The 144,179-nt window shown below is 41.3% G+C and overlaps 1 protein-coding gene across 1 annotated transcript; it reads left to right on the top strand.

Moving 5' to 3' along the window:
* Positions 1 to 46,185: 46,185 nt before the first annotated feature.
* RNF217 (ring finger protein 217) lies at positions 46,186 to 105,291 on the top strand (the record flags this gene model as incomplete). Its single annotated transcript, XM_082481637.1, has 6 exons — positions 46,186 to 46,833; positions 79,462 to 79,695; positions 87,541 to 87,705; positions 94,855 to 95,056; positions 102,563 to 102,634; positions 104,708 to 105,291. 6 exons carry the CDS (start codon positions 46,186 to 46,188, stop codon positions 104,779 to 104,781), a joined length of 1,395 nt encoding a protein of 464 aa, XP_082337763.1. The 3' UTR covers positions 104,782 to 105,291.
* Between the last annotated feature and the right edge of the window lie 38,888 nt (positions 105,292 to 144,179).

Below are 144,179 nucleotides of genomic sequence, written 5' to 3'. Positions count from 1 at the left end.
GCATCATTACTTTTATTACTGCTTAGTGATGAACATATTTGCTTTACTTATATATTATTTTATAATTCCCCATTTCAGTGGGGAACATTTTACATTTAGAAGTACATTTTACATTTAGAAAAATCATTTTACATTTAGAAAAGGAAATAGGAGGAAAAATTGGTATGAAAGTGTTATACAACACTAGAAGACCACTGTGTTAACCATCAGGATCAATCTCAAAAGCCATATTCAAGCTCAGACCTACAAGCCATTTACACTGAAAAAAACTTCTCAGTCTTAGAAGCCATCAAAATTATGGCCAGAAGCTCTGTTTAACTCAGGTTATTAAATTCTGTTTAACTGGTTTGACTGGTCATTCCCCCAGATCATCTCCCAGTCATATTGCCTTTGCTGTAGCTTGGTCTCTTAAAGGCTCCAGGCTTGTGAAATGGAAGTTCATCATTCAGTTTCTGTCCCTGAATTATTCCTTTTCCTCACTTCGCTCTTCATCTATATTGTCCATAACAGAACCTGGAGAGAGAGACCAGACGGATTCCTAGAAGGACCCACTGGCGCGTAAAGCTACAGGAGTTTCTGGGGAAACACAGATGAGGAAGGGTCCCTCAGGCCCCTTCTCAAACATTATGGGGCTGTTTGCAGTTGTAAAGAACTGGACTCAGCAGATCAAGTCATCCCTTCAGGCACCTTATTTCTGTGGTGTCCGTGAGGAGAGTTAACCTCAAACCAGACCCCCCAGTTTCACTGAAACTTAATGGAACTTTAACTCTTCTTGGGTATTTAGCTTCTTAGGCCTTTTTGAAAGCCCCACTAACGTTTATTTTCATTTTCAAAATCCTCTGAAATGGAACAGAAGGACCTTAGAATATCTGTGCTCTGTGATTAGACCCTGTGGACAGGTACACGTCGCTTGTCAGGCTAAATAAATGCAGTAATCTAATTCAGCCCTCGAGTTTCGGGCTCTACATGTATTAGACTCTGCTAATTTCCCTGGGACTTTTCACAGTTTGCGTGGAGAGAGAAACAGAAACTTCATCCACATCTATGCTGATATTTTTATTTTGCCACTGGTGATTTTTTTTTTGAGCTCACCATATAACAGATGCATGTCAGTAATAACAAAAATAGCTGATCTGCAACAGCCCACGCACTGCGACAGTTTGTGAAATACTTTGTTACCCTCTAACTCCATCACTTCAGAATCCCTTCCTCTCCCATCTGTCCTAAACAAGTGGGAGAGGCTTTTTGCCAGAAAATGCGTTTTTTTAAAGTACCTCTCTGGAGGATAGCATAACAACTCTGCCTTAAGAAAAATGTTGTTAGCCCTTCTCGTGTGTCAGAAGGGAAGCTGCTACTAATTATAACTAAGATCCTGTCAGTTATCTGAATTCACTGGTAATTCTCATAAGATCCCAAAGAAAGTGAGCAAACACATTAACAGGAACGTGCCAGCAGCAAGTCACTATAATCCCCTTCCCGGTTTTCTAAAACCTACTGCGGGCTTTCAGCAGCCACGGATTTCTGCCACAGCCCACCAAACACCTGGGGCCGGCGCGGGCAGCCTGATCCAGGCTAGTGGCTGTCTCGGAACAGGCACATCCATAGCAGGCAAGCAGTGAGATAGCTGACGATTTTTTTTTTTTGACGTATCTGGAGCACACTGGAGATCGGGACAACGCAGGGGGGAAATCTGTCACTCAAAGCTCCTTTACCTGAGAAGCTAAGTAGAAAAAAACCCTTCCTCGTCCTGCTCTGTTAAGTAAAACAGGCTGTGCATTAAAGCGTCACGCCAGCCTCCCTGGGGGTTTCGGTATAGCTGGTAGTATCGCGCTCTTTGTGGGATCCAAAAGGACAGAAATCTGTCTGCTGAGACGCCAAGGTACAGCTGATGTTTCTGCAGAGCCAAGCCATCCCCAGGGACTGCTCCTGAAGCCCGGGCACACAGGACATGTATGTAAACCAGCAAGGACTGCTTCAGGTGAAATCTTCATTACTGGGACCCTCTCATACCTCTCTGGAAGCGTAAATAGGCATTCAGGGCAGTGAGAGTGTAAAATACGTCCGTTTGAAGGCTTCTGCACTTGCTAAAGGGGCACGAAGGGAGGCCCCTTCACGAAAACCAGAACCTGGTCCATCGTTCAGCAGGAGGGCAGATTAAGTACGCTCCTTCTTCAAAGCTTTTTCTTGTTATTCATAAATAACAGCAGGTGCGGTAGCTGATTTTTTTTTTTTTTTTTTTTTTTCCAAATTACACAGCAATGCCTATTTGGCAAGGTTTTGAATGACAGGATTTCTCAAGGCCAAAGTGACCATGGAACCTCGCTGCCGGGTGCCAGAGCACAGCAGCTCACTTACCCTCACCGGGGTTTGATACAAGTCACATTCCTGCACAGAGGGCAAGAGAATTAGGGGGGGGGTGGGGGGAAGAGCAGCAAAGATTAACAGACAGTGAAGAATGCAGTATATTCAGTAAAAGCTTAATGAGAGAATCCCATGGTAACCGTCAGGCTTTGGCTTTTGTGTGCAGCTATCTGCAGAAATGCCACCGGCACGTGTGTGGTTTGCTGCTGACACTTTCTGTTAAAGAAAGAAAATTTGTGAGAAGGTCTGGCTTACTCACAGGCTTGGCAACGGGACATAAAGCTAGGGGCATGGCACATGTACTTAAGCACGGTGTCCTGGAGAAGATGATCTCAAGGTATTGAGAAGTATTTACAGGAGCCATAGTAAAGCAGTTAGAAGATAGTGAGCTTAAACACCTTTAAAAACAAAAGGATTTTTTTTCTCTCTCTCAAAGAAGACTTGCCAGCCTTTGTATAATCAAAATTTCAAAAAATAACTTCAGAAGCCTCCAACTCTCCAAGTAGCAGGTACCGTTTAATATCAGATACCAGGTCATTTAATAACTGTCTGGACTAAAACTCTTCTCTTATTTTCTCATCTTGAACAGCCAAACTTCACCCTAACTTCCATCCAGGCTTTAGTCTTAACTGCACTGAAAAGAATGGAAACCAACGGCGTTGCATAGAAACAAATTATCGATCTGTGCAATGGCAGGCTCAGAACAAAGGTCTTCTTCCAAATCCCTTTGGCTCTGACAGCTGATGGTCTCACTGCCCTTGCTACTGTACTGGCTTCTGGGAGTAGTGATATAAGATCAGACCAGCCTGAAATAGATGTAGCAGGCTTTCAAATTAATAAAGACATACAAACCATTCTGTTATCAGCAACTCAGGCTTGGCACATGCTGATACCAACCAAGAAACACTATGTAGGGGTTGCTTACTATGCCTTCTTGAAAAAATAGTGTTATAGAGACATCATGAATTCCTGCAATACAACTGTATCCTGTCACACTCTGCCATAAACATGAAATCTGCAGATGCCAGCCATGGCGTTGCTGCAGATGAACTGTGGTGGCACGTATTACGTGGGAATTTAGAGAGTCTCAGTGCAGAACCTGGGAGTCTGGGGCACTTGGGTAACTGTCACTGAGGAATTTGCTCTCTGAAAAGTGTTTCTTTACACATCCCTGATGGGTTTGCAGGTCTGAGTCACACCAGTGAGTCACTCTGTAAGCCAGGAGTAACGTTAGGGTGTCGGAGTCAGGATGACGCTCAGGTCTCAGCGCTCCTCTGCATCTCCCTGCCACTTGCTCCCTGCCTTTGGCTGATAGCAAGGGATATTTCTAGCCACCAGCCTGGCAGCCTGTGTTACCAGTTCTTGTTGGTTAGTAGAGAAATGCCCTGGATACAACCAGTATCTTCCAGGGACCTTTCCCAACCTGAAGAGTGAAATGTTTAATATTTATCAGGGCAGCCTGAAAGAGCTCCTGAAGTGGAAGAAAACATAATGTGAAAGAAGAGATATTTACTCTAGAAGAGATGGAGAAAAGTCAGGGAACTGTTTATTGGCTTTGGAAGCGAGTACATGAAATGATATGACAGCACACCTTAAAACTGCTTCATGTGCTGGCTGAGTCTTGGGCTGTGTTGTCTGATTTGCTCAGCTGGCAAAGCTGACATGACAGTTTCACAGTCATCAGAATTAGGGCTGAATTCCTTAGACAGATCACCTCTCTTGGGTATTGTCTTGCCAAATAAGACCCTAAGCCGATGTAAAAAATCTGCTGCTGTACCTTCTTATTCGCAAAGCATCCCTTGGAGTGGAAATGCACCCCTTCCTTCATCCCATCACTTTCAATTTTGGTACTTAATTGAAACCTGAGATACCAGCCCTGAAGTTTCTCGTTAATGAAATGCTGTCTGTCACAATGTAAACCTTTACTATGCAAAGGAACTTCGAACATGCAATCAGAAGCAGCCCTGGGCAACCTGCTCTCCATGTTCCTGCTCAGTCATGGGTTGGACTAGCCCATCTCCAGAGCTGTTTTCCCACCTCAGCCATTCTGTGATTCAGGGAAACGTGTCTTCCTGCTGGGCAGCAGCAGGCATCCTTGGCAGCCAATAAGCAGAGCTTTTCATATAAGACTAGCATGGCTCTTCTTGCAAACTTGGGATCTATATACTTCTCTGTTACATAAGTTTAAGCATACAAAATTGTAAAACGTGCTGTGCCAGAATCACCGCTTGCAGAAGATTTAAATCAGAACACAGCTCAGTACCTGCCTTGAATGCACAAATGGTGACAGGAAAGAATTCAAGCTTTAAGGCGGTAAAGGTGTTTGGAATAGATAGTACCCCAAATCCTGCCTGTGCAATTTGGAGGACCTTATCACAGCGAGTTGCTAGATCTTGAGCACCTCTGTAGGTTGAATTCTCCTAGACACCCTGAGGAGGTGGCTGGTGCTGTTCCACTTCTTTCTTACGAAGGGTATCAGAAGGTCATCAACAGCTAAACAAGGAAGGCAAGTATTAGAAAGGAGATATGTGCATGGCAGAGGAAGATCCTTAAAGAATGAAGGAACTTCAGAGCAGGTCTTGAACCAGATATGTATCTGGTCAGGTTTTACAAGACCAGGTTTTACAAGATCAGGTTTTACCAGACCAAACCATGAGTTTGCTTACCCAGATGCAGGTGGACACAACTTCCATCCAGTTGATGTGACAGTGAAATTCACACCTTCCACAGGCAACACAAGTCCAGGCAACAGGACATCGCATTTAGGAATCTTGCTGTGTAGAGTAAATGTCTCATGTTTTAAGTAAATGCATCTTTGGAGTCTCTGAGCAAAACCTCTCTATGCATGCTTTCATAGGGAAGATGAAGCTCCAAGAAACCACTAGGTCTGAACCAGGGTTATGATGCTAGGAATTAACATGGTTAAGCCATGTTAATTCCTGAGGAGGCACCTCAGCAGATGCTGATGTAGTCCCCCTGACTTTTAAGTTTGGATTTTCTCCCACATATGTATCAAACTCTGTTCTGTGCATTCATACACATTGCCTCTAGGTCAGACATGCAGTGTGTAGGCTGTGAGCTGTGTGTTGCCTGTTTTCTCCCAGAGGTAGGTGGCTTGCTGGGAATCACCTTCCACATGTCACAGGGCTTGCGTGATTACCACCTGCCATGCTCATACTGATACAAGCAGCCCCTAAGCATCTGCGATATCACCCAGGGAGGAATACCTTCTTTGGCTCCGGGGTGTTCAGTTATCTCACTGGAGTGGCTCTGGCTTTTACAATACTGTTTTGGAAGGGGTTTTGTACACTGGTATTTTTATCAGTGATATTATTTCTACTTTTTTCCCCTCTCTTCACTCAGCTGTTATATTTTACCCTGACATGAGGTTTTGGAAAGGGAAAGAGACTTTTCAAGGGGTTAAAGCTTTCCTCTTTCTGCTTGCTGGAGCCTGTGAAGGTGAAATGTTTGACTCCCGAGGTGCATTTTAGCAGCTTAATAAACAAAGAAGTAGCACTCTTGACCACCTTGAACAGTATCAGAATCCACTCGCTGATTTGTGTGCGCTTCGGCCAGCCCCTGGGACGGTGGGCAGTGCCGGTGGCTGCCTCTGCCTCTGCCTCTGCCTCTGCCTCTGCCTCTGCCTCTGCCTCTGCCTCTGCCTCTGCTCTCTGTGTGTGCCTGCACGTAAATGAAACACTGGTGCTTTGAAATTTTTCAGATACGCCCTGCGGTTCACTGTGTGAAGCGAGGTCGTTATTGCTGCTTTAGCTGGCGAACATCGCCTTTGTTACACCCGGTCCAGAGATCAGTGATGCATTGTCTATTGCAGCTACTTCAAAAATATTTTTGTAATAATAATCTAGCGTCAGGTTAAGGGTATCCTCTAGATCGGTTATCCATTGCTCCTTTGCTCTCTAAAGTACATCATCTGTTAGTATGAGCCTCTGCTTCTGCCTCTAGTCGTTTCCATAGTGAAAGTATCCATAAATTCATTAATGCAGATTAGCTTATTCAAATGTTTCAAATGTTGTCATACGATTTTTGTTGCCATATGAAAGAAAAAGATGCAAAACATCAGCATGTCCTAACCATGTGCAGTCTTTCACACACATTTGTGATAGGTGAAGTATGTTTGATCCTCAGACTTCCCGTAACATCATTGTCAGACTCATAAATCTTTTCAGATGCCTGGAAGGAGTTTTCTTCAGTGTCACTGCTTTCTTTCCTTTCATTTTCCAGGTTAACTTTGGGTTTTTTACACTCCAGAAGTCCTGGTAGGCCAGGGGAACTTGGTTTTGGGCAAGCCATCCTGACCTATTCTTTTAAAAGATTCATCGCATCGATGCTCTCTACTTTTCCTCAGAATTTCTGCTCCTCTTTTTGCAGACACCAGTACATGTTGCTGCAGGAATTTCTCTTCTGGGCTTGTATTTCTCTTTGAAGTCATGCCTTTGTAGGTTTATGATTATGTGCAAAGTCTAGATGGTGCAGAAGCTTAAGATTTGTCAAGAATATCCCCTAAGGTTTGTGATCTATTTCAGTTATACTGCACAGTATGTACTGACATCCAGTGACAGTGGTAAATTCTTTTCTATTTGAGTATAATTTTCCTGTGATAGTTCTACACTCTCAATCCTTATGCCCCCAAAGTGTCTTCTGCAAAATACTGCTTTGTCCACTATTTACAGCATATCTACCTTTTCAGCGTTGTGACCTGAATTTCTAGGAACATATCCTGGAACACATCCAGTGACTTTGTTGCCGCCATTTAGTGTTGTCATTTATTGTGGTTTAAAAATGACACAGCCCCTGTGTTCTCAAAGTTCTCATCAAATTTTCCCGGTAAGGTGTGCTTTTTGCTTTTTATTTCAGGCTTCATAGCAGGGATCTGTATTAATCTGTGCTAGGTAAACCATCGTGATTATTACGGATTCTGATTTTTCCACCAAGAAGTTGGAGACTTGAAAATGCTTTATTGTTTTCACTTTGTTTGAACAGGTCCAGAGGTATTTTTTTCCAAGGTCTGATCAAAGTAACTCACACAATACCAATTTTTATTTTGCTATGATTCAGTTTTAGATGGCACTCCATCTTACGAGTAGTGCTATTGGATTTTTGTTGAGTGTCTCTATATACTAGATTGTCAACAGCAAGGACTCCTACTCCATCTAATATTTCACTGTACCCTTTCTGGACTTGTGCAGATGCTATATGAAAATACCAGAAGGCATATTCTGGAAGAGCTGTCTTCTAGACAGACAAGCGAGTGTACTTTGACTCCTTCTTTGTCCAACCTGACAGTCCAAGCAGACTGCAATTGTTGAAGAGGGCCTGTAAGTGATGTCCTCTAGGGTGGTTAGACTGGACTTTAGAGAGGAAGACAAGTGAGACACTTGCCCCAAGGGTCATGCCCTGTGTGATCCTGTAGTCTAGCAGAAAAGGGGAGAAGAGAGAGCTGCACAGTAGCTTAGGCTCAGCAGAGACAGTCTCCTTAGTTTTGGTGCTTGATTTTGTAGCTACAGAAGGTCCATGCTCACTTCTCTCATGCTAGTGTTGGTAATCTACACTGCTGAGGTTTCTTCTTTCTTCAGTTACGCTTAGCCCTATGTTGCTGTCCCCAGTCACTAATGACAGTCATTACGGCACATGTACTAGTCACACTGTCTTTGGAAGTAGCTGAATCCTTGAAGTCTGGGAGGCATCAAGTATCCTTTAAACACACCAAAAAAAGCTTCCTTGATCTTTTCTGCTGGGGGACAAGTTTATAGGCATCCCACAGACTATAAAATTGATATCATGCTTCCTGATACTGAGGTAAATGTCCTTAGGAGTGGCTCTGCTGTCATAGCTATCACACAGGCACCAAGATTTGCCCAAATACTTACATCTAAACCTGCATTTTCCCAGTATGCCTTCATGACATTATCAGCCTTGCTGATATAAACTATATGAATGTTGTGACTTAGACTCGACATTCCACGTTGTTCTGCCTATTCTGGCAGACCAGTTCAGGTAACATAACCACGTGAAGTAAGCACATTTCCTTACACTGCATTGCAGCTAAAGTGAAAATGGTTGGGCTGCTGCTAAATTCTCCATACCTGCTCTGCAAGGACGCGGACTGTATTTTTCTCTGTGCCTATGTTGTGCAGAATGCTTTGCTTTTACACACTTCATGAATATCCTTATCTGACAACTGACACAGCTTTCCTCTTCTATTGCCTCTTCTACCTTCCAGAAAAGGATGAGTTTTGGCTGGCAGATGTCCTGAAATCCTAGACAAACAGTCACTGTCCACACACATGTTAGCTTTGTCTCCTCCTTAGAGCAAGCCCAACATAACCAAAGTTCATTAAAACCACTGGGCATGTGCTGTCCAATTGATCTGCATATGCATTGCAAATATGGGCAACCAGTGCATGCACAACACATGCACAACGTGTCAGATGCTTGCTGGTGATATACCGCATTTGTATGCTTCTTGTCTGAGGACTTTTGATCAAAAAAATGTGAGGGTCCTAGCCAACAGCAAATTTATCTGGTCTTGGAACATCAACTGTTTGGCAAGAAGCCCTGCTCGAAACATTTTTCTTTGAATGATGAGGTCTGGCAGACACCATGTGCTTCCTGTGATTGTGCTCTGCCACATGCTTTCTTCAGCTGATTTTCATACCTTGATGCTGTCTTCATACTTTTTTTTTCTTCATTTATACATCTAGTTTCTGGCTATACAGCTCTCCATCATATATATATTTCATGACTGATTCTTATGACCCAAGAAGTCACCTTTGGCTCTTTTCCTGTCTTCTTCTGTTCATATATTCATTGTGTCCTCCTCTGACTGAAATTGCTCTGTTTTCTCTTAGAGATGTTTCATCTGACACTGCAGCTGTTGTTGCTTTGTTCCTTCTATACATATTTTCCCATTTAAATTCATCTGATGCCTGAGAAATACTTCTTTTGCATATCTCTGACTCCGTCTCTTAAATTGTTCCAAGAAGTCTCTCTGCATCACCTTCAGATTATTTCCTTCTTATTTCCTACAGAAAATATCACCTTGCTTGTATGTGACAAACAACTGGTATCCTTTCCCATTGTTCGATTCCGCTCTGTGGCCTTGTCTTGATGAACTCTGACTAGACTTTTCTCTTATCAGCACCTTTGTACTTTCTTCCATCCTGACCCTTATATTTTGTATGGACATCTCCAAACTTGGCATCAAGTTATTCCTTTTCTCCTACCAAACGCTGCCGAAAATATTTTTGTCCTAGTCCTAAAGATCTAGTCATGAATGGCCAATTAGATTCTTCTACTTTTTTTAAGGAAAAAAACTAAACTGTTTCTTCTGACTTATGTAGGTGTCACCTTATGTTATTGTCATTCTCCAGTTTTTCTTCCTCCTCCTTGACTGCACTCCTTTTCACTTGTGCCAATTTTAGTCTCTGCACTCTTTCAAAACATTTCTGTAAGGAAGCATTATGCTCTGTATTGGTGGAATTACAGAAAAATCAAAATGTCCTCCCTGTGCACACATGACATTTCCAAAAGACCACAATTTAGTGAAATGAAGATGAAATTTAACCAGCATTATGCAAAGTCAGTTCTCTTTGAACAGGACTTTTGGCCCTTGACAGATTTCAGTTCTTCAATTCAGTGGAAGAGCAGCTCAAACTTTACCTCAAAACCAGTCATCCCCAGTAAACTACATTGACACTCTACCGCTAGTTCAAACAGTGGTTCGGGAGCAGCCTTTGTTCCAGACAGCGTACAAAAGCAAATTCCAAATTCTCTCAAAGCAACTTATTAGGAAACATGAAAACGTGAGCTGAACAACTCAACTCTGGAGTATGCTGGTTGCTGTTAGGATCACTTAATGGCAGGAAAATAGCTCAGATTTCCCTGTAACTCTGGTAATACAGTCTGTACAGCTGATTACCAGGTTGTCATCTTTAATAAAGTTGAAAACGTGCTGACAATTCAGTAATGTTTTCTTTTCAGCTGTACAAATGCTGTGGCAACAGATTACAACTGGATTGTAAGTACTTAACAAGAGCATTATAAAAAGAAAAGAATAATTGGGATGAGAGAGGAAGAGAGAGAAAAACATGGAAATATATTAATTTAATGAAAAATAAATAATTTTTGTTACTCTAATGTTTAGAACTGCAATAGCAGAAAAATTAGTCCACATTGTATTCCCCTTACTGGTTTATGTATGAATTTTAAAGCTGTCTTTCTGTTTTTATTTTTCTTTCACTAGGAAAAAAAAAGGTAGACAAATGAGCTTCTGCAAACTGTAACTGTTAAACAGAATGACACACCAAACATTTAACTGGATGGCGTTTAGGTAAATGTTGCCATTATTCTGAGCTCCAGCATAACCCATAGTACTTTAATTTTGTTATGGTGATGTGTGATTTGGAGATCTAAAAGCCTGTCTTGAGGTCAAAGATTCTCATGGGGACAAGCACAAACCTCAGCTCTGATTTGCAGTAGAAAATTTAAAAGCAAAATTTAGTTAAATCCGTTTCTGATTTCATGGAGGTATTTTCAACTCAGAAGGTGGATAAAGATGTTCAGTGCAGGATACAAAGTAAGAACAGCACCTACACGAAAAGATTTTGAAAATATCTGCAGAAACTGAGTGAATGTGTGTGTTTGTCTATTTCTGCATGTGTATGCATGTTGCAGGGGAAAGAGAGTTAATAAAAGTCTATCAAGAGTACAATTCATCTCTCATCTCAGTGCTGTCCAACAGCCAGCCAAGTATACAGATCTTTTAAAAGGTTGGTAAAATTAAGAAACTTATCCTCAGCATGGAATAGGACATAGATCCACGGTCTGTATTCCAGCTCCTCTTATAATATGTAAAATAGATTTTGTCTACAGGAAGGCTTAGGATACCTACACCAGTTTCTTCACCCCTGCTTTTCTGGTCCCTTGATGATGCCACTGACCAGAAAGCATGTACAGATACCTTCTTCCAGCCCTTCCTAGACCACCTCTACCATTGTTGATCTGATTTCAGGATAGAAAGTGTTCTTGGAAGCAGCTAAATAGCTCCACAAAGAGTATAAAGCATGTTTGCCCCATGCAGAAGACATCTTTCATTCCAATAGGTAAGAAAAAATGGCCTACAAAAAAATTAGTATGTGCCACTCTTTTCTAAGCTACTCAAACAGCTGCCACACTGTGCATAAGCAGTTTCTATAAGGGCACAAAAAAATTTCAGTGCAGCTGCCCAGCCATGTATGCATCGTGTTAGCAAGTTTAATCGGGTTCTACATCAACAGTACCATGGCAAATACAGCAGAATCCTCCATTCATTTCTGGGCAGTTACAGTGCAATAAATAGTGAAGTAACTGGTTGTACATATTTCAAAATGTCCTAGATGTCTATCAAGGTCATTGAAATGGAATTCAAACCATATACATTAAAAAAAAAAAAAAAAAACACCCACACCAAAAAACAACCAGAGTAGATGTTGTAACAGAAAATGTTTTCTAGGATTAAGAGAAAGGCCAGTTTGGGGCATAAATGCAAGGGGTATACAATACAGAAATCTCTTGATTAATGCTGTTTATATAAAATTTAACAGAAGTTGCTATGCTGTATTTCCCATTTTCTGTTTTAAGAGTGCTAATCATAAAGTATATTTACAGCAGAAAGCTAAATATTCCCCTTCCATCCAACTAAGCTAGCAGGCAAATTACCAAGCAAGGAGAATTTAAAGTTCTGGTATGCTGCAATTTGCTATGAATCATACACAGTCTTACTATCTGACACCCTGTAAACAATTATTTTAAAAACAACATCAGCAGTAAATACATTTAATTCCCAGAAGACCCACTACAATTGCTTTGCTTAGCGTCAAGGAGTTTGATTCACAAAAGAAACAGTTGGTGCTTATCCGTAAATCTATTTAGGACAAGAAGGCAGGCCACCGTTTCAGAACTTGTTCATCAGTTTGCTATCAGATTTACTCAACGTCCTTGGATGTCATAGGAGGGAGAAGAGGGCTTTCTTGGGCTTTTCTGAATCATGGAATAGTAGAATTGCTGAGGTTGGAAGGGACCTTTAAGATCATCAAGTCCAACCATTAGCCTACCCTGACAAAACCACTTCTAAACCATGTCATCAAGTACCACATCTACCCTTTTTTTAAACACCTCGAGGGATGGCGAATCCACCACCTCCCTGGGCAGCCTATTACAATGTTTAATAACCCTTTCATTGAAAAAACGTTTCCCAATAGCCAATCTAAATCTCCCCTGACATAACTTGAACCCATTTCCTCTCGTCCTATCACTTGTCACCAGGGAGAAGAGGTCAGCCCCCAACCTCCTTTCAGGTAGTTGTAGAGGGTGATAAGATCTCCCCTCAGCTTCCTCTTCTCCAGGCTAAAGAACCCCAGTTCCCTCAGTTGTTCCTCATAAGATTTGTCCTCCAGACCCCTCACCAGATTTGTAGACCTTCTCTGGACACGCTCCAACACCTCAATGTCTTTCTTGTAGTGAGGGGCCCAAAACTGAATGCAGTACTCTAGGTGGGGTCTCACCAGTGCTGAGTACAGGGGGATGATCACTTCCCCAGGCCTGCTCACCACACTATTCCTGATACAGGCCAGGATGCCATTGGCCTCTTTGGCCACCTGGGCACACTGCTGGCTCCTATTCAGCTGGCCATCCACCAACACCCCCAGGTCCTTTTCTGCCGGGCTTTCAAACCACTCTGCCCCAAGCCTGTAGTGCTGCATAGGGTTGTTGTGACCCAAGTGCAGGACCCAGCACTTGGTCTTGTTGAACCTCATACCATTGGCCTCAGCCCATTGATCCAGCCTGTCCAGATCCCTCTGCAGAGCCATCCTACCCTCAAGCAGATGCTCCACCTACACGGCAAGCTCAGGTGAACGTGGGACATGCTGGCTCAAGTGCCACCCCACCACCAGCCTCTGGAGGAGCAGCTCCCATCAGCTCTGTGCTGGCAGCAGCATCCCATGGTCAAAGGGGTCGGCAGGTCAGCACCAGAGGGGAACAGCAACAGCCACAGCCACCTTCGTGCCCAGTGTCACCTCGCAGCCAGCTGGAATCACCCAGTCGTCTCTTTTCTCCTGGTTGAGGGGAAGACATTTTGGGCGTGAGTTCAGAGGTAAGTCCAAACTTAGGCTGCTGGATTTACAGTGCAATGCCACGTTTGCTCTGGCACATCTATTTGCAAGTTGCAAAATAACTGGGAGAAACATTTCCTATTTTTTGAGTAATCCAAGAGCCTGCTTACAAATGCACCGTGTTCAGGTACTTTGAAGTTGCTATCTCCTAATACACTGTCCCAAAACACATTTTCTAGCAGTGGCTCCCCTGCTATTTTATACAAGATTACTCCACAGTTTAACACAGCCTTTAGAGAACTCCATGTTTAAAGGGCTCTGGCATAAATCAGTTGGAAAGGGTTGTCGTGTTATGTTGTGGCTCAGGTTAAGTAATGCCAATCAGTCAGGTCTTTGACCAAGCAGACCTGGCTCCTTGGCTCCTTGGCTTTGCATGATTTCTGAATTTTCAGGGCATTTTGCAGGCATTCATAAGCAAACTCCGTCCATGCTGCAAACTGAACAAAGGCTACGTAGTTGTGATCTACTGGTACTTCAGCTAATTTGTCTGCTTCAGCTCCTCTCTGCCTGCAGAATCATTTGAGACGTGCATAGTTTGTTATCATCTTTAGCCTGCTTACCTCAGAAACCAAGGCTTAAGAAATTCTGCAGCCTGTCTTTCAGTGAAAACTCAGGACTTACTTTGAAATAAACTGGCCAGTGAGGGAGAGATCACAGTTCTAGGTGAGTCCTGTAAAGGTGGGGTTTGGGTGAGAAGCATTTCTAGATAGACGGCTGAAAAGAAATTGAGGGAGTGGCTAATAACACCCTTCAATTTAGCATCTGCAATGAAGACAGACACTAAAGCCAGGTTTCATCAGTGCTCGAAGAACAACTTCTTTGGCCTCAGTGACATTAGACATTATGTGGTGCCTGAAGGGTACAGCTGGAGACAATATGATACAAGTGTGGTAGGCACATGTTGCAAAATATATTATGTTAACTTTTGTATATTGTCAAAATTTTACTTTTTATATTTATTTCAGTAAAAAGTTGTTGAGGACACTATTTCCCAATGATGATTTGACTCTTCACAGCAGCAGCACCACAAGATGCTCAGTTTATAGAAATAATTGATGTTCTGCATAGAATAAACCTTGGTCATTTTATGAAATTATTTGTTTCACAACTGCGCTGTCATATATGTGGCCTGAAATTGTGAGACCCTGAGAGCAGTGCAATTTTGCTGTCTGCCATCACCCATGGGTCTCTTTCAGTTGTGGTGCTTCCCACATTCCTGTGTCCCACTGAACATGCTTTAAATTGCACCCACCACTTCCCCAGTGTATTACTATGAATTTTACTGAATCACATTTCATTGGTTTCCTAGCCTGATCCAACCAAAGGATGTTAAAAAACATCCACTACCTAAACAAACAAACAACAGAAAAAAAAAAACAAAAACAAAAACAAAACAACCCTGTGATCATCTCCTTTTTTTTTTATGAGATTTGGGGTGAGGCTGTTATTACTGTTTGCATTTTTTTCTTTGTTTTCCTGGGTGTTCGTATTTATTCCCAGCATCTATATATCTCAGCAGTATGTATACTATCAATGTAACCCATTGCTGCATGGACGATAAAAATTCCCCTGGTACTTTAACTTGCAGAGCAGATGAATTGTTTCCAGCCCCCATCTACAGTTCAGGCTCTGTAGAAACCTCATGTTTTAGCCCTAGAGACTGTCTGCTCCAGTCCTGAGTTTCAGCCAAGGGACGATTATAACCTTTGCTCCTCGCTTTAGACTATTCACTAAGTTGTTAAATGGTATCAGTCCTCAGAATGGCCCCAAGCCTTTGGCTTTGAATGGGGTACATCTATATTTGCTATCACCCTTTGCTTATGGTGTTGCAGTCAGCTTTCAATCTGCATGACAAGTTTCCTTTTCCAAGTCAATTTGAATTAATTTCGAGATTACAATTTTGTGCGACACCGTAATTAAAGGCGGGAGTGCAATCCAAACATAGAGCATCTACAGCTTTTCCTTCACTTATGAATGCTGTGATTCTATTTTTAAAAGCAGTTAATGACTGTGGCAAGGTGTATTCCTTCCAAACTAAGGCTGCTTGTTGCTTGTATCTTTTACAAAAGAAGAAGAGAGGAGCCAGACCCAGCAAGTATATGCAAAAGAAGGCACCTCCTGATGCCTTTTTGATCTCCATCATTCATGATAGCACCAGACAGTCATCAGAATAAAATCATAACGCAGGAACAGTCCCAGCACATACCATAGATAGCAGTAGCTGGAACGAGGAAGAGTTACCTCAGCCCAGCACGGCATGCATTTAGACAGACCAAAATGCCTTGCCTTACTGAAATAGCAGGTGAAATAAAGAAATGGGAAAGTTGCACCCTCCATTGAGCTCTTCGTTATTTGATTCCAGGTTCTTTTGCGCTCAGCATTGTGCCTGTGATCTGACATGCAGTCAAGCTCCAGCACTCAGATTAGACTGCCCTAGAGAGCAAAACATATGGGACAGCCTCATCAGAAAACATAACACCAGCAGCCACTTCTAGTATTACGTGTTAATCTAGTTAGGGGGAAAATTAGAATTAAATTTGCTTTAATATTTTTTATACGTAAAACAAACTTGCATGTATAAAATAGCTTTGGATCATTAACAGAGTGCTGCATATGCAGTCTGCTGAGACAACAGCTGGGACTGTTAACAGACCCAGGCTAAACAGGGTAAACGGCACTTCATACCTTGTATATCGTACACTAGGAGAAGGGTCTTCTCCCATTGGTCTTATTGTGCCTTCTTTTGGGGTTTTGATATACTTTATCTTGATCCCATCAAGAAATCTTAATCCTGGTCCATAAATGTTTTTTACAAGAGCTAAAAGTACCTTATCAGCTCTCCCCTCGGTTTTCTTTAACAATCACACAGTTACAGAGTGAATGAGACGTGCTGCAGAGGGATTAACTACTTCGACCGGATGGAAAAAGCTGTAGAGTTACAGGTGAGATTTTAATACCTGTCTCTTCTCAGCAACCTAGTGATATCATGTCTGTTCACCCTCCTGATTGCATGTGATAGATTCATATTATTCATGGGATCAGTAACTCATGGGATTCCCCCACTATCACCTTTTCCTTTCCCCCTCTCCCTCTTCAAAATGCATTTTCTAGGGTACACCATTAAACTGGAAAATGTAGCCTGTCAATAGGCTCAAAGTGTTCCTTGCAGCTCAGAATAGTGCTAAGGAGCTTGATCTGAAATTGTGGGTATAAAGAAAATTCAGGCAAATCAAGATCGGGTCAGAGTTTTCACAGAGAAAACTACCATTGCAGGCCACGCTTACAATCTTAATTAAACAATATTCATGCCTACCATTACTGAGGCTCTTTGTCAGAACTGCCAGCTTCTTGTTACATCTTTTGTCCTTTATAAGTAAGAAAACTTTGAAAGAGTGGCAGAATCTGTGAAAATATGATCTTAAGCCATATAAAGTACATGGTACTGAGTGCTGAAACAGATAGTCTACTTACTGATCAAAAATATCATAGACATGGTTCTTGCTTACTGCCTAGTGCCATCTATTGATGAAAAAGTTGAAGGCATTTGTTGCAAAACGTATGCTGGCAGCGACCTTCAGCTAGACAGAACAGGAGGGGGGAACCGGGTGCAGTCTCTCCACGGTACTTCTGCTGAGGTTGGGCTTTATGCCCGTTCCTCTTCCCAGACTCGGAAGATCTCCCGGGAGCTGCAAGAGGCAGGAGCTGTCCTTATGCTCGCTGTATGCCTTTGTACGGGCTCGGTATCTACTCCATTCCTGGTAGCACTTCTCCCTTATGCTCAATGCCAGTAGGGAATGGAGTGGTCAGTACTCCCCCAGGATCCATGTCGGATGGCAGGAGGCTTTTCCCATTCCACGCAGCAGACAACTGCAACCATCTAGCTGTGCTTCATTTCTCACCGAGTATTCTTTTAGCCAGGAAAGAAACATGACAGGTATGAATCAGTACCAGATTAGGAGACCTATTTAAGCCTCTGCACGCGACCCAGCTACCAGTGGAATTCAAGGATTCAGTGCTTTTGCTGAAACATTCGTGCACAGAGACAAGTAATACACCCAGCAGTGCCCCACTGGCCTCCAGCTGTTCTTCCAGAAGGGCATGAGTTTCTGCAGCTCATGTGTCGTATCAGCCAAACCATTGCGGACACCTCAAGCAACATTAGACTCCTGTGCTCAGACAACTGAGTCAAAGCACTGGACAATACCATCCATGTAGTTTTTTGGTTGATACTTTGCTCCAACTGAGACACACATGTTTGTTCAGTTGAATGACACCCTAAACACCTCTTACAATAGTGGAAGTATAGACACCAAGCTTATATGCAGCCATTTGAATATAGATGCCTTTATCTGGAGCTGAACCTGAGCTCATGTGTCCAAAAACCATCCAGCCACTCTATACAATGCCACTTGTTCAACACCTCCATTTAATTCTTTCCTTAACACATTGGTGTGATTGCAGTCCTGGCTCTGGTCAGGCACAAAAAAATACCTTCACTGAATTTTTAAAGCTTCCATCTGAAAGGTTTTATTTACCTATTAACAAGGGAGAAAAAAAAAAGTTTTGGAAGGATAAGCATAAAGGCTTTGGGATTTCTGTTTTACATTTGCAAAATGATGTTAGGAGCTATTCAATCCATCGCTCTTCCATTCTGTCTCCATCACGTACCAGGATTTGTTTACTGTTCCTGGAGGTAGTCATTGACAGCAGAAGACTATAGACAGCTAAGCAGGGGTGGCTTTATCTAAGTGAAGACATCAAAGGACTGGGCTAGATTTTAGATTATAAATTCCAGAGCAAAGAGACAATTTTGACATTCAGGGGCTCAAGGCCCTGGGAAGTGAAAGTTGTAAACTAGGAGTGAATGTGCATAACCTTATTGCTTTAAGTTCTGTGATTTTGTACAACAATTATGGAATAACTTTCTGAAGCAAAGTTATGGCTCCCAGAGTGTTGCAGGCATAACAAGTAAGTCAGACCTCTCAGGTAACCACAGGGGCGTAGAAGGCAGCAGTCCAGGGCACGATCTGAGAGCAGTGCAAGCTTACTGCGACAGAAGGATATTGATAGACATTGAACTGGGAATGCACTCTGAGTGGTGAAGAAAGATCAGAAGAGTTTAACCTCGCCACTGCAGTATCTAGACCGATGTAGAAAACCACCGTGGAGGCAGAGGACGCAAGGCAAGGGCACAGAGTCAGCTGAAACTCTTTCTGCAATAGCCACACCGAGCACCCGCAGAGTGCGAACGGAGCAGCAGGTGGGCTCTTCTAGTCCTCCACTAACCCAAGTGATTGAGTGGTTATCAAACTCCTTAAAACTGGTCAGATTGTTTTGCTGCCAAAATATGCTGTCTCTGAGCCTTTCCACTCGCATAGTTAGGCCCTATCTACCAATTGAAGACGTTAATCTTTTCATGGCTAGCTTATTCCCACCCAACCTGATTGTGTGTAGCAATAAAATACAACAGATACTTCTTTTCTGAACTTTTAACTCTGCGTCTGCCTTCAAATCACATTAGAGACTCTCAGCAGGTATGATAGTCCCATTGAGATAGACACCCCACTGGGATCATACATAACAAAACTCTGTCTCCAAGTTTTAGTGATGTGCTATGCACAACATTGTATATTTCCAGACCAGGGTCAAAATGAGCAGTTGCCAAGGCAGAATTAGTCTGGTTAATGAGGCTTTCATTCAGGAAAATAAGAGAAAGTGATTCCTCATATCTCTGTTTCCATATAATAGCTACTTTTGTATAATGATCAGAGTAGGGTAAAATATTGTTAGTGGTTCAGAAGAACCAAGTAATAAAAGGGCTTGAGTAGCTTGGAGGGAAGAGAATGCACTGAACTTTAAAAGATACTTAATGCATCCATAAATAAACTAAGATAGTATTATACACAGCTCATGTAGACTCATAAGGAGCACTAAGAAGAAGAAAGTAATGACTCACAAGAAAATAAAAATTAAGAAGGACAAAAATACACATTTACTCTCTCCCCCCCAACCCCCCAAATCTCAGTAAAGACCAGGAGGGTGTCCTTAACTTGTACTCTCTACAAAAACCCTGCGGTACTTATTTGGCAAATGAAAAAGTCCTTGAAATTTTCCTAATGCTACATTTCATTGCTATGTGCTTTTTTCCCTCCTAATGAATACCATGATATCCCTAATGTAGAATGTACAGAGATATTGTTTTCTTTATATACATGAATTACTAGTCCAATTGGTCAGAAATGCTTAAACGGTACAACAATTTTTGGTTTTATAATGGCTTTTCTCCCAAGCAGTGATTTTTAAAAGCAATAATTGAACATCTGCAGCCTCCCAAACTCCAGTGCTTTCACTAAAACTGAAATTTGTCCCCTATCTACTTTTCCTTCAGTCATAGGACAGAAAAAAGAGAAGAAAACATTGGGGGAGGAGGGGAAGGAAAACCAGAAGAAATACGATAGGGATTGATGTTGACAGAAGAATCCCTGGGTTCCCGTCTCTCCTCTGAGCACTCTCTATTCATGTCATTCATGCCTATGTGTTACACAGTATGAAGTCAGTGAGCAGCCCTTGGAGCCAAGAAGGGAAACCATGGGGTTATCCCAACTATTCAGCTACAACAGTGCTCTCTTTGTCTTCTGATTCCTGTGAAGCACTTGTTATTTCATGGGAAGCAGAGTAACTTCAACAGGACGGATTTAGGTTGTTCTCACTGGTACGCTACCACTCCAGATGTTGCTGGAGCGGGAGGGCTTGTGTTCTTTCAGGCAGAAGAGGGCACTCTTTTGTGTCCCAGATCACCCTTTTAGTACTAGATACATGTGAGTGTTCTCATTTGATTTTTAAGGTAAAAGGGGACTAACGAGTGTACTTTCTCTGCAGATCACCTGCAGATCTTCATCTGGAGATCACCTCCAGATTAGCTTCACTAGGGCAGGCATACAGAGGAGCACCAAGTTTAGGGTTCTCCTGAGGATGATGGATAAGATGGAAAATGAAAAGCACTGTTCTGGAAAACTCAAGAGTTCATGTCTAGTTTTTGCTTAAAATTTATTGACTTAAATCACATTCTCCAAAATAGTTTTGACTCTAAATACTAAACAGAACATCTCTGAGCCACAGATGGGATTCCCCAGGTGATGGTAGAAGAGAGGGCTGGGGGCCAGGAGGGAGTAGCAGGAGGACCCCCAGTCCAGCAGCCTCGTGGCTCGCTGTCCTGCCAGATACCTAGCAAAGCTGAGTTTGGGGACACTTTGGCTGTGGCTGTGAGTAGCAGAAGTAACACGGCCTCAGTGTCAGGGAGCAGCAGCACAGCCAGGGCTTCCAGGTCACAGCAGCTTCCTCCTGGCTGCCCACACCAGCTGTTTGCATCAAATGAGCTGTCTTAGCACTGACCACGGTTTTTCCTCGTTGGCACTTAGGGCCACACACGGGTCAATAGCAGTGGTGGTAAACTGGTTACCAACAACAGGCAATAAGTAAGCAACTTTTTCATGGACAAAACAAGGCTTTTCTCTACCTTGGTGCTTTCTTAAACTGAAATGTCACTCTGCAGCTCTTCATATAGATCCATGCATACTAACAGTGGAGATACTCTCAGTGTCCTATACCCAGGCTCAACATTGGTCAAGACTTCCCTCGTTAAAAGCATGAAAGTCTGTTCTTTGCAGTCACATGCGATGCTGCAGCCCTGACAGAATGGTACTGCCCTACGCCAGCAACAGAAAGCAAGAAGGGAGACTTATGGTTGTAAACCTTGTGTTGAAAGGAAAAGCCATATTTAGGAGTGGAGCCAGACCCTCTATTTTAAACTATGACACAGTCAGAACCCAAATTCCTTATGGACAAATGCTGAAACTCTTAATCTGCAATAGTGTTTCCACAACTAATGGTGAAGATTAATGCTTCTGTTTCCCTTTTTTTCCCATCAGAGTGACTATTTTCCAAAGGTGACTTCTTTTTTAACAACTGTGCTCTACAGACATAGTGTTTTGCACAAGGGTAATTCAGAAAGGTAAAATTATTTGAATTGCAAAATGGTAATCTTGTTTTAGATTAGAATAGATATATCTACAAACTATGCTATTCTGCAGAAAATGTGCAGTAAGATATGCCAGTCTGCTTGATCAGTAGGCACAAAATCTCTGTCTCTGGCAGTAGGTGAGTACATGGGTGCAGCTCTGTTGATAAAGTTTGTTGGTTTGTGAAGCTGTATAAGCAGAGCTGGTGGCGTTGGTGTAGCTAGATGTACCCAAATCTTCCTATCAGAGAGAGCTTATTTCAGCTGACTGAAGCCTTAAGAAAAAGTCTAAGTTTTCCACCCAGATAAGGCTTTTTTTATGCATTGAAAAAAATGAATTCAGGTGACAATATGTTTATTGGTATTGGAAATATCTTTACAATGTTTTATTGAGATGCTATAGTGATGCTGCGGTCTCAGGTGAGGACTGGTCTCAACATGCTCTTTGATAAGTCGTGTGAAAAATTCCTCCAAACATGGTCAAATTTGACCACAAGTAATCCCACAAATGCAGCAAAGACTGTTGAGATTTTATTCAAATAATTTTAATATCCCACCTGCAGTGGCTATGTCATATCTCCTTGTGGCTTCTCCTTACTTACCAGATCTGATATGGCGTGTCCTCAGAATGAAAAATCTTTTTCCATTTTGGGCTATGGCAACTGTATTATATTTTCTCCACAGTTTCTCTCCAGTCCTTCTGCCAGGGTTTTGCAGGTGTAAGAAAAGAGAAAACACATTATTTCACCTCTATTTGCCATATTTGTTCCTCCACTCTTTTTTTCTTTCCGCAGAGTTCAGTATAAGGGACAGACCTCTGAGGGGCAGTGCGGTGAAGGGTAGCAGTATCCTTACAAATCTGCTGCTGCAGAACTGAAACAGTGTGTAGTGAATGAGGTTGGCGGTTGCAGGAAGGGACCGGGTGATCTCATGGGTAAGGGAACTGAACATTGCCCCATTTCTGTCAGCTTCAAAGCTGGGAAATGGATTCTGCGCCACCCTCCATCACAGATTTTATGTGATACTGACCCAGGCATTTAAACACAGTTGCTCACTGCTGGGCAATCACTGTACCAAACATCTTTCTCTTCTGGTTAGCCAACATGAGACAATCAGGGCCAGGCTTGCAGAAACACCAGATGATAACCTCTGACATTTTCTTCTTCCAACCGTACATCATCTCATCCATCGGTACTCTGTTTCTCACTCTCTTTTTCCATCTGCCTATTAACAAGATGGGTCTTTCTGTGGGATTCCTGGATTTAACTTTATTATAAGGGGTGCATATAACAATGCGTCTGTCAGTCTGGCTGGAGTCTGTTTTAGGTTGAGTAACACTGAACAGTGCTAAGTAATGTTAATGCTACCGAGTTAAGAGTTAAGGTAGTGCTGTCGACCCAAGCAGTAGTTGCATTAGTGTTACAGATACTACCTGCTTCCAAGCAGTCGTTTGCAAGCTGGGACAGCTCCAGACCTGAGAAGGCACACGGCACCGGCTCTGTTGTATGTATCTGTATGTCACACATGTAAGCATCCCATAAAAACAATGCAGTAAACTGGGATGAATTTGGTACCTAAGAGAAGCTTCAGCCGGGGAACAAAAGGCTCTACTGGTTATCAGCTGGCCAGGAATTTGCCACTGTTGTGCTGCCTGGGTGACGGAAGCCTCAGTGACAGTATTGACTGAACCGTGTGAGACAGAGAGGTCAGGCTGCCTGGCAGAGGCGGCTTTTGAGGGAGAGCCATCAGCACAGTAAATGCGACTATAAAATTAGCTTCATTTTTTACCTAAGGAATGATAGCTTCCTGATTAAATCCCTGGTTTAATCTCCTATTCTACTAGGCAAGTTCTGATTGACCTTGGAGTGACACTGAAAAATGAAATCCTGCTTTCAACTAGTTTAACAGCTCCACCAGAGCCCAGACGTGCAGCTCTTCTCCAGCAGACTTTCAAAGGTGTTTAGAAGCCCCAGGGTGAAGGCTGGCATTTAGCAGACAGACAAATAAGCATAAACAGGTTCTAATAAACTCCCTTTGAAAATTAGATACTCAGCCTGTGCAGGCATTTCTCAATAACCCAGCAGGTGCTGATCTCCATAAGTTTTTGAAAAAATGTAGCTGCTTCTGCCTTCTTTTTAGCTGCTCACTTTAATAGTACACCCCTAATGCACTGAGGTGCAATGACTATAAATTCACTACCATCTATGAACTGTTCAAGCCTGGAATAATGAGCAAACTTTTCAGTCTCTGTGTAAGGATGCAAGGAACAAATGTTATAGAGCTGACCATATTGCTGAATTTCTTGCACTGATGATAAATGCACAGGAGAGGGGGCTGTAGGACCAGATTGATTTTCACTAAAGGAGCCTTGCAAACCTGAACACATGACGATGGATAAAGGATGACAGAAATAATGAGAAAATAGCTTGAACTTAAATGTCAGCCTTTTTTTTTTAAATTTTTCTAAATAATTTTGTGTTATATGTAGCCAAGACATAAGGACTTTACCATCAATGAATGCTCTCAATCTTACCTGTATGTTCCAGCTGCAGAAATATGTCTTACGAAGACTCTTGACTGCTTCGTGTGACATAAACACCTTCGAGGATTATGAGATCAGCGTGGCATAAGTGTTGGTGAGTGCAGAAGGGGCAGCCAAGTGGAAAACGGGTTACTGGAACTGCTGAGATAGGTCAGCTTGAAAGGTGGGAATTGGAGAGCAATCAAGATAATTTTACATTCATCCAGTAGAGGCATGGAGTTCAGAGATAAAAAAGAAAAATAACTTTCCTACCTTAATATGTCTGTTCTTGTCGCTTTGTTGTGTGCACAAGGACTGTCACAGGTTGCTTCTCTTTCAACTTTTTTCAACTGAATTTACAAAGAGTGTAGCAATAATGGTCGCATCCCCCCCAAGTTACAAATTTTCTAAGATTATCCCTGATCTGATTATGGTGGTTAAAACACTGCACCATGAGATAACTTTCTGAAAGGTATTCTAAAAGATCAACAAAGAAGATGGCCTCAGCAGATTTAAACATAGAAATCCACTATAAATGCTCCCTCAAGTATAAAAGAACTAGTAAAAGAAAGCTCCCAGCAACATTTACCAGGAGTACCTATCATGACTTCATGAATGATCTGAACTGTTGTCCAAAACTGTAGTATATGTGCTGATGTTTTGCTTCCCACATGCAGGGTACTTTGTCATGTTCAGACACAGTTTGTCTTCTTAAACTGAGCTTTTGGAGGCTATGTCTTCTGTAGTACCCAACTTATAGACTCTAATGCAGCCTTGGTATCACATTGCAGGTGCCTCTGATGCCATTATCAGAGTTAGACCACATATTACTGATCTCTTTTGGTAATATCTATGATGTGCTTAGAATCACAGACATCGATCTTTAAAATCATAAAAGACAGAAATTTAAGTGTCATTTTCCGTAGAAAACTGACCCTGTGGAATTGTATTTTTTGCAGGTTTTATCACTTTATCTTCTACGGTAATGAGAAGTTGGTGCTCTTGATTGAAGGGCTTGGCCAACAACCAATTCACAGAAATGTTTTGGAATTTTTTCTAGCTCAGAATGAATACCTGAGGATTTTTTGCATCTTTACATAGATATCGTTAATGACTTGTGTTTGTTTTTCATCTGACCATTATACTTTTCAGCCCGTGCATACTTATAACTCACGATGCATAACTATGAGACCATCTGAATAATGGATATTTAGCATCAGTGAAACTATGCATAGAAATGTATTCCTGGACCTGCTGCACAGACTGGCAGAAGTGAAGAAAAGTGGGCTTCTTCTACCCCGTGCCTAAACAGGGACTTAGATGAGAGGGGATGATTTGCCTTCCTGTTGCAAGGTCTCCGTTGCTTGGGAGAAAGTCAGGACTAGGTCACCTTTTAGGTAACCAATGTTAGATGAAATGAAACTCCTGGTCGGGGCTACATCAGACCTTGTTTGAAGTGAAAAATTCCCTGCATATTTTTTCAGTAACCTTGGTAAATTTTGGCTCTTATTTTCCTCCCAAGCCCTATTATGAGAGGAGAAAAGCTATGTCCCTGAAGGCTTGACTAAAGCAGATGCCATGGTTATTTTCATTAAAAAATACAGTGGGAGGAGGAACTGTACCCAGCTTTTACACAGTAGGTGACTTATTAGATAGCTCACTCAAGATGTGGGGGATCTACATCAAAGCGATTCAGTGGGAAACAGAAAAGCAGGCAGGCAAAGCTGCCGTCCCTGACAGCATGATGACTACAAGTACAGCTCTGTTAAGCTGCGGTTTCAGTGAGGCCAAGTGATCACAGAGTATGATTAAGACAACAAAACACACTGCAAGATAGCCAAGGATACAAATCTTTCATTAGTATTTGGTCTTGGACATAACGGAGGATGTTGGAGCTGTTGTGAGTTGTGACTTACCTTTCTACATCAGGGTGAGTAAATCCTTTAATTCCTCCCCGCCTGCATTCCTCAGTTTGCAAATTGGTTTTGCAAATGTGGGACTGTCCTGGCTGTGCTTATACTGCCTGAAAGAGTAAACTGCAGACAAGTAAAGACAGGGCAAGCTGTGGCTCCTTGCCCACCTCTTACAGCATCTCCCCACCTCCCGAGACAGCCAGCAGCACAGATGAAGCCCACAGACCGCTCATCCCGAGGGCCTCTGAATGACACATGCTGGCAGCCCTGAGCCCCAGCTGGCCACGGCTCTGTCTGAAGGGGAGACTTAATAACCCATCTATGACTGGCTACCGAATATACCAACATTTTTTGCTGACCGTTTCTCATCTTAGGTTCCCTATTCTTTATTTTTATGAAGTCCCATTCATAAAGCCTCAATGTAAACTGTGCACAAAAGATGCTTGCAGAAAAGTTTAAATAGTCTCACAGTATCCAAAAACGGTGCTGAAATCTCTTGCACGCAATCTCCTGCCACCTCATCTATGAGCTCCCTAACAGATATAAGCAAGTTAAGTGAGGCATGATTTTCTGTATTAGACCAGCTGGTAGGACTGCAGAGAACAAGCAAGCTTTCAAGCACAGAAGCCCTTCTTCCCATCTCAGGGAAAAGCTCCTGATTTGGAGTAAAGAAAGGCCTGTGTGTCCCAGACAGAGGCATCTGTCTGAGCCCAGAGGAAGCGTCCTGTGCCCAGAGCCACCGTGCCTTTGCTCCAGCACTGCCCAATGGGTTTTGCTGCCGTATCAGTCAGCCTAACAAAAGGTATTATTTCTTCTTCAAAAATTGCTGCATCTACATTCTTAGACTATCACAATTACAACAGTGTTGCCATTTATATAAAATAAAACCCTAAATCATCCCACTAACAGGGAGCGATTTGTTCCCTGCCTCGGTTGCCTTTTGTCTTTCAGTGAATGTAACCCTGTCCCTATTGCCCATGTCTGCATCAAATGGATGCTGAGAGAGCATCACATGAAATTAAAAGTTTCCTTTGGAAACACCTACCTTCAGTGATTTTGCAGGGTCTGTTTTCCTCCCTCCTCCAAATAGCAGCTGCTGAAAATTTTAAAGGTCTGTTTAACCTTCAGCATTTTTATACGGTTCTTGCATTAAGGAGAGGAGGAAAGAAGGAAGGCAGGAAGAGAGGAGGGAACAGCAAGCACTATGCTACTCGTGCTCATGGTTTATTTTGTATAATGCTTGCTGTGTAGCAGTCCATCTAGCGCATTGTGCTCTTGCCAAAGGCAGTCATAAATGATTGCTCAAGGAAGAGTAAGAACAAGACAAGTAGGTGCAATGCAGACATCTAATGCTCTTCCAGCCATCAATTTTTTCCAGCTTGGGGACTTTCAGGGCTAGATATAGCTTCTATGCATTTAGTATCTCCTCTATGAACTTGTTCCAGATCCCCTTTTAACATCTGCCTCTTTTGGTTGAGAAGTTAGATCCACATCTCACAGTGGAAAGAATCACCTCCTTACTTTACGTGCACATACATTGAATTTTATCTGCCATTTTGCTGCCAGCTCCCTCAGTCCTGTAAAGTCTTCCTGCATCTCACAGTTAGCCTTACTACCTTAAACAAATTAGGATCATCCACAATCTTTCTTTGCCGCTGACTGAACTTTGGTTGCCTATGAATATGTTGAACAGTACAGACCTCTGGATGGATCTGAACTACATTGGTAAAGTCATCCTGCCTTCAAGGACTGACCGTTTCTTCTAATTCAGTTTTGTATTCCTAAACGAGTTTTTTATACTTTCTCTTCTACAGTAGCTACTTAGTTACTGTATTTTAGATGTCTGGTCTGCTGCAAAACTGGAATATATATATATATATATATATATGGCCATCAGTGTACCATATGGCAGAGTATACATGCAGGTATGCAAGCACAGGAGTAAGATGAGATGACAAGGTTGATATGATCTACTAGGCTGTCTCTCCCAGTGCTTTCAAGGATAACTTCTGCAACTTTGGACTGCATCTAGCCACCTGGAGTTAGAAAAAGAGCATTCGAGATTGATTACTGGGGAAAAAAAAAAACACGAAGGCACCTAGTCTTCCATCTTCTGAGGTGGTCTGCACACCCTCTAGGCCTAAGGAGTGACAAAAGCCCAAGTCCACTGAAGGATCCATGAAGCAGCACAGCCTAGCCAGCCTGGGTTTGCACCCCAGCACTGCCTAGCTGAGCTGCTAAGCATCTTCATACGCTCTGCGTGACAGCAGGGAGCCCCACTTCCCTGTCACACAGTTGCAGAACAGCTGTGCTGAGATGTCCTGCTCACCAGAGCTGAGCAAACATGCTCTTCTCACCAGGGTTGGGCTATGGCCAGAGTCAAAAAGTGCCTTTTGTACACCACCCCAGCAGAGACCTGCCTGGGTAGTGTGGTTGCAATGGCTGGACTTCCCCCGGCTCTTGTCTCAGACATACAGTGTCTCCCCTCCCTTCTCCATCCTGAGCTCTTCTCCATTACTGGTGATTGTCAGCTGACAAAATCTCCCTGGCAGCCAGTTTCAGCAGAGCTGGAAAAGCTCGAGACAATAACATTGTACCTCACTGGCTGGCATCCCACAATTGTGTGCATCTGACTCTAATTTTGTCCCAGGGCAGCTCCTTGTTTTCCTTTCCTTCCCACCCCCAGTCCAAAAGAAAATAAAAGTCAGCAGAGCTTATTCTAGCCAGCTGGCCACCTTAAACAGACACCAGCCCTGCTTGTAGCCCAGACACATCAATACTCAGACAGAGACAACTCTAAGATCCATGGGTTTTATCAGGATACAAAATATCGTGTTGTAGCTACTGCGCTGCCCCACTCCACTGCCACCAGTGTAAGTGCCACCTACTATCAAATGCTCTGTCCTTATCCTCACCACCTTTCTCTTCCTCCACTGGCCTTTGGCAAGGGTCCTGGTAAAGTCCTCCTCGGTATGACCATTTCACTGGCATTCCTGGGAGCGAGAGAGTGCTCTCAGGCAAACAGTCTTGCTCTGGAGAGCAAGGACATATAGATGATAGATAAAGAATATAGGGAATGCAGGGCAGCAGGTTTTGGACCAGTACTTTTTTGATTCTGTATGCATTGCTGAAACATAAAGCAGAGCCCTGGCCCTGGAATGCCTTAAGGATGTCATCCCTCTAAACACTCCATGAAACTAAGAGTTTAAAGCTGCTGCTGGACCAGAGGAGAAGACAGGGTGGGCCAGGAAGACCCTTTAGCAGGGGCAACGTGTCCCAGTTTCTCTGGGGGACCCTGTGGTGCTGCTGAAGGCAACTGGGGGGGGTGGATGCCTGGGTAGAGCTCGCCCATGACTCATGTGTGGGCTGGAGTGGAGGAGTATGGCAGTCCCTGCAGCTGAGGGAGGTTTCTTCAGAGGCCCAAGCCTGGAAACGTGCTAAGCCTCAGGCCTGCTCTATTTTCTTGTTAAATGACCTGCTTCGGGCTATTCTAGAGTTGTTCAGCAACTCTTTTGTCAAAAGCAGCTGGTGTGACTTCTGCACTGCCCTGGGGTATGGAGCCTGCAGGGAGGCTTCTCTCTGCAGCATCAGGGACATCTTCTTCACCTCAGCCTCTGTGGGAGAAAAGAACGAATTTATTTCAGGAACGGAATAACAACAACAGGCTTCGTCACTTGCCAGAAATAGTGCGCAGCTTTTGTCTCCTGACTTGCTACCCTGAGGAGAGGACTCGCTCCTGGAGCCCCAGCCATCCGGTGCTTACCCTGCATGGAAACCCAAGGCAGGTGTCCACAGCCGTGTTCCTGGCACTGGAAAGCTCTGGCTGGCCCAGGCCTGGGGATACTTTTAAGAGGGGTACCAGGTGGGGTCCCCCCAGGTATAAGAGAGGGATCCCACAGGTCTCTGGTTCTTAGGTTTGCATGGGGACAGCTAGGTTTGCAAAGTGAGCACTCACCACATGGAAGTACAGACAGGTTCAGAGGAAAATTCATGAAGAACAAACCCTCCGAGACCCCGAGTTTCTTCAACCAGTGCCAAGGAAAGGCTGGCACCAGCAGAGGTTGAGCAGAGCCAGTTCTGTAGGTGGCACCCTCAGTTACGGGCTGACCTGTGCAGACAAGTGTTTCTCTGTGATAATAGAACTTTTGTGAACCAGGGTGGCAGCTATGGTTCTTTCCAACTTTTAAGCAATATAACAATTAAGAATTGTTAGTATTATGTTTCTTCCTTTCCAAATTGAAAGAAACCAAATTAGGACATTTCTACCTGGTAGCAAATAAAAATAAAATTAAATTATGTTCTTTCCTTCCAGTGATGTATTGATAACTTAAAAAAAAAAAAAAAAAAAGACAAGGTGGTTGTTTGGTAAATAAAAGCTTAGGTAAACTTGCCTATTTGACAGGTAGCAATAAATAAATAATTTCTTTATAGCTCCACATTGAAGCAGATAAAATCCATTTCCCCATGTTTCTCCTTGGCTACCCCATGGGTCTCCATCTTGCCCACCCCATGGCTCTCTATCTTGCCCTTATATTCAATACATAGTAAGATATTTTCACTACAGACTCATTTATGCTTTTTATTCCAAGGCCAGAAGCACACCACACATGAATTTAGGTACTACTACTGAATTTCCCAGGGAATGGAAAAACAGACAGAAAACTCAGATTACTCACCATTAAGTGTCTTCCAAATAGTTTGGCAAAAGCATTCTACATTTTCTGTCACTAAATAAACAGTTCTAAACGTTTTGAAGTTTCAGTCACTAGGGACCCCCAGTGACGTTAATTCTCCTGGAATGTCATTTGACCGGTTATACCGAATGGGTTGTTTTCTTTGTCAGTGGATGGAGCTTCTCCTTTATATAAAATAGTAAACAATAATCATTACAATTCTTCATAAAATCTTCTAAAATGAAATATTAAGTTTTTACTTTCTTGTGTGCTTTTGAGGATGTTTAGCTGAATGTATAAGATGGAAAATTTCCCTACAAAGCAGAAAACGCACCAGGGCCAAGGGGACGCTGAAGACAAACAACTGAAAATCATCTATCAGATCCTAACTAATACTTCTTCATAAAAGGCACTTATAGCAGAAAAATAATTATGGAAATCATCCTCCTTCTGCCCGAATCTGTAGAAAAGCACGGGAAAAAAAAAAAACTTTAATTGTGTCTGCAGCAGGAAAACCAAGGTGCGGTACTTTTTGCCTGTGCCACATGAGTGGTGATTCAGTAACTGGTGTAGCAGGGAGGCTCCAGACCTTCTCCCATATGCGTAAACCCTATCTCTGGTGGTGCATATCGTGTCTCTCCCATTAAAGAGTAAAGTGAGGCAGTAGATCTTCACCCTGCTCCCCTTTCAGACCCTGGCTCTCTCTGCCCCCTGTACCTGGAAGGCTGGAGGCAATGCCACGGGGCAATGACCTGGAGGCTGATCCTGCAGAGCAGGAAGACGGGGAAAGTCCCCATTTAAGAAAAACATTTAAGGAAATTTACAATCGAAGACAATGTTAACGTTCCATTGAAAGCAAGAGGACTGAAGAACATTTTTAAGCCCCATTATCTTCAATGACTATTAAATATGTGATTAAAGGTAAACACATAATTTTGTGAATAAGAATTCTTTAATGACCCTTAAATCTACAGCTGTCTCATCAACGTTATCTAGAGTGGAACCAGAAATGATTCCCAGTAATCTGAGGCTAAACTACTTGAAAATTAAACTTTATGATGAGCAAGGGACAATGATTCATGTTAGAGATCTACAGTTCCCTTTCTTCCTGTCAAAACTGAACCTAAATCTTCCCCTCACACATACAAAATCCTTAAGGGTTTTTATTGCCCATTTTTATTGCTTTATTTATAGTTTTTATTTTCTTTTTAAAACTAGAGAGAAGTTATCTAATGACTATGTTTGCCCAGATCAAGACTTCATAAAACCCTCTTAAAAATTGATGGTCTCATAAAGTAGCAGTCAAACATGCAGAAATTGTAAATGTCATAGCTTAACTGAGCAAATCTACAAAAGAAAACCTACGTAGCTTTAAAACATCAGCAGCATGCCCTGCCAGCTCTCATCCCACTCCACGTAGGTGTGGTATCCTACAGCGTCCCATCTGCCAGAGCAGCGTCAGCACAGGCGCTGCTGACTCTCAGCACTGCTGGTGAGCTGAGGGCCACACGTGGGGCAGGTGACTGCACAGACAATGCCCAGAGGTGGGCAGGCACGGAGCCCTGGTCCCATGTCCCAGCGGTGTGTGGAAAATACCCCAAATCTCAGAACCAATAGTCAAGGTCCTGTATTCGTGAGCAGTGTCAGTCAACCTTTTCATAGTGCTGACTTCTTATTCAAGTCTTTCCAGGGTGTTCGCTATTCCCTACGTACTTGTTGAAAGTAAACTGTGAGGGGAGAAAGCCTTGATCTTATAATCTTTGACAACTTGACATTCCATAATTATACTGGAATTTGTTTTCTTTAAAATTGTAAGGCAGGACTAGAACTGTAGCTCTTGTCTTTTTTGTCTCCTCATCTCTAGGCTTCATCACCTTCTGAGATACAAAGATCTGTGAATAAAACAAAAATTTGCAACAAGAATTTTAAATGTATTGTGTTTTGGGTTTTTTCAATAAAATAAGAAAAAAACTAAAGAATGCATTTAAAATTTCTTGCCTTTGCCCTTGTACTCCACTTCTACCTTTTTGTACATCACACTGAAGAAGAGAGAAGTTAAGGGCTGCGCTACAGAATGAGAGGTCATTAGTATTTTTGGCTCTTCCTAATCTGAAAGGTGAAATGTTTTTTATTATTTTTAAGAAGAAAATTTGCTTTTCTCTCCTGAAACATATTCTCCACCTTTCTAGTCCATAGGGTTATACACTTTTATACTCTGGAAGTCTGATTTGGCTGTTCCCCAACGTTGTCATTCTAGTAGTTCTCACCTTAAACACAAGATATCAGTTTTTCAGCCTAAACATCTTTAAGCAGGTCAAAAATGTTTTCGGCATTGGATAAATTCTAGTATTACTGAAAGAAGAAAAACACTAAAAAAATAAGCAAGTAATGATTGCATAATCTCTTTGATTGGTATGACAAGGCTTTGACCATTACTTCTTTGTGTTTCTAAATTACTGCCATGCTGGAGATGCCAGACTAGGAAATTGGATCTGACTCTCCATATCCTGAGTGGCAAACGGCAGAACAGAGCACCATCATTCGATCTTGGTAAATTTTATTTCATCACTGGAGGCCTGCTGTGTCCCTTTTATATCCTTCTGAAAGACTGTACAAATGGGAGACACAGACTGAAAGATAAATGTAGAATTATGGGTTTGGAATAAAACTTAAAATCTTTCTGTTTAGGTAAACTCTTCTCTGAAAGCAGAGATTTTTTAAAATAGTCTATGGTCCATTGTACAAAAGTAGCAATGGTTCTGAGGCATGAAGCTGGATCTAGACCTAAATGTTCCCAAAGCTTAAAGCTTTTAATGTACAGTATTGTGGCTCAAGACTAATGCTACAATGGAAAAGTGCTTTTGTTCTTAAGCTGTGGTCTCAGACCCAGCTCTAAACACATGCGACCCCGCTGCCAGCTGAAGGACCAGTTAGCCCTTGAAGGAGCGTATTCCTGGTTTGAAACTGCAGAATGACACTCACACACGTTGTGCTTTCTTAACAACTGCTCTGTAGCTTTTACTATCATATGCATTTAATAAAATTGCTTTTTTGCACATGCTCCATGTTGATTTTACACGTGGTCCTACATTCACAAAAGGTTTCCTTTCTAGTCAACTTAGGTGTTTCAATGATGATTTGACTGTAGATCTCAGAGCTGGCAGGGAAGGGAATTCAGGCTTGTAGGTATTGACTTGGTAGGTGAAGGAAAACTCTCACACCGAGTTTTCATATATTGTTTATGATACAAGCTAGAAAATATTAATCACAGTACTATATGTGTACTAAATGCATTTTAAAACAAACGTTAAACCCCTCTCTGTTTGGTTTCCTTTAGGCTACAGCCAATGCCATTTGAATGCTTCAGGATTTGAAATCATAACACCCTCCTGTCTGCAGTCGAGGCATTCTCCCCCAGCCCAGAAGAGAACAGAATTAAAACACTTACAGTGGTTCCTTACTTTGGTGCAGAGCTTAAAGATGATCAGTGAAGGAATAAAAAAATATGAGCATTACAACAAAACCTGCAAAGCAAAAATCCGTAGCGGACAACAACATAATCGCTTAATGTATGGCAGGATATCAGGAGGGAGAATAATGTCCTGGAAACCTCCACTTTCAAAAATGGAGAAAGAAAATTGAGAAACAAAGAGATCTGTACTGATAAAGTCACCGAGGTGGTGATTCAGGAAGCAAACCTGTAGAGGAGCAGAGGCAGGACTTCCAGAAAAGAGGGGCAGAACAGGCAACCTACTTGTTTTCCTCCTGAATTCTCTGCAACAGGATTTCCTCATCACATCATGTGGAGCCATGTAAATATGCCCCCTTTGGCTACGTGACAGGAATCATTTCCTCCGCCGTGCTTGCAGGGAAGGAAAGCAAAAAAGAGAGGTCAGGATCTTGGGGATTTGTATTAGCAGATAGCACTTAGTCAGGAAAGGGATAAAGATTACAGGGGAAGTGGTGCTATTGGTCTGTAATTCTTTTCTGTCACACATACGTTTTATGTTAATCATAAGAAATATGTGGCAAAATTTAATCTTTACTATTCTTCACTTTCAATTTCTAATTGGTGCTTAATGCAGGATATAAAGATTTCAAAATGTACTTAGAATAAGTTCATGAGCTAAAATTTTCTTAGTATCCACAGATGTGAAAGTAAAAAATTTTCTGCCCAAGTTTTCAAATAATTTTGTATGTATCTCCACCCCACCCCCTCAAAAAAAAAGAAAAATTGAAAATAGGTATTTTAAATGATGGCAAATTTATTGGCACAGTCTTAGCTATGTTCACATAGCTCTCCTTCACATATCTAATACTGAATAATAGCATAGATTAGATTGTTTAGCTTCAGCGTTACTGCACATTGTACCACACAACCAAGGAGAGTTAAAATGGTATGACCGTGTGCCTAGGTCATCTTCTGACTTTCTGAACTGAAAGTTCAAGGCATCTATTTTCAGCAGCATAAGAAGCGTGGAACTTGCCTAAATGAAAGCAAGGCAACAGCTGCGCTGGAATGCTTTAAGTGCTGTAACCCCATTCACATGGATGTAGTTTTGCCAGTTTAAACACTTAAGCTGCTGTGCTTTATTCCCAAATAGGAAAGGGAAAAGACTGCTCCAGTATTAGAGCATCCAACATACCTACACCCACACTGGGAACCGCATCAGTATAACTCCCAGGCAAAAAATTGCACTGCAAGAAAAACTGTTAACCTGGAAGAAGCACGTAGGCTTCCTTCATAGTCTGTTTGCAGGACTTGCTGTGATTGTTGCCGATAACATTTCTGTGTATCTCGGTGCTCCAGCAGACCTGGGACCCCAATCCATGCTTAACACAGTCACACAGAGAAAGCCCAGATTCCTGCAGCAGCACCATGCCTAAGCACTCCAGCGACGTGAAAAACTGCTTTTTTTAGGTCTGGTCAACATGCAGTTTTGCTGGTTACGAATGGATTCATAAAAGCCAACACCGAAAGGACTCTTCTAATAGGTCTGAGTCTTAATTCCGATATATGTAATATGTACAGAGTACACACAGTGCATGTTTGAGGGGAAGATAACTTCTAGAAAAGCATCAATCCTTGAAGACTTTAAGCACTACAAAATCTATTACATCTGTTGAGACATAGTAGTTTATTTTTTATTATATTAAGATATTTTATTTGAAAAAGAATAACACAAACTCCTTTGTGTAACTGCTCTGTCCTTATTGTTAGTCACTGTATTTATTTCCACCCTACTCATGAAATTATTGAGCAGTGGCAAGACTCACATTAATCCCTATTGAACTCTACTGGAAACATCCCCACCTGATGATCCTTTCTTACCTATAGTTCCTTCGTGATTTCAGTTACCAGGTTTTCATCTATTTTACATGTGTACTACTTCAGTTGCAATGTGATGTGTTTTAAAACAGAATACTATGCACCATTAAGATAAACCACCAATTTTTAAATACATGCATACTTAGTCAGTTTTAGACATTTTAGACCCATTTCTTGTCCTGTTGATGTGACTAATGAAGCTAGGAAGACATTATCTAGAGGTACGTGATGTTCACATATGCTGCTAACTGATTTATTTAAGTAAAAGTGTCTTGGCTTGGGCATTTGTTCATTGGCATTGACACAGGTTATACCAGTTTACCTTTACTGGCTCTGAATTGCATCAATTTAACTTCACTGATTTAAAATCATGCTGTTAGGGCTGTGTTCAGATCAATTCTTAGCTTACAAAAATTCACCATAAATCTTGCAGTTTTGTCCTGAAGGAACCACAGATAAATGTTTTCGCTGAACAATAAGAAGTATTCAATAAATGCTCTTCATTAGTGTCGGCAGCATAAAGAAAGCCTACAGCCGTTTCACATACGAGTCGGTTAACCCGTAGTCTGCTAGTATTAGATTTTTTCAGATATGAAATTTTCATAGATGATAAAAACTTAAAAGACAAATCTGATGGCAATGACACAGTTATATGGTGATCTCCCACAGTTACTCTCTTCTCTTTATTGTTATGCTCTCTTTTATGTACAGATCAAATCACTCCAAGTAGCAGGTGAAGTCGCACTAAGTCAAGCAATCATGAGTAGTCAGATACTTACTGATCTAATTAATATAAGGAACACACTTTATTGTAATTACATTTATTATTTTTTTATAAAATCTGTCACTGTTCATGTAAAAGTGAAACTTCTGACTTGGCACTGAAGAATATGATGGTGGGAATTTTCTCCATGAGACTGATTCATGTTTGTTTGAGGTTTAAAGTTATACCAATGCTTTTAACCCTGGTGTTCTGAAGCTACAAGTGAGTTAGACTCTGTTCTAGTCCTCATGAGCAGAGATTCATGTAGCCAGAACCCATCACAATTGTTGTCTTCCCAGCAGACAGGCATGAGTGGCTCCTTGGGAAGGCTCTTGTGATAGTCTGGCATTTTTGAGATTTTTTTTTTATGTTGCTGATAAGCATACCGGATCCACAAAACAAACTGCAGGGCTTTCGCCGCAACCTTGGCTTGCCGGCAGTCTCAGATTCCACTCTGACAGCCTAAGGATTTTGTTTTCTGTCCAGACAGTATCTTCAAATGTTACATTTTTTCCCCCAGTTACGCTTCTCTAGGATAAGAGGTTTATTGATGCCCTTTCATTACCCCAGGGATTGTTTCAACATCTCTTTTTCTTTTTATAACTCCATCCAGGATTTGTGCAAACCAAGCAACTAACCTTATCGTTAGGGCAAGATGTACTAAAGTTGCTCCTAACACGGCTACTAAAAAACAGCTTTTGTAGGGAGAGTACAAACCATTTCTCACCTATATTTATCAAGTTCATAGCTGAACTTTTCTGTAAAAACAGCTTTCTATTGCAGCCTGTAGATTGCCCTAGCTGGCCTGCACTTTTCAGTATTCTCACTTTTGGCCTGTTTTAAAACAAGACCTGTTAGATAAGAGAATATTGGAAAAGACATTTAGGAACAGTTCTTTCAAGGTTGCCGAGTGCTACATGCAAAAAGACATGTGATGTTGTGTGCAGACTTATTACTGGTGCATGTACAAATGTAGGGGTGTTTTCAACTGTATATAGTAATTCCTAACGCAAAATGCGTGCCATTTACCAACAATTTTTCAACGTATGCAATGAAGTCTTTAAGAATCAGCCTTTAGCTTAACTTTGGGGAGCAAAGAATGTCCCATGCAAACTAAGAGTGCATAGCAAAAATAGTGAAATTACCTTTCCAAAAAATAATTTAACTGATTTGCTGTTAATTGCTGTGTCTTAGCAGCCCTTCTGAAAAGACACACGACCTGACACCATGTTGAGTCACATATTGGATATGTATTGCATCAAGTGAACTGTTAAGTTTTGGTCAAGGCAATTCACTGCCTGTTCCCATTTCTGATGTTTCTCAATCCCCATCACAGTGCACCATAGTCAAACTATAGAATAATCAATGCAACATATAGAATAATCAATATACCACTACTTTAATTTTGCAGAATCATAATTCAGCCTCCTTTTAGCATCCTACTGTGAAGATTTTCTGAGCTTGGCCGCTCTGCAGTGAAGCTAGCTTTATAGGCTGGAAAACACGGGGGCAATGTGCACTCACAGCCCAGAAGGCCAAGAGTATCCTGGGCTGTGTCAAAAGAAGCGTGGCCAACAGGTCGAGGAAGGTGATTTTCCCCCTCTACTCCACTCTCGTGAGACCCCACCTGGAGTACTGTGTCCAGCTCTGGAGTCCCCAACAGAAGAAGGACATGGACCTGCTGGAGTGAGCCCAGAGAAGGCCCACAAAGACGATCAGAAGGCTGGAGCACCTCTCCTATGAAGACAGTCTGAGAGAGTTGGGGCTGTTCAGCCTGGAGAAGAGAAGGCTCTGGGGAGATCTTATAGCTGCCTTCCAATATCTGAAGAGGGCCTACAAGAAGGCTGGAGAGGGACTTTTTACAAGGGCATGCAGTGATAGGATGAGGGGCAATAGCTTCAAACTGGAAGAGGGTAGGTTCAAATTAAACATTAGGAAGAAATTTTTCACTATGAGGGTGGTGAGATACTGGAACAGGTTGCCCAGGGAAGTTGTGGAGGCCTGGAAGTGTTCAAGGCCAGGCTGGATGGGGCTTTGAGCAACCTGGTCTAGTGGAAGGTGTCCCTGTCCATGGCAGTGGGGTTGGAACTCGATGATCTTCAAGGTCCCTTCCAACCTAAACCATTCTATGATTCTATGATTTGCAAATTAGGGTAAAAGCCATTAAACGAACCCTTTTTGACCCGTGATGGTATGAAACCAGTATCATCTTATTCTGCGGTAAAACTTACCAAGTGTAAGCAGACGTTACTTCTTGTAGCAGTAATAAAAATTAGTTTGTGAAGAGGAATTATGGTATTTTGCTCCTGCAAGTGAACTAGATTTTATTCTGGCCTTTCTTTCCTTGGTAGAATTGTCACATGTCCTACCAAAGATTTGCTTTGGTACACCAGGTCAAATCCCACTGGAAATCTGGACATATTATCTCAGCAAGGGAAAACATTTAAGGTTCCTACCTTCTTACACAAAGAGACTGTGAGGTTGACGGTGGGTTAAGCTCCTGGTGTTAGCTTATGCGTGTAAAACCTTCACAGCACACATGTGCTATCCAGTAATTACTACAGCCCAGCATCGAAATTCTCATGAATGTGGTGTTCCCCAGATAACAAAGTAAAAATAGGGAGAAGTATCTGAACGTACATAATTTTACTTTTAGCTATAAAATGTGCTGTTAATTAACTAATTTCCCGTGACATGCTGGATGTTGAAATGACTGCCTTTTGTCCGTGGTATGGCAATACGTCGAGTCCTCAGCCGAGACCGGGGGATTCACCAGGCCACATGATGCCGCAGCTGCAAACACTCCTTGTCACACACGTCTTACAGTCTAAATAATTGAGACAGGCAAAGGGTAAAAGGGGAAACAGAGATACAGGAGTACCTCGTCCAAGGTCACACAGCTGGTCAGTCACAGAGCTGAGATTAGGAAGGGGGGCCCCCGGGCCCCCACTCCTGTGCCCTTGCCATAAGACCACGCTGCCCGTCCCCGCTCGGCTCGCAAAGGCAGCTCGGTTGGTTACAGCGGCTCCTCGCAGAAGCGATAAGTCTCAACAGAGTCGCAAAGCGTGTAATGGGAGCCTCTGCCGATAACAGCAGGTTTTGTTGAATTACTGAGAGGAGCATAAGGAAGCCTTCAAAATCATTCTGAAATTTGGCTTTAAGAAGCAAAGAAGCATAATTAAAAAATAGCTAATTTGAATAGCTCTGTGTATCCCCACTGTCTGATCAGGTTAATTACTTAATTTGATTATTTCTGAAATCCTTTTAAATTATTAACATTGTAAAAAAAAAACCCTAGTACAAAATGATAAAAGCATAATTTGATAATCCTGTAATAAGGGTAGACAATTCTTTTAACAAATGTTCAACTGCTTTTCAGGCCTGAAGCTTAGAAGGAAAAGATAGCAATTTGCACATCAGAGATATTTTCGAAAACATAGCTGCTAAGTCTTTATTTTACAAAACATTCTATTTGTGTGTCATTCTGCAGTGTTAATTAAAATAATAATAGCTACAAAATATATTTGCCCTTCAGCAGAATTCAGTCTCGCTGTGCTGTTGTCAGGTAATCCTGTGGCCAGCTATTCCCATAAAAATAACTTCAAAGGCATATTAATAAAAATAATGCAGTAATGAAGGTTTCTTTCTTTGGGAGAGTCTAAAAATGCTGATGTAGTTTGGAACGGTCTCACGCCTGTACTGCTGCTGACAGTGGTAAATAACTTCAGCTTCCTCAAAATGACTGCATCGCATCCAGGCTGTGCATCAAGGCATTTCATTCCAGATTAATGCTGATACAGGATTCGGGTGCTGTCTGCTGTTAAGGAGAAAGTCAGTGATTGTGGGATACATGGAGCATAGCTTGCTTGATGCAGGTGTGGTTCTCGGACCAACAGCGAATAACCCCACCTGAAGAAGCAATCTGTGGTCGTGAGATTCCCAGCTCAGTCTCTCAGTTTTGGACTTAAAAATATATACTGCTGTGCTATGAAAAGTTTGATGCTTAAGTACCTTGCCTCACTCAAGGGGTTCTTTGCATTTGCTGAAGATGAACTGACTCCCAAGTTATGAACCCAGCTGGCACGAGGGATGATAACATGGGAAGAAAGTCGAGGAAGAATAAAAGATTTGGGTGAGGTGGAGGAAGACGTTTCCAACACCTTAAGCTGCTGGTGAGTCTAGCCCTCAATGGGAAACTGGATTCAGCAAAATCAGGAACAGAAACATGGTCATGAGTCCATCTACAAAGATTTAGGCTAAACATAGAGCTTTGTGGTATTTTTAGGAAGAGAAAGATGTGATAGGAAAAAAGAGAAAAATACTAAAAATTAGTGATGCAGGGAGAGAACTAAGAAAAAAACATTGTCATAGGTGTGAAGGAGGATTTTGAAGAGGGTGTAGGGTACATCATTCCAAAACAAGAGAAGCGTTAAGGAAAATACATCGAGGCTGTGGGTGCCCTTTAAAGGATAACTTAAGACATTGATAAGATCTGTTTGGAAAGATCCATAAATTTCAGAAAAGCGTTTTCTCTCCAGTTGCGGAGAGTAAGCATGAATGTGGTCCAAAATGTTTGATTCATTTAGGCAATCCTTTCTCTGCTTGAATACGTGAATCTATCTATCTATGTATCTCGTAATTCCAGTGAAATGCCGACAACTATGTTCTCCCAAAGGTTTCTAATGAACGCATACACAGAAGCTCTCTATTGGAATTTCTGGAGAGACTTTCAAGATACGTAGTTATATTTTGAAGGTTGTTTCCATAGTGCCAGATGAAAATAATGGCACAGACTGTTTTCAAAATAAATACTGTAACAAACTAGGCACACAGTCATTCTTCCTGATTTCATTAGGATGTTTGTGAGAAATTATTCCAGTGCATGCTTTTTTCTAATCTACACTTTCTGTAGAACATACATGACTCTTTCACTTCACAAGATGAACAGAAGCCCAAGGAGATAACTGTATTTTCCTTCTAGCTGCAGAAACACACTGCATAACTATTAAAACCAAGTACTGCCAAGGATACTTTCTTTTGCCCACTATAATTCGGATGTTAGGAGGATTTTTCTAGGTGAGTTACATGACTGCATCTTCTTTACCACCAAATAAGTTGTGCTGATGTGTCCCACCTAAATTCAGAACTGCAGATGAAGGAGAAGCTTTAAGAGTTCTGTTCTCACCAGGCAGTCCCGTAAAACTGCTACACCATTGCCACAAGCTTTTGTCACAGATATTTATAGATATTTTTTGGTGAAAACTGTCAAGCCAGAATAGCTAGTTTATAACTTTTGAAAGAAGGAGTATATCCAGAGAGTATGGGATGTATTCTGGAGATTGTGAGACAATACATTGTGTGTGGAGTGTACAGAATAATGAGAACGACAAACATTGAGGGGCAAACATGAGACCTTGAATTTTTATTTTGTTTTCAAAATAAATATAAACATTTGGTTAAAGACATTTCATAAAATACTCAGAATACATTTGGAATGGTAGGCAAAACAGAAAATGAAAATTTTAAATACCTTGAAAAAACGCTTAATAGCAAGCTAAAAAAGAATCCCCCCCCAAAAAGTAAGTTCTATACCCAACGACCCAGTACCATGCTGCCAGTTACTTACTGCTATACATAAGGAAATAAATCTTCACATTTCCTCAGAGGCCATGAGCATAAGCACAGAAGAATGGATGTTAATTACTCATCCTCAAATTATTAATTATTTTTAGCAAAAGTAATTTTCATGAAGTCTCAAGAACTACAGCCTTGGGAAACTGAGACCTCCTTTTATGTATGTATACACACACAGAGAGCTATAGAGAGAGATACATATACACAGTGGCACAGACAGCACAGCCTGCTTTAGTTCTGCTGTATTTTTAAAAGTATCCAATCAGTTTTTACATTGACTACAGAACTGCTTCAGTGATTGTGCATAGTAATGAATTCTGAAGTTTGCTTATACGCTGCATAGGCTGGTACTTTCTTTTGCTGAAGTTTTATGTAAGCTTGTGCTCTTTAATTAAAGGAAAGAAAGGAAGGGAGGAAAAAAGAAACTGAGAGGAAATAAGGAAGGAAGGATGGAAATTCTCAGGCAATACTTTGTACATTTTTACAAATTGGTAAAAATTTAATTCATTGATGCAATAGCCACCACAACTTCTTTGTTCAGCGTGAATAAAAAAAACCACCTAAATTCAGGCATTACCAGAACTGTGGCAGTCGATTACATTTATTGTTTGAATATACAAGTGTGTACTTGGATCTCAGCTGTGGAATTTAAAAATCGGGCATGAGTAAAAGGACCACCTGCAAACACACCTATTCAAACCAAACCCTCATAATCTTAATAAAGAAGAAAATGACAGACTTTGCTGCATTCCCAGAGGTAAGCAAATCCAGGCTCCAGTGGATGACAGTGGATAGAGCTTTCCAAAATTGGGGATCCCGCATAGAGAATGAATGCCCTGCCAGCTGCTTCCTCATACTTCATTTGCAGAGCTCAAATGTGTGAATCGCTGTGGTGTTTGACTTGGCGGTGTATCACAGGGAGAAAAGTCATCTTTCAAGCAACGAGTCTCAGTTCCGCACAACTGCGCTTAAACACAATGAAGTTCTTATAAACTGAACAGTTCAGCGAGAAAAAGGTTTCTCTCGGTAGGGTAATTTAGTTTAATCTGTTGTATTATGCAAATCCAGTAGTGCCGCTATCTTTTTAATATCTTCTGTAAGGTTTTATTTAAAGTCTAGACATGCTCTACAGAGAGTGTAAAACGCGTGGATCTGAAACTGCATTTTAAAACAAGAAGGTTTTAGCAACAGAGTAATTCTGGATGCAAATCTGACTCATGGTTTCTCGGAACCTGGACAACAGCCAGCCCAAGATCCATGGCATAAGCTGTCAGTCAGCCGCAGAGCAGCCTGCGTGGGAACCACGTGGCCAGCCCTGTACGGGCTCCTGCTCCTTGCACCCAGGCACCCACCAGCAGTGCGCAGAGCAACAGAACCAGCACCCCTCGCCCTCCGCTTGCTTTTTGAAAGTTTTTCTTACTTGAGGCCATTCAAATACAAATCTGTGTGAAGACATGGTGGGAAACGCAAACAGTGCGTACTAGCAGGTCACGTTGTCTTTATCTCAGTCCAATATTTTTTTCTGCCTACTACTATGTAACTTCATACTTTTTTTAATATGCCTGAGAGAATATATACAGAATATGGCAAAGACTTGTTGCAAAGCGTACATACGTCAAAGAGCCACGGATCAGGGAGCAGCGGGGCGCCCTCAGGTACTGCCAGGCAAGACCTCACCAGCCAGGTCCCACCATCCCAGCCAGAAGCAGGGCAGGATGGGGGACACCAGGGGCAGCTGGGGCCACCACATCTGTCCACTGTTCACAGTTGGGACCAGCTGGGGCCATGGCTGGGCACAGGCCACTGAACTATCCTCAGTCCACAGGCTGGTAGGGGTCGAGCAATTCTGTAACTCATATTTGCCTAATGCTTCCCCTCAGCCGGGTATGATCAGCATTGCCATCCTGAATTCTCCAGGACCATTTTTCCCCTGCCGTGCTTTAGCACACGCATTTCTGAATTAACAGCTGAGCCATATTGCTTGCTCTTGCAATGACGTTGTCTTTCTAGGTTTTTTTCTGTAAGCTCCAGCTTCTAGAATGGCAGGGTTGTAGGAAATTCTGATGTTCATTCGTTCCTTAGAAGTTTTACACTTCATATTTTCAAAGCAAGCTTTGGGAGTATAAACTGTAGAGGCTCAAATAAAGAAAAGCTAAATAAATGTATAGTTTAAAAGAAGTAATTCCTCTATATGATTTTCCTGCAGGGGTAACTACAGTCTGACAATGCACAAATTAATTCACACTGACTTTCAAGTCCGCTTGGGTCTGGAAGAAATACAGCATTTTCAAGCCGAAGAGCCCCCCCAAGCCAACAGATGTTGCCAGCTGCCGCATGGAGAGCCTGGGGTGCCTCCACATCTGGCCTTCAGCCAGGCAGGGCAGGGCAGGGCAGGCTCCCCCTGTGGCTTTCTGGGAGGCTCAGCTCCTCTCCAGAGTGCACGCGTACTTGAGAACCACATAGGGCCCTCCAAAGCTGGGCTGGTCCCATCAAGCATTCACGACACGCTGTGCTCTGGGATGGCTGGAGGGCTTCTGAGCTCAAGCCTGGAGCCAGACAAATGTGTGGAGCTGCTCCACATCCTACAGGGCCGGCGGGAGCCTGAGGTCACGAGCTCACTGGGGTTGAGCTGAGAGCACACAGCCACCCTGGGGTCCCCCACTGTCCTCCTCCTCTTACTCTAGTCAGCCCAGCCCCATGCCCTCTCACACAGAGCAACTGATTAACTTCTGATTGACACTCTGGACAAAGTTTGGGATGGGACCTGCACAGTTCCTGTGGAGTTACTCAGTTGCTGCAGGATCAGCTCCATGACATCTGCCTTATGTCATGATGTAAACAATGATGGCAAGGTCTGGAGACACCATCTTCAAGCAGAGGCACTGGCGTACTGGCAGGCTCTCAGAGCAGAATGCGCAGATGGTCCTCTAATCCCCTGAATTATGAGTACCTGAACAAGCAAATACCATTTTGGACCCATGTGGATCCACCTGGTTTTAAACGTTTAATTTTTTATTTTTTTTTTTTTTTGTGAACGTCGCAGAATTGCTTTGTTTTTAGTGCACGGCTCTTACAGGCACCGCTTATTCCTAAAGGCACACGGCAAGGACGGCGCTCGCTACGATCTGTCCCCCTTCGGGGCTGGTTTCGAAGTTGGGTGCCGGCGGTTGGCTCCGAAGACGTGACCCCGGGGGCGCGGCGGCGCTACGGGAAGTCAGCCGGGCGCCCGCTTCCCCTAACGCCCCCTCTCTCCTTCCTCCTCTCCCGGTGCTTTCCAGCCGCAGAGCGACTTCAGGGCACCGGGGTGTGCGCGGAGGCGGGGAGGACACGGACGCGGCCACCGGCACCCGGCGGGGAGGACGGCGCGGGGCCGGGGCGCGCGTGCGGGCACGCGGTGTTTACGGTTGAATGAGGGGCGCGGCCAAGGAGCGCTGCGTCAGAGCGGGGTGGGGGCGGGCGGCGGGCAGGGGGCGGTGACAGGGCCGGGGCGGCGGCGAGGCGCGGGCGGGCGCGCTGCCCCGCGGCACCTAAGGGGCGGCTGCCCGCGTACTCCCCGGTAATGGGGGTCGGGCTCTGGGCGAGATCCCGCGGGCGGCGCTGACCTGAGCGGCACCCGCCGCTCTCCTCCCCCGAAGCCCCGCAGGGAGGAGGCCGACCAGCGGCGGCGGCCGGCGCCCGCGGGCGGGCGGCGCGGGGCTCGGCTCGGCGCGGCGGGCCGCGGCGCGCGGGGCTCAGGACCCGGAAGCAGAAGCGGGGCCGGGAGGCGGCTGGATGGGAAGGAGCGGCGGCGGCGGCGGGCGGCGATGGGGGAGCAGCAGAGCTCGCTGAGCACCCCGCGGGCGGCCGCCGCCGCCGCGCCGCCGAGCCCGGCCGGGGACCCGCGGGAGCCCGGCCCGGACGAACCGCCTCCGCCGCCAGAGGCGGCCCCGGGCGGCGGGGCGACCGGGCAGGGGCGAAGCGGGGAACCGCCGCCCGCCGCCAACCCTGAGCGGCGAGGGGCCGAAGGAGAGGAGGAGGAGGCGGCAGCCGGGCCGCAGCAGCCGGCGGCGGCAGGGGAGCCGACGGCCCTGGCGGAGGAGGGGCCGGAGGAGGGCAACGGCCGCCGCCGCCCCCCCCGGCGGCACGTGTACTGCACCGTCTACTGCGTGGAGAACGACCGGCCGGCGGCGGCCCCCACCTCCCCCGGCGGCGGCGGCGGCCCGGGCGTGGGGCAGCCCCCGGCGCGGCGCGGGGTGGCGGCGGGCGGCGACCCGCTGTCGGCGGGCGGCAGCATCGAGGTGGTGGACTTGTACCTGCTGCCCGAGCCCTTCTCCGGGCTGATCGCGGGGGAGTTCGGGCCGCTGCTGGTGCTGAGCTGCCGGGTGTGCCTGGAGGAGAAGCCCATCAAGCCCCTGTCCTGCTGCAAAAAGGCGGTGTGCGAGGAGTGCCTCAAGCGGTACCTCAGCTCCCAGGTACGGCCCGGCGGGCGCTGTTTGGGGGGGGGGGGGGGGGGGGGAACTGGGCCGGTGACCGGTGCGGTCGCAGCTCCGTCCCGGCCCTCCATGATGTCGCGGGCCTGAGCATCGCAGCCGGGTCGGTCTCGGCGGCGTGGTTGAGCTCCGGTGGGGTGGAGTGGGGTAGGAAACCTGTCCCATCCCGTACGGAACGCGTTTGGCAGCCGCCTGCGTGTCAGCGGCTAATTTAATGACCGTTTGTTCCCGAAAGTGTCCGTCTGCGCGTTGTTACGCAGCCTGGCGGGTTGTTCACTTGTTTGTTTTCAAGTTCTTGCCCTTCTTTTAAAGGAATTTCTCTTTGGATGCTCAAAGTCTTGCTGTTACATGGCTGGCACCAGCTTCCTTTAAAGAGAAGTGCAAAGAATGATGAGGAACAGAGTTTGGGAGCGTGAGTGGCTGCCGCTGAGTGAGGGCCTGGGGGTTTTGGCTGCTGTCCCGCGGCCCCTCGCACCGCTCGGCACTTGTGCCGGTGGGTGTTTGGCGTGCCCCTTGACCTGCTACTCTGGGAATACATCCCGTTTGGTATTACGCCAGTTATGTAAGATTAAAGTAGTGGGGGGTCTGTGTGACTGTGAAGAATCCCTGTTACAACAGTAGACAAAAACTTTGGGGGAAAGAAACCTAAACACAACAACTCTTCCATCCTGGGTAGATAGCTGCTCATTCTGGGCAGATAGCTACTCAGGTACAGGCTGCTTGTGTCTTCATCGCTGTTTTGTCAGTCAGAACTGCTGTTTCAAACTGAAACCAGAAGCTTGAAAGCAAAGCTCTGTCTTCGCTACTGTTTTTTGGTAGCTAGTTTAGCATCACAAAATACTTGTTCATTGTTTCTGCCCCTAGTGTAGGCCTGCCCTAAAGCCAAAGAGCAATGGGAGAAGTACGGGTATGTGGGAAAACCAAACCCAAATAAACTCTTTGCTTACCACCTTTATGTTTTTATTCAACAGAAACTTTTGGGACGTGCTCAGTGGAGATGTGCTGGTGTGGTGGTAGAATGGATTCTTACACCTGTTGGGTCGGGGAGCTGTGCTGGGGCAGTCTGTGTTCCCGCTGAGTTGTGTGTGTAGGGACAGGATGGACGGCTACAGCTACCACCATGCACTATAAATAGTTGTTGGGCTGTTCTGACCAGGGAACATTGCACTGCTTGGAAATTGCACGTGCTGGCTGAAGTGAAGTATGTGCCCCTCTCCAGGCATTGGTAGTCTACATAGCATTTACTACTACTGGTAGCGTTTGTTCTGGCTTATAGTAAACTCACTAGTGTTTTTATGGACCACCTTCATTATGTTTAGTTAACAGGGAAGGGCTTAATGTGGGAACTGATGGATGGGAGAAGCAGAGTTGTGTTTTGTATGTCTCCTCTAATGCTGAAAGTCAGGAACACTTAATAAGCTTTATTGGGACTTTGTGCACAGAGCCCAGAATGGTTTGGTTTGTAGTGGAGTGGTGGACTGGAAACTCCCAGTGAGTTTTTAGCATATACCGCCAGTGCACGTTTGTGCCACTTTTGTATTTGCCACTGAGGTCATGTGTCTGAATATTGTTTTGCTTTGAAGCTGGAAATTGCAAAGTGGTGTGATGTCAGGGTGGTCTTCTCTAGCTTCTGCAGGTGCCTGCAGCTTACAGTGTTCTAATAGAAGTTATGTGAACTGGTAGCTAAAACCACACCAAAGAACTCTTCTGCCTGGTTTAGGCTGTACTCTTGGAGGATGATCCAGCAGCTTGGTGGCTGAAACAGCTGGCTGCACGGGAACCAGGTATATGCCCCCTGAAGTGGGTTTAGCATTGACCATCTATTTGACATGTATGCAGGGATGCCCTCTTCAAGGAAGCTGCTGCTATTGCTGAGCACTCTGCAAAGCTTATCCCAACAGCTATTAAAAAGTCTGCTTGGCAGATAGCCATACGGGTACTTACTCCTGTGCGTAAAAGATGGGGCAGGGATACAGATGCAGAGGAGGGTATGTATGCAGCAAAGATACTGATCTTGAGGAGGGAGATTCACAGATTACTTCTGTGGGCATGTTGTTACAGATGCTGTTATGACCAGGCAGATTTGTAGTTGTTTGATAATTTTTTTGGGGGGAAAAAGGAAACAAAATACCCTCAAGTAACAGTCCAATGTATTCTTCCCCTATCTTCCTTTTTTGAAAAGAACAAGAAAGTGATATTTCTTTGAGAAGAACAAGAATTGATGTATCTTTCCTTTTGCTGTGGAAGGACCCTGTGACTCATCCTGAGGAGGGAGGAAAGGCTTCTCTGTGTCAGTTATATTAGAGGAGTTTCTGGGAAGGATGAGTGGAAAGGCAATATAGGATAGAAATAAAGTCGCCTTTCATCTTTGAGACTTAGCACTTCCTGTAGAAAAGAAAATTTACCAAAAGTTCAAAAGGAGTAAATGTTGAAAAGCTGTTTCTGTTTGAAAATTTCAACAGATTTTCAGTTTGGATACAATCAACTTGATTTAGGAATGCACCGCAAATTGAGAACAAACAAAAACAACCGAAAACCAAAACCCCAAGTATCAATATGCATTGTTTGAATCTGCTTTCCTTGTCAGAGAAGTAGCAATCTGTGCCCTTTGAGAGGACACTGTCTGACTAAGTCTCTGGAGGAGTGGTCTTTCACACTGAGAATGTGGAGTATGTTGGCAGAAGTATAAAATAATTCTTTTTTCCTTTAATGTCTGTGTGTGTTTTCCCACTGAAGACAGCTGGATTCTTGGTGATGGTTTCATTGTGGTTTCTGAAATGATGTTTAATGAAGTAGCAAAGTAAAAACCCTGTTAATGCACTCTGCCCTCTTCTATGCAAACATGTAAGAGCATCAAAACTTCTGCCTTGGAGCCCTTTATAGATCAGAAAATCAAGTGAAGTTTTGGGTATTTTGGAAAGAAGATTATCCAGATGAAAATACTCTAGCTGCAGAGTTTGCACGTAGGGTTACTGGCATGCTGGAAAATGAGGGTAATTGATTTAGGAATGTCGCATTGGAAGGTCCTTAGAGGTCAAATCCAGTCTCTCTTATCACCGGCACCTTGCTGCATAATCCCTTTCAAAGATTTAATGGCTGGTGCAGAAGCTTAGCAGGCGAGCCTGGAGCTCCCAGGCTGATCTGGAGCCTGACTTTTGGTAAATTGCATAACTTTACCTCTGCCTCAATTTACCTGTTGTTTCTCCTGGCCTAATACTTGCAGACCCTCAGGGCTTTCAGAGTCTGACTACAACCAGTTTATATACTATTAACAAAAAAAATTCTGTGACTCTCTTCTGTTGGACCCAGAGAAATTGAGGGGGGGTAGTTGCGGTTGATGGATTAGCATGAAAGAGGCTGTGGCTCTTGCACCTCAGGACCTGGTGTGGGTCCTACAAAGCCTGGATCAGGTCCCAGCAAGCCCCATCTTCAGGAATCAATGCAGCCCAAAGCTGTTCTTTGTTGTTATGCTTAATCATGAATGTAAAATGTATGAGGCTGAAGAGTGTGAATGTTTTGAAATGTCAGTGCTCATTCAGGACCGTGGCGCTCGCAGAGGCCATCTCCATGGGCTCTCAGGTATGTGCTGAGTGAGGTCAGGGTCAGAAGGGTGGAAGAACAGTTTCCCTTTTGTCTGGGAGCTGTGGGCTTCTATACTCATGCATCCAGCATGCAAACTGGGGATGGGGTGGGGGTCGAAGAACTGGGACACTCAGTCTCACAGATGTAATACTGCATTCACATCTCCTTCACTTCCCATCTTCCTCTCCATTTAACATGGCACCAAATGTAGGTTATTCCAGAAGCTGTGTGCACGCATAGGTTTGCTGAATGAGTGATTCACTTCCAGACCTCTCCCGGCTGCTTGTATGTCTGAGTCAGAGGGAATATTTGCGCCTGGTTTTGCTTTTTGTCCCTTTGTGTGTTGGGGGATGAAATTTTCTTTAAAAATAAACAAATAGCTATGGGAAGAATTTTGACTGAAGAAGTGAGGGAGAAGACCTAAAGTTTAACTAGGTTTTTATAGTTAACTTATCCCAGACTAGTAAAGAGACTAAGGTTTGCATGTGTTTTCTCATCTCCCTAATTTGTAAACCTGACGAGTGCTATTCAGAACAATGTCACTCCTCACTTTTTAGCAAGTATTGACTAGACCAAAATAACATTTGCTGTTTCCTAAAGTACTATAAAGTACAATATGTTCTCTAATAAATATTTGAAGCTATATATAATTGTATCTATACTTGCTTCCCTTTTCCTATAAAGTGGCTGTAAAAGTTTTATAGAAACCTTGGTGATTTGACTGCCTGCTTTTTCTACATGCAAATTAGAAAACTTGATAATCCAGTTTTGATCCTGTGCTCATTAGTGATGCTTTATTTTGTAAATCTTGTAATTCTCTTGGAGCAGTCATTCTTATATTAAAGGACTTTGGGTGAGTTAATTTAAACAGCATACTATATTCTCAATCAGATATTATGGTGCTTTAATTATAGGAACTCTAATGAGATTAGTGGCCATGAGTAAATAGGAAGAGATTGTTGGGGGTGGGGAGGGGCTGCATCCAACAGCTTATTGTGCATGGATGGTTTTGGCAGGACTAAAATCCTGCTCTCCTCTCCCGAGCATGAAATACAGAGATTGCCTTCCCTCTACCCAGGTCCTCTTACCAGTGTTCCACTCTCTGTGGCCTGAAATCTTGTTTTTGACTACTTTCTGTGCATGATCTCTTTCTGGAGAAAAAAAAAAAAAAAGGGAAAATAAAGCAGCAGACTGTTACAGTCAGGATTTTTGTGGGGAATGTGATTATAAGGCCACATAGTGAAGAGGAGAATTTAGGAGCAGGCTCTGTTGCCTAAAACCGGTACTAGCTTGGAGTCAGAGGGACTTGACACCTGTGTGCCTCTTCAGGTGTCTGATTGTATCATGTAAATGATAGACCTTCAAAGCTGTAGTCTGGTTGCTGATGAAAACCAGCCAGAGAAATGTAGGCACCGAATGCTGAATCATCTGATGGTTAATGAGTTGCTTGTGCCCTGAGTCAAACCAGAACTCAGAAGGGCCACTGCCATTCAGTGGGGGAGAAGCTCTGTTTACAAGGGTTATTAATCCAAAACCATGCTCTAACAGTAGCTGACGAGTTGCTAGGATGGCTGCAAACTGGCTACCAGGAGGCGATGGCAGGGTTAGCAACCATCCTCCAGCTGATGTTGCAAGAACACAGAATTTTCCAAAGGAGGAAGAGAGGTGCAGGAGGAGAAGTGAATATATTACCTGTTAGATTACAAGCTTTCTAAACCAACACAGCTACTTCAGCCACTGTAAGGTGGCAATGTGCCTGAGTACGAGGAGGAGGTGGCAGATAGACCTGGTCCATCAGCTGTGAGCAGCCTGTAAGCTGCAGGAGCACCTAAACTTCTTCACTGTCTTTTTCAGCAAACAGCTTCTGAAAGTCTGTCATGTTCTCCTGATGTGTTGTATGCAGTGCCAGTGCTGAAATGCCTCTGCATAGCCAGCTGCCATGGGTTACCGTCACAGTTCAGGATGACACCCAAGTACCTTTAAGATTGTAAGCATTAGTCTTTAAGGTTGACTAGGCATATAGCTGGCTTTCAGCCTCTCTTGAGTGCTTGCTGATGGATCCAGTTTGGGCCAAAACTTAAATTTTGAACAAAGTTTTATGAAATCAAGCATTGCTGGAAATGCTTTTAAATTCTTTTTAAAGACTACTAGTATTGAGCAGTGTTTTTGAATGATAATACTGCCTAGTTGTCCTGGTGTGTGAGGTACATTTGTTCCCTGTGTAGTAGTGGCTGCAAGCCTGCTCTACACGGCTAGCTATGATTTCCTCTTGGTTGGGTAAGTCTTTGCCAGATCTAGAGCTGGAATATGTGGCCATCATTTCTTAGTCATGCTGTTATGCAGGGAAGGGGAAAAAGAGAGGCTCTTCTTACAGCTAAGACAATTTCCATTAAAACTCTGATCTGTAGGATCAGAGATGTTGGGAATAATAGAAAAGGTGGTGTCACCTTTGAACAGTTGGAGGAAGGGTTTTGCTAATGTGGGAAAGCTTGAATTCCTGGGATGATGATAAATGGTGTCAAGAAATAGTTGATGTTGGTATCAAGGGTGAGGGTAAATGGCGAGTCCTACAGTGGTGCTATAAATTTGTTGGTGTTGATAGTAAAGTTGATTTTGAAGGGTAAAAACTTCCTACAAATGTGAAATTGCGGTGGGAGATGAAGGAGAACCGGTTTTGTTTTCGCTTGGATTGAAATCTAACCTTGAAAATGCAGAATTTCTTTGAAGCAGAAGCCCTGCTTGTGAGCTGCCTCCATAGTCAGTGTGTTGTACCTTGCTGGTCTGGTGGTGGTATTGGCATTGGGGACCACAGACAGGCTGAGCCATGAGGAGATTGTCTGCCAGGTGCCTTCCCTCCCACTGCCCTCACCAGCTGTTGCCAGGAGCTACCAGGCACAGGTGTGGACTCAGTCCAGGGATTTTAAAGTGAAATGAGTTGAAAACTGAACTGTTGGGTTTTTGTTGCCCAAACAAAGAAAAATGAAGGAGTTAAATGGGGGCTGGGAAGGCCTTCAACTCACCTCTGCCCCATTCTTATGTTTCTCCACCCAGAACAACTGTTCTTCCAACTGCTCTGGGGCCTCTTGGCCTTTCATTCCTCTCTTCTTGTACAAATATCTCGCTTCCTGCTGTCTAAACCAGCCAGGCTCGAGGAAAGTACGTATCTTACACGTCCAGGATGTAAGTACATTGTCAAAATGATTAAGAGTTGTAAGGGATGTAATTTCTTCAAAAGAATTTAAACTGGTGAAGAAGGGCATTACTTACCCACCCAGTTATGCTGGTTTACCTGTCTTTCAGTATACTTTAGCTGCTTGCACTTATGTTTCTCTTGCTCATTTTTAATACTTTCTTTATAAATACTTTGTATGAAAAACAGGCTTGTCTATAGGATCTTATTAGCCAAGTACCTATGACTGTCTAGTATAGAAAAAGTGACAAATCTGTCCTGTGATGAAGAGGTTATTTAAATTTTGAGTCCATTTTTAAGTACTTGAAAAATTTTTGGTAAGGCAAAGAAATTTTATTTGAAAGTTATCATGGACATAAAAATAATAACATTCCTGTTGAATAGCCAGTTCTTAAATGTATGTTTTTCTGCTATGGCACACATATGTTTATTGTATAGGTAAATAAGTCTTGTGGGAGCAGTTGCTTAGTGTAAATGAAATAGGAAAAAAATTAGGATGAAAAACAAATTCAAGACTTCACTCCTAGAGAAGAAAACTGTATGGATTTCAGTGCACAAGGTCAGGCACTTAACAGTAGTTTAACCCAGTTTTGAAACTGAAACTGAAATGGCTTAGAGTCCACATTCACCTTAGTAGCTACCTCACTGCTTCCATTTAAGAACAGTGTATATTTTCATTGACTGGCTTGTTGGGATGTATGGTTGCTCCTATTTACTTAGTTTTGAGAAAGGCTGTATACTTCCTAGATTACAGTTTCATAAAAAGACAAATTTCCACTTCCTTTTCCTTATGAGCTTGCTAGTAGACCGTGTAGTACAGATATGAAACACCAAATGTCTGTCTCATAAAGAATATACCATTGAAGTAATAAAAGCGTCTTTATCCTTCCATGGTTTTCTTTCAGCAGTGGTGTTTTTAAGAACAGTATAAAACATATTGGATGTTGTAGTGCAAAATGTAAGGGGCAAAGTTTAACTTTCTCAAGTCTAGTCATGCTGATACCATTGTGTATTGTTTTCTACCACTGACATGATACAAATGGCAGCAAAGGCCAAAACCTCTAGTTTAATTGGTTTGGCTCCCTGATCTCAGGAATGGTGGTGTATCAGCTCAGGGGTGTAGGATGGGGATCTGAATTACTTTTTCCCTTTAGCTTGTAGGAAAGGGAAGTACTATCCAAACTGTTTCAGCTGTGATGTGGCTCTGTGGGGTTGCTCACACAATACGAGGAAGGAAGAAGAGCGAGAAGAAGGTTTCCAGGATGGGAAGGGCTTGGTGATGTTGTAAGAATGGGTTTGCCCCAGAAGGTGGGCTTGCTCAGGGTAAGCTTTCATAAAACGAAGGGGAATCGTGAAGACTGGTGGCCTCCATATGGAAGGTGGATGTTCAGCCTCTGTTTAAACCTGCAGCCGAATACTGGCCAGTTATTCTGGGAAATGGTGGTGAGAAAGTGAAATGGGACTAGCTCTAGCTCTCTGACTTCCTATTGGATGGGGGTGGGCAAGACATAAATCTGACCTCAAAAAACCCAAACAACTAGCAAAGTATGTAACTTTAGTACAGGACTTCCAGGAAAATAATGGGTTAGTGTCTTACAGGACTGCTGAAAGACTTTTATACCATATAGGCAGCAGCGAGGGGTGGAGTAGGTAGGTGCAGCATGCCATCTGTGTCACCATTATGGAGGTGCTGTGGGAAGTGCTGCTTTCCTGAGCAGGCAAAAAGAAGTACATCACTATTGTCAGTACCATCACTGCTGTATGGAGGCAAAGAAATGGTGGAGGAGTGCTGCTTAGCGCTTTCAGCTATTTTGATATTGCTTGCTGTGTGAGTGCACTTTGGGGAGAGGACACCTTGTGCCTTTCCATTCCAGCGCACCTGTGCAGTGCCAGGTATAATTTGTCTGCTTAGAAGTACTCCCTTAAAGGCCTTACGGAAGCAAATATGTAAACTGCTCAGTGCTTTTTCAAGTGTATGTGCAGCTCGGTTGTGCAATAGCTTGGAAACTCTGCTTAGTTAACTTTACGGTATTAACATGCTGCTTAAAAAGGGGAAAGAATGTGCAACTTTTAAAGTTTTTTTGGAATGGACAGATCCACAAGAGAGCAAACATGCCCCATATAGTATTTGGTGCCAAGTGTTGCATACCGACTACAAAATGTAGGTGTTAGGACTCCAGGGAGAATTATGTTGGTGGTAGTGTATTTCATTGTGATGAACTAATCCTACTCAGAGTAAGGCTAGAAAATCAGTTGTAAAACACTGGAGTTCTGTCTAGCTGTTGTTGCTGTTAAAAACTTCTGGGTACTGGTGTATACATGGCTATCTAAACCTCAAGGCTGAAGTGAAATATCTCATTAAAATTTGAGTATCTCAAAGTATGCACATATCTATGGTCCCCATTTTCCTTACATACAGGCAGTGGAAATTAGGTAATACCTCAGAAATTTTCGCCCTTCTGTATAATGGAAAGTAGATTCAGACTTGCTTCTGTTGTATTTCTCAGTAATGTGAGAGCAGTTTTCAGACTTCTGAAGATGCCCGTTCTTTCAAGGCATGATCTGGAATGTAACTTTATTTTAAATTACTGGCAGCTTCCCAGCCTCTAAGATTTAAATCTTCTTTGTAGTTAGTTGTGATTACTGCTGGTGGACATCACTGAGTGCTCTTGCCTCAGTACGTGTTTCATGTGAAGGTTGATTTGCTGTTGTTTTTGTGAGAGTAACTTGGCAAACCCTCCCTGAAGTATCCCAGAATGTAATGCTTCATGAGGACCTCACCTAAGCAAATGCAAATGGAGACATAGCCAGACAAGGCTAAGCCACCACTTCTGGTAAAATATGGGTATAAATTGAGTTCTACACCTCATTCTTTTTCTTGCTATATCAAGAAAAGCAGGCCTCTTGTCTAAAGCTGAAGGTTTACAGTAATTTTAGCTGGCAGCGCTGCTAACTCTTCCTTCAACTTGGTCTTTACTGTTTCTGTGTCGTCTGATGCACCTGCAGAAAAACTGGTCTGGGTTAAAATTCATCTTTTACAACCATTCTTACTTTTTTTTTTTGTTGGTCTTATCCAGTTCCCAGTTGTCTTATGCACAGCATGCAAGTGTCTCTTCCACCATAACATGGTACTGAATAAAACATCCACTGCTAAGCAGGGCCCTTTATTTTGGCAACTGTGACAGTCTGTCAGAACAAAACGATTGAAAAGGTAGCGCAAGGGAAGGGGAAAAACATGTCCAAAAGGACTGCGTGTGGAGGTTTGCATTGGAGCTTGATGAAATCCAACCTGCAATTTGGTCCTGTTGCTGCATCGTTTCCTCTTTCACAATCCAGACGGAAGTCACGGCTTGTCCAGCACCCGAAGGTGTGTCTGCACCCACAGATTTTGGACAGGCGTGGTGGATGGCAGGGTCCACAGCATTTCTCTGAGCTGCTTGCAGCACTGAGGTTCTCAGTCCAGTGCAGGCTGGTACCCACCAGTTCTGTCTCTGCTGCCTGTGGTGTCGTTAAATGAGAAACTTCCAACGACCCGTTTTATAGCATCCCCAAGTGTTTTATAACATAGAACAGATTATTCCTAAGGCAGTTTTACAAATGAAGTTTTTCATGTGAATATCCTTGCAAATGGGACACCTCTTTTTTGATCTCGCTTGTTTCGACAGTTTTAGTTTTCTGCAGCCAAGCGATGCCAAGTATGGTCGTTATTTTCTTGAGATAAATTTTTCCTGAACCAAAGAGCTCTTGAAACAAGTTCGTTGTTGCTACTTACCTGTTTGAATAACAAGTGAAAAGATGCAGAGCTCAAAATGATAGAACGATTTGGGGGATTTTGAGTTGGTTTGATTGTCAGGGTGGATTTTTTTGTTTGTTTGCAAAGATGGAAAATGCCTGAAGACTGTTATTAAATATCATGTTATTTAATAATGCACAACAGAACAAGGTACAACATTGTCATGAAGAGCTGGTATGCATCATCTTGAGATCTTGGCTTGAGAATTCACTTGCTGATTTTTTTATGTGATGATTTTCTCTTTTAAAGTAGAAGCCCACCTGACTGGAATGTTAGCAGGAGGCAGCAAATCTGGGTTGATGATGACAGATGATGCAAGTGGCTAATAATGATATTTGAGGATGTAGTAGGGAGAGGAGAGTAATGAGGCCACTGTATGTGAGGAGAGTTTATTTGGAATCTTGGGCACCAGCGTTTAAGAAAAATGGCAGGAACCAATAAGGGCTACAAGGAGAAAAGTGCTGTCGCGCAGATGCAGAATTGTTTGTTTTAGCATAATGAGAACCGGGAAGAGAAATGACTGCTGTCTCTAAATGCAAGAGAAGGTAATTTGGGTAGGCACTTCTTTAGAAGTTTTGGCACAGCAGAAGCTATGGAAATTGCTGTGAATTAAGTTAGGCTAGAAATCAGTGTGAGCCTGCATATTTGGGAAAGAAGGGAGGGATCTTGGGGAGCCCCTCCAGTCTCTGAATTTGGGAAGAAGGGTGCAGTATCTGAGTGATTCTCAAAGCCAGCACCTTCGAAGCTGGCACAAAGGACTCACTATGTGGCACCATTATGGGCTGAATATAGCCCAGTTAGATGGGAAGGCCGCCTGCGCTTCTGAGAGCTTGCTCTGTTGAAGAGAAGCTTGAGTCCAGTGAGGAAAAAATAGACGAGTTTTATTGCCTGACATTAATTTTTTTTAACCATTGAAAACAGCAAAGGATTTTCTAATGCCCAATGTGCTCCTGCAAGCAGAGTGTGCTTCAAACCATGCTTTGTGTCTAGCATTTTTTGGTCTGTAAGGAATCTGAAGTCAAATATTTCACACCATTTTTAGGAGAAATGGCTTTTAAATACTCTTCAAGACAGTGTGTTTCAAGAGTCTGTTGTTGCTTGGACTGATCTGGCTGAAATGCCCCCTCCCTCCATTGGCAGAGAAGGGACTGTGTTGCTGTTACCTGACTTAACCTACGCTATAGAGGATGCCTTTGTGAAATAACTCTCCGAGGGAATTCGTGCAGGCTGTTGTATAAAGAAACTTAAGATGGAAAGAACAATTAGCAAAGACCAGTCATTGTTTGTTTTAGTTTCCACAGATTGCTTTTACATGAAAACAATGAACAGAACAGATGGTTAAGGTACCAAAGAAAAGCTATGTAACATTGAAAAACAGTCTCTGAGATTGGGTGTTTTGGGTGTGGGATTTGTTTTGACTACTTTTTTTTGGTGAAACTACAGTTACCAGCTGGGTAAATGTGTTGTGAATTACTGGAAGGTGGTAGCTGCTTGTTGTTAGAGTTACTTGTCTTTCTGTTAGTCTTTAGTTCAGTTGTATGCTTCACCTGACTGCAGCATCTTGGTTTCTCTCTTGATGTCCTATTCTAAGGTGTTTGTTTGTTTTTTTTTTTTTTTTTCTTCCTGTTTTTTATACCAATATCTGACAACTTTTGTGGAAGGATACTAGCATCCCTAAAGTACTTGTGTTGGTTGGTAGGTAGTCTTTTGGTAGCTCAAAGTGGTTGCAAGGTGACTTTTTGGGGATTCTGGTGAAATCCATCCTGGCTCTGTCCCTGGCCTGGTGTACATAGAGAGGGCTTTGCTGCTGGGAAAGCTGAGATGCAATAAACATTGAGTTTCTGTATTCATCCCAAAATATACATGCAAGCCGCCTAAATGAACTTGTTGAAGCTGTTGTGTTCTTTATAGCTGCTATATGCAGAAGTTAAATCCACAGGGAAAATCAACAAATCATGCACAGAGGCAGAGGCTGGGTAGTCAAGCACTTGTATTTTACGTCTTTAATGTCCTGCATGCATTTGCACCTTTGAAGACTGTGTAGCTTTAAAGGATATTTTTATTCAATTCTTGTTAGGTTAGGTTTGTATCAGACTAAATTGGTCTCCTGCAGGGCTTTAGTTTCATGTGATGTCTCCGACTTCACCAGTGAAGTCTGGGAAGATAAACTTCATGGAAATGCTAATTGATATAATTTTTTGACTCTGAAGTCAGTATCAGGTGCTAATCTGATCACAACAAACCTACTTCTGGATTTGAACATATCTTATACAAACATGAAGACTGATACATGCTGACACCAACATTAAAAACACTTCTGAAAGATGAAGGCTCGTGATTTTTAATGGATTACTTCATATGCATAAGCCATGGTGGAAAAACTGGTGAGAACTATATTTGGAATATATCAAATAATAGTACATCTTGGGTAATGGCCTATTGAGATACTTGAAAAATGCAGAAGTACTGCCTAAGGAATAAGAAAAGGAAGATGAAATGAAGTAATTGGCTGGCTAATATGTATTTTGAGTGGGTTATAAAACCTTTATTTATGGCAGGAAGTTGAGCTTCTTCAAAAGGTGTATGCTTATCTAATGAGTGCTGTAAAGATCCTGGAGAGTCACCTCTGTTCTCACCACCTTCCAACTTTTGGTCTCTTTCTTCTTCCCTTTCCTGGATGAGCTTCCTTTCCATGGCCATGAACATTTTAAAATGGTATTTCCTTTCCATAGCGATCCTTTTGCTTACAGTATTTGCAGTCATGCTCTGAAAAGGTAGAGATTTATACAAGTTAAGACTAACTTGGTCACTTTATAGATTACTTATCAATGCCATTAAAGTGAAAGCTTCATATTGGAAGAAAGCAAACACTTGTTGATGTGTGATTTTGGGAGGAAGGAGTTGTTATTCAGCCATGGACTCTTCTTATCTCTTTCATAACTTTGGAGTGTTGTTTTTCTTCCTGACAATGTATAATTGATCAGGAGAGGAAGACCTCCTTGCAGGAGGATCTTTGTAATCAGATGTCACATCCTTTTGTCTGTCCAGCTGCTTTTGAGCAAGTAGCAGATTTATCCCAGAACTGGCCATGCTTTGTACTGGTGGTGTCACGCTGTAGTGTTAAACTAAGATGGTTAAGATGGTTAAGGCAAGGCTGAACCTTCATGACACATCAGTCACAGCTGGCTTAAGAAGCTCTTTACTGTTCCTTGCTGTCCCTGTACACCTCTGGAGGGGGAGCTGAACCACATGCACATCTGTGAAATTACAGCTTTTTTTTTTTTTTCATTCTCCCCCCCCCCCCCCCCCCCCCCCCCCCCTTACTGCAAGGTTATGAGAAGCGTTGTTACTTGCCGATGTTACTGTGTTAGTCACCAGCTGCAAGTGATTTCAGCACTATGATTTTCAAGGTCGAACTCAATAGCCTTGTGCTTCTATTATTCAGATATTTCTGGTGGTAAAGAGGAGCAGTTGTGAAATTTGGAAGTACTGAATCATAAAAGTTCATTACAAAAAGTTTTTTTTGAGACACCCCTGCCCCCCCCCCTCCCCCAAGTAGCAGATTTTGTTCTCCCTTTTCTTACCTGTCTCTCAAGCTCTAGAAATGAGAAGAGGGTGGAGTAACCATGAGATTAAGATTTCATTTGTCTGCTCTTCCTCCTTTTTTTCCTCCTCTCTTTCTCTTTGAGCATAATTTGGGTGGGAGTGGGAGGATGATGGAAGGAGGAGTTAATCTTTCTCTGAAGCAATACAGTTCCTGTCCACTGTTTTGCAGGTGACACTTCTGTGTGATGGCACAGGGGGACAGGTTTGCTCAATTACAGCTTTAATGTTTCAGTTAAACCTGTATACTGTGTTGGATGTAATAAGAGGAATTTTGATTCCACATAGGTGATCAAGTGCTTGTGCAGGAAGTGACTAATACAGCTCGGCAGGTAGGGCTGCACTAATGAGACCAGAAAGAAAATGGGCTTTATTTAAAAAGGGCAGCTGTCACTAGACAACTTAAAGAACACGTCATAGGGCAGTAGGAAATTTAGCATACTATGTACTGTTAATTTAGCATACTATTGCTTTGACCACTTATTCGAATTTTAGAAATTATATTTTTGGGGGGTTAGGATATAGAGAAGTTATCTGTATATATCATGTATTGAGTTGTACAACATACTACATGTTGCAAACCCAAGCAAACAAGGAATTGATTGAAGCTCTTTTTCAAACTGGAAAAAATACAGAATTAGGATAGCTGATCAGTTCCAGCTGTCCTGTAGTGGCCACAGTGGAAAAACCTTGGAATCATGCCTACTTGTAACTCCAGTTTAAACTATCTTAATCAGTTTTGCTTCAACTTTTTGGGGAAAGGATGGTGGGTTTTGGTATAGTTTCTTCTGAAACTAGTTGCAAACTCGTAAAATTCTAAAACTGCTTTTTTGGTTGAAAACTGTAAATTTGGGGGAGTGGTACCTAATTGTTGAAATTTTCCTTGAACCTGTAAATGTGGTGTGAAAAGACACTGACTACTGTAACAATACAGATATCGCTGATTATAATCAAAACTTCATACTGAGGTTAAATTACAGATTATTCCATGAAAGAGAAAATATATACATTTTACATAGCTTCATTTCTCCTTTCATGTTTACTTTTGGTTTTTCATGTTTGGACTTTTGTGATTAGTTTCCTTCTGAACTTGCATGCCATAGGAAATCGTAATACTTCTGGAATACAGGCAGGATCATCAGGTTCCCATCTTAGTGGCAGTTAAATAAAACAGTCCTAGTCTCTTCTTGTGGGCTTTCCCCTCCACTTTCTCTGTGTGTTTGGTTTTTTTTTGTGTGTGTTCTGCTTTTCTGGTTAGATCTCTTGAGCAGTTTCTGCTGGTTGGCCAGGTTACTGTACTGAGCTTAAATTTGTGGCTCAATGGGTTTGGCTTTCTAAGTGTCTCTTAAAAGTAGTTCTGTTGTGTGGTAATCAATGCTGCAGGTATGCAGTTTGTCTAGTCCCGTGTAGGACACGAATCTGCCACCTTTCATAGTAAGATGTTTATCTGCTGTCAGAGCTAAGGAGGAAATTCATTGAAGTCTCATGTGGATTGAGCAAGTGCGTTTTTTTTCTTGAGTAAAAGTATCTTTTATGTATCACAATTGCCATTTAGTGTCTGCTATTAGAATGGAGCAATCCTAACCCAGATTTCTAGATTTTCTTTTTCTTCCAAATGAAAATGTTCCATCCCACTTGAATCTGTGAGGAAAATCCTAGCAAAGAGTTGGTTTGGATACCTCAGAGAGTGAACTCTGGAGAAACTCACTTATTTTGTTGTTCTTGCCAGTATATTAAAAAAAAAAAAAATCACATTTACGCTATTTCACTAAAAATTTTTAGTGTGTCTGTGATTGAGTGGGGAACGCAATATTGCAGGATATCCATCTTCATGTTTAGAAATACTCTCCGCAGGGAATCAAATGATACATGATGAAAAACTGCAATTAAACATGCAGATTTTTCATTAGGTGGCTTAATTCACTAGTAATTCTGACAGCATCAAGCTGTCCCAGTCTTGTGGGAGGTGAGCAAGATTCACTCTTCGTCCATCCTGACTATTTTAGACCCCTGTAACATCCTGTGGTGGATCCCGGAGCAGACTGGCACTTTTCTGGTGTGTGCACATGTTCTTTTCCTGCCACCCAGGAGGAGTGGGTGAACTGAAATGCAGCAAGAACAGCAGGATGGAGGTGGCAGAGGAATGAAATTGAATGGGACAGGAAGCCTTGTTTCTGGATGCAGTGTTACAGTGTGGGAGCCGAAGGCAGTCTACAAGCCGGTGGCCATCCTGTAAGGCTTCACGTGTGGAGGATGAAGGCTAATCAGCGCTGGCTGGGCGAAGAGCAACAACTTGGTGTGGGGAGGCCCGTCTCAGAGAGAGCAGAAGAGACGTGGGAAGCAGAGGGAGTGCGGCAGGGGAGAGAAGAGGCAGGGTGTCTCCTGGCTGGGGCAGGCTGCAGCTGGGGCTGCAGGGATCTGCTGGCTCTCTGTGTTTCTGCCCAGGATGAGATCTCTCCTGGCAAATCTCTCTAGCAGCTGATCAGCATAAAATGACTGCCTACTACTGCTAGTGGCTATTCCATAAGTTCAAGTGTGAAGTTTTTTTCCTCTATACGTGATTGACTTCCAGCTTGCTGACAAAGTGCATAGAAGCTGCTATTCTCCCATGCAGTTGGTTTTGAGGAGGATGATTACAGCTTTCATGAGTCTAGGAGGCATGAGATGAGGGAGAATAATGTAATCGTTAAGGTAGGAGAACTGTGGTGGTGGTGTTTTTTCCTGGCAGTATTAGAGCCTTCCAAGGTGATCCCAGCCAAGTCTCCTAATCCAGACTTCTCATAGATGACCACTTATTGCAGTGACTCGGTTTGTGAAATCACTTTTAGCACTCAAAGTCACTAGGAGCTGTGCTTTGAGGTAAATCAAGGAAAAAGACATTCTTATTTGCAAGATGTTCCTATGCTATAATGAGAAATTAATAACTTTCTTTAGAGGTACAGTTTGGTGTACAGAAATAGCTGAGGATCCACATTAAAAAATGCTTTTATGATCTGTATTTATTTCATTATTCTTCCTGTGTGGAGAAAGACTTACTAACCTGTTCTTTCTTACTGATTACAGTTTTGTAAATGAGAAATCAAGTGGAACTGTAATTTGCACTTAGTTTTAAGCATAGGCATTTGTACTTTGGAGACTTGGCATCCAAAATGTTCATAGTATAGGGAAATTAGTTAAATTGGGGAAAAAAGTACCCCCACACCAGTGCTAATGTTTACTGTTTTCCTGATGTATATAACTTTGTCAGACTTCCCCATATATAATAAATTGTTCATTGTGCAAAACTTGCACAAATGTTCTCCATGTGAAAGCATGAGATGTAATTGATCATTTTGGGGAATCATTGATCAGTTGGAAGATTCAGGAACTTTTCTGTTCCACTGAAACTGTACGTAAGTCTTTTCTTCAGTCTTCTATAATTTTTAGCATACTTACATTACAATATTTGTACTAAACATGTATTTCAGTAGAGGCTGAAAGTAGACTGCAGAGACGTCATTATTAAAAATGGCTTTATAATTAGGATACCCTATGTACCGAATACAACAGAAGATTAATTTTGCCTTTAATAAAAGATGTTTCATTAAAACTAAATGATTTCATAAAATGTTCTTAAACTTTCCCTTGATACTGCCTTACCATTGCTTGGCAGCAAGTGGCTTGTGGATTTAAGTGTAAGTATTCTTTAGCTTTTCCAGATTTGTCATTTTTACCTGAGATGCAGTTTTAAAGGATTATATTTTAATAGAAACTTTAACTGATTTGTTATTTTTTTTTCTTGCTATTCAGGTGTATTACCCTGTTCCCATATGAAGTTTGACAAATAAAATGTCTTTTATACACTTTCAGCTGTTTCAACTATGTGACCTTCAATTTAAATAGGGAATACGTAGAGGGAGAAAAGCTGAAGAGCGGCTTTCATTCTGTTAACCACAGAATTTAAGAGGTGCCATCTTAATGTTAGTATCATTAGTTATTTGGTACTAAAAGTTTAGTAAGCCTGTGTGTTTGTAGGCAAAGATGGAGTTGCATGGGCACACAGCAGGATGTCAGCTGATCATAATGGATAGGGAGGAGCACCAGGGATGGGTTGTGGAGGGATGCTTCTGCCATCCCTTCTTATCCAGTGGGGAATAAGGGAGCGGGAGAGTCACTGAGCCTGATCTCTTGCTACCAAGGAAAGTGCCGAGACATGTTTTAACAAGTACTAGAAATCTTAACCACTGGGGACTGTCAAGCTGATTTTCTGTCCTACTGTTGCTGCCAGACATTCTCAGCTTTTATGATACTCCTGGTTCAAAAACCTATAGCATATTGGGGCAATGGTGGGGAATCAAAAATAGGTGCGTATGGACAGAAATTCCAAAATTGCTACGTTTACTAGGAAATTAACACACACATGTTTGTTCTTATGCATCAATATTTGGATCATTTTAGAGAAGTGTCAGTGCAATTCAGAACTTAGCTCTGCAGCAGGGTGTCACCAGTTTCCCTTGCTGCAGGCAGCATTTTGGTGAAAAGTGCATAACAAACACATCGCTTATCTTCGTGTTTGGATATGCTCCCAAAACCACAGAAGTCACAAATACAAATACTGCTGCCTTGCTTTTGCAGAGAAAACCAATGTGCTTTGGGGCAGCAGCTTCCTGGGTGCCAGCAACAGCTGTTTGCAGCGGCAGCTCCTGCTGTTTGGTACAGGTGCAGTTTGAAAGGAGACTTTACAAGTGCAGAACCTTCCCTGGATGAAGGTGCAGGGCAGGTGGGGCAGTTCAGAAGGGTAGCCAACTTCTGTATATGTGTTATTAAAGTGAGGGAAATTAGGTGGATTCAGAAAACTTTGAAGGGTAGACTTTTTTTCTTTTTTCCCATTGTATGTCAGGCAAGAGGACATTATGCTGCAGGGAAAAACTGCAGGAGAGAAAAGATGTGACTTGTGAGAAAGACAGGAACTTCCTAGGAAAGGCTAAAGTGGATGTCTCTTCTTTCTTTTCCATTAGTTTTCCCTGTTTGTTGTCTTCCTCTCCCCAAACAAGCTGGAGCAGCCGTGGCTGCTTTCCCCCTTCTGAGATAAACTACTGCAGGTAAGCCAGACCTCTGTAGAAGCTTGTATTGGTGGCAAATGATCATCAGTGATTGCTTAACCGTAGAGGATAATTGCGGTTTGCAACTACTAGGTAGAAGTATTTGCTCTGGAAGAACTGTTGGGTTATTTTTCTATAAAAAAATCTAAATAATAAAAAAAATATTTCTTATCCTATTAAAAATCTGAAACAAAACTAATGTTTTGAGAGAGGTCATATTTGGATAGACAGGTTAGTGGCATCTAACATCTTTGGTGTGCTTCCATGTCAATGAAAACATCGATGAAATGCTAAATCAGATACTTTTGAAAGGTTTTCATCTTCTTGCTAATGAACATTCTATTTTCTTGTCTCTTTGTCATGAAATTTATTGGTCCTTTCTTGTTGGTCTTGCAAAATCTGGAGTTGGTGAGATGCATGTCCTTGTGTACAAGCCCTCTTATGCTTTCTCTGTTACCATGCTTTGTAATAATTCCTTTCTCCTCCTGTGCTACTTCAGTTCCTGCCTGTTAACTTCTCTCCCACTGAGGACTATATATATGCTTTGGAAATAATTAATGAAACTAGAATTTCCTCAGCTAGTATTGAATTCAATTACTACTAGAGCCTGTAGTTTCAGAAGTGGAGGTGGATATAGTTGTCTTGATACCTCCCTCACCTCACTTAACCTGCCCACCTCTTGGTCCCCAAGCTGCAGTCCTTACTGGTGGTGGTTTGAAAACTCTGATGCCTACTGGTAGGAACAAAGCTGCTGCTTTAAATATTCAGTGTGGCAACCCAGTTTCTGGAGCCCTGCAAAAGTTTAATGCTGGCAGAAGTGATGTTTCAAGGGCTCTAACAACCTGTTCATCCCTTTATAAACCCTTGTTGTCAATAATCCTTGATTTTTACTTTTTTTTTTTTGGGGGGGGGGGGGAGTGTTAGACAATTTTGAAGTAATTTTGTTTGTAAATAGGTAGGCAGTATCTACAGAAATGATAAATAGTGGTTTTTCTCCAATTGCAGGCATTTTTCCCCCCCATAACTGTTTTTAAGTTGGAGTCTCTGGAGGTAATGTCTTTACTCTTGGAACAGAACAATGAATTGTATTTAGTAAAAATTCTTTCCAGTGCAAGTCAAGTTAGTGAGGTGTCCTGTTCGTATATTGTAGTGTATCTCTTATAATTATTTTATTCTTACAGTCAACTGCTTCAGTATTTTGTAGCATGTGTGACAGTTGTTGATAGAGTTCCTCCCTGCTTCTTGTTCAGAAGTTGCTGAGGATGCCTGTTAACTTGTTTCTTTACAGGTAATGCTCTTCTTCATCTTAAAAAGCCTAGTTACTTCATAACTCTTATCTGTGAAGCTAAAGCAAAGGGAAGACTCTTGTATCGTCCAGAGACAGCTGAGAAGAGAGCAGAAGTAGTGCCAATAGAGAAGCAGAAATTGTGAAGATCATCTAAAGGGCTGCAGGGTGGGTGTTAGGGCAAATGCTGAGTTCAGATCTGAAGCTCAGTGAAGGATTTCCAGGCTTGCTGTTAAATATTTTCAGTACTTGTACAGAATAGGAAAATATACTTTAGTACTCAGAAACCTAGTAATAACCTAGCTATGCCACAATACAGGCTGCTTTCTGAAGAACAGTAATTTTAGGATGTGTGCGTGGAAAACACTGATGCATAGATTTGCATTGAGAAGGAATCGGGTGCAGCCCTCTAACCCTGGTACTACAGTTGCCATTAACTGTTGTTAGTGAGGGGAGCTTCTGAGCCTATTTCAGGCTTCTAGCTTCCTAAAGGTAAGCGAAGTTAATATGAGAAGTACCTGGTACATGATCTGAAGGTGTAGATTGACAAGACAGGTTAGATAACTGGTGGCCAGCTACTTCTGCAAGAGTCTGTCCCCTTGGCTGTGTGTTTCCCACTTTTCTCTTGGGTTGCAAACTAGTGATCATATGTCACAGGGAGAATTAATTCAGCTGCCTGATCAATTGGAAAACTAATTTAAAAACACATCAGTCTGCTCTGTTAGCCAGCTGAAGCTTCTCTCCTTGCAGCCTCGTGATTGTTCTCTAACACTGACACCAAGAAGGGAAACCTATATTGACTTCTATAACTTTTTAGCCATTAGGCAGGGTGCAGTCTGAGATAACAGCAGTCTTGGCTGACTGTGACCTGCTGGAATGGCTGAAGGGGTCTGAGACCTGGGGAGAGATACCTGGAGCAGCCAATGTGTGAGTAGTCTGGTTGGATGTGCACCCCAAACCTTTTGGGCCTACATAGGTGTTTGATCACATGACTGGAGATCTTGGGTTAAATTCCTGGTGATACAGAGTGAACAAAAGTGATTGAAGACATGATGAGGCAGGGAGGGGAAGCCTTAATTTTACCTTGCAGGCCTTTTTTCTCCTACATGCAAGTATTTTAAGTCTTGTCTGATCACAACAGTATTTTTGCAAGAATCATATCTTTTTCCCCACTGTTAACTCTGAAATTTTACAGGAGTCTAACGTGGGGCATTTTGAGTTATTCTTCCTTTATTCTTCAAATTTGCCTTATGGCATAAGCAGGCTCTTGGAGCACAACACTACATGCAAGAGGTTCGTGAAATCCATATCAACATTTTGAACTAGTAAAGGGTTTGTAGTAAAAGTCATATTATGTTGTTATACTTTTTTTTTTTTAGACATAGATTTACATGTATAAACAGCAGATAAATAAGTAGTAGTGTTTAGGTTTTTTGGGTTTTGTTGGGTTTTTTTAAGAGAACTTGGAACAAATGGGAAATCGTAATTTCTTCTCTTGTGGCATACCTGGTGTGCAAATGAGTATTTTAACCACCTAATCAGTTGACAGAGCTGTCTTTAGGAATTTAAACGCGCTTGCTTCATGTTTTCTTTGCTTTGTGGAAAAGTGGTCAGCAGAATATATTGTTCTGACCAGTTACGGTTTGTTTTTCCTGGTGTAAAACATCTGCGTTGTCTGCTTCTCCCCTTGTTTTGCCGTTTCTAATGATTTTGTGATGTTGTAAAGATTCTAGCTGCTTGTGACAAAAGGCTGCAGCAATCAATACACAAACACTCTCCATTAATCCAGATGAAGGCTGTCTTCCAGCTTCAGTTGGGATGCAATTCTGGCCAACTGTCAGGGAGACTGACCTGACATGGTAACAACCCCCAAATTACAGCCAGAGTGTGATCAGCAGGAAAAATAACTCTTGATAGTTTGGCTGTTAAATACACTGTTTAGAAATCACTGCGTGCTAGAGCAATGTAGCTCTCTACTGGATTAGATCAGTTCTGGGGCAGAATTGTTCTTTCAATTTGCATAAGAGGATTTTTTTCTTCTGTGGTGTAGTTTTCTGCTGAGGTATCTTAGGTAATAGTTTAACTGTTTGATGATGGATAATTTACTCCTACCAGGGCGACACTTTTGCTTTGCTTTCACTTTTGCTTCTCCAAGTATGGATCAGAGCCACTGCTTAAGTTTTTGCCTTGAACTGTTCTCTGAAGGCTGTGCTGTTTGGACATTTTGATCTCCTTCCAACCTAAACCATTCTATGATTATATGATTCTATAACTTGCTCTGTTGTGGCTGTATCTGTCACTGCTTTAAATGTGTATTGAAATGTGGTTTAATCTTAAAATGCATTATGAGAAATAACTACATAAAGTCACGTGAAGTTGGAGCTTTAGCACAGTATCTGGGATTTGTCCAAATGTGATGGTATGCAGGGAGAAGCTTGGAAGTCCATTCTGCATCAGCCTTTCCCAGGAAGTATTTATCCCTAAACATGCATCACTAGTCCTCTTATCGCTTAAGCTGTGTAAAAGTTACCAATTTGCTTCACTTTGTTGTGGCTTTCATAGAGTAGCTTTTCACCAAAAGCAGCTTTGTTTATTGTAGTTTATTGTGTACTGGTATGCTGACATAGATCTCTTTTCAGGACGGCAGGGAAAAATAACTATTTAGATTCCAAATGGTAGCTATTTTGTAACAAGTTCAGTGCCTAAACAAATTTGTTACCTTGTTTGTAGGGGAAGTCAAGCGATGATATTGTAACCTCATATATTCCACCTTGAATCCTAGAAATGAGGTATGTTACTATTATTCCTGACAATCATCTGCCAGTTTAAAAAGTACTTTTCAGGCTTTCTTCTGCTTTCGCTTGCATCTATGGAACTCTGCTGGTTTTATATGAAATTTATCAAGTCAAGAGGGCACAACTTGTTTTCATGTCTGATTCTCAAGAATCAAAACACTATTATAACTACATGCACAAGAAAACTCACAGCCTCAGACCTAGCAAAGATGTGAAAACTAAATAGTATTAGGTAGCTTTCTTAAGGAACGCATGACATGGCTATAAAATGCTTGTCCTTTTTTCTATAGACCAGGGAACGTAGATGATCAGGGTGGTCAAGAGAATAGTTGAGAGATCTATGTTAAAAGTTTTTTGCTATTTTTAAGTCATCACCCACATCCGTGTCAACTGTCTGTTAGGTTTTATAGATATCTTCCGGGATGGAGTAGTGAGAGAGGTGGCAGCATACCTCTCCTACCTCCATCCCTTGATTATGACAGCTTTTCTTTATTTTATGCTAAACGCCACTTTTAGTTGGGAAAATATTAAGCACCCTGGAATGTTTCTGTAGGTACAACAGTAAAACATAACAGCAACCACTGCTTGTGAAACCAAAGGTTCAATTAACTATTGCTGATGATACCAGCTGGGCTAATCTGTATTAGAGGCTCAGTAATACATATAACTGAATAGGTTGTGCAAATGTACAGTGGTTTTGGCCCTATTTTATTTGAAAGGGGAATGCTGGTTGGCAAATGTAAACTCAGGAGCCTTTTCCAGCTTTTGTGTCTGGTTGGGATCCTGCCTACTAAATAGTAGAAAAATGAGCTATTGATCTCCTTTTTCAACATAAATAGTTGTAGGATAAATTGTCACTAGTTTTGATGGATTTTGCTTGGCTCCACCTGAAAACTGAACTGATATTTCTCAATGAAGAGTGAGATCACATATTTTTCGCTCTTCTGTTATGCTGTTAGGAGTGCTAACTTTTTGCTTATCTTCAAGAAATGTGTGGAAAAGGATTTGGTTGTGATACTAATTATTGTTAATGGTTAACAGTATTATTCCATTGGAATTGATCTGAATCTGGGTTAATCCAGACTGAACCCAGTGGATGTCAGTTTTGACTGTTCAGGACTTTGTACATGAGACAAGGAAACAGCTATGTTCATTTTTAAGCATTACTCCTGTAAGAGACTGGCATGTAGACAAAAATAACCTGCTCAAGTAATTGAGAACACTTAGGTTTAATCTTCTTAATTGGAAAGGGAGAATGGGATTTTGGGGTTCTTCTGGTGTGTGGTGTTTTTTTTTTTTTTTTCTTCTAATTTATTATTTTCTGAGGTACATATTTAAATGAATTACAGTAAACACTCACGTCATGTCTTTCCTGCTTTTGGGAGGTCAGCAGTGCTGAAAGTGAGAAGTGCTGCCCTGTGGCAGGGGGAAGGCTCCCGCGCTGCACGGTCGGTGGCTGCTGCTGTGCCTGCATCCCATCCTGCTCAGCCTGTTCAATCCTTGCTTTCCTGGAGCGTCAGCCTCAGCTCTCCTGGTTTGTCTGTTCCTTGCCAGAGCACTTGGGTGGGCAGAATAGACCTGGGTTAGGCTTGGCTGGTGACAAATTCAAACATGGACGACAGTTTCTACAAGTTTTATGCCGGCTGTGGGAGAACAGGCTATTCTCCTGTAAATTTAAACCTGCTGATTAAAGAGTTAACTGATTGATTTTTATCATAGTTATTTTACAAGTAGCAGCTGTGGGAGTTGGTTTGTTTTGGTTCTATGCTGTTTGGCTGTGATGTTTTTATTCTGATGCTGGAAGTCCAACAAACCATTACTTTGCAAAGGTATTGTTGCTTTGTTACTTGTATTTCCTGATGCTACTGAGCCCCTGTGAGCAGGGCTCGCTCCCAAGATGGTTGGGTTATTTGAGCATATTGTGGTATGCGGATGGTCTCCTGGCCCTTGCTTAATTTCTGGAATCCCTTCCCACACCTGCTTGATTTTGGTGTGGTCTTTTGGTCATGCTCCTAGGCAGAAGCAACTGCTCTCAGGGCTTGGATATATTTGCCTCTGTTTTCCACCCCAAAAAGGGCAGGTACCTGGCTCAGTCTGCTGTCCTCTAAGGTCTTCCTTCATGAGCATCTCTGGAACTTCTTAGTAAAAGTGAATTTCTCTTCTAAGGAATAAGAAAATTACCATACCCATACTTCGCTAGCACTGGTAATATGTACACCTGGTCAAAGTAAGAAAGCTCTCATGCATTTCCTTGTTCCCTTTAATGAATGCTGAGAGCCCTGTGGGCTTGGGTGAGATTCCTCCAAGGTTGGCAGTTTCTGCCACGCTTCCTCCTGGGTTATGTTCCTCTGCTGGGATTTCACCCTCCCTCTACCCCCGCATTCGTCCCCGGAGGCGAGATGAAAGATTGCTTTATCTTGCACGCTCTAGGGCTCCCAGAGGTTGTGAAAGCTTTCTGCCAGCTGATGTCTTGGTTGAACTCTGGCATGCCTCTTTGTCAGAGAGAGTCCCAGCTCAGCAGGCAGCTCTCCGGGTGTACCAGCCCCAGTTTTGTCCAGCCACGGGACTAACCGTTGCCTCTGCTGTGGGTGTCGGCTCACCATGGACGCTTAAAAAACAGAGCAGAAAGCATGTAAACTTACTTGCTGATTACACACACTAGGTTTGATGAGTGGTAGCAGGCAGAAACATGATTTAATGCAGCATAGTTTCCCTAAATGCATTACTGAGGTAAAATCTCCTTTTCCTTTTTTTATGAACTTGGTGCTAGGGAAAGTAACAGGAGATGAAAGGCTGGAGGAGCTCGCGCAGGCTGATAATTACTTTTTTACATCTTGTGAGGGATAATTTTAGTGTTAATTTGTTTTTCTATAAGTAATTTTGTATAAATACTATTCCTATGTGAACAGGACAAGTAGAAGCTGAATGTTCCTCTTGACATCAAATCCATGTGAGCAGGTAACACCTGCTCCTGTGGAAGGAAGGGAAAAGGAGCAGAGCTTCATGCCAGCATGTCTTCAAATGACAAAGCAAATCAAGAGACCTTTAAGAAGGTTTTAGTTGAATTTAGGTGTATTCTGAAGAGCATCTTGCTAACTTATCCTCACAGTTCTTTAGGCAAGTCCTATACGTGACTGGAGGAAAAAGAAGAGTTTGACTGGGAAACAAACAGCATGGTTTGGGGTTTTGCTCCAGGCTGCCAAGGCGAGTTTTGCCAGTTCAGGTTTTGGTTGGTTTCTGGAGCTAAAGCCGCTCTAGTTGCTGCCTGTACAGGTGGTGCCGGCTGCGGCCCTTGCTGGTGTGTGGCTGCACCATCCTGCAGAGCCCTGGGGATGTGGGTTTGTGTAAGTGCCCTCCCCAAAGCGATCCTCAGAGTGTTACGGATGAAGCTGGAATTCTCCCAGCCTGTGGCTGAAGTTGTGAAAACTAGATGAGCTTTGAGAATTTAAATAGATGCCATGTTTAAATACACATTGTAAAGCATTCAGAAGACATGCTTTTGGAGCAGAAAGGTCAAACCTGTGATGTTCTGATGGTGGTTGGATTGCACTTATGTACGCCATGATTCCCTCCCAGCTTCTTGGTTTTGTGTGCCCTTCTCCTGAACGGTGAGATACTAACATGTTCTTTAAAGGCCCTGAGACTTTGCTTCATTCTGTGTCTTTGTTAGGGTTGGTGATGTGATAGGTAATGCAAAGTGTATAACAATGTGTCTAGAAGAGGTGGTGTCTGCCCACACCTGCAATGTTTTGGGCCAAATGACTTTCTGTTTCTGAATGTCACATGAAGCAGGAACCACCACGTCACTGTCATTGCTTCATCCAGGTCTGTAGTACCAATGTGAAAGGAGAACAAGACTTTGTGTCCTCAGATGATGCGTGAAGGTGAACATCCTGATGGACCCTTTTAGGGTTGGTCCGTGTGAGCTTGTGACACAAAAGAAATCTGATTATTTATTTATTTAGTGGAAGTGTCTGGTTGTACTTTATTAATATAAATGGCCATTTTAAATACAACTTAAAATGTACAACTGTCACAAAATATAATGACATTCTTTAGGTCTGTCTTTGAATACCTGTCAGACATTGGTGCCAGTAGAAGTTATGTTTCTTGGGTTACTTTTAGTCCCTGAGGTGGGCAACAGTAGGATTTTTTTTTTTTTTTTCTCCTGGGCATCTTAAAGGTGCTGTTGACATCTGCCACCTGCTTTGAATCGCCTCAATCACCTTCCTCCTCCACTACTGACTGGGAAGAAAGACTAGTCATTCTAGTTGTTTTGGTGGTCACTCCGTTATTTCCTGGCATAACAGAAAATATGAATTAAAACTAAAAAATAACAATCATTAATTCAATGCCAGTGTGCAAAGGATCCTCACCATTTTGAACTCTCTCTGGATCCTTTTGAGGTCAGCAATATACGCCCTGCTTTGGCTATTGAAGCCCTTCCCTCATAGGAAGGGGAGAAACAGTTCTTGACTAGAGTGAGGTTACAGGTGGTGGTTGGCAGAGAAGACAGCGGGGCAACTTAATGAGAAGGGGATTCAGAAAGTAAGTTATTGCAAGTCTGCTGTATTGAGAAATGAATAAAAGGGGGAATAAAAGTGAAACATATCCCATAGGGTATGGTTTGTGAAGCAAAGAATGACAAGGCAAGAACTTGTGTGAAGATATCCATTGGAAGAGGTGGCACACAGGAAACCCAGTCTGTTGTTCTGTTTGGTGGTGATGCAAATTAAGTAGCCTCTAAGCTAATTAGTGTTCGTTCTGGCTGTTCATTCTTGCTTGTCTTGCAGTACTGAGAATTTGTACCATTTGACAGTAAGGAGGGAGAACAAATGGAGTGAAAAAGAATCTGTTTCATAGGATTTTTTTTTTTTTTAATTTTTTTTTGCGGGGGGGGGGGGAGGAGTTTGAAGAATCCCAGGATCACTGGCACAAATCGGAAGTAGGGGATCCAGACTACTGAAGTTAGTACTCAAACTGCAGAAATGGTCATGGAACCACAACCTTAAAGGCAGGTGCAAAATGCTTAGTAAAAGTTTGCACTGTCTTTGGTTTGCGCTTGTTGAATCATGTCTACTTGGATTTCATTTGGTTAGCACCTACCACTATGGAGTCCTGAACCATGGCGAGCCCTTCAAGTATTTTCCACAAAATTATTGTTTTTAAAGAAAACAAATTCAAAATTACACTTTCTGCTTCCCAAACCTGCAAGAAAAGTAATTCTTCCCTGATTTGCAATTTACCAGCAAAAATGAAAGAGGAATGTTTCCAGGGAACTAGAAAGCAATGGCATTTTCTTATAAATAAAGGGAACTTTAACTCATTTGTTTCCCTGTAGAATATGAAGGTCCTGTAGACCAGACTGTCTCTTTACTTGCATCTGTGCATTTCTAAAATAATTTTTATTATGCATAACATCCTTGGTAGTTTAAAGGGGAGAAATTGGCTCACTGGTAGAAACTAAATTTCTCTATAGACCTGCAGATTAGATATGTCACTGTTTACTTTTCTTTCACCATTAATAGGTGAGAAGTAAGAACAATTTACCAGTTTATTTAGCATATGCATCTCTGAACTAAGAGTAAAGTTTCCGTTGGAAAATGCTCATTTGTATGTGTCTACTTTAAAGTAGAATGGCCCCTTCTTTAAGGAATATAGCCATAATACAGCTGCCGAAGTACAGCCTGCACAGGTTATATTACATCCAGCTTGGACCAGGCTAAATGACACGTATAAATCAGTGCTTTCAGTGTAGTTTGAACTTTGTTTTCTGTGTAACTAACAAAGATTTCCTTGGGGGGAAAAAAAAAAAGCTTAGGGGCAGAAATACTTTTCTGACTTAAAGTACCATGCCATCTATTTCTGGTTTCTGTTGCTGGTGTCACTGCATTTTGGGGCAGTAAGTGGACCAGTGCAGAGTCTGGGTGTGTTTCCCCCCTCCCCAGTCTTTTCAAATAAAATGTCAAGAATTGGAGGGGAGGTACACAATGCTCTCCTGATAGTTTAAATGTCACCTTTCTGTTGGATGAAAGTCACTAGAGACTGCTTTCTCTTATGAATTGTAAGCAGAGCTAGCCCCTCCTGAGATGCTTTACTGAAGTGAGGCACAGCTGGGTGTAAGAATTGGAAGCTGCCTGACATTTAACACTATTGCAGCTCCGCTGCTTTTAGACATATCTGAGTCGTTCCTCATGCTGTGAAAATACACCATGCTGTTGTGTGTACTGAGAGTTCCTAAGTTCTTAATACACAGTGGTATTTTGAAACTTAAAGATTTCTTAAAACTTTGGGGTTTGACATTGTGATAAGCTTATGTTGAAGGACAAAGCTCTTCAAAATGTCTTTTTTCCAAAAAAAAAAAAAAAAACCAACCAAACAAGGAAAAGAATAAAACCAGTTATTTATAAAACCTGTTATTTTTACCCATGTTATAAGAGATTTTTTTTTTCTTTCCCGTTCCCTAGCACCTTCTCAGTGTGCATCAGCAGGTAGCCTAACAAGCTACCTCTAAAGCCATACTTACATCAATTTCTGATGCTAGTTCTCAAACAAAGATGGACTGTTTTGGTAAGACAAGGCTCCATTGAAGTTACTGCTAATAAGCAAACCAGCTCTGTTCACTTCAGTCCCATTCAAAACACAGGAAAAGGATCAATCTTTGCCAAACTTGAAATGCTGAAACTATTGCAGAGGATAAAAATGATTTACTTCCAGTGGGTGTAAAACATATTTTCAAAATAAACACTGAAACCACACTTGACTCTTACAACATATATTAATCATATTCTGCGTGGGCATGAAATATAGAAAGTGTTCAGCTTTGTATCCCTTCAGTTTATTAATGCAGGTTTCTTCTAACTAGCATTTAATTTAAGCAGTGCTTCTTAAGTACCAGCTTAGATGACAGATAGAATGTGCCTTCTCACTGTGAAGTGTTACTCCATTGTAGCTTACTTTACTCTTAGCAAAAGGGCTTGCCTTTTTTAGTATTTCCCTAATGCTTAACACCCGCTCCATGAAATCCTGCAGTAGTCGTATATGGGATAAATTTGACTATTTCGTTTTAAATTGTTGTACCTACAGAAGCTAATGCTAATCCTTGCAGTAGTGCAATAGCTTTTTGTATTTCTGTAGCAAACTGTTTTCTTAGCTTAGTGTTTTTGAGTGCTATAGTGCTGGATTTATCTTCTACTTTTTTAAGCACAGCTCCATGATGTACTGCATGATTCTTCTGAGAAGAGTCACTCTAATGATGTCATAGGCTCAAGTTCAGTTTTTGCATGCTGCTGCCAGTGATTTAGTGTCCTACAGGTATAAAATGTGGACATTCCCCAGCACGTAGTTTGTGGGTTTGGGGGCTTTTTTTTTTTTTAATACCTTTGAGTACATACTCCTCCTGTACTTGCACTGGTCCATGTACAAGCCACACTGAGCCTAGCCTTGTTTGTGTGTAGTAGAGCCCTTCTCACCTTTTAGAGCTGGAAATGAAATTCAGGGAAGTTCCCTCAGAAAAATGGGTGTATTGCTGGGGGAGCTGCCTCTCCTCTGCCCCGAGCTGAGGCTGCACAGGGCACCATGGCAGTGATCGGTCACTGAGGTCTTCTCTGCTGTGCTCTGGACAGGCTGCTGCTGTCCTCACCCTGCTTTTCTCTGTCTAATATACCCCTAACCTCTTTGCTCTGGTTGGGTTTAGCTACACTGCTGAGAAAGCAAAGGTAGTGCAATAGGGATTAACTGAAATCAGTATGAGCCTTGGGTGTTATACTGTTTTGTTGTGACTCTTCTAATCCTCTGCCTCCTGACTAAATTAATCATAATTCAGTTAGAGCCGGTATGTCTCCGTTGCTGAGGCAGCAGTGACAGGGTTGTGTTGGTTTGGGTTTTTTTCCTCCTTTCTCAGCTTAAATACTGCATTAATGGAATCTCTGACCTGCCTTCTGGTACCACTATGCAGCAATGAGATCTGCATCCAAATCTGATGTGTTCTTATCATATTTAGTGTGTTGTTTGGCAGATTCTCATAACGGAGCATGTTAAAGACAGCAGTCTAGGGAAATCAAACTTGCCAACCTTGAAGCAGTAATTCCTAGAAAGAGATGCTGGTTACACCATTGAACCCCTTTTTCTCTGCATGGAGACACCCGCTGAGGAAGGAATTGGGCTGGTGGTCAGCTCCACTTATACAGTCAACACTTATTCATTCAAGATTACTTGAGGCAGACACAAACATGCTCAAGCTAGGTCCTTGCAGGCTCTCAAGATCCAGCAGGGTTTATTAACTCAGGCTCAGTGCCAAGCAAACGCAACTCTGCTGCTCCCAGACCAAGTCGGATCTGCTGCTTTGGCATGGAGTCCGAGCTGTAAAAGCTTGCCAAGCGTGAAGGGTGCAGACCTCGGTCCAGTGCTGTTCTCAGACCCAGGAGCTCTGGAAATGCATTGCGGGTATCTGTCTGACCATATGGATCAGCTTGAGACCACTAGGGCTCATTAGATCAACAATGGTTTCAGCCCTCTTAAACTTGAACTTGCTAATGTGTGTGGTTTTGTTTTGGTTGTCTTTTCAGATTGTTGTTCTTTTTTTTTTAAGGGTTTTGGGGTGGGTTGTTTTTTTGGTTTTTTGGAGGTTGTTTTTAAACTCTAACTCAGAGTTCTGGGAAAACTTATTAGCTTGGTCAGCCCCAGGCTCAGCTAACCCTTTCTGCCTATGCAGTGTGGCATATAAAGAGCTTCTTGGAAGCAGACTGCAGAGGCACTGAGCTTGCTGAGCAGGAACCAGCTCAAGGCTAGCACTGAGTCAGAGCTGCTAGACTGATGATCCGAAATTGACTTAATTTCTCTGTGCTGTGATTCCCAGCATGTTTTGCGGTAAAACAGTATACAAATGTTTCCACTGCCTGCTTTCTCACAGCCTGTGTGAGCTGTGATAGCGGAGTGCTGACCATTACACACAAAGCATGGAGTGCTGGGTGGGTGCTGCTGGTTAGGACTCGTATTTTGCTTTTACGCAGTGCATAGATGTGGTACATACACTGAGACTATACATTTAATAACTGAAGTTGTCATAACGGTAATTAGCTTTTCTGTTTGGATTTGAAAATACTCTCTGGAAAAAATGCAGTGTGTTTGGACTAAGTCAAAATAAATTTAAGATGATATGTTTGATAGTCTGTGGATTGTTACAGTACTTGAAATTAAATTTCCTCACAAAGTTCCTAAATGCTTGCTTACCTTTTCCAAGAAAGAGGTCATACAGCTCTTCTGGGTTTTTTCATATGCAGGTGCAGCTGGGACAAGCGGATATAAAATGCCCAATCACAGAGTGCAGCGAACACCTGGATGAAACAACTGTCCTCTATAACCTGCCCCATGACGACATCATCAAGTATAAATATTTCCTGGAACTCAGCCGCATTGACTCCAGCACCAAGCCATGCCCTCAGTGCAAGCACTTTACAACCTTCCGGAGGAGAGGCCACATTCCTACCCCTGCCAAATTGGAGAACAAATACAAAGTGAGCATGCTTGCCTGGGCCGTGGGTTAGATGGCGCTGCAAAAGTAGGATGTGTGCATTAAATGAGCTTTCTCACGTCACTGGGGCTGTGTGCAAGCTGTGATTAGGAATATAGTACATCATTGAATAACTACTTAATTGATTTCTAACAGTTCAAACAGCTGAACTTCAGTCCTTATTTCTTTGGCAGGTGGCATAATTTTGTCCTGACACACAGAGTATTTTCTCTCTGACATGCAAACAATGTGGTCACGATCAGAAGAGACTGGGGAAGGGAAGTTTGTCATTATAACTGATAATTTTAGACACACAATTCCAGTAAAGATAAGTTCCAGTTAAAGATAAGCAAGGAATTCTGGGCATTTATGGTGTTACGCTGTTGGTTTGTTCCTTCCTTAGAACTAGAGTTTTTGTCTGTTGCATTTCTTGGTCTTGACTTCTTCAGTCCCTTACCAGAGGTTATACATTACTGTAGTCTCATCACTCACAATACAGAAAACTTCAGAAATAGGAAAAACCCCACTTTTGCAGCATGTCTTTTAGTAGAAGACTTGCTTATACTGTGATTTCCATCAAAGATGAAAAGCAAGAGATTAAGTTAGAAGCACCTTTGAGCTGCTGAAGGTCCATCTCAGTTCCGGAAGACGAAAGTTCTGTCTTTTGGAAGTGTAAAAGCACACATCATGCTCTGTGTTAGTTTTCCATCCGGCTACTAGATTTATTGTTGTTAATTTCATGATTGAGCTGGCCTTTCCTGGACAAACCAGTTCTCCTCAGTAGGAGTTTAGATGACTGTTTAGATAGCCCTAATTACACAGCATAAGATTCAGCCCAGTATGGAGATTAAAAGGTAGAAGGTTGTGTATCCAGTGGAGTTGAAACCCTGGTAAAGCAAACGGAGTTATGAGCCTCTTATGTATATCCGTGCAGTGCATGAATTACATGCCACAGTGTCTGTTGGACTCGACATTTTCAGATTTTTTGGCATCTTACACGGAGGTGGAGAAATTCGAAACTGCAGGTAAAATTCCTTCTGCCCACAGCCATTCTCCTTCACCCATCCGCTTAGTACTCCCTCGGGTGTAGACAGGATGTGCGGTCCAGGGTAGATTAGATGTTGTAATGCTTCTGCAGCAGCCTCTTAAGGTGCCAGAGGCTGTTACTGTCCCACTGATGTGGGTCACAGGTGGTGCAGCTGTTGTATCATGGGATGCAAGCTCTGAGAATGTTCCCCAAGGCACAAAATGGGTTGTTCTGCCCACCAGTGTTCTTTTATGAGTTAAAATGCTATAGTTAAAATGTTCCCACCACTTCCCTACAAATCATAATCAGAAGGAACGGGAGGCTGTGTGATGCATGAAATAGTGCAAGCCAGAAGCGGTGCCCTGGTCCTGTGGTGATGCATTATGTGTAGCTGTGACCTGCAGAGCTCAAGTCCCCTACTGGGAACAGACTCTGGCAAAATGTGTCCTTTGAGCTGTGGTCAGGTGTTGCCTGGAAGAATGTCTAGTTGATGCTGGTCAGAAATATAATTAGGAAAGTGCTAGCAAACAGCATGGACGATCATAGTCCAGGCCTTCAACCTACTCCCTGAATCTGTGTTGTTTTCTGGCATAGCTACAGTTTTAGTGACTGACTTTAAGCTTAGCACAAAGAGTTTTGATGGAGGGATAAGATTTAAAAGGGGGGGACTATATACACAATCTTATATATGTGATTAATTACATGCACACATAGCTGTGGACCATTATTATCTCAGTTTTCTGAGATTCTCTTGTGACTGTTTGTATGGTAACTTGTCTGCCTTAAATTATAGGCTCTTTGGAGGTACAGACTTATTTTCTTCCACATATAGGATAGGAGACATCTGACTGGAGACTAGGACACTTGCATATTCACATGCAAGCAATATAAACAGCAATTGCATCAGAGGAATTCTGCATCAGCACTGGAAGTGCTGCCTTCAGAAGAACTGAGTCATGCATGGGGAAAGTCTACGCACAACCTGCTAGTAGGATCACTGCACACAAGGGCTCTGTGCCAGTACCTCCACTCTCCTATACACTGCAACAGGAAGACACTGTAAAACCCAAGAGTACATTTGAACAGATATTTTTGAAATGTTATTAATGGCATTCCTAAAATTTGATACACTATTTAAAATTATAAATAAACTTAACATCTAAATTTAAAGAGGCAGCAAAGTTATTTAAATTAATTTTCCTTACTGTAGCTGTTTTATGTCAGCTAAACTGATCTAAGCCCAGCAGATCAGTTTGCTGCTGCTGTTTTTCATTTTTGAGATCAAAGTCTTGGTGTGCTAAGCCTAGAAAGTTAGCTGGTGCATGTATGCTGAGGGAGAAGGAGGGAAAGAAAAGGGAAACTTGCTATCCAAACATTTCTCCGCCCCTTAGTGCCACTTAGGACAGCACAGTGCATCAGTGTGACTATTTAGTTTCCTATATCAAATATTTGTACCACAAACGGGTCCAGCTTTAAGTAAGGAAATACCCCTGCTCTGTCTCTTATGACCTAAATTGGGAGTGTAAGACTTGGTTGTAGACAAGATCTTAATAAACCTTTTGTCAAAGCCGGTATGCCAAAGTGCAAAGGAAATGGGCAAAACTTGAAAATCGGTAGTTTAGTTTCTATGCATGGAAAAGATACAGGTTTCACAAGAGTATGTTGGCTTGTTCTGTGAGGGGTTGCAGTGGGGGGTGGCAGTGGAGTGTTTTTCCCCCCTAAGCCCTGGATTTCACCTGTTGTTTTAATGTTAGTTCTTTGACCTGCTGCCTGCCATGAAGAAGCAATTCTTGATTCTTGGACTCTTTCTGCCTTATCAACCTGTGAGGTTCATAGCAAAGTTTTCTTGTTCACTCCTGCTGAGAGATACGCATCACATCAAAGAAGGGCTTGAGTGCTTGGCTTTAGAAACATAAATGTTTTTTCAATGCAGTTGTTATATAAACTATCTTTTGTTTGAACTACTCAAGGGTTTCTGAAACTTGTTGCTCTAGAACTAGTAGGAATCTGTACCTGCAAAGATGCTGTGATAGAGTGGATCTGTGTAGTTCATACCTGTATTCCCCCCACTTTTTAGATCAGATTTTAACCTTGAGTAGCCAATATCTTCATGGCTACACTTTGATCTGCCTTGAGCCTGGACTGCTGCGGACATGATGATTTTGCCGTGCTCTCCCTCTTTGCTCTCAGCTTTTCATTCCTGCCAGCTTGCTTTTGCTCTTGTTGATGTTTTGGTGTCACACTGGGAGCTGGATCAAAGATCAACTCCAATGGGATATAAGACTTGTTTGTTTTGTTGCTTATTTTCAGCTGGTACAAGAGAGGGGATGGGTTGGTGATGAGGAGGAGGCAGCTGTTTTGGCAGGAGCCTGTATTTATTTTGGAATAAAGTGACTGGGTAGCTGTAGCTACAGATTGTAATTCATGTAAAACAGTTAGTTGCACAATTAATTCAGCCGTCCTATTATATAGCTAGTGTTCCACCAAGCAGCAGAAAATCCCACTAAGCTTTTTGCAGCTTGAGGCTGTCAGAATATTTTTAATGTGCAGTCAATTTTGCTGTCATCATGTCACATCGAGCAGTGTTTTGTGTTTCTCTTACCTACCAATTTTGAAAGGTCTTTTCCTGGAAGGTGAAGAAAATGATAGTTAGAATAGTTTGCTGTAAAGAGGCTAGCTAAGAAAATGGAAAATGTTAGCCTTGAAGGTCAGTGTTTCAGAAAGCTGAGAACCAAAACGGTTAGTATGAGAAGTTGTGTAATCTTTTCTATTTCAAGGGAGACTGACCTCCAGATGGCATAGAAGTTTGTGTATATATCCATCCTCTCAATTCTGATCGACTGAAATGGAAATTGTAAAATAAATGGAAAAAGTTTGTGTGAGGAAAAACATATTTGAAAAAACACTAGATTAATGGTTTGGGGTTTTTTCAGATACAGTTTGTCTGCTTTGCTGGACTATAATATATTTTGCTGCTTTAAATTATATGTAGGTAGCGTTTCGATGTCCTCATTATGGTGATTTCATGCACTAAAATCGAAGCATAAAGCAAATCATACTTGACCTTTCTTTCTTTCAGAAAAGCAGAGAAAGAATAGAATAAGAATTCTGTAATTAACTGCTGTAATTGCCCTGCTTTGTTCTTATTTCTTAAGCACACTGGTGTCACACTGCATCCAAGTTTGAATCGGTTTAGGGTTTTGTTTTGCAGCACTAGTTGCAAGAAAAATAAGGTTCATAAAGAAACTAATTTTCTTTGCCTGTTTAATGTATGTTCAGACAGTGTTGAACAACAGAGAAGTCAAGTGGCCCATTCAAAATGTAAAAACTATTTACCAGTTCAGTTTTGTGGAAGGTGCTTTCAGGGGTGGTAGGTGGAAACTAGGAACTTCAAACCTAGTAACAAAGTAGACAGTTCCCACTTGTTTACTTCAGTTAGGGCCATTCATGGTAACAAATGTTATTCTGAGTTCCTGTGGTTACAGCCTCATCCTGTATTTCAGTACTTTCTAAGTAATGTGTTTGGAAACATCTAAAGTCAGTGTGTGTGCGAGTGTGTAAGATTAAATATATGTCCTGGTGGCTGCTATATTTCTTGCAATTATATACGTGCTATAATGGAAAGATAGCCTGCAATGAATTTGTGTCAGTTTTTCACCAAAAGAAACCCCAGAACCAAACCTACAAAATATATGTTTTAAATTATGTTGGCGTTTTGTTTAAGAAAGAAGTTTTAACTTGCAGCTTCCTAGATCTGTTGGTTTGGGTTTGTATTTTTTAATATTTGTGTTCCATCTCAAACATCTCAATGCTGCAACTGATAAAAGCTTATAGGTTGCAGAACGCTTACTTGTGGCTACAAGCTTCATCTTTGGCCAAGGCGTAAGCAATACTGAGTAATACAGTGCAATACCTGCTATAATCTGTCTTCCCAGCAGTAGGTCACTGTGTCATGCATTACTGAAAAACCAAATACAAAGCTTGGGGCAGGGGGGGAAGAGGCGGGGGAAAAAAAAAATCTGGAGATATTGGGGAGGATAGTCACTAGTAATCTAATCTGTTTTGTGTATATTAGTTTCTAAAGGATTGTGGCAATGTACATCAGTGCTCTGTGTTAGCATATGTATTGCTACTAACCAACCTATTGTTTAGGTTCTTTAGAGAGGGAACTTTCCTCTTTCCTATTAACCTGTTTTTAATAGGAAAATTCATCTGGGAAGCAGAGATGCAGGGTAGCATATTTCCTGTGGTTTAGCATCTGGGCCAGTAGATCAAGACATCAGAGAAAGGGCACCGGTTATATTTTGTATTGCTTTTGTATTCTACTTTAACTTGGCCTTAGACATTACTGTGTTTTCATGCAAAAAGTAATAATAGTTGTAACCCACACATTGCAACTTTAATGTGTTATTTCCTTACAAACAAGCTTCATTTGTTGTTCTTTCCTGGTTTTGTGCTGCCTACCTGTGTCTTCAGTAATTTACTTGATTGACAGGAAGCATGTGATAAATGCAGTTTTCTTCTGTGTGAGCTATCTTACCATATGCCTTATCAAAAATGTCACTTTGTAGCTGTAGAAAGCAGTAAGTCATACTTGCACTGGATACAGGATATCAGGATTTCATCCATTTTAATATTACGCTCTCTTTGAGTATGCTTGATATGAAAGAAATGTATGTATTCTAACACTTAAATTCAAGTATGATTTTTTTTTTTTTTAACAAGGATAATGACTAGTAGATGGTAACTGACTAAAATATTAATGTGTTGTAATAAGAAGAAAATCTGTCAACTTCTTGATGCTGCTTCCCTTCTTTGCCCTTTAGCCCTATGCCCAGGCAAGGGATCCTGGAGGGGGACATGCTGTCTTATGGGTACTTAGAAAAATAATTCTCTTGACCATTAATTCCCATTGTTGCATTTGCTGATCTGTAGTTGTGGATTGGCATAAAGAGGTAAGCTGAAGTGATGCATTGAGCACCACATCAGAGTCTACCAATAAAGCAATAAAGGTATAATACTTGGCTAAACAGTGCTGTACAGAGGTACATCACTTTATGCACATGAAGCTATGGCTGTTACACACTGCTGCAGTGTAAAAAAAAAAAAAAAAAAAAAAAAAAAAAAAAAAAAAAAAAACCACCACACAACCGAAAAAAAAATCCACAACACTTTGCTCTCTACATATGAAGTTAAAGACAATCACTGAAAAATGCGTCAGCTAGGGTCGTAAAAATGCTCAGCTTGAGCCATTGCATCAATTAGGTTTTTAATGTGAAACATTAAAGGCAAAAAAACCAAATGTTATCTCTGTGTATAGAATTTGGGGAATAGCAGACGGCTTCATTTCTCAGTCATGCATCAGAGATCAGATCAGCTTTGTATTAGCGTGCTGGTAGTGACGGATGTAGGAATTGCACATATAAATAATAACTTTGGCTGTCCCCCAGCAAAATACTTAAGGGAGATCAGAATGCCTACTTTGGACTCACAGTGGAGCCGAGGCAGCGCACCACCAATCGACGTGTCTGAGCAGAGGGCACGGTAACTGGTGGGAGTGAGGACTTTGGAAATACATTTTGGGGACTTCACATGTGACTACACCCTAGGATGTAGTTTCCTGAACAGCATTCCCACACCACGCATGGCCAGCACAGACATGTCTGTGGTTTGGTGGTGAACCAGGTCTGGATGCAGATACCCCAAAAAGTTTTGGGTTTTTTTTTGGCTGGTTGAATTCCTCAGTCCTGTCCATCAGCTGGTACAAAGCCAGGCCAGTGCCAAGCATGGGCTACAACTGGAGCTGGTGGACAGGGCTTGGCAGTCACTCGAGACGTGTGCCTTCCCCTCTTTCAGGCTGAAACATTTTGCTGCCAAACACAGCAGAAGTGAAGATGTTGCTGGAGCATAGATGTGCCTGTGTTTAATGTGGCTTCTAGTTCTTTGCTTTCCTTAGTCATGATCTGGGTAGGAGGCCTGGCTTTCATCAGATAGGCACCTGTGCCTCTGTTTATTACTTCTACAAACATAGCAGCTGCCATAGCTTTTTTTCAAAAAAAAAAAAAAAAAAAAAGCAGGCTCTGGAGGAAGATGATGTTACCTGTTTGACACAATGGTTTAAAATGGAATAGATCCGTTCTCAATCTAAGGAGTTTAGCTTGTAGGTTTTGCCGTTAGGTGTGGGCTGTACCAGGTGACTGTTTGGCACAGCCACAGCTTGCCCTTATGCAATCAAGAGCAAAAGGAGGTGCCTGACTTCCAAGTGGTAGTTGTGGCCCTTGTTTGAGACCTTTGCTCTTGGACCCTTTTCCCAGGACCATTTCTAATACAAGGTTCATAACCCATTCTGGGTTCTGTAGAGCCACTTCAGAAGACCAGATAATCCCTGGCAATAGCGTTGGCAGTGAAGTTTATAACTGGAAGACTGAGATCCACCGCACTGAAAACTGGCGTCTAATTTTTAGGTGATCTCACACATATATTGGAGGCAATTGAATAAGCTTCCCAGATTTTACCTTCTGGCATTTGAGCCACGCGGTGAACTTGGGCAGCAGTTCCTATGCTTAAACCAAGCTACTTGTACTTCTTTTGATTGGGACCTTTCCTGGCCTCAGACAATTAGTTCTGTATTTTCTCTCTTTTAAAAAAGAAAAATAAAAAGTTAACTTCCACAACTTCTTGTGTTTTTAAAACAGACATTTCAAAAGATGTTAGACCTTAGCTGGGCAGCTCCACTCTTAAATTAAGAGCAGTGGTTTTAAAACGGGCTTTCCACTTGGGTCAGCATCCAGCTTGCAAATGTGTGTTTTCTCCTTTATACAGATCCAGTGTCCATCTTGCCAATTTGTCTGGTGTTTCAAGTGCCACTCTCCCTGGCATGAAGGTGTTAACTGCAAAGAATACAAGAAGGGAGACAAGCTGTTGCGTCACTGGGCCAACGAAATCGAACATGGGCAGAGGAATGCCCAGAAGTGTCCAAAATGCAAGGTGAGCTGCTCTCCCTTGGCTTGCAGGTAGTGGTGACAAACCATTTAAATGTGTATTTAAAGTAAATGTTTGTAGCTTCTGCTTGGTGTTGGAAATTGAATTCACGCTTGCTGTGCAGATTGATGACCTATTGAGGAAAACCAGTCAGATGTTTTAGTTGCTGGTTCCTGCACTGATTCTGCAGAACTCCTGCACATAAAAAAGCATTAGGAAAATCCTGAGAGGAGGCTTTAATATATGCTTATAATGAATGTGTATTACAGTGAATTTTTTTCCTAAAATAAAACTTTAAAGAAATATAAAGCTTTAAGAGAAATATGGTTCCCTTTGACAAGTTTTCCAAAGAGCTTAGGTGAATTGAGTTTCTGAGTAAGGCAAGAAAGTACTCTATCAAGTTAACTAAGGGAGACTTTAAGATTTGGCAAAACCAGAGGGGTTTTAGGATTAGATGTCCGTTCTTCATAAGCCTTTCTCATAAATTAGTTTAATTTTCAATAGACTGAAGTGCAGTTCTGTGCTGTAGAAATGTTGTTATTCTCTTCCAGGATAGGAAATATTTCCCACTACTCAAATGAGATGAAACAGCCACATGCACCCCTGCCCTGGCTGTCCTCAATGAAGGTGGCTGTTACGGTTGTTCACTATTTTTTTCACAGCACTTACCTCTAGCTACTGACAGAGGAGTAAGTCACAACCATAAGACCACTGCGGTGGTGGGAGTCTCTCTTTTCTCTCTTTTTTTTTTTTTTTTTTTTTTTTTTTTTTTTTTAAGGGCGTACCTAACCTGAACCTAGAACCTATTTATTGCTCTACATCTGCTTCATGGAGAGGACAAAGTAAGGAGACTGAAACATTGGTAGTAAATAAATATCAAATGGGAAGATTTAATTCTAAAAGTCCAAAAGATACTTTTTTCACACTTTGAGCCTTACCTTCTGCAAATAAGAGAATGTTTATCAGTTTACTAAGTATCTTATTTTAGTCATGAGGAAAAAACACCTGTGATGCCATAGCTTGAAATTGAAAGACTTCAAATAATATGCAAAACTCGGAAAGCTCTGAAATCAGCAGTCAGTTGTTTACCCTTCCTCCTGTGCACACGTGACACTTGAACAGAGTTTTAACAGCTTGCCGTTTGGTAAGAGTTTAGAGGTTTGTGAGTCAGTTCTAAAAATGTTCACTTTCTGGGAAATCTTATAGTAATATCCTTTTAGAAACTTTGTTCCTTTTGGAGTAGGAAGAAGTGTCTGTTCTGTTTTTAATTCTTTGACTTGTGTCCACATTGAGATTTTATGACAATGAGAATGATGTAACTATTGAAATAAGTTGTCCAAAAAAAAAAGAAAATGCACCAAGTAAAAACATTATGAATGTGGAAAACCAGGGGAAAGAGAGGTGCTAGCTGGAAAGAGAAAGGAACTAAAACTGCTAACTCTAATGTGCTTATCCTTAAGTTTTAAATTTAAAACACCAAATGTATAACTCTTCAACATCTTCAAAAGAAAAGGTTGGGTGCTTGAAACTTAGGCAGGTTAAGTCACTAATTTTGAAGCCTGAAGTTTCATGAGTTTGGCTATTAATTTCAAAAAGACTTTAGGTTTCTTCTCATAATCAAAACAAAATAAAACTTCTGCCATGGTGGGAGACAGTATGGAGGCTACAACCTCCAAAATGTTTATATCAACACTTTGTTTTTAAGTCAAATCTATAACCAGCAAGTAATCAAAAGAACCACTTAGCCAGCGGTTAGTGGTACTGTTCTTTTTCTTTTTTATCTTTTTTCTTCCTTAATCTGTTATTGAGTAGTTATAAAAAACACATCTTATGCAACATTTTTCATCACAGCCTTAATAGATGTCTGGGCACATGGGGATAAACGTAGCAACAGTTAACAATTTGGGATTGGAGGCTTGGAGCTAATACTCTCTCTTCCTCTCCCTCCAGCCACCCCTCCAAAACCCCTATATAAAATAACATTGAATCAGATGACTGTCATATTTCCAAATAAAATAGAGTGATAGAGAAAACAGAGTTGGTAATATACTATTTGATTTATCCTTGTTCTAGATCCACGTAGACAATATTCAGGTGACAACATATTGTTTTTTGATATGTGCATATATTCTATTTCAAGAACCTCTATCATGTTTTGGTTAAAAACTTGCAGCAGTCAAAACTGACAAACAGATGGAGGAGAAGTCAAGAATAAATTGTAACTGTCAAGATACTAGTATTTAATCTTTACACTAAAGCTGAAGTTAACAGAAATTAAAGGTAGAAACTTCAGTAGAAGTAGAATTTCTTTACTGAGATAACTTGTAAAATTACCAGTAACTTCCAAAGCGTAATACTGGTTACAACTGTGGCCATGCTTTACAGATACCTTCTGGAGATAATTACATATACACACAGATGCATATATGCATACAGACCCTTTCAGTAGCTGTACCACAGAAGTAGAACGCACAACTATTATCTTGTCTGGGCGTGCAGGTCAGAAAACCGGAGCACTCTTGGGGGGGGAGGGAAGGGGTGGTGTGCGTATAGGCAGATCCTTCCACAGGTATTCACAAGTTTGTTTGTTTTTTTTCAATGGTTTTGGTAAGTGCTTTGAAATAACATAATCCTTTGTAAGTGAATAGTAGCAGGGACTGTTAAATAAGGTTAAACTTTATTCCCTTTTCCTGTAGGTGGACACAGCTTTAGTGCACCTAATAGAAATAGCTTATATTTACCTAGCCTCTCTAAGATATGCTTACATAAGCAAATAAAAATGTTACATGCTGTCAAAATGCATAATTGTAGATTCATTTTGTGATTATATATCAATATGGAAATATTACAAAATGCAACTTTTCTAAAATCGTATCTTTAATTTTGGCATTTTTTGTTTTTAATAGAACCTTTTCCAAATTTATTATACACTTTTTTCAGAAGTGCAGCATAGACCATTTTTCTCAACAAGACTTGTTGAAAAAGTCTTGTTCTAGAGGGAGCTGGCTAATGAGTACAAATTTGCTACATATCATTAGATGACTTTTCATAAAACCTCTTATTTGTCTTTCCCGCTACTGTGTTAGGGGAGGTTTTTTACATTTTCTTGCGGCAACGTGTTTGCAGCAAAGTGCCTTTTTTCCACAAATGTTTTTACAGCACAACAAACAGAGGAAGTACTTCATGTTGGTGTTATCTTACCACAGATTTCAAAAACCACAGTCTGAGGAAACGCCAAACAGCAGCGCTAGCTTAGAAAGCTTCAAACAGCAGCAGAAATTTAAGTAAACAAGGATGTCAATGCAAATCAAGGATATCTGTGGATTCACTGTTCTGATTTATGAGTGTTATCAAATAACTGTGGGCCTAATTTCTGAAGGTGCTCTGTGAATCATTTCTCAACCTCTGGGGGGAGGAGGATCCTTGCTTCTATATGAAGGGATACAGCTGTGCACCAGGTTTGCTTCAGGAAGAGTGGAGGAGAAATGGCCACTCTCTTCCTCAGATCTCTTGGAAGCGATTTCCCTGGAAGATTTCTGTGAGAGGGAATGTAATGTGCAGAGGGGGTAAAGTGAGGGTCTGAAATAGCCACTGTGCCACTTCAGTTCTTTGCTTAAGACTCTGAGCTCTGTGTGCTTTGCTGTTGGTGTGTAATTTTCACCCTTCTTGTTCTGGGAGCCATTCTTAGGTTTCTGCATGATGAAACCTTTCCCCGTAAGGTTGAGGGTATGTCTTTGGGTCTGAGTAGGCTCTGGGTGCAGGATGAGACCAGTAAGACTGACTTAATACTTGGAGGCAGAAATGGGGCTTGCAGTCGTTGTGCTCTCACCTTGCCTCCTCCATCCCCACCGTGCTGCTAGGGACCCTGCAGTTAGAAGGCACCAAACCCCACATGGCTGCAGCTAACTAGAGTGAGCTGCATTCCCAGCCCCGTGCATTCCCCCGGCTGCGTGCCACAGTATTGCCAACGGGGCAGGAGCACTTGTGATATCCGACCCATCGGTGATAGCTTTCCCAACCTATAGATTTGTAATCTATCTCTGTCAGTGGATTATCCTGAGGGGAGGAAGGCACGTTCATGTGAACCAGAGCTGAAGTTGACCTGGTGAGATGTCATGTCTCAGGCTTGAAGGCAGCCTGACTGAATCATACGAAGTTCATCTGGTGTTGTCAGTCTGCGTGCATATGATAGGGGCTCCAAGCCCCACATCTAAGCTTGGGGGTTTTTGTATTTCATTTTTTTAATGAAGGCTCTCACTAAAAAAAAAAAAGTGTTTTGCAACAAAAAATATAAGCAAGTACAACTAGTTGTTCCAAATTTGCAGCTTTTGAAGACAGTTGTGTAAGTACACGTAAGTGTTCACTAAAAACATTTTAATGCTTTACATATTGCAGAAGCAAAGATAAAGTGCATGTAACTGCAATATATGTCCAAAAGAAAATAAATCCCATATCAACTTCTTTATATTTTAAGAGGACAGTATGTCTGGAGGTTTTAGAGCAGAAAGAAGTAGATTCAGAAGTCATTTATTTAGGAGTGGTGCCTGGATAACTGGAGCTGGGGTGCTTCTAGGAAAGCATGGGTTCCTGGAAGGATGGCAGGCAGTGTCCAAGAGGTGGGTATGTCTGAAAGGTATCGATGGTAGAATGTTTAAAGCTATTGCCAGCAGCTCCCTGGAGTTCTTGCTACCAAAGAAAATAATTTTTATTTTTGAAATGTGAAGTAGTTTTTGTTTGCATCTAGGGTTTTTACAGGCTCCAGGCATGCACAGATTTTCAGTTAGGGTTTCAATTGGAAAACAACCACTTAATTCTCTTTAGTGTCATAAGATCTGATTCCCTCAATTACATTTTTAAGATGGAGATATGTCACTGAATCAACAGATAAGGAAAGGTATCTCTAAAATTGCAAAATGCTATGTAGCTGCTGTCTGAACCTAAGTGTCCTGAAAAACTAATTAGAATTAAAGTTAATTTGTTAGAATACATTAAGTCACAATTAAAATTCCTTAATTTCAGTTCAAGTTAATCTTTTAGGAATTAAATTAAATAAACTATGGCTCCATGAGTAGGGTCAATGTTTTTTCATATAAAACCTGAAAAGTAAAAGCAAAAGTCAAACTGACAATATCCCTTTTAGAAGAAAGCAGTGTGTAACTTCAGAAGTCATGCTTAAGTTGGTACGATATTGGGTAGACTTTTTGTTCTGCTTTGCTTGCAGTCAATGCTTAAATGTGAAGACATTGAAGTCAAGTGGCTTATAAAGCTCATCAGCAATGGTATTTATTTTTCAGGTGCTCCTGGAAAACAGGGCAGGTGTGATATGGCAGGCTTCCTCAGGGTAGAGGGGGATAATTGCTTGGTCAGTCTGTTTGCATCCCTTCTGTTTGCATTATCCCTGAGTGCAAGTCCAGTACAATACTTGCCCACTAGAAAATAATATTTTATAGCCCTGTCCTCTCTTGTGGATGTTTTTCCCTCTTATGTATAAAAGAAGCATTTGAAAGTGTAGAAATATGAATTCTGAGATCACTGCTGTTGGCACAGGGATGTTAGCAGGTGTACCTGGAACTACTGTTAACTACATCTGCCCTGGAATCTTTTACCAGAAGTCTTGCTGGTGGAAAACATCACTTTGTTACATGTATAAAGTGCTAGTTTGGCTAGCTGTTCGGGTGAGTGAGATTTCTCAGTTCCCAGCTGACCCCTGATCAGCACCAGAGAACAAACACACTTGACCCTCTCAAGAATGTCAGACACCCCAGATACAAGCCTCTCCTGAGGTGAAAGGTTTCAGTTGTACCTGAGCTTTCAGCATCTCTGGTGCTTGCAGGGCCACTGAGGGGTGATGCCTTGTCTTTACCTGTACCTCCTTGCAAAATAAATACATGTAGATATGGATACGAATTTCGGGCGGTATTCATTCATCTGTTGGAAGTTTCAACAAATAAAACTCTAATTCAATGTAAGGCGGTGGGGGGTATTCCCAGGGAGGGTGGTGAAACATGGGACGGGTTGCTCAAAGAGACTGTGACATACCCATACTTGGAAATTTCTAAAATCTAGTGGGATGAGGCCTGGAGTAATCTGATCTGACTTTGAAGTTAGCTCAGCTTGGAGCTAGGGGTTAAAATAGATGACCTCTGAGGGTCACTTCCAACCTTAATTATTCAGTAATTTTATCTGCCATTCTACTGTGGAGCACGGTCTTGGGACAGGGGGTCTTTAGCAGTTTTGTGATCTAGGAAAAGCATGTGTTTACCACCCCATTAGCTATATTTTTAGTTGGCAAGACGTAGAAGTAGCTGGGTAATCGTAGTTGATTTAGTGAAATACTCAGCTCCAGGACTACCCAATCTCCAAAGACTCTCGGAACTATTAACTAGAACTGAAGCCTTACCAAATCTGCAAAGTAGGTAAATGTACCAGTTTTGCAGGAGAGTACATGAAGGTACAGGAATGGAGCTATTTATGCAGACAATCACCAGAAAGTTGGATGTAGAACCTAGGCAGCCTGGCATCCCGCTATACTGTGGGCATTATGAGAGCTTGGTATAATTCTTTTACATGGTTTGTGGAATCTTTCTTTTTTTTTTTTTTTTTTTTTTTACAAAAGAAAAAAAATCCCATACTTTTCAAATCATGGACTCTAAAAGCAGTGCCTTTCTGGTGTTGATTACAAAATGCCAAACCAATTCATGATGGTAGTGGGAAAGGGAGTGGGGCCACAGGTGGCATAAGAAGGAAACCCATCTGTGGAGGGGTCAAACGGAGTTCATAACTCTATTTACTGTGCTGCTTTTATTTTTAAAAAAAATACTGGTAATGCATCTGCTTCAGTAATAAAAACAAGTTTTCATTAAGAGCAAGGATCACTCAGATTCTCATCTGATACACAGTGTTTAAACAAAGGAGGAGGCTTATATAGAAAACTATGTATGGAAATCTGGAAATAACTGTAACTCACGTTTGCTCTGAAACATTCCTTAGAAAACCATTATTGTTGTAGGACAGCTGCAGTATTAATTAATGCAAATGCTGAGTTAAGCTTGCAGTGTCTTTTCATCTGATGCGTGGATTGCATGGGGTAGTGCCTACTTTCCTGTGCTCAGGGAGGGGGAAAAGAAATCTTTTTTTTTTCTTCTGCTCATACAGATCCACATCCAGAGAACAGAAGGGTGTGACCACATGACCTGTTCACAGTGTAACACTAATTTCTGTTACCGTTGTGGGGAGAGATACCGCCAGCTCCGGTTCTTTGGAGATCACACCTCAAACCTCAGTATCTTTGGATGCAAATACCGCTACCTCCCTGAGAGACCACATTTAAGGAGATTAGTGCGAGGCTCTGTCTGTGGTGAGTGGATAAATGTTCCTTGTGGAGAGCTGCACAATGAGGAGATGGGGGGGGGGGGGGGGGGGGGATAATAATTAAATAAGGACTATTGGTTTAAAGTATCGGATGGGTAGCCTGTTTAGTTATGTAGGAGGTCATTTATTAAGTATATTTAAATATATAGCATTTGTACTCCCCGGACTGTTATGAATAAGTATTGTGCCCTCTTCTGATAGCTTCTGTTTCCAAACCCTTCTTAATAATATGTAAGCAAACTGGAACAATACTGTCACTATGCATATTGCTGACTGTGATCGTTATTCTAAAAGCATGTAGGAGAAATGGGTCAGAGCAGGAACCTTTTTTAAATGAACATCTGTGTCATGGATTTGTTTGAATAAATCGTTGTTTGGATTTTAACCTGTTGCGGTTTTGAAAAAAAACCAAACTACTCAGGTTAGCCCATTTGAATAGGAGGACACTTACCTTTTAACTGTTGGCTTTGCTTCAGATAAAATCCAGCTTAAAACAAAATACAACTATATGCATTAATTAATCTCACAGGAATATAATGCTTAACTTTAGGAGTGCGGGTTTTTATGTGAAATAATTTGCTTTTGAACCAGGTGTATACCTATTTCAACCTATAGAAGCACAAGAAAAATAGATAATAGATTGTTACCTTATGTCATATCTTGCATATGCATTAACTTCAGCCATTGTAGTGAGCTTACAGCACGTAAAGCTATCTATAACATTATAGGAAATGATTGTATTGGGTATCAAAAACCGGGGACCTGTTACAGAAAATAGAACCTTTGGTACTTTGAATTAAAGCATAGAAATAGGAGATGACTTGGAATTCAGCTAGGATGCAGAAATGCTTTGAGCTTATCAACTGGTGTTGTTGAATGTAGAGGTAAAAGTAAGAGACTGAACGTGTGGAAATAGCAGTCAGCAGACCTGTGGTGAAAACAACACTCTTGAGCCAAACATCTTTCCGTAAGAAAACTAGGTGATTTCCATTTTAGAGTAACACAAGAGTTGGCACACAGTCTCGCGGGCCTGGTAATAAGATTGCTGATCTTGCTGATCTGTGAAGTTGTGGGAGACTCACAAACCTGGAATGCTAGTTTAACAAATAACAATAAGTCATCCAGGCCCATTAGTTTGACCTCAGGAACTTGCAAGGCTTTAGAACAAACTTTGGGAGAGGTGAATTAAAGATACAGCAGTAAATAGGAAAGTGGATAAAAGTTCATTATTGAACGTTCCTACTCTGATACATTTTGTAGAGATAAATGCCAACACATGAGAAGATCTAGTCTAGATAAAGACAATGCTGATATTAGAACACATGGGTATAAACTGTTCATGAATAAATTAAAGATTAAAATTCAAGGGCCATTTCAAAGTAAGGTTTCAGAAGAGCTTTCTGTAAAAGCCACAGTGGCCAACAATGTAAGATGTTTTAAAATTAATCTTGGTACATTTGGTGGAATTAGTATCTGTGGTAGCATGGGACTGTGCTCAGACATTACCAGTTCTGTGCTGCTCACATGCAGTCATGGGTTATTCAAAGATTAAACTTTCTATGTACAATTGCTATACAAATATAAAATAAGTGTTTCTTATCAAAACATAGATCTGCCATTTTTCCAGTGGTTTACATGACAGCTATCTAAATATGCAGTTGGAATGTTTTAATGCCACATACAAAGTCCAAAATACAGGTACTGCATGTGCATAACTACTATTAAAATTATCTTCTGTTTTTCTTGTTTGTTTTTTAGGAACAATAAAGTACAACCTTTTCCTTTTTAAAAGAAACAGCTTTTAGTACTAAAAGAAAATTAGTTCATTTGCAAACAGTGACTTGGAGGCAGTAAAGCAGTGTGGAAGTGCATATATCAGTTAAATTTCAGTGGTGAAGTTGTATATGTTCGTATTTATAAAAACATTTATAGAGAAGGTATAAGATATTTTACTTTCATTGCCTGTTTGCAAGTGTACTTGCGGTTTGCCTTAATTAGCAAACCAAGAAAGATTAGCAAAGCTTAAAGTCTCAGCTTAAATTTCTCATAGGCTTTTCAGTTAAAAATTTCTCTCCAGGACTACTTCTGTCATACAGTGCTACTTTCCACAGGAACAGTCGCTTGAATAGACAGAGCTAGCTGAACCTGCCGGTACATATAGTAATTGCCCTTATTTTTACAATATCTTAACACCCAAATTGACAATGATTCAAAGAATTCTGCATTGATACCCATGACTGTAAATCCCTCGATGATCCCTAGAGCTCTATCTATATTTTAATATTGATCCTGATACAATGTGAGAATAACTACCAAAGCACTCCAGAGCCCTAACAGAATTCATGCTTGGAAATAAAAAAAATAAAAGTTTAAACAATTTACATCAGATTAGGCTTTAGGAATTCATCACACTGGTCTTCCTCTGTTGGATTAGATTTTGGCTATGATTGGCATATGTGAGCCAGTCTTGACTCACGGGTTGGTTTTTGGACACACAGACACTTTTTTAAGATTGCATTATGTTTTTGTAAGGTGTTATCTCCTGACATTTTTTTTTCAAGACAGTATAATCCCAAACTCTGATACTGTGTCAGTTCAGTTTGTGGATTCTGCCATCTTGAATGGTGGAAACTTGACAAGATTTCTTGTCCTTGTAAAACTTGTGCAAATTGGACACGTGTAAAATTGGGGGGAGGGGAGGTGTTAAAAAAAAAAAAAAAAAAAAAAGACAAAAACAAAAGCCAAATGAATCGCTAAGTTGTAAAGGTCTGAGTTTGTCCACAACAGTGGTCAGTTAGAAATAAGATCTCAGTCACTGTTTATTTCCAGTAATCATTGTTTTAGATGCATCCTTAGTTAAGGTTTGTATCTGAACCTTGGCTTAATAACTATCAATAGAGGTATCCTTCACTAACTTAGAGTTCTTAAATAATTTATAGTTTTGGCTTCCACATTATCTTTGATAGAGGCTGTAGGATTTCACTACGTAGATTTCACTACATTGTGTAGAGAAAGTACATTCATCCTTCTGGTGTTTGTGGTGTTTGGTTTTGTTTTTTTTAATAGATTGCTGATAATTTCATTGGTTATTTCTTTTATCATAAAACTGAGTAAATAATAATAGCTTGCTTACCTTCTCATATCTTTCTTTTATAGACCTTCCATCAGATTTTTCTTTGTCATGATATTTGATTTTTTTTTTTTTTTTTTTTTCCTGCTGTTGCTTTGTTTTGAACTGAAGCTTCCTAGTCGTAATCATTTAAGATCGAGTTGAAAATCAAGAAATGATTAATTCCAGTTAGGGATCATGCCTAGGCTCAGAGATGTCCTGGTAGCCAGAACTGTAAATATAAATACATTAAGGCTTTACCAGGCAAGAGTGGAGCATTGTCCTCAGCAGGTGTTACTGTACAGTCTGAGAGTCAGCAGAAGGTGTTAGAAAGAGGAGATGGTAGCAGAGAAATAGCCATTAGAAGTGTAGTCTCTAAATTTAAGTCACATGTAGCAAGAAATAAAGGTTGGATTTCCTGTAGTAAAATGTCTCTGCTACTTAGCTAAGTAGTGGAAATTAAGAGGACATTATTTTGGCTGTCAGTAGGAGAGCGGTAAGATGTTGCTAGATACATTTTTTCTTCTGTGACTTTTTATTTTATTCTCTTGCTGTGGAGGGGAAATACTTATCTAAGCAAATGTGGTGATTTTGTAGTGAAGGTTATTTGGCTTGTTTCTACCAAATCTGAGTGGATGGGGTGTGTAGAAAGGAAAGAACACTTCATGGCAGGCTGGCATGCTATCATGATTTCCACTGAGAAGCAAATGTTTGTACCTACGATCACAAACTGTTCTGTAATAAAAATAATGGAAAAGCATTTATGGCAGCATAAATTCAAACATACTTTTCTTCATAAACCAATGGTTTTGTAAAGGTAATAGAAATCACAGGGAGAAGAAAACAAGCTGGGAGCAGAAGTGGTCTCTGAATTTGACATTTCTCTCCCCTCTTTAGCCAGCATATTTTTTAGAGAAACTTTGTCTGTGACCAGTACAGTAAGGTAAAATCCTTCAGTCCCAGTGGACTTAATTTCATCCCCGTAGTAATTATTTGGTTAAGTTCTTGAAAGCAGGATGATTGGTTATAACTGCAGTTAGTGATGAATTGCACAGAAAGGAAAAACATGTTCAGCTGTCTTGCATGTACTTAAGATGCCACTTAAGTACCACCAGAATTCAGGTGGGTGAATTATATTCAAAATCAATTGCTAGGTACTTCATGGATGTGTAACAGGACACAACATGTAATGATGATATTAAAGCAAATGAAGTTTTTTGCAAGGTAAACAGCATTTCAAATAGGCTTCTGAAAGCAGCCTGTTTTCAGATCTGGCATGCACTCCTGTCCCAAGACAGAGTGCAGGTTTCACTTTATGTATGCAGGGCTTTGAGCACTGCAGAAGGAAGCATGCATTTCTAGAATCCAACCTTCATTAGCAACTTTATCGTTTAAGTCAGTCTGATGTGTAAAAGTCTCCTATATACACTTGGTAGGATTCTTTAAAAACAGATGCAAACTTGTATTAGAACTTCAGTCTACATAGATATGACTGTTTTGATCTGTAAGTAGATACTTTTACTGGCTCTGTTGCTTAAACATATAATGATATTTAGACTTGGAAGACAAAACTTTTTATTTCTCATATACTAATGATTAAATTTGTTTTCTAAAGCTAGTATATTAATTTTTCACATGACAAAGAATTCTCGAAGGATTTATGCAGTTTTGTATATATTACCCTAAAACCCACGACCAAACCCAAAGTTATGCAAGGGGAAAATATTCCCTCATGTTTCTCTAAACATTTCCTCATTTTGCAGAAAAACATCATTCTCTATATCACAAGTAATGCAACCCCTCTGAGACACCTGCAAATACATTTATTACATTACCACAGTTGTCTAAATCTTCATGCTGAGTAACTCAGTAGAGAAATTGTGTGCCATTAATTTGCATAGAATTGTAAAAAGGTTGCCTTTTTAGGCTTGTGCTATTTACAACCATTTCTTTTTAATTTGTCTTTAAAAACTAGCTTTGAACATGACCAAACTGGCTATCATGACCTACTGCTGAGTTCACCACATGGGCTAGTGACACAAGATTTTATTCAGCTCTGGGGCAAGTTTTATATTTGGTCTGTCTGCTAGTGGTGTCAGGGCTAACAGACATAGGACAGTGGATCTTTGGGAATTTTATTGCCTGCAATAAATGTCCTTAGTCTCAGCAGCATTTCTTGGTGTGCCACCATTCCCTCCTATGATTCAGAGCCTCATAATCCTTCACACTACGACAAACGACACGTGTCAAACTGGAATTGGCTCTAAAATAATGTTCAATTCAGATGTGTAAAATGGAGCATTTCATAATTATTTCATACAATGCCGATAAAATGATTGGAGTAAAAGGTACATATCTGCTGCTTAGCAGTGATTGCTGCTGTCTGTACTCTTACCTGATGGTAACTTGTGTGAGTCTTGTGCCTTGTGTTAATTTGTCCCTTAATTTTAGTTTGCAAAGGTAAAGAAAGAGAAAGGATTTAAGGGTGGTAGATATATGGTATTTTGTTTTGTTTTTGAAGTTTAACCTTTAGAAAGAATGCATTGATAACCAAAGGAAGATACTGCCCCATGACAGCGAAAGGTAATTTTATCCTAAAAATCTTAGAACTACGTGATGCTCATAACTGCATATTTACAGGCAGAAGGAAAAGACACTCACTTATGCTTTATTTCAGCTCTGAGTTTGTCAAATGTAAGTAAACAAGTTCTTAAACTGAATTAGCTTCGGAACCACTCTGTGTCTGCAAAGACATTGCTCCAGTCAAAAGCTAGCTTAGCCCTTTCTGCAGACTGTTTCTGTGTACTTACCCACCAGTTCAGTGTGTTAAGTTTTTATAAGTTTGGTACCAAAAATTGTAATTTTCTAGCATTCTAATTACATGGTTATTAATAAAGTCAAGAGTTCACGCCTTAGAACAGTGTTTAATAAGCTTTACTTTGAAATTATTAAAGGGTCTGGTAATTTTTTAAATGTTTTCAGTCACTCACTTTTGGAGTTTTTTGAGGTTTTCCATCATTCTGCATTCCTTTGCCTGTCTACACTCGAATAATTTATTTGACAACCTCTCTGTGTATAGAATGCAGCATAGTGGAGTCCCAAGAAGGTTTACCATTAGGATGCCTAGCAACTAGAGTAATACCAATAATACTTGCCATTTTTTTTTCTTCTAGGAATTAATCTTTCCCACCCACAACACTCCTAGGAAATTTAAAAGCTATCAAAACAGAGCATAAAAAGGACCAATTCATTTAACCGCTGTAAATATTTCCAAAATATCTCATTTTTCCTTCAGACTGCCCAAATTAGTGGCTCAGGTTATGGAGAGGTTTGCATCATTACTGAATGAAGTAATCCATTTGCCGAAATCTGATACAAGTGACTTGAGAGAGGGAAGGGCAGGGAAGAGAGAGGTAACGAACTCACTTTTCCTCCCTTTCTAGAGGTGATTTTTCAAACACATGCTAAATTAAGCAATTCTCTAAGTTAAAAATCCCTGATCAAACTGCTGGTGGATCAGTAAAAATGCCTGCCCTGCTGTGTTTTCAAACAGCTGAGGTAAGTGACATCTTTGATCCAGCCGCTCACCCACCACAGCCAGGCAGATTCTGCCATTCAGCTGAAAGCATGCAACGCAAGAAAGATAACTGGGATTCAAAGTTGAGTTTCAAAATAGGTGTTTCAGAAGGAGCCCTGCCTTCCTCCCGTGCACTTCTACATATGATAAACTCATCAGAAGTAAAGAATATGAGCACGTTTTATTTGTTCTTAGTGTCTGTGCTCTAGCGGACGTGCCGCACAGCATCGTTGCCTTACTCACGTAAGAGCAGCAACATATCCTTTTAAATGGTGATCTAAAATAGACTTGGCTGTGGTTTGATTTAGACCTAAATCGCAACTGTACATGAGGACTTCACTGTAGCCTTTTAAAGAGAGCAGAAGCGTATTTAAAGGTGATGGTCTCATCTCCTTGAGCTAACCTAAACTCTCTAAGATGTTGGTTTCCTTGGCAGCTTTCCAGGGTGGTTGCTGTACAGTAGGATTCCAGAGAAGCCAAATGATAGTAGTTTTATAGCTATCACATTCCTGTCGATGCCAGAGGGATTTCAGAATGGAAACAGAAGTAAATGCAAGCTAACTGTTAATGTACAAAATGAGCTGTGCTCGGACAGTTGTTCGTGGGTGAAGAGGGCAAAAAGTAGGGAGCTGGCTGAGTGGTGATAGCATTTGTAGGATGACTTTACACATAAGAATCCTAGTAAAGTATTAAAAAAAAATAATGAACCAGCTTTTGGGAGTCGGATGTTGAAATATTTATGGATGGTTGGGAAGGGAAAAATAAAATTCCCACTTTGAATTGTTTTAATGAATTCTGCATTTCAGCTGGAAAACTACTCATTACACCCCTAATACTGGTTCTGGGACTGGCACTGGGAGCCGTAGCTGTTGTAATAGGTAAGAGTTACATATATGAATGAGCCTGATCCTGATTTTGCAATGATTTTCAGCATGACATCTCAGTATTTCATCTCGAAGACACAGACACAAAGTAGAAATTTCATAGGTGCCATTTTAGTATAAAGCATATGACTCTTTCCTGAAAAATTTGTCTTTAGAATATTTTTTTTCTTACTTGGGTTTTATGCTTACTAGCTTTCTTTTATTGCTGCTGCTCCACACACACACACACACACAGAATTATTTTGGCTGTTGAGGCTTTTCCAAACCAAAATCTTGAACTAGTATAGTTAAACAAATAAAAAGGCCAGAGTAATTTAAACATAGGGCCGGGGACTGGCTGACTTGGACCCTCCCTTTAATCACCCCAGTGGATCACAATTCTAAGTTCTTGGTCGTGTGTGCAACAAGATTTTTGGGGCACTAGCCATAGTCCCAAGAGCCCTCCAGCTTGAAGATGCAACAACAACAAAACAGCAAATTGGGATGAGTCAGTCTCAAAAACTGATTCAGTGCGTAGGCTGCCAAATTAGATTCCATCACAAAAAAAACACTGCGAACTGATTTGATATAATATCAAAACTCTATTAACATAGTGGTATTAATGTGGATGTAGTTACTCTAGCAACTCTGCTCTCTGCCTGTCATAACTGAATTCTCCCACAGAAATGAAATAAGCCGTAATGATAAATGTAATTTTGCTCATGGAAGTGCATATCCACTATTTATGTTGGTAGTAATATGTTAACTGGGGATCGTGCTGCTTCACAACTCCTCTACTTCATTGAAAATTTGCAATGTATGTGCAGCCCTGAGGCATGTTAGATGTGGCAACTGTATTTTGATATAATAAAGCCAAAATCTACCAAGATAGTTACATAAAGAATACTTTTTTTTCTTCTTGTATCGATATTCTGAGTTGGATTCACTGAAGATCTCTCTATATAGAGACAGAGATACCTATCTTAAATATTTATTCTTTTTAGTGGTATTTTTATGCCAAAAAAAGAGACAACGAAGACTTCGTAATTCCAGTAAAGCCTATTTTGCTCAGCAATCTGGTATAATCTATGCTGGAAAAAAAATGCTCTTTTGCTTATATTAAAAATTGAGGGTTTTGCAGTAATACAATAGGAATAATACCCAGTATGCCACTGAAGTCCCATCCTTGGTATGGCCAGATGAGATACAATCAAGAAGAGCTGTATGAGCTGTTCCAAAAACATTGATTATTTATAGGAAAGTGTTGGTTTTGAGGTAATGACAGTGATATTTACTGCCAACACAACTGTTTAAAGTAATCTCAGTATCATAGCTGAAAACCATTTTACACCATTTACAAGGCTATTGAGCAAAGCAAGGACCCTGGTGACTGTAGTAGTCTTTTGTTATATGTTGTTAACTGTAATTGTGTCTGAAAAAATTCTTTCACTATTTCAGTCAGCTGATGGCACGAGAAATGAGAAGCATCTCCCCCTTTGGGTTTGAAAGAGTAGCTTATGACAAACTATTTTTCACTTGAATAAATCTGATTTATTTCTTTATTTTTCCTTTTACAGCTTCCTTTCTCTCAAAAGACTTTTAAGAATAAATAGTTCTCAAGCAAGAATAAATATTTGGTATTGTTTCACAATAGATAAGGACGCTTGTAAAAATAAGTAATACTTTAAAAAAAAAAAAGTAAAGCTATAACATGCTGCCTCTATTGGATGTGAAACTGGTTGAAAACTAGTTTGTTTAAATCAGCCTTGGATTTAGATCTAAGGATTGCCAAAGTGCGTTTAAAAGTTTAAGTTTGTATCTTACACGATGGCATGGTACAGGAATTAATTTGTCAGAGATGGGAGTGGGGATAGTGGGCATTTGTTATAAGATAAGCAGAAATTGTAGCTTAACTTGTTACCGAAGAGAATGTTGCAGACCTAGTATTTTTTCTGCTTGTCCAAATGCCTTGTGTAAATTCTCGAGACATGGAAAGCTGCATCTGAATACGTACATTGAAAGAATATACTGTGCGCACAAACGATTGCATTTAATTATGGTTTTCTTCTTATTTTCCTCTTTTGGCAGGTTTATTTGTGTTTCCTATCTATTGCCTTTGTAAAAAGCAGAGGAAAAGGTCACGGACAGGAATGCCCTGGTAAGGATGGACCTTACTCGCCTGAACTGAGCTGGTCCTGCAAGGGCTATACGCGCTTTGTGCAACAGAGCAATACAGTGCTGGTAACAGCATTAAAGCCACCGCCCTGGAAGAAGAAGGGGGAGATCTCCTGCCATCTTCCCTCAGCCGAAAACACTACTGCAGACCAGAAAGCCTCTTTGCTCTGGTGCACTCTGAACAAGATGGGCCCCCTGATTGCTGCTTTTTAAATGTTTTGGGTTTTGTTTTGGTTTTTTTAATTATTATTTTGGAGGGTTTTTGAGTCTAAGTTTCTGAACTAGACAATCAAAGTCTGTATTGTAGCCAGAACTCTACTACCGATTTGGCCTGTGAAGAAAGCATTTAACTGCTAACATATGCTCCATTTAACTTCAGTGTCGGCCTTTGAGGGGGAAATGCTTAGAAGTGTTTGGACTCTTACTGTATACTAAGCATACTACTTTTGGTATTAAAAACTACTTCTGTAAATAACTTCCATCACACAGCATTCTGTTCAGCATACCAAAACCATGTCACATGCCAGAGCACGACAGCTGGTTATCTTCTGAGTCGTCCTGCTAGTGGGCAAGAGTGTAGATTGCCACCCCAAACTGCAGTGCCTCAGAGGGAAATAGCCTTAGTAGCGAAGCTCTGTGATACTTAGATATGCTGATTGGTTTCACTTTAGTATTTAATTTATGACAGTCTGTTAATATTGATTGAGGGGGTGACAGATTTGTTAGAGTACAGCATTTTGAAACACTCCCAAGTACAGAAAAAATTGGAAGAGTTTAGACGACAAGAAGCGTCAGTGGCCTGTTCTGTCCCAAGATATCCCTGAAGTGTGTTGCAGAACGGACAAGGAAATGTGTTTGCAGGGAAGCTGGAAACCTGCTTTTCTGTTCTGACTTGGCATATAATACACATGCTACATGCATGTGGAGATTGTCTTGATGAAATTTTATACCCTAAAAAGTACGTTTTGTTTGATTGTTTGTTTAAATAGGCTACTTAAGTCTTAGAGCATCCACTGATGTCTCATGAGGAAAATCTGTGAATTTTGGGTAAGGGGAAGGGTCATGAATTCTTACGAGACCATTTCGTTCTTATTCTCTGCTTCTAGTGTTTCTCTTCCTGAGATGATCTGAAGAGAATAGCGATCCTTGCTCTTTTTTCCTAACTTCAGAGTACCACTGTTTGCCACCAGACCTCTTTCTCAACGCATCGCCACAACAGCAATGTAATTCAGCATTAGGAATCAGCTACTGAGAATTTTTTCACTTTTAGTTATAATCCAAAATTAGCATACAAATATAACTTAAAAAAAAGAATGAAATCAATTTGTGTAAGCAGAACACTGAAACAATAAAGAAAGGAACTGAATAAGAGAAATATCTACTTTATACTTTAAAAATACAAGCTGATCTTAAAGAAAAGAAGATTGGATTTGTACTGTGAAGGTACTTTTTTTTGTTTTTTTTTTTCCAGTGTGTGTGTCTAAAGATACATATGTGTGTGTGTGTGTGTGTGTATATATATATATGGGGAGAGGGGGAAGCAGGGAGATGGGCAAAGTCCTAAAGAGTCTACAGACTTCAAAACTTAGGCCCGCAAATAGCGCATCATTTGAGAGGGTGTACTTTTCACCACTGTCTTTGAAAATTGTTATTAAATCTGAAGCTAGTTGTAATTTTTAAGCAAATAATATCCTACCCCACCAACATAATACTGTTACAAGATACTCGCTTTGACTTCAAAGCCTCAGTGGAAGAAACTGAATTTTGTTTACCTGGAAACACAAATATCAGCTTACCATAGCTGGCTAGTATGCCTGTCTTCTGTCAGCTTCTGTTTTTGTTTTCTTGGGTTTTTTTTTTCTTGTTGAAGCAGTGTGGACAAGCACACCATAGTAGTCAACAAGTAGTTAATACTTCCATTTGAATTTAAGAGCATGTTGATCCTGTTGTCCGAACAGTAGAAATAGTACCTTTCTAACATTTGCAAATTAAACAAGGAACCAAGGACATTTAGAGGTAAAGTTCAAAGCCTATTGTCAATGCAAATCCACCTGATAATTAGATTTCTTCTTCTATGACACATCAGTTTACTATTTGTGTTCTGTCTGAGGTTGGAAGCTGCCTTAAAATCGGTCTTGTTTTTTCTGAGGCTATACATATCAGTTGTCTTTTTGGCTTACTCAGGGATTTTTATTCCTTTCTTTAAATGTCAAATAATGAAGATATTTTTGTATTATTTAGAAAAACCTTCAGACCTCAGAGTGTGAGAGAGAGAGAGAGATCTGGGTTTGCAATGCAGTCTGTAATATGGTATCAAAATATTCCACTTGAGAATATTTTAGTGCTTGAGATTATCTGTAATTAACTATACAGTAGATTAATTTCCTTTCTCTTCCTGGTTCTTTATAAATATGTGAGATATTCTTACAGTCTTTGTAGCTGTTTTCACTCTGCTGTGTTTGCCATTTTCAGTTTCTGATGGGAGTTCAGTAAGATCTGAAATTAAGGTGCTAGAATGAAGAGCATAAAAGGGAAGATAATAGATCCGTGCTTATTTATATTCAGAAAGCATGTCATTGTGGGTGGAGAAAAGGAACACACATCTCAACTCCTACATTATCATTTCATCTAGGCCAGTTTGATTGTATCAGAACAGATTAAATCAAAAGGAAATGGTTCTTCATTTTCTACATAGCAAAATCAGGCATCTTTGACCTTGTAAAGATGAGAGGGTCTAATCTTGCTTTCTCTGTAGAAAAAAAAAAATGGGAATGACAATAATACTTGCTTTTGCTTTTCTGTAGAACAAGGAAAAATTTTCAAGAGCCAGGCAGAGTAAGGATGGATGGAAAAAGACTTCCATATATGAAAATATACCCAGTTGAATTTATTTTTTCATCAATACTATGTAACGTAACCAACTGAAATATGAAAAGTAGTTTAGTACAAAACTTCATTCAATAAAATGTTAGCTTTTAAACAGTTCTCATATCTAGAAAATGTTATATACATCAAAGTCATTTGTTTTAAAAGAATTAATTTATCGGTTTGGAAAAAAAAATTGAATGAACTTTGTAGCAAGGAAATTCAAGGATTTTTTTCTTCCATTATGTAAACGTGTTTTGGTTTTTGTAACTGTACTCTAAAGAAACCATCAGACTGTTCTGCTCTGTCTTTATTAGCAGAAAACTTCATCAGGCAGCTGAATTAACCTGCTAAAGCAGATTTCATGCTACTGTATGCTGATCATCAGGATTGCTTTTACCACATGTAATATTTAAGGCTGTTTATCCTTGTGCAAAGTTGTTGCTCACCGATACCTGTATTCAGACTAGCAAATGCTTAAATCCTTTCTACATTAGCCTTCTATTTCTAGCTTGCCTGGAAATGGAGTTGCCCAGTTGCTCAGGACTTCTTGCAGGCACCCTCCCCACGGTGCTGTGCCCAGTCCTGGTCCTGCTGGGGAGGGCAGGCTGGACACGCCGGTCGGGAGGGGGCTGCTTTCCCTTCCTCTGCTTTCTTCTGTAAGAGTAATTAGTTGTATTTCATTAATTGGGTCAAGTTTCAGGGCTGCTCGAGCATGTTAGTGGCAGGATAGTTAGGCGTATTTGCAGAGCTTATCCAGGAGCTTGCAACTGGAAAATAATTGTGGTTTTCCTTGTGTCAATCTATTAGCCAGTGAGAAGAAACTGAGTAAGAATATAAACAAGAGACAGAAGTGTAGTTCTGAGTAGCCTTGTGCTGTAGTTGACCCATCAGTTTTAGTTCCATAAAAAAAATGTCTGTTAGTCTTCAGTTCTCACCTTCTCTTTAATAAACAGCATATTCATATCTTTCAAATGTCATTAAAATACAGTGCACTGAGTGATCTATTATCTTCCTTTGGGGAAGTGCAAATGTGTAAGTAAGGGAGAATTTTGCTGTTACTAATGCTGACTTCATAACTTCCTGGTATGTTAAGGGTGTTTTTTTTTAATTTACATCTATTTATTGGTTCTGAAAGTTTGATCAACGTGAAGTTTCACTTTATTAAAAATATTAATTTGCAATTTGACTAGAAGGTGTTTTGGATCACCATCAGGTATTCTTTTTAGCCAGGGGGCTTTCTGCTCTTCCAAAGACTGCATAGCTCGTGTGATGTCTGTAGGTGGGGCAGTAATTCTGTCAGAGGATGCAAATTCTCTGGTGATTGAATGGCTTCTCTTGCCAGTTAGATTTGAGAAACTGTTTCATATTCAATGGCCAAATAGTTTGCCATGCAGACTCTGAGCTTTTTAAAATTTAGTTGTGGTGGTTTGTTTCTTGAGCAAAGCTTGCGTCATTCATAACCCTTGGTATGATAGTTGTGTTGGCCCAAGTTGTGGATAAGAACCTTGTAAAAGTAACATTAATCCAATCTATATTAGATCTCTGATTTTGCTGATGGAAAGAATCCTACCTGAGGAAACTATTACAGAGATAATTTCTTCATTTCTTTTAATTTTGCAGCAGGTCAACTCTGTTCCTGACATCAGTCATGACCCCAATTAACTAGAGAAGTCATACCCATTTTTATGCCAGTATGTAATTTAGCCCCAAATACTTTGATTAAAAAATAACTGGAAGCATGATAGCCATTGTGCAGCAACTTGAAAATCTGGTTCACTTCTGAAGAAGTGCAAACTACTGTGGAGCCAGTCCTCTCACTCGCAGAGTGATATGAATGCTGTTTAAGTGCAGGAGAGGGCATAGAGTAGGGAAGGATTTCCAAACAACTTTCTTTATTAAAACAAATTTTCACGGGAAGGAATACTAGCTTTTAATATAATAAAGAGGCCTTCTTAATGCTTTGAGTGGCCAATAAAGTTAGAAACAACATCCATAGACAGTGTTAATTAATATATCTTAAAATTCTTTCTTCAGCGTAACAGATATTAGCACAGTATAAGAATTGGAATTACAGCTGGTCAATATTTTTTGGACTTAATACATAAACTTGAAAAAGAGGGCACACAACACTTTTAAAGTTATGTTACTGATGTAGTTGGTGGCTTGTCTTGCTGCTGTTATATGAAGAACCAGCTGAGCCTTGATTCAACTGCAAGACTGGCAGTGTTTTCATTTTAGTACTGCTCAATCTATAACACAGCACCCCCAAACTTCTTTCTTAATAAAACTAACAAATGCAGCTTGTTGCAGTTACACAGAACTGTAGCTTCCTGGCTGATTCTTCCTTATTATTCTGTGCATAAGGGCTCAGGAGCTATACGTTCCCTCTCCAGTAAGGAGTGGAGTGCTTATATTGGGCAATTAATCACTGATGCTCCTCTTAGCCTGATGGTGAAATAACATAAGGTGGGGAAATGAAAGCTGATCTTAGAGTGCGTGCTCTGATTTCAAAGGTAAAAATGTGTAATAAGCTTTAATTACTTACTCCCTAGTAAAAAATAACACATACATTTCTAAACATAATTCCAGCTGTTTATTTCTAAATATATCTGTTTAAAAAAAGAGTAGTTATGATAGCAATTAGTTTATTGAAAAATGCATATTGTGCAAAAGAAGACCTTTTTGGAGCTTATTGGGTTTATCAAAACTTGAAAAATTAGTCTGAAGTGTTTTGGATGGATCAGAGTCAGAAGAGGAGAAATTTCTAGCATAAACATGGATTTTGCACATGCCTGCTTAAACACAGTTGCATGGTAACCCCATTCAGTGTTTATCTTGTTGAAAACTTGTCAGACTGAAAACAGTATTGTTGAAGTTTTAACCTACTGTCACTGAGCATGATGCTACTAATACAATGCCACATTTACCTCTTCTTTAGAAGGAAAACCTACTTACAGAATCCAAACAAGCTGTTCAGATATTTTAAACCTGTGCTATAAAAGTGCTGATGCAGTCAAACATTTTCATGCCTTATGCAAGTTCTGGGTAAGCAGATGGAGTCAGTCTGTAGTCATGGACTATCTTTTTGCCTAAAAAATGCACTCTTAAGAGCTCTTCACATCAATTTACGTTCTGCTGCTTCGTGTCCAGAAATTGCAAGGACAGGGGTAGATTTACATTTCAGTGTTTACTGTCTCATAATAAAATGTTTACCATGTTTCCATTTGTTACAGCTTTATTTCTAATGCTCTTCTTTTCCTTCCAAATTTCATAATTTGAAACTGACTTGTGAAAATGGCTGCAGATGAAATTGGACCTGGAAAACCTGATTTCATAAGAAGTCATTTCAGTAATGCTTTGCTGAGCTATACCAGCAAAAGATTAATTCTGTTGTATTTAAATCACTTAAATGCAAAATGCTGAAATCTGTTTTTCTTCAGGGCTTTTAATTTTGTATTTTTTTAAAATAAACAGCACAGTCGTCTTTGTTACATAACTAACCATCTGAGTCCAAATAACTTTTAAATTATTTGTTAATTCTTTTGACTACAGTAAAGGTGGGAATAATAGGTGCTGAGAAAAAGAAAACTTGATCTCTGTTTCTGAGGAGGTTGTCCAAGCTGAACTTCATCTTAATTTCATGACAATTCAATGAGAAATCTTCCCCTGCCCCCATGTCTTTTCTTGTACATATTTTAAGGTGAAGAATTCCCTTTAAAATAGGGTTAATTTGAATGGCAGGAGGTTAGGGTAGTGACATGATAGATCACATCCTTTTTAGTGTAAATGCTTCTGGCACAACTAGAGTGCCACCAAAACACTGTGGGTTCATTAAAAAAGCAATTTCTAACTCCATGTTTGGGCTACGTACAAGCTAGATGCATTAGTGATTAGAAGTTTCTGTAATATATTTATTTGACTAAGAACTTATAAAAAACTGGAGGTAGGCATTACCCATGTAATCAGTGCTTGAATTCCAGTGTTCGGTGTGTTTTGTATAATGAGAAATTTTAAATGTGTAAGTGCCTTATTGCTTGAAACGAATGAAAATTGTTTCATTCCCCTCCATAGAGCAATATGGGAATTTCTGTTACGTGGACTCCTACAGACAGACATGTTAAGCCAAAGTAACCAATACTGCTTTGCTCAAAGTTCAAAAACGTTAGTGAAGAAGTTATCTTTTTACTAATTATAAAAGTAATCTGGCAGGCCTGTTTTAATTCTGACGATCTTGATCTCATTTCTGAGTTTAACTTCACCCCTCCTCCCATCTCTCCCTTCAGACTTCTACAGAAATGCATCTTACGTGTTGCCAGAATGAGTTTGGTCTTCCAGAATAACCAGCTAGGAGTTTTAAACCACTTAAAGCAATGCAACTTTTTGGAGAAGAGAATTCAGCTGAAGTTAGGTTTGACCACGACTAGTGCTTACGTGTACCCTTGAGCTCCAGGGCTCAAATGGGCCCTGTTTGCACTAATTCAGAAGATGAAAGCGCTGAGGAGCATGGGGCACAGAGGTGCACCATAGCTAGGTTAGAACTTAGACAAGTTTAACAGCATTTCAGTGCTATCCAACTTGAACCAACATAGCCTGTTAATGTAAGTTGGTAATTACTCTGGAGTGGGTATCTCGATGGACTAAACTATCAAACAACCTTGGTGGAGCAGCTCTGGGATCTCTGCCCAGCCCTTCCTTTCTTTCATGGTGGGAGGCATGATCTGAAAAAGTAGTATTCATTTTACCCTCTTGAGATAGCTTCAAAATGGATACTGTAGGGTTTATTTCTTTTTCTGAGGTTACTTTATTTCCCAGAAGACAGTAGAATTTTAGCTTTTATGACGTAGATTTTTCTAGGGGATCTGTTCTTTCTTACTAACACTGTTCCCACTTCTGTCCATCTATTGGATGTCAGGTGCCAAGAATAAGCTACTTTTCTAAAATTATCTTGAATTATATGGACTTATATTAGAAATGATCTTTTAAAAAATATTGAAGTTATATAAAGGTAATTGTCAGGAGGAAATTGTATTGTTAATGGGGGGTAACATGAAAAATTATGCTTAGAAGGTCTATTTATGGTAGACTGATCATAAAGTGGTTTTACTATGTTCAGTTTCCTCCACTAAGAATTTGGGAAGGAAAGAAGGAAAAGAGAGAGAAATAAATGTGAGAAGAATATCTCTTGGAACCTTCTCATCTTCTGACATTCATGAGTTTTTCAGAACTGTAGGAGAGGCTTCCCCCACCCCACCCCCCGCCCCGGAGTACTTAATTAGTAATATAGCTGTGACTTGCAGTGTTATTTCTTTATGAAGCATCACACACAAGTGTTTAATCAGGATTCAGCTTGCATATCTGAAGTTTTTGGTGATAGGGAATTTGATTTAGAGCCATACTGCAATAAAACTTTAAGTGAATTATCACTTATGGATATCCTAATAACTTCTTTTTCAGTATTGTCTCCAGTTTTTAGGCATTAACAGTCATTTTATAACCCACTGATGAGGAGGCACCATGTATCAAAATACTTCTTCGATCTTATGAGTCACTGTTTATTTTTAAAAGTTATTTCCTTAAATGACATTCTTCTCTCTTACAAACAGTAGACACACAACCAAAATGCTCATCAGTTGGTTTTTTTTTTTTCCCCATTGTCTTTCTCTTCCATATAGCTGATAACTATTTTTTTTGTTGCATAGTATTGCAGCAATGGTCTTCATGCTGTAATAACTTGACAAAAATATTAGGTAGTGTTGGGCAATATTTTACACAGAATCCATCTTCCAGTTGGTATTTTAAATGTATACCAATAATCACTGTTCAGTGCTGCCTTTGTGGCTTCTTTAGTTCATGTCAATGTTTTGTAAGGATTATTTTTTGCTACCCTCTTCAGAGTGCCTTTTAATTTAGGAGGTCTAGAGGCAGTTCACTGAAGTTTTCTGTTGAATCTACCATTGTAATATCTGACTTTTCAATTTGTCCTGATGAATGTATAACTAAAATCATGGTCTTTAAAAAGCTATAGTAGACACAGGTTGTATATGCACATGTATGTGCTTGGATACAAGGGAAGGTGTTCTGCCAATGTTTGTCCTGCTGGACAGGACCTTTTGAAAGTAAGTGAATTTTTTAACAGTTTTATTTTCAAAATGTTACCTCACTAGTTTTCAGTAGTAGGTATGTCTCCGTACTGCTTCACTTTGCTAAATACAATCACGTTCATGGTAGGCAGTTTAATTTAAAAGACTCTGCGATGAATCTGGTGTCTGTATTGAGAGTGAAGTTCGTAAGTAAAAACTTACAGTACTTCATTTCCTTTAAAGGCATTCCTTTCACTTACACTGATATTCTAAGCCCCTGTTAACTAACAGACTGAAAAAGTGCTTCCCCATGATGAAATGGAAGAATGTAAAGTAGCATTTGAATGCACTCCACCTGTCTTAAAATCAATATTCAGAAATAGAGGGCTGTTGTGGATTTAATGAATTGTGGGAAGACATATTGTAGAGTTCGTTCACTTGCACACAAGGGGTTTTACAATGTCATCTAGTAACGTCTACCTAATAAAGTTTTGAAAAATAAAAATTAAACTTGTCTGAATGTTTAACTTTTTTTTCTTTAAACAGTTGTATGCATGAATGGTAGTTGACAAGCTGCAAAGTCTTGCTTAAATCTGTGATATTTTTTATGATTATTACATAATCATAAAAAAAATCCTACTGAATGATTTAAACTTCAGAATCTTTGTGTTCATAAACCCCGTATTACAGTCACTTGAGTTCTTAATTGCTGAAAATGAAACCAGATGTAAAAAGCCAGTTTACTATGATGAATATTTTTATGTAAAAATACTCCCTGCCATGTGGTGTCATGTTTGGGCTACTGCTTTCATTTTTAAAAGCATCTTAACATGCAACACAAAATTTACCTTCTCATGAAATACTAAAATGTTAGCTTAAAATAACCCAATACAAAACGAGGAGAAAATATGCTGGAATCCCCTCTTTCAGAGACAGTTTTTAGAGAAAGTCTGTAACTGTAAATTTGAAATATGTAATCTGTTAATTGAACCAGGTGCCTCTTTCTCTAGAAAAGAACTGTTTTCAGTTTCCATACTTTGTGAACTGACAATATTGATGGAATGTTTTGTCTGATGTATTGGGGATTTTTAAATGCTATTATCTAATTTGCATCACACTTCCTTCCATCTTAAGGCACAGGCAGACAAGGTAGTACACTCACCTACAGTTTGTTTCCTTAGGAAATAAAGCTGAAAAGCAGTTCGCTGCAGTGAAATACACAGCAAAAATCTTGAGGCTTGTGCCAGGTGTCTCTGGCCAAGGACAAGCCTTTCAGCCCTCTCCCCAGCCCCCTCCAAAACAGTCAGGATTTGCAACCAAATGTCAAGGGCATCATTCCAGAGGTTCCTTATCTGCAGGAATTCTAGCATGCAGTCTGCAGCAGTGGAAGAATGGTCAGGAAGCCAAAGAAACTGATATCCCTAGAGCTGAAACTGAAGTTGAAGGCTAACTTCTCACTTGCAATCTCAAACTGTTTGACAAAAGACAGAAAAGCAGACTTTGATTATAAACATGGTATTTTTCGAAGTAAATAGTACTAAGGTGCTCCACAGACATTACAGATGCACAAATAGTTTTTAGATGCTTCCCTTCAGATGATTGACACGTACTTTTGCAGGTACTTGAAATAGTGATTATCGGAAACAAAGATAGGTTTTTCCCTAAATCATTAATGCATTTGTGGCTGCTTACAAGAAATTACATTTAACCATTAATCATTAAATTAACATTCCAAAAATTTTGAATGAATATTTGCATTTCTCATGTGTTTGCTTAGTAGTTTGGCTTCGGCAGCAAAATGAGACACTAATGTATTGGACTGTGGGATATGTGAAGTACTGGCTAATGAGAACAGAATTAGAACTAGCAGCCATGTGGGTAGAGCTGTAATGCTTTGGAAAAGTCAGCATGGCTTTTACGAAGGAGTCTTGTCTTACCAACCACAAAGTTTTTTTCAGGTCAGCAAGTCATCTTGTTTATAGAGTCTATTTGAGTTTTCTAGAAATCTTTGCTGGAATTCCTTACAACAGCCTCAAATGAAACTAAGTAGACATGGACTAAGAAAGAGGATCTCACATCGACAACTCGGACGTTGTGTGGCCAGAAGATACAAAACAGTTGGAGTAAATAGCTTTTGCAGTGGAGGGAAGATGCTAGTTGAACTCTGCACAGATCTGTGCTTGGACTTTGCTCTTGAACATATTTGCAAATGATGTGAAGAGGAAAAGGTAAGCTATGGAGTAACAAACGGTGCTGATGATGGAGACTTACCCAGAACAATAAAGATGAGAGCTAGTAACAATGATCAAATGAATGGTTTCTGGACAACAAAATAGGGGAAGAATTCAGCGTGGGACTGATACAACTGATATGTAATGGTTACCATGTTTGTAACAAAGGTCTCCGAGTGATGCAGGAAAGAAAAAATAATGACTGAGTATTCCTTTATCGGAAGAGATGATGAACTAGGGAACATCAAGTGAGTCACCCTGTTTGTCTCGGGAAGTCCTCAAGACAAAAATATTTGGAGGACAGTAGTAGATGGTAGTACCTGTTTGCTGTATCTTGCATACTTCCCCAGACATCTGGTTTTGCTTACTGTCAGAGATAGATAGGATATTGGGCTCTCTGAAGTGCAGTTCTGTCCCAGTATTTCTAGGTCATCCTCTTTTTATTCTCTTTTTATTCTTATATTGAAGGTCGCTAGGAAGGGTGAATGTCATAGTAGATCCCAGCAATGATCCATTGGGGATGGTGGGGAGATAGCCAATTAGGATGGGAGAGGCCATAGAAAACACTACCCCACTTCTCAGGTGGAGATGCTGATAGGTACGAGACGGATTTGCACAGCTGAGAAGTGGTGCAAGCCTGTTCAATTTGTAGTGCGCTGTTCTCACACCATCACCTAATTTTGTTCCGCCTGATCTGAGCAATATTCTTGCCTCAACCTAATTTCCACCTAGCTTGTCCACTTATGGTCTTTTGGATGCACTCCCAGACACCTCAGCCTTTCCCAGGCTGCGTTTTTCCTCTTCCTTAACACTTCCCATACTGGAATATGGAAAGGATCTGAAGTTAAGCTTTGTTTTCACAACACTGTAAGGGTGACGGATGCATTCAAGTCCATGTTCTGGGCTGGTCCTGAGTTTGCCTTCTTGACCAACTTGGACATAAATAAATAAACAAACAAATAATACCACTTCCCTGTAGAAGCATCTCACTCGCAATGAGACAGCTGCAATTTTAGGTGCTCGTTGCCCACTTTTGTCTACCTTCTGTCTCATCAATCCCATTTTGTAAATAAGGTTTCCATTTTGTTCTCTTTCATGCTAAAAAATGCTGGCTAGTCTCCCAAATCTCCTAGCAGATAGGAGGAAAAATACAGTAAATCAAAATAAATTGATAAAGCCAGTTAAGCCCCAGAAAGCAGCACTGTGTGCTAGGGATTCTTCTGCTGAAAACTGTACACCCCTCATGTTGTGATTTTCATTTGTACTATTTTTAGCATGTGTATGATATGTCTAAAGGGTTACCTGCATGCTTGTTTTTGTAGGTGAGGTTTGGGGTTGTTTTTTGTTGTGGTTTGGGGTTTTTTTGTGGTTTTTTTTGTTTGTTTGTTTGCTTTTTTTTTTTTTTTTTTTTTAAGGAATCCGTATGAACCTATCCCTTAGTGAGGGGTCCGAAGCCCGGCTGAGGGTGGGTTTTAGCCACGACAGCCCCGATGCGCCGCTTCCCGGGTCACGGTGCCGACAGCCCGGCACGGCCTAACGAATAAGGAACCATGTCGGCGTCCGCGCTGGGCACCGCGGCCTTCACCCGCAGGGCCGGGAACGCCGCCGGTTCCGCCGGCGGCTGTAGAGGACGGGACACAGCCGGGCCCTGCCGGCGGAGATCGCTGCTGGGGCTGGCCGGTCGCTCCGCACCGCTCCGTGTACCCTGGCGCTCCCGGCGAAGGGGGAGGCCCCGCTCCCTCCTGGGTCGGGTCGGGTCGGGCCGGGACCACTGCCGCCTCGGCCCGCCGCCGCGGGACGAGAGATCCCGCCGGGGAAGGGAGGACAGGATCCCGTCGCTGCCCGGGCAGGCGCTGGGTCGGCTGCCCCGGCAGCCAGCGCCGCGGGGCGGGGCGGGCCGTTAAACGGTTCCTCGGGGCGGTGGGGCCGGGCGGCCGCCTCAGGTGTTCCCGCTGCCGAGGGGAGCTTGGTCCATCGCGGACAGCGCTTCGCACGGCGGCCTTGGCGCGGAGAGGAGCCGGCTGGGCTAACGGTTTCTCTCCTGGGGCCTGCACATGGTGGAGGTGGTTGTCCCCAGCCGTCCCTCGTATCTTCTCAAATGAAAGCGATGGCCGGCTCAAGGCTTCGGTGCCTCACACCAGAACAGCTCTGTGGAGCGGAAGGAGTCAGGCTGGGAGAGGGCACTGTGGCAAGGATGGTGTGTCGGCCCGAGCAGCACCTGCCGCCATCCTGGCCTCTCTGCCACAGGCTGCGGGCCTTGCATGGCTCCCCCCTCGTCCTTCTTGATTTTAACTTCCATATTTTCAAACAGCATCTGTTTTAACCTTTAGTTTGACCATTTGTTTATTACTTATTAAAAATACTTTCAAAAATGTGGCTTCATCTTAATTTTGTCTGACTTTTATGAGGTGATGGACAAGTCCAAGCTAATAATAAATGGGTAGTTGCAAACCTTTGCCAAAACAAACAAACATTAATTCAGCAGCACTTTCCGATAATGCCTTCAATGTTTGGGACCTTCAGTGTGTGCTGTTGCTTTTTTCTCAAATTCCTTTACAACAAACACTCTATGACACTGCTCCCCCCTCATTATGTTATTTTTAAAAAACAGGCTACTTAGGTTGCAGGCAACATACAGTCTCCATTTAACTATCATTTATTTATTCGTTTTAATCTTGAATTAGCTATTATGTGGCTTTGGACCTGAGAAATGAGCGTAGTGATGTTATCTTTCATATAGCAGTAGAAGGAGACAAGCTAGAGGAAGGCTGACTTTTTCCTTTCCCACAAATGAGCGTTCAAGGACTAAACATGATTGTCAGAATGGTACTTCATAAAACCCAACCTACGTGGGGACCCCCTGTCAGCCTGGTCAGGGATAACTGGAGCAGCTGTCTCTGCCAAAGCTATTCATGCAGCTGACAGCCCGCCAGATGATGAGCGCTCCGAAAAAGGCGGCTGAACGTGAGCTGCAGCGATTGCTCTGGTTGTGGCAACCTGTCCTGAGCTGCCATTTTCCCACGTGCTTGAGGGGTAAGTATGGGGTATGTGGATAGGAGCGCAGCATGTCCCAGAGCCCTGGACTCCGTGTGCGTGCGTAGGCTGCAGAGCTCTGTGCATCCCAGTCTTGCTACTGGAAGAAGGTGTGGGACCCCCTCCCATCAATATGCACAAAGGTAACGTATTACCAAGTACTGTATCTGTCATCTTTTCTGAGCACTACGTAGATACGAAAAAAAGGGCATCCTTCCGCACAGAGTTTCTGTGTCTACTGTGAAGTTAGATAACAAGTAGTGCCTAAGCTATCACATACGGATTTTAGAAGAATACATTTACATGATGCAGTTTATGGTGCATGTGCATGATCATATTAATATGGTGTGAAAGCTTTTGCTCTCTTGCATTTTTAAAATACATATATGTAATATGTAACTATAATTTATGTGCTATAATGTAATAATAGCTATAGTTACGTCATATATATTCATAGATAGATAGATAAGAACTGCAAACCAGTAGCATTAATCATTCCTTCCTGCTTTGTCATGTTACAGACCAAAAGAATTGGAGTGAAATAATTTTAACTGCTGCCTGTTTCCTTGTCCATGTACAATATTTTTTATTATCATTATTTTGCTAATTTGCTTATCTCATTGCCATTCTTTGGCACTGAATTATCTACATTCCAGTGTGGAAATGTATTTCTTTGCTTCAGTAATTGCATTTTTATATAATTATTATCCACCGCCTTTAAGATAAGAACAAGGAAGTGGGAGATTATTGTGGATGTGAACATGTGTATATTGAAAAGTGAAATGAGAACCAAGAAAAGGCTTCGAAGTTGTAAAGATGATTGCAACATGATTAGCAAGAAAGGAAAATTACTGTTGTGAAGGTACATCTGATGAGAATTTTATGTTGTTGTTTAGGTTAGAGACTGACCATGTTAGCTTGATGTGCTTGAAAGCCTTAGCAGAACTCATTGATGAAAAGCAGAGTCCAGTCATTGTTTCTGCTTGTTCCTGTGTTTGTTAAGGCATACAATGTTTAAAATTAGTTGTTCCATGAACAGAAAAATTAACAAAAGTCTGGTTTCTTGTGGATTTGTTTTCTGTGCTCCTCCACCATAACCTATTTTCACCTGGTGCATCCTATACGAGCACACTCCTTCCCATTAAATATTTCTAGTTCTGCCTTATGTTCCCTGAATTCTCACCCGATGGCTTCTCCCCCTCTCTAGCTCAGCAAGAAGTACTACATGTTCTGCCTTTTTCTGAAGTACGTAGGTGCCAATTGATCATTTGCTAGAGCTGTGCTGGTTGCCAGACCAATTTTCAGGAGCTGGCAGGCTGGCTGGCCTCCCGCCAGGTAATGGCGACCTGGTGCTTCACTCCTTCTCCTGACTGAACCACTCCTACTTCAGTCGCTCTTGCTCAGGTACTGCTTTTCAAAAATCATATAGCAACTCGATGTCTTCGAGCGTCGTTACTTTAGGCCACCATGTGATGTGGTGTTATAAGCCTCATTTCTTTAGAATACCAGAATAAAGTGCAAATCTTCATATGTGCATATACAAGCTCCTCCCTTTAACTTCAGTGTGAGATTTCATTTTTTGAACATTAGTATTAAAGCACAGCAATAGTAAGTAGATCATTGAAAGTGTGCCAGCTGTATGTATACCGCTACTCGCAAGGGGTATGAAAATGTATAAAGATAAGGAGAAGAGGTACTTAGACAAACACAGAATAAATTCTGGACCTAGGAATAGAAGTTAAAAGGTACTGATAGTTTTGACCTGATCTTTCCTGGCTATGGAGACTCTTTCTTCAAGCAGCAAGTGTGAATGTATCAAGAATCTCCAGCAAATGCTGCCTGGAACTGGAATTTTCTAATTCCTTTGTGGTGCTGTGTGTCGCCAGCCAAAAAATTGCTAAAGAAGGATATCAAAGAAAAACTGCTAATAAAAATAAATTCTATTGCTTTCAAGTTTTTATTAAATAAAAATAGATTTTATTTAGTTTTAAATTTTTTTAAAAGTGACATTTATATAATAAATGAGAAATTACATAACAAAGTTAGCTTTCAGTTGTCACTGTTGCGCAGACTGGAAAAGCCATGGATCTTCAGCCATAGGTAATTTCTGAAACTGCACAAATGTTTCAAAATCTCCAGATAACTTTTTCTCAGTCATTTGAATTTAATAATTGTTAATAACTCCATTGATTAGGTTTATTCTGTAAGCACTCTAGCCTTAAATATTTCAAGGTTGTGTTGTTTGGTTTGTTGTTTTTTTTTAATAGAAAGAAGCTGTTTTAAAAAGATGCTGTCAAATTCTAAAAACTTGTTAAAATAGTTTCAAGCTACTGCTGTTCCACTAAGCTTAACCGTGTGTTTTTTATCATTCAGTTTATCATTTTATTTAGGTCAGAAGCAGGGACTTCTGGATGAACAAGGCTTCGATCTGCAAAGATAGCTGAGCAGTTGAGCAACCTGTGATGTTGTGCTGTGTATCTGTGTACAGGTAAACATCTGTGTACAGCTGTTGTATACATGAAATAATTAAATATGCACATAAAGACTATACAAAAAGTGATGTCAAATGCAATAAGGGGCCCTCCTTCACCGTTTTTTCCCCTAGAGTATATCTGTTGTTGTAAACTTAAATGCTACAAAAAATCTTATCAATGTGTATTTTTCAACTTTCTTAATTATATTTCTACCATCATAACAGTTTCCCCTCTGAGATTTTTCCATGTTTGGGAAAGAGACAGTTTTCAGCTGTTTCACGTGATCATGTTCGGTGAAAGCCTTGCTCAAATTAAAAGAAACAGCCAGAGATAGTAACTAGGGACTTCCAAAACTCAGGACAAAGCACTAGCCAGCCTAGCTAAAGCAGAGCAGTTATGCCGTGATAGCTATGCTTCTTAAGGCCATTCAGTTTTGGAGTAAAGTTACTTTATCTTGGAAAAATCCTTGTATTTGCTTTTCTGGAATGCCAGTCTAGAAGGAACTGCTCATCCAGATGTTCTTTTCCTGCCTGGTGATAGTGGAATGACTAGCTGACTGTACCCTCACCTGTCATTTTGGCCTGGTAGAAAACAGGAGCCATGCAGTCCACCAGTCTGTCTCCTTATCTGGATGGAGGCTAAAACCAGTAAGGTAAAGAGTTTACTTTCAAAAGCCCCAATATAGTTCAACATAACTATATATGGAAAAAGCTTTCTTATTCTGTCTGGTTATGTTGGCAAAAATGTGAGGCCTTAGGAGACAAAGCACTTCATTTTGCTAACTCTCTCATGTTTGTGCCCACTTATTTTATTGACAGCCCACCGTGCCAGAAAAAGGAAATGATCAAGTGGGTTAAGAGACGTGACATTAGATTTATTGTGTGTTAGTGGTTTACATCAGGTTTAAGTAATATTGTATGACGTGCTCTTCTGTAACCAGGCACTTAATGAATTTGTGCAGGAGTTAACGAAAGTTAGAAATGACCTAGTACAAGAACAGCACATCAAGCTTATTCATTATTATAAATCAAATTAACGTATTTTTATGAGACATTTTGCATGTAATGAAAAGGAAAAAATGTAGCTATTTCACTGAATAAGAATATTGTGCTCTTTGTTCATGAACAGAAAACTAAATTGGAGTGGACATAATCACTGGAGTACTGTTCAGAAATGCATTGAAATGGGACAGGGTCACTATAACTGGCCTCAGTGGATTTGATGGATGCGAGGTATTTTTGAAAAGGTGCCATGTACTTGGGAGCCTAGCCTTACTCTTATCTGTCCGAAGAATGCTGCACGAACTCATATTTTAAAGGGGAAGGAACAGCTTGAAGAATGGGTGGTAAAAGCATACATCTTTGAAAGACTTTTGCAAAATAATGGACTGTAATTATGTTTTCAAAATAGATTTTAGCCAGATCCATGCTCTGCATTTTATTGTGCATTAGTTCAAAGGTAGTTGAAGTTAGAATTACCTCCCTTTTTTGTAACTGCACGAGAAAGATGTATTCACCCACCACACGATTCTGTTGACTCCGCAGAGATTTTTATCAGAGACAACATACCGTCTCACGCACGGTCCTCGATATGTCACTGCCACAGCACAGAGGCTCTGGCTTCACAGATTTTTGCCTGCTTCACTTCTGGCCTCTGAACATATTTCTAAGCCAGAAAGCCACACCATAAATACTGTGTCTTGAAAAGTCTCAGATATCCATTGACGTAGTTTGATACAGTGTGTACAAACAAAAGCTGCTGCACATGTTAGTTGTGATGAGCCACACCAGATGTGTTCAAGTGGTTTGAAATCTAAATGAGTCCCATTCCTACTCACCCTGAAGAACCAGGATCTTTCTAGAGCAACTCGTAGGAGCCAGGAAGGTCTCTTAGCTGGGAGCTGTGTAGCATTGGCTGAGAATAAACAAGCATAAGAGTCAAGACCAGCTGAAAACGGTACAGCTTTCTTAAAACATGAGGAAAAATTTATATATCACTCCATTATTTATTCTAGAAATTGCCTTAGTAGACAGTATTTTTCAGACTGATGTGTTCAGATGTTATGTCTAAAATTATATTTTTAGATAACTGTTACAACTCACAAATAGCAATCTTTGGTTTTGTGTCACATTTTATCAATCTAACTAGTTAAAACTACTTTAGTTGAAATATCACTGCAGGTAGTACAGAGGCTGAGACAAATGTTATATACTCATAATTCAAAGTTTTAGCATGTCTGAATGTGGTGCTTTCAGCAAGAAGGTGACAGGAGTTTGATGTTGAATCTGTGGAATGCTATCAGGCATTAAACATGCAAATTTCTACCTGAATGTGTTTTTTTATACGGATTTTTTTTTTACTTTTTTAAGATTTATTAGTTTGACCTGAGAGACAATAAGGCAGATGACTGACTTGCAAACATTTAGTTAAAGAAATGAACATTTAGTTAAAGAAACGAATGAAATTTTCACCACAAAACACGCTAATATTTTCTTCCAGGCATTATGATCTCAAGCTGGTGGCTTCCATTTGGAACTAAAGCAAAAGGAATGTTGTTTAAACATTCTGCAAAAAGAAAGAGGATGTGTTAATAATGAGATTGAGATGGTATATGATAGTTATTTTTTTCAGTCTCAACAAGTGCATTTTTTCATGACCTTTTCCTGCCCAACCTGCAATTTGACAGACCACTTAGATTTTTCTAAAATAATCTGTCCGCTGATCATAAATATCCTCCTCTCTGCTCCCAGAGGGCAATATATTTGCTTCCAGTCCTTGGTCACTCACAGGTCAGTTTTCTCCTAGATTTTCAGTCCCTTTCTATCTCACAATAGGAAGTGATCAATATTTCACACCAGACTGTGGACATTAGGACAGCATGGGCAGAACAGAGTGGGAACAGCCACTTTGAGGCAGATGTCTGATCCTCCAGAAGCTGTAGTGTTCAGCCAAGCAATGGATCACTCACAACAGTCTACCTGAATCAATAACTGCAGTACTTCATAGCTTGTATGAACAGTTGTGCTGGATCAGACAGAGTCTGATAACATATGACTTGATTAGTGTAAAAACTTGTTAAGCACTCTTGGAGACTCTGCAGGGTCTTCTGGAAAATAAGTGGTATTTTCATATTTTGTTGGCCCTACATGTATTTTAAAATGAAATTTACCAATAATTTTTGAACAAATGCAAATTTTTGTTAATCACAATACCCCATGGCAGGGAGGTGCACAGCTTGGCACACATTACTCGAATCAGTACGTCCTCATGATTGTTTGGAATTTGGAATTAACACTAGATGCCAATTATGTGTTGTATGGGAACAGAGAGTGAGCTATCAGCCCCTGCTCACTGCCTCCACATCACTCATGAGACTTCTGTACCACTGCTGTATATATTATGTAAAATTCTCCCCATCTTCCCTTGCCCAACATGTTTTTTCCAAGCGGAGGACCCCCAGCCTGCAAGGTGCTCACACAACAGAAATGCTTCCAAAACTTTGACTGTCCTTATTGCTGTTCTCTGTTCCTTTTCCAATTCTGTCACGTCTTTTTTGAGATGGGTGGTATAGTACAGAAGGCAGATGAGATGTGCACATGGTCCTGAATATCTGGAAAAGTATGGAATTAAATAATGGCTTAATCATTCTTCATGTATGATTGCCTTTTTTTGACTGATAATGAGTAAGGAAGTGAAAGTTCTTTGAAAGCATCTGCTGTAACACCAAGTTCTCATTCCTGAATCCTAGCTAGTCTGTACTAGATTGAGGCAGGTTGCTTAACACAGTGAAGAGACACTAGGGGTAGGAGGTTGTTTCAATTTCCTTCTTGATTAACTTTTTTTTTTTTCCCCATGTGGAAAAAGAAGAAAATTAGTTCTGATACCATTTTTTCAGATGAAGTTATTTGTTACTCCATGTTTCCTCAAATGTAGATTTTTTTTTCACTTTATAAGCCTATATGTATGTCCTGTATGCTCAATATTATGATCTGAAGAATAGCTCTAGCAGATTATAGCTGTTATTTTTTCTATTTTAGAATGCCATTTCCAGCAGTGAAGAGCCCTCTCGATTATTGATTCCAAAAGAGCTGCAGGAAACTATGCACTGGGCAGATGTGAAATAATCTGGCAAGAGAAAAAATCTTCTTTCTAGATACCAGTAAGTAAAATACTGATATATGCCCAGCTGGGAAATGGCTTGGATCCTTCCCAGTCCTTTTTCACAGTTCTGTTATTCTTGTATAGTCAACCACTTCTCAAACTCCACTTGACTCCTGCCTACAGGGTTAACCAATGTTTTGTTAAATTACTCAAAATGTTCCCCTTTCACCTATCCTCCGACTTCTTATGCAGCCTTAGAATCATAGAATCATAGAATCATAGAATCAGTGAGGTTGGAAGGGACCTTTAAGATCATCAAGTCCAACCATTAACCTACCCTGATAAAAACACCACCACTCCTAAACCATGTCCCTAAGCACCTCATCTACCCTTTTCTTAAACACCTCCAGGGATGGTGAATCCACCACCTCTCTGGGCAGCTTATTCCAATGTTTAATAACCCTTTCAGTGAAAAAATGCTTCCTAACATCTAATCTAAACCTGCCCTGACATAACTTGAACCCATTTCCTCTTGTCCTATCACTTGTCGCCAGGGAGAAGAGGTCAGCTCCCATCTCTCTAAAACCTCCTTTCAGGTAGTTGTAGAGGGCGATAAGGTCTCCCCTCAGCCTCCTCTTCTCCAGGCTAAACAACCCCAGATCCCTCAGTCGTTCCTCATAAGGTTTGTCCTCCAGACCCTTCACCAGCTTTGTAGCCCTTCTCTGGACACGCTCCAACACCTCAATGTCCTTCTTGTAGTGAGGGGCCCAAAACTGAACACAGTACTCGAGGTGAGGCCTCACCAGTGCCGAGTACAGGGGGATGATTACTTCCCTAGTCCGGCTCACCACACTATTCCTGATGCAGGCCAGGATGGTGTTGGCCTTCTTGGCTGCCTGGGCACACTGCTGGCTCATGCTCAGCCGGTTGTCCACCAACACCCCCAGGTCCTTTTCTGCCAGGCAGCTTTCGAGCCACTCCGCCCCCAGTCTGTAGCGCTGCATGGGGTTGTTGTGACCCAAGTGCAGGACCCGACACTTGGCCTTGTTGAACCTCATACCATTGGCCTCAGCCCATCTGTCCAGCCTGTCCAGATCCCTCTGCAGAGCCAATCTACCCTCAAGCAGATCAACACACCCCCCCAGTTTAGTGTCGTCTGCGAACTTACTGAGGGAGCACTCGATCCCCTCATCCAGATCGTTGATAAAGATATTAAAGAGAACGGGCCCCAGCACCGATCCCTGGGGGACACCACTCGTCACTGGACACCAACTGGATTTAACTCCATTTACCACCACTCTCTGGACACGGCCATCCAGCCAGTTTTTTACCCAACGAAGAGTATACCTGTCCAGGCCATGAGCAGCCAGTTTCTCCAGGAGAATGCTATGGGAAACGGTGTCAAAAGCCTTGCAAAAATCCAGGTAGACAACGTCCACAGCTTTTCCCTTGTCCAGCAAGTGGGTCACCTTGTCATAGAAGGAGATCAGGTTTGACAGGCATGACCTGCCTTTCACAAAGCCATGCTGACTGGACTAAAGGGCAGATTTTTTTCCAGAAGGAAAATTCCCTGCTTGTCGTTTTCTCCACCCACATTAGGAAGTTAACTCATTGGAAAAACTTCCAGCCTGCTATGGACGTTGTGGACATATATGTATAGCCAAACTCTTTGAGTGATTTGTTTTGCTTTGATGGTTATGTAAAATAGTAAAATTATGAAATAGTATATTTCTTATATGCAGATTATTTTTCCCTTTATCCTATAATATATATATGCATTATTACATATTGCAGTATTCATTATTATATTAAAGTATATGTTACTATGTACATATTATATATGCATATATGTATATAATTTGAATCCTGTTAATTATTGAACTTTTTTTTAGTCCTCTTCACCTGCTTGCGTTAGGCTCATACATAGTTACGTTAATTCTCACATGCATGCTTAAGCAGCAGCACTGGCATCAATGCTGTATTGACCTCTACGTGCAATTACTATGAAGCATGTATGCTAACCAGGGACCCTATCCCAGCAAAGCAAGGTGGGTGCTAAAAGGAAGAATTGGGTAGAAAAGCAAGTAATGGTTGAGGTCTTCCACAGAAGAGACAGCAACGTTCTTTCAAACAAAAGACGGAGTAGCAAAGCCTCAGAATTGAGCTTGTCATTGCTGTGTGCCACTTTCAGCACAGCAAAAGAAAAACTGGAGCTAACTGAGCAGTTGGAAGCAAGAAGTGTTTTCCAGGAAAAGCCTGCCTTGAAAAGTGCTTTGTGTGCACATTGGAGTTGGGGAGGCAGCCGTGTGATTTTGCAGTTTGATTCTAATTGTGCTCTGACAGTCTTGTATCTTCAAGCTTTTGGGTTGGGGCACTGGCTGAGAACAGGGACTGTTTCATTTGATTTGATTAGACTTTTGTGAAGCAGTTTAAAAATACCAAAGTAGCAGATAGATGCTGTGCATAACAGTAGTGAGATTATTGTGCCAACATATGCTTTGCAAACACTCCAAAAGTTGGGTAAGTTACTGGCATTTTTGAACATGGTTTCTGATACCAACATCCCACCCTGATCAGAAGTTAATCAGGAGTAAATATGATTGCAGACACATGGCTGAGACACTTCTACCATAGCACAGATGCCGGAAAGTGTAGTTAAATCTCTTCCCAAATTGCAGTAAGTCACAAGGCATCTTTCACAGGACTGGTAGGTAATTTCCCATGTGCACAGAATGGTGCACATGCAACCCCTAGGTCTGCACCTCAGTGTAACTCTCTTGCAGCTAGAGAGCATCCTAACATCTTCAAGGTGTCCTCAAGACAGGTGCCTTCTGCACTTTCCCTTCTTACGTTGTTTTCTCTCTGCACTCACACTCAGCATAACTTTCACATTTTCCCTTTACAAATCTACCTTGGTCCACATTTTATTCCCTGCTTCTGAGGACATAGTAAAGCCAACGAGAGCACGTGTGCTGGTGTGCAAGGGGAGGAGATGGTTCTCCATTGGGTTGTTCCCTTGGTGCTGTGGCAGAAGGGTGATGATGTGGCCTGATCTGAGAAGGCGTCAGGCTGCAATCTCTTTTGCTTCTCCAGTTCTGGAATTCCTGTGCATCCTGTATGTCATCCTGCCTGACTCCGTATTGAAGGCTGACAAAATGCTCATTCTGTGCATGTGGTTGCTCAACATCTTTTGTAAGAATCAGGACGGTGTAGGTCTCCTCCCTTGGCTAGAAACACCAAGCACCGGTGATGCCTCGGTAGCTCAACGGAAGCTGGACATACATTCCAGGGAGCAGAAATGGATTCCACTGGCACGGTATGGACCCAGTGGTGTTTCTGAGGCACAAGAGCCCCATGTGTGTTGGAACAAACAGGTGAATGATAAAAGTTCATGCAGTTAGATTCACCAGGTCTGTGGGGAATTGTTCCATACTCTCAGAAGGCATCTACAGGCTTTGTACAGCCTACAAACTCTCTGTGGGCTGAAGAGAAGACCTGTGCAGGATACTTACTGCAACTGACATATCAGCGCTTAGGGGGATTGTGATGAGTATTCCAGTGAGTTTGTAAAGGCACAGCATGTTGTTCATTCCATCCTGAAGCAGAGCAAGCCAATGAAGACCTTTTCTCTGAGGCCTAAAAGCTCTGTGTGCAAAAGGGTAGGAGTAGCAGCACCTGGGCAGTCTTCTTCCTGTAACTTCTCCAAAGAGCAGCCACACTACAGCAAAATGCCATCTTGCCTGTAAATTCTGCCTCCAGCCACCTTAACGCAAGTAAATACAAGCTCCTTCTCTCACCCCATCCTTGCTGTCTTTTCACCACGCCCAAGTCCTAAGGACCAAGCATGGATCCCCACCCACATCCTTTCCAATTACCAAGACTGTTCCTCTTCTAATGCTGAATTGTCCCTAAGCCCTAGTATTGCTCTCTGTCCCAAATCGAATCAATCCTGCCAATTGCACCGTGCTAACCTGTGCTAAGAGCCCCCAGAAAAATCTTGTGCTTGCTCTCGCCTAACTCTGCTCATAGTGATGCTAAGACACAGGCCAAGAGTCAGCCTTATTCCAGTGCTGAGTCAACCTGCTCAGATAAGCTAATTTTACCCTGGACTCAAATATAAATGAGGGTCTTGAGAACGGTGAGGACATGATGCTGATTTTGGAAAGGAGGTGGCTGTGGAGTGGACACACACACTAACAGGGATGTGTGTGGGCAAAAGCAGCACATCGGGGACCTGCACGTGCCTAGCTGTCCATACCTACGGGGTGTAAACTCCAAGTGGGTAGCGGTTTAAGAGGGAGATGCCGGATGAATCCCTGGCAGATACACGCATTTAGAACAGTTTTCAATGCTGAAGTTACAGCAGGTGAACGGTAATATGTAATCTTCAAATATCCATGATATCAAATGAAAAATCTATGTTTCTTATGAAAATGAAATACGATTCAAGCTTAAACTTAAACTTTATTTCAAAAGGTGACCTGGTTTTAACGTGGTTTTAGCTTTAGTTAAGTGTGTAAAACATTTGGCACCATCAAGTGGTAAAACGGTGTACTGCTTATTCATAGCAGTTTGGATAATAAAAAAGGGGACAATTGTATAGTTGCATATTAGAAAGGCACCTAAAGAAATCTTTGAATACATTTTACTGAGGTTATTTGAAAAGGTTCCTGAGGTCTTCTCAGGAAAAGTACCGAATTTAAATGCTTGCGTTTCCAGCAAATTGGAATTGATCATTGTTTCAGCTTGCGTATGTCATAGTTACCAATGTATTTTTCAGTCTAAAGTACTGAGGTTGAGTTTATTTACAGGCAATCAACATGAAAATAATGTTCATTTGAGGATAAAAGCTGGTATAGACGTTTCTGTTATTGTCCTTTCTTTGCAATGCCTTAAAAATATTAGTTCTATAAAATGGGAGCTGAACTAGTAACCTGCATTGTTACTAGGCTTGCTTAGCTTCTTCTTGCTGGCCATTGAATGGGCTTGACTGGGGATAGCCACTGGCAAGAGACAACTGTAGGCAGACAAAATGAATAGAAATGAATACAGAATTTAAAAGAGCACAATTAATGTGGCAGTAAAATAATAACAACAACAAGTCTTTTGCTAGGCCAAACTCAATTCTGCAATCTGAAGAGATTTTAAATTATGCAGTAATCATGCATCATTTCAATTAGTACCAGTCTTGGTACAGATAACACTTAATATATGCATAACTTGATTAAAGAAATAATTGACCTACCTGTGGGGTAAAATGAGCTATAATTATCCTGGTTAATTGTTACATAAATGTTTGTAATTTTGTCAGTGTATGCTTATCAAATAGGGATAAAAAAAGACCTTTTTCTTCTAAAAAAAAGGAAAAAAATTGCTCCCATTAAAATAACCTTTTTCATTATTTAAAAATTTATTTTAATGAGAAGCAGACTCTAATGTATGAGATCACACAAGTGAAGAGAAACAAGAGACAGGCAGATGAGCTGATCTCTGAGAAGGAAAGGGAGAGAATTTGTGGCAGGCAGGAATTAAAAGAACAGAAAACCAACCTGAATAACAGTGAACAGAATATCCTTATGTTACAGTCAAAGGTTTTTTTCCTGCTATCACTGAATAAGTCAAAGCATTTATTTGAATTGACTCCTCATGTTTATCTGAGAAATATCTGATGCAGAAAACATATCTCCATTTTGATGTGGATACAGGAGATGGAATTCAGCTTATCAGAAAAGGAAATGATTACTGTTACAGTTTTAATTCCTTTCTTCAAATCTACTCTTCAGTCACACAAGCACAATATTTTAGTAACAGGTGAAGACTTAATTCTCTGCTCTTTGTTTGAAATCAGTGTTATCTGAGTCTAGGATTCTGATAATGGGAAGTGGAGAGCATTTGCAGACTCTAGTAGGCTCCCTGAAAGTCAGGATGCTGAACATCTTCCTACATCCATAGCTCAAAATGTTACACTTTTTGTATATCTCTTGGACTTCCAAAAAGGGGCAGGAAAATTTGAAGGGCCTTTTGTGAGATCTTGACCAAATTTTAGGAAGTTACATGCAGAAAAAAACCACAAAATTATTTTTTTAATACTGGATACACTTGACTGCGGTAGCTTGTCTAGTGTCAGGAAAGGAGAACATGCTCAGAGAGAGAAAGGCCAGTGATTCCAGCAGTAGGCAGAAGTGCACAAAAAACTTCTCTCAGTTTGTCCCAGTGTTAGATGCCAGAATCCCAAATACAAATACAGAGATATATGCGGTATTTAATAAAATGGCACTCCTTCATGATTAATCAAGACCAAAATATGGAGGGTGCCTCTGTTAAAGTCACTCACACTCACGTGGCAGGAGGCACTTCCACTTCAGTCTGGAGATAGAGGATTTAAGCCCCAGAAATGTGCATTATATCCAGCAATACAGCAATAATTAAACATGCTAGGCCTGTTTTTTTCTAGAAAGAAAGAAAGAAAGAAAGAAAGAAAGAAAGAAAGAAAGAAAGAGAGAAAGAGGAAGAAAGGACGGAAGGAAGGAAAGAAAGGAAAGGAAGGGTGGAAGGATGGAAAGGAAGAAAAGACACCTTTCAAAGAACACTGGAGACAGAGACAAGGGAGATATGCTGAGTTTTATAAAGCCTACAACAATTCTTTTGTGCAATTCCCTTGTATAGACCTCACCCACTCATGATAAGAGAATGATTGATAGCAGCAGTCTGCTGTCATCTTCCAAAACACAGCACTTAGGGGGGAAGAGGAGGGGCTGCTGCAGGCTTTGCCGTCAGCAGGGAAGATGGTCTGGGGAATGGCAGCACAGTGCTCTGCAGTTAGAGGTGTCCCAGCTCCACCCAAGCGCCAAGCCAGTTCCCCGACGGGAGCCACGTATCCCCGCAATAACACAGCGCTGAATCCGAGCCAGTGTACTTTGCCTTCAGTTCAGCTCTCCGGCTGGGGCTCTGCGTGGAGCTGGCTGGTGTCCCTCTGAGCTGGAGCACGGGCAGGCTGCACTGAAAGGCAAACTGCTTTTCATGTCTGCCTCGGAAAGCTTTTGTGGGCATACTCTGAGTAATGGACTGTTTCACTTCAGGCCTTTGAGAGGAGCCTGCTCTACAGATCCTTCAGCTTGATCTCATGTCGTCTTGACTCTCCCTGAATTTAGAATTTGCAGTGCCAAAGGAGCAAGCAGTGATGTCACTTTATCACGTGGGTAAAACCATGGCTTAACAAGTGGAATTTGCTTTAGGAAAAATGCAAAAGTACACAGACATGTAAAAAAGGAATATATAGCCTGTGATTTAATTGTATTTATAAATTAGGTGAAAAGTGGGGAACCATTAGAAACTTGCTCTGTTTCTAACCACTCATTATTAAGCCAAAGATGAAATCAGAGCATGTGGCAGATTTTCAATAAGCAAGCCGCCTTTTATCCCAGAGTACTGGCATCCCAAATTAGTGGCATGTTTTACAGGTAAGCTGTCAGTAAACCAAAATTCGAATCCTGTTATTTTGTCTCCTTGTATGTGTACCATTAGCAACCTAAAGGAATGTGCAGAACAACAAACAGCCACTCTCTAAAAAGAGAAGAGAGGTTCTGAAATTACAAATGGTTGTGCCTGACAGGGAAGAGAAAATATTTTTAAAGTAGTGATGGTGAATAGCAGGTAACAGGCAGTATCAGGTGATTTGGCTTATCGTAGTTTGGATTTTGAGGGCACGGAACTCAATTCTAGACCCATTCTATTTTCAGTCATCTCTTGTGCTCTTAGGGAGGCTGAACTCACTCTAACTGGTCACCCAGTTCTCTGAATGCACTCTGCTCATCATGGTGATTGCTGGCAGTTCTTCCCGATTCCTTTATTTTTTCAAAAGAGAAGAAATAATGAAACATTATTTTGATGTTTGCTGATTCTACAGTTGGTTCTGGAGAGGCATCCTTTCTCCTGTGAAACCCTCTGAAAGAAAGCTTAATTTTTTTCCCATTTCTTAGAAGAATCAATCTCAAGTGTTTTGTATAACTTGGGAAATCTTAGAAAATCTAATCTTTCAGTGAAGTGTGATTCCTATCTTTGCATCATGATGCTAAATGAATTCATAGGTAAGGACATAAACTAGTATTTATATATAATCATCTTCTTCTTCCTATTGGTTACAGTTACTTGTCAAAGAATTACATTTCGGTTTTGGTGATCCAGACAATAAATAGGAAGGAATGTTTTCAGGTTGGTTCAGTCACTCACACTCACGTGGCAGGAGGCACTTCCACTTCAGTCTGGAGATACAGGATTTAAGCCCCAGAAATGTGCATTATATCCAGCAATACAGCAATAATTAAACATGCTAGGCCTTCCCTCAGTATCAAGAGCACTTCAAAGAAAGAACGCCTTTAAGAGATTGAATTAAACACTTCTCAGCAATCGCTTGTGTACCAGCTTCCCAGTGCATACATACATACATGAATGCTTTCTAATCCAACAGAGTCTGAAGAGTCCCAGTCAACAGTTCCACTTCTAAGCTACATGGGAAAAATAAATTGTATCCTTGCTTTTAAGATAGCATCTTACCTTTTGGGTGTAAAGGAAACATTCTAAGGAGACACAAGTAACTGCATCAGTTCTGCTGAGTTAAAATTAAATCGCACTGGATCTGTCATGATTATTTCACCTGTGTCAGAGACTGGTTTTGGTCCATTAAAATGTTAATCATTATAGCACAGATTTGCCAAGTTGACTTTCTTAATAAAGCATCATTTCACAGTATTTTTCAAAACTGACAGTTTATTGTACAGCAGGATTGGCACGTAACTAAATCAATGGGCAGAGAGGTGGACTGAAAACTGGCTGAACTGCCGAGCTCAAAGGGCTGTGATCAGCAGCACAAAGTCCAGCTGGAGGCCAGTTACTAGTGGTGCACCAGTTGAAGGGAGGTGACCCTTCCCCTCTGCTCAGCACTGGTGAGACCACACCTGGAGTGCTGGGTCCAGTTCTGGGCAAACATGAACGTACTGGAGCAAGTCCAGCAATGGGCCATGAAGATGATTGAGAGATTGTTACTCGAGGTGAGGCGGAGAATGCTTGGACTGTTCAGCCTGGAGGCTCAGGAGGGATCTTATCCCTGGGTATAAATACCTGATGCTTGCAATATTACTGGGGCAGCCTCCAGGATTCCCTTGGTGCTGTGGGACACAGGCAATGCTGTCTGCAAAAATGGAAAACCCAAAGAACATGTGCATGGGGACAACACAGAGGAGCTCCAAAGGGACTCCAAGACTAGACCAGCTGAACCAGAAGAATCATCTGATGGGCCTGTGAATCAGAAATTACATTTTTAAGTTTCACAGAGGGTGGTGCGTGGGGGGGACCTCCCTCTGCCCACAGCTGTGGCGGGACTTACAGGTACCTGGGAGTCTATTACAAGGTGCAGGCTGGGGCTATGTCTGTTTTTTCGCACTTGGGTCAGTGACCTTGTACAAAGTTTTTGTCTGAATGAGTTAAATGGATTGTCCAGTGTTTAATTTCTGATGTGTGTAGTAGCAATGTGTCAGTAGGCATATCTATGCCACCACTTCTGTGGAAAGGTATTTACTATTCCCTTGGGGAGGTAGGAAGCTTTGGGGAAAAAAATCCACTTTTTGAAGCTGCTAAAAGGTTAATTGCTGGTCTGAATAAAAGCCTAGTGGCAACCTGACTTACAAACCAGGACACTGACAGCTCAGGCAAGGCAGCAAGAATGTTCTTTAAAAGAAAGGTGATTGTAGCAAGGATGTCCTTTAAAAGAAAGGTGATTGTAGCAGGGGTGGACGCACAACGGCACGCAGACTTGGTGAATATGCAACAGTTCTCCAAGCACAACATGGCTTTAAGTACATCTTAACCGTGACTCCATCTACAGCCGTTTAGCTCACATCCAATCGCACAGAGCAGGATGCAGTTGTCTGAAAACAGGCTCTGCTCGGTCACTTTGGTATCATAGGGAATCTCAGCTGTCCTGGAGCTGCAGCTCCAGAGCAGCGCAGGCATGACATCAGGGCAGTGCTGCACCTCTCCGCTCTATCAAGATGTCTCAGACCCACCAGGAACTCCCAAGTGATGCTGGATGTTTGTCTGTAGGTACCTGAATGCTCTCCGTATTCAAGTGCTTGAAGTTAAATGTCTAGTAGCATTTTAGATATCCTAAGGTATCCTGCCTGTCCCAAGATGACACTTCACAGATCTCCCACAGATCCTGTGTCATACATGCCAGCTCATGTGGGTATCTCGGGTCTTCTGGGACACCAAAAATGGTTCTACATCTGTATACTTAGGCATTTTAATTACCTTCCTACACTTAGACATCTAAGTTTAGTCATACACCATCTGGTGCTGAAAGATACCATGGGGGATTAAACTCTGAGCTCCTGTAGCTGCAGTTCATCTGAACCGCTCTAGAGCTCTGTGTCAGGGTGGCATGAACCCACACTGAGAAATGCTGCGTTTCTTTTGGAATTTAACATGAGAGATGACCCTTTATCTTGACAAATAGAGTATTTCATCCCACAAGTTATAATTATGTGAATAAATGTTGAATTGCTTATTGTAGTATGCATATCCTTTAGAAAGTCCTAAAAGCATAATATCTACTGAATTGCCCTGTAGGAAAGAGTCTCAACGCTGTAACAACAACACAGCAACACCTTATAGGAAGGAAAGATTAATTTATTTTAAAATAGACTGATTTCAGTCCGTCACACTGTGATATCCACAAACACCAGGATGCACGTAAGCAGTTTGCCAAGAGTTCAGGCACTAAGACACAATGTCCAGGCAGCCTGTCCAGGAATGACATGGGGTACTAGATGCACCAGGTTTGGAGACCCTCCACACACTTCCTGGATTCTTCTCAGGACACACTGATCTGGGATGTTTCTTATCACACCCTTCAGGGAATGACAGTGATTTATCTCTCTGTCTTGTCCAACCTCTGAGTCCCCAGGATTTAGTCAATGTCTTCATTTCAGATCTGCCACCTACAGGTGTGAGCAGCACATGCCATTTTAATAGCCCTTCTCCTGCTGGTGTTTTGCTCTCCTGCATTCACATTGGTTCTCCAGTTATATCAGTATAAATGTTTTTAATACAATTTCCACAGCCCTGCAAGATTCCTGAGCTTCTCGTTTCCAGTGAATTGTAGGCACTTTGGTACCTACTGCCAAAATCACAGTTAGCTTTTGTGGGCCATTTGATTTCTTCCCAAAAGTCTCCCATGCTTCTGGTGTTGCCCCTCAGTATTTCAGCAATATATTATGATAAACTTGCCAGTTTCCTGGCCTAAAATTACAAATGAAGATTACAATTCACTTACTTCTATGCAGTCGCTTCATCTGTGAGCCAACCTTCATATTCTCTTTCTCTGTTTTGTTGGATTCTGGTGAACTTTCTGGTGTGCCTTCCCTCTTGCTCAGCCTCATTGTTCACCTTACATTATCCCTTTTCATCCCAGGCAAACTGGGGAAAAGTTTGAGAGGGAAGGGAAGAGATACTTGCCATTGGTAGGACAGTCAGAAATCCATTCAGTAGTGGAAAAAGACATTTATTTCGCTTCTAAATAATCTAAATGCTCTCTGTGAGTTGTCATAATACCCTGTCACTGACTGTCATGTTATATATTTATCAAAGACTACCGCAGTGGCTAATCAGAACTTTATTGGTTATAATAGAGATGTCACTTGGCATCAGATAAAGATCTTGATCCAGTTTCTCTCCGCAGCATTTACAGTTGGGAGCAGCTGCTAAATTTCTCCTGAGATTAGGAGCACAGCGATCAACATCAGATAGCACAAACCACAGTTTTGTTTTCCTCTTCTCTGTTTTTTTTCCCCCAAATGGAAAATGTTTTGGGTTTATATTTGGTACCTGCCATTGTTAACCATAAAGAAAAGACCTGTACTCAGCTATTCAAGATTTTGGTGATACCTCAATACCAAACACCAATACCAAAAATTCAGTAATACCAACAATCTCCACTGGTATTTCACAGTTCTTAGACTGTTTGCTCTTACATGAATTATTCAGCACAGTTTTTCCTCATTATTTTTTTCCATGGAAACTTAATAAAACCTTAGGATATTCAGCATCATGTATCTGCAAAATGCATGTAGCTACTGCCTACAAGCACAGAGAGATCCACTGAAATCTGACACTAGATGGAATAGTGTTGGTTTTGCATTGGAGAACAAAAACCAGTCAGTGTAACACCATAAACAATAAATTTATTGGGTGCCTTTTACTGTTGTATTGTGAAAATGGTGTAATCTGAAGTGTATAGTAACACATAAGTATTTAAAAAAATGTATAATTTGGCTTTTGTTTTATTCTGTCTGACCTCTTAAAAAAGCAAACAAAACCCAACTGTCCTTAATTCCAGCACGATGGGAGAGACAATGACCTTTCTCGGGCAACAACTAAGCTGCTACAACTTGATCATCAAGACCTTTCAAGAGAGAAAACAGAGGCTGAATTATGTCAATCTCTTCAGTCAGAAAAGTGGAAGAAAATCTCTCACAAGGCAAATTCAGTGAGGAATCTCACCAAATCAGAGATATATGTGGAACAATATGACAACGGGTCCTGCTGTACTGTAAGTAAAAAATGAATCAGCTACTCTACAATTCAATGACGTAATTTCAATGGGATTAATTTTCTAATCAGATTTCCCCTTAAAATGCTGATTCACTAACTGTATATTACAGAAGAATACTAACTTGTAAATGACTGATTTCTTTTCCTGTGTAACATGCCATAAGATGAACAGGTTACTATGGATCTCATAAAGATTATAGGTTTGTTTCCCTAAAGATATTTATGGACCTCTTGAGTGTAGAACTAGCTTTGTTGTTTGGCAGTACTTGTTAGGTAAAACACTGCTTGGATTTTCTTTACAGAAGAATGCATTTCTGGTGTGGAAAAATACGTGATATATATGAATGTAAAGAATAAATCAAATTTAATAAAATTTTCTATTGTTCAGTAATTTGAACAGCGTATGACCCTGTAAGACTTTTAATTATGCTTCTACATAAACAGTGTTGTTAGTATTGTTACAGCCCTGTAAGTAAATTAGGTGCTTAGTTTTCATTATGCTTCATAGAAACTGCTTAGGCTGCTCTAAAACCCTCTGCTTACATTAACAGAAAAGTACCTGTTCTAATTATACTGACAGTTTCACATATTGAGAGAAATTTCTTAGCTGTTTCATGCATTTGTGGCTGGACTTCAGTTCAGTTTTTTTCATGTAGAAATTGATGGCATTTCTGAGCTCCAATATTGTCACGGTAGGATGTCTCTTTATTTGAAATTATACGAGTACAGGAATTCATTCTTCTGACAACCTCTGTCTGCTTTTGTAAGTGGTAAATTCCAGCCTAAGGAGATGTCAAATCACAATGAAGAGAGGCTTGCCTAGAAAAAAATAATGATAATTCATGTTTTACAGTACTTCAAACTCAAAACCACCAGCATGTGTATATTAGAGCAAAACATCATTAGATGTATACAAATTATGGCTGCTTTGGCTTTAGTTTTCTAATTTGTTAGAAAAGCAAAGTTGAGAAATAGTAAATTTGACACTTTTCTATGTTCTACAATATTTTAAGGAAAAGAACTTATTTTCTACCTATAAATGTACCTTTTTCTTTAACCTCACTGCATAATCATTTTCTTTTGGACTTTTTTTTTCTTCAACTAAGGTATCGCCTGTTTGTATAGCTTCACAAAGAGATGTCCAATACTTCCTTTGTCTGCCTTTACTCTCTTGCTTTGTTATCTTTTAGTAGTACAGACCTAGAGGAGCTATGCATCCTCCAGGTGTCCTGGAAGGCATTCAGTCCTGGAAGGTATATCTCATACACAAATTAGATATGGTGTCTGACAGACAAATATATGGATAATCAGCCATGGCAAATGCAGGATTGCTAAGACAAGTATTCTGGAGTCTTCCACACGTGAAGTTAAGGTGAACTGCTAACGAAGTGTGGAAGTTATGTTGGTAAGAGCAAAACCTACAGTAAATCTGCACAGCTCTGTGAACTGTGTACCGTCATCCCAGCTTCTGGTGAATGTTAGGATACAGACCTACGCACTGGAAAAAATCCTTATCTTTACCTAAATTGCTAAATATAGATGATGGCATAGGCACTGTCAGGTCTGCCTTGAATGTACCGCAGGAGGTACTACACAGAACCCACACAGGTTACTCAAGTAAGCCACATGCGTGTGTGCTTCTGGCACCTACTTGCCTGCGCTGCGGTCATGCCGGGGGGGCCTGTTTGCTGCTGCCAGCACCCTGGGGCTCCCTGGGGAGAAGCCATAGGTGCCTTCCCTCAGTGGGGGGAGACAACCCTGGCCTCAGTTGCGGGGCTGGGCAGATCGTAGAATCATAGAATGGTTTAGGTTGGAAGGGATCTTGAAGATCATCGAGTTCCAACCTCCCTGCCATAGGCAGGGACACCTCCCACTAGACCAGGTTGCCCAAGGCCACGTCCAGCCTGGCTTTAAACCCCTCCGGGGAGGGGGCATCCACAACCTCTCTGGGCAACCCGTTCCAGTGCCTCACCACCCTCAAAGTGAAAAAATTTCTTCCTAATGTTTAATCTGAACCTGCCCTCTTCCAGTTTAAAGCCATTCCCCCTCGTCCTATCACTACATACCCTAATAAAAAGTCCTCCCCCAGCTGTCCTGTAGGTCCCCTTTAGGTACTGAAAGGCTGCAATAAGATCTCCCCGGAGCCTTCTCTTCTCCAGGCTGAGATGGTGAGGAACAACCGTGCAGCCCAAGACACCATGTGTTGGCCGGGCCAGCCGAGGGGTACGCCAAGGCCACCGACAGAAGGCTTGTCCTTGGGATACCCGCAGGCCTGCCCGGGGAGGTTAAACTCCCCGACCTTTGCTCCTTTTGACCCTTCAGCTGGAAGCTTTGCCTCCGAGTCCCATATTGAAGATTAGATTTCTGTATCAAAAGAAGCAGGAGATCGTACAGTGGGCTCAGTGGGGCACTGAAGAGGCACAAATAAGGTCTTTTTCGCCGTCACCTCCCGGCGCGGCCCCCCCTCCACTTCCCGCCCCGGCCCGCTCGCCTCAGGGGCGGTATCGCCCCTGAGGCGAGCGGGCCGGGGCGGGAAGTGGGGGGGCGGCCCCAGGTGAGCGGCGCCGGCACTGCCCGCCAGGTGGCGCCGCCCGCCCCGCCCGGTCCCCGCCGCGCTGTGGAAGGGAGCGGCAGCGGCAACCCAGCACCGGCTGTCAGCGCTGCCAGAGCCGCGGGTAGGCGGCGGACGACAGACAGGTCTCCTCTCTCTTCCTTCCGGCGCCATGGAGCCGCAGGCACAGGGTGAGTCTCGCCGGGATAGAGTCCTCTCGGGGGTGACGCTTCTTCTGCCGCCGCGGGGGTGGGGGGGGGACAGCGTGGAGGTGCCCCGCAGCACCGACCGCTTCTCCCATGAGAGGAGCGCGGGTGGAGGTACAATGAGGGGCTCCCCGGTACTCCCGCTGGCCGTCGAGGACCCCCCGGGCTCTACTGGGGAGCGCGGCGTGGGCCCGGTCTCGGCCGGCGGAGCCTCCTCGCCCTGCGCCCTGTCCTCCGTCCCGCCGCGGGCTCCCTTCGGCTCTCCTCATATTACTACACGGCGACGGCCGTTTACCCCCTTTCTGCTGGTTTTAAGGGTTCCACGGTCGAGGGACCGCGTTGCAACTCGGCGTTAAATTAATCCCGATATGGGGGGGGGGGGGGGGGGGTTCTTGGTGGTTGTTCTGAGGTAGTTTGGTGAGCAGTGGTCCCCCCTGCCCGGCCCCGCTCGGGCTCCAGCCGCCTGCCTCCTCCCGGGGCGGGGGGTGGTGGTGGGGTGCTTAGTGTTCGTTATGCTTCATAGAAACTGCTTAGGCTGCTCTAATACCCTTTGCTTATATTGGGAGAAAAGTTCCAATTATGCTGATCGTTTCACGTGTCGAGAGAAATTTCGTAGCCGGTTCATACGTTTGTGGCTGCCGTTCTGCTGTATTAACACCACTGTTTATGTAGAAGCATAATTAAAAAACTTACAGGAGCGTATGCTGTTCAAATTACTGAAAAATAGAAATTTGCAAACACGGCTTTCATTAATTTAAAGTGAATGCTTTCTTTTTTTCTGTTGCAACGGTTATGATGATAAGTTAGTTATTCCTCTCTCTCTCTCTCTGGGTGAAGTTAATTGATCTCCAAAGAACAGAAGAAACTTTTGATGCAAGGTTTAGATGGTGTTTGGGTCAACCTAAAGTATTTAGCATACACAGATCTTGCTCGGCTTTATGGTCTCACTTCTGTTTTCTGAAGAACCTTATGAATTCAGCACACCTGTTCGTAAGTCAACTGTACTAAGCAGGTGGTACAAATATTTCTGCAAAAGTAGAATGTTTAGAAACCATTTTCTGTCATCTATAAAACAGGGAGATGAAGTATGGAGGAGACATACTCATTGAAACTGACAAAATAACCTTCCAGAATAGTTAAAAACTGTCTTAAATACACATAAAAGAGGCATGTGTTGATTGCAAATACGGTTTTATGTGAAGAAATACAGTGGGAAGTTTGAGTTCATGATGCTTTTCCCGCAAAAGCTTGGTGTCCATGCTGTCCTAATGGATACATGGGTGAAGCTGCTTGGGAAAATAAGTAGACTTGTGCCTCAGTTCCCAGGGTTTTAAAAGTCAGTATTAAGATTGTAGCATAAGGCTGTTATTTATTTATTTGGTAATCTTAAACTTAGTTGACAGAAGGACAAATATGGGACTTATCAAGTCTATGTGCAATTCTTAAGTCACTTTTTTCTTCTGTTTCTTACCTGTGTGTTTTATTTCTACAGTTTCTCAGAACAGTCTCCCATTACTTAAAAAGAAATCTTTCTTTGGTAAACCAGCAGTACAAGCTAAGATTTTTGTGCTACGTATTTGCCTGCCAGCAAACCTTTGTTCCAAAATGTCCCTCTTTCCTTCTAGACTTCATTCAGTGCGTGCTACCGCAGTTATGGAGCCTTGCTGGCAAAAAGAATGTAACCTGTATGTGTCTAATGCAGTTGAATTCAATTAAGTACATCGAAGCACTGGCCAGAAATCCAAATTTTTCAATCCCACTATGCAATTTGCAGAGCAGAGTTCTTGAAGTCACTAACAAAACAGTAGCAATTTGCTTGGAAAAAGAACCCCACTTCAAATATCATCTTAAGCAGCAGGAGAAATGTGTATACATTTTAATGAGTTTATGAATTGCTTCTAAGGAACCTTTAGATGCCCACAGAGAAATGAGTCCTGAATGGTTTGTTCCAGTGCGCTCTGCTGGGGGATTGCATTCCAATTGAAAAGACAAAGTAAAAGCTATAAATTTGAAAGCATTGTGGAATTTCTAATATTTAGCACTTTTAAGGTTGTCTTCAAAAGGACTTTTCTACATAATTGTGTGGTTTGTGCCATTTATAGTGTCCTGAAGGGAGGTTATGCCTGAGTAGATCAATTTCATGTTCAAGAAATACATGCATGCAAGTATAAAATGTAGATTTCTCCAGAGCAGGAAAATAATTTTTGTCAGCATTTTTACATAGCAGTATGAATCAACTTTATAAATCCTAATGCAACTGTTGACAAAAAAAAAAGTGTGTTACTAGTGTAACTGTATCAAGGCCTGCATAGAGGTCACAGCTAACATCAGGAGTTTCTGTGTCATGCGAGGCACAATATAACATCTATCCATGTCCCAAAGACTGTGAAAGTTAAATGCTCTGATATTGATCTTAAACCAGTCCAGAGATTTCATGGCCTGAAACAGAATTACTGTTATACTTAAGTATATTGAATATGTCTTGCAGCCTTCATGCTAACTAGAAGAGACAGTCTACCAGACAGAGAGTAACAGTAATTAATGTTAAAATTATTTTCTAAAGAAATAACTGTATGTTCCATGTGAAAAAAAAAAGTCATATGTGTAATAAAAATCATAAATTGTACCTTTAAGCCTCTTGGGTGCTTTTATCTTTGATCACTTTTTGCTCTTAATGGTCCCAGAGCTAGCTGATCCTGGGAACTCACCAGCTATATTTATGCTAGGTGCTAAAAATTCCTTAAGAGCGTATTTGTTTTCCATCCTGTGGCTGTCAGTCATTTTTAAAGTGAAAAGTTTGGAAGTCTGAAGAGCAATATTTCTCTCTGGAAGACAGGCAAATCAGAACTGTGTATTTGCCTCTCATGATACTCGTTCTACTCCAGGTCCAGATTAACTGACTATCCTGCATAGTCCTGCTTTCCAGTTTAAAGCTATGAACGTCCTCTAATAATGACAATGCCATGGCTGTCTTCATCTGTCTGTCATCTAAGAATCCCATGTGACTTTTAACACTGGAGCTTTGGTCTTAATACATGTCTCTCCTTTAGCAATACTTCTTTTTTTTTTTTCCCTTGTATGCAGCTATAATTGTACCACCTTCTTTCTCTCTGATGTCTGGTCTTGATTCTTACGCTGATAAAGCTTTGGTGCTTTCTGCTCTTTGCCCTTTTACCTGCTCAGGTAGGTAGCTCAGCCAGCTTCTTGCACTTCTAGCCTTTGAAAGGGGTTTTGA

The sequence above is a fragment of the Vanellus vanellus genome (assembly GCF_965231255.1).
Source record: "Vanellus vanellus genome assembly, chromosome: 3".
Taxonomy (NCBI): domain Eukaryota; kingdom Metazoa; phylum Chordata; class Aves; order Charadriiformes; family Charadriidae; genus Vanellus; species Vanellus vanellus.
The sequence above is the reverse complement of the archived record's forward strand: the minus strand, read 5'-3'. Positions and strand labels throughout refer to the sequence as shown.